Here is a 144,179-nt window from a genome sequence, read left to right as displayed (position 1 = left end):
CTTCAAGAGATTTCTCAGGGATGGCTACGGCACGGTCCTCGAAGACAAGAATCGAAAGTACTACAAACCCACCGAAGTAAAGGTATATCTGCATTTGATTGGCAAGGAGCAGTCTAGCATTTTGTTTTGGATGATGGTTCTTTCAAAAGGACCATTGGTTTCACAAAGGCTCAAATCCGATTAACCAGGGGGGCGGGGTGAGGACGGGTGTGTCACTAAGATGAGTGTGATTAAAAGTCATGCTCAGTGGCGACGTGCACAAGATATTAGATGAGCACTAGCACACTTCCTCCGAGCATTGTTTGACCAGTGATGTAATGCGAAATATATGGCACAGAACTTTGATTTAAGTTTGATGTTAAGTTACATTAAGATCTTTGTGAAACATCCCCACATGGGGACATTATGGTCCCGCTCCGTGTTTTGTGCAATATTTTTGCAACACAAAAGGCAATTGACACAGTACTTCATGTATCTATAATTTCAAATTTGCGATGCCCAGATTTTCGGTTCCTACGTTATCCAACATTTTGTAAGTTCATGTCAGATGCCAAATTGAAAAAAAATCTTTTGTCCGATCCTCCCACTTCTGCATGAATAAACTAGTGGAGGTATTCATGGAAAGCTGCTGTGAAAGTCCTGCTCTTGAAAAAATAATTGATACAAGATTTGTCAAGGTACATGTATCTTTTCATTGGTAATAATATCAATAATATTTAACATTTATATAGCCCTTAATACAATGTTTCTAAGCACTGCATCCTATTACCCCAGCTTTCCTATTCATATTTTTCTTTATTTCACACCAGTTGTATGAATCGATAGAGTCTGAGTGGCCATTGTTTTTCATCTTTATGATGTTGGATGGATTAGCGAAGAACAAGAGCAACCAGGTCGAGGAATATTACAATCTACTCAAACCTCTTCTCAAACAAACAAAGTATGGTAAGTAATAACAATAATATGTAGCATTTATGAGGTGCGAATTATCCGTGGCATGCTTTGGCTTTAGCTTCAGCTGCAAAGGTGTTTGGTGCATTAACAGAATTAATCCTGCCAGGTACCCATTTACCTCACCTAAGTAGGGTGTAGCACGATATGGATCAATTTCTTGCTTATGCCATGGCTGGGATTCAAACCCACGACCCTCTGTTTCAAAGTCGGGATACTAATCCACTTGGCCACAACACTCCAGTGTCGATGAAACACTGCCAATTTCTGCAGACTTATATAAGCCTGCTGCCAAAAAAAACTCATTAAAATCCGTGATTATTTTAAAATTGTTATTAAAACCAATTTATCGGAATTCTGGTTTCTGACTGTAGTAGGATGCCATCAAAATCTGGAAAGAAAGAAAACCAAATATGAAATTGACAGATTGTGCAAAACATAGGTTTAATACCTCTTTTAAGTCAAATTTCTCCATAATCAGAAAAGATTTGACTTGAAGCAAAGTCTGTAATACATTCTATTAAGCCTGAGTCATATCGATTATTTTGAAAACCGTGTTCGACAGCTCTAATTCGATCGAACATCGATGCATCGAATATTGAAGGCGGGGAAAATTTAGTCTTGTTTTTTTGCGTCGATGCGCTTTGCATGTGCACTATACGCACTGACGGTATGCGCTGGCGTTGGCCGGGTGAGCGTTGCACAAGCAGATGACAGAGCAAAGTTCGTTTGTATTTTCCATGATCACAAAACACACAAAAAAGGCTGGGGACCAAAGCAGAATTCTTCCCAAAATATCTTCAACAATGATATTTGCAGATGACAACATATAAGTTTAAAATGAAACAATAATAAAGACATGAATCACGCAGAGTCGATCCGAATGATTTTCGGTCAACTAGCATTCGCAGTCCATTCACCAGCCCCGTCCGCAGCTCCGTACACTCACTCTCAGCTCCCGAAACGACAGGCGTGCATGACGTCAGCGCCAGCAAACAAGTGCAATCAACGGAGAGCGCTGTAACTTGCCTGAGATTGTGTAGTTGGATCCAAAATGAGCTCCAAATAAATTTATGGGAATAAATACGTAATTTTCTCTGGATGGTCATTTGAATTGCTATTCAATGCTGATATAACGATTATGAGGAAAGATTGTGGAATATGAGTTATGACGATGTTCGAGAATTAATCCTGATAATGACAATCCAGTTTTTTAGACGCAATTGAGCATGCGATCAAAATAAATACGAATGGTTCGAATCGAGCCCTAAATTCATCTAAATTATTACGATTTAACAAGATTTTATGGTCATACTAAGAATATTGACGATGTCAGCAAAGTATGTTATGTTCATATGGAAGAATTAATACTGGGATTATTTCTATGATTCCATTTCTGGATGTCTCCTCCAAGCTCCGAGAAAATAAGTACAATGCGCATGCATGTTCGATGACGTATGACATATTTTCCCATTCATGAAATCAGAGCCCAAAGTTGGGCACAAACTAGCTTCAAATTGATGGGAAAAAAATCAAACACAATTTTCTCTGTTTTGTCATGTAAAATGTTATTATATGGTGATATTACGAACTTGAACAGAGTTTTTGCATGTAGACAATGTTCGAGAATCAATCCTGACGTGATGATTATTTTTTTTAGACAAGTGCACTAGCTCGACTCAAGAAGTCAAGTCGATCGTCATGAGATGTCCGCCATTGAAAATTGAAACGAAATACAAACGTTTCACATCAAGCTCTAAATTTATATTAATGATTATCATATGCAAATTATTGTTAAATATTACGATTAAATAATGTTCTATGGTCATGATATTAATATTGTTCATGAAAGCAAGATTTATTTTACGTTGATCGCGTAAATTTCCGGCCATTTTCTGGTTTGATTAAAGAACAGTACTGCGCATGCACGATCGATGGCCATGACTAATTCCATTCATGAATTCATCGTGCATAAATTATCTCGGCACGAGCAGACGAGTAAGACTCGAACTATGATCGAAATAAACTTCAAATTAATGGTGAATAGCATCATAATTACTCAATCGGTTTCATTTTGGGGGCAATAGAAATCAAGTAAGTAGTAGTAAAGTTGGACATTGCTGATATTTTGATGATTGATTGTGTAAACCAAACGAATCGGCCGGCCGACATATTTTTTTTTTTTTCGATGCACCGATTTTGCAAAATCTGCACCGGTGTTCGATGACATCGATCGAACACCGATTTCAAAATCGATTTGACTCAGGCTTACATTTTATGAATTCAAACACACAGTGATCATTTTGTTTATCCCTGTTTGAATGCTTTTTTGTGATTATTTCAACAAGTGCAACTTTCTTTTCATAAAAATGCATTTGATTGGGTTTGCTTCTTGTCGTCAGGAATGATCGTGCCAAAGTACTACTACATACCTAGGGGGTGTATAGAAGGAGAGAGAGTGCAGCCGGGTAGCCAGCAGAGGATCGCCAGCACAGAGGGCGAAGGAAACAATGTATTCCTATGGGGGCAATCTATGTACATCTTATCATGTCTTCTAAGTAAGTGTAAAAAGTGAATGAAGAGGGGAAGAAATAATTATACTCTATGGGGACGTTCTATGAATAACAAATGATGCCTCTCAATTGAGTGGGAAAAGGTTCAGAGAAGAGGAGAGGGTAAGAAAAAAGTACAGAGGGAGAACAAACAAAACCATTTCCAAAAAAAAGTGGGTGTAAAAAGGTTCAGATTGGGGAAAGAGCTGGGAAAAAGCACAGAGAGAGGCCATCATAATTTCTCTCCGTTTTGTGCCACTTCAGAGGGAGAAGACTTTGCAAAAGTCTGTTTATTATGTCATGTTTACTCAGTAATGTAAGGTAAATGGTGGTGATTTTTTTACCTGATTGCCAAGAAAGCATGAATGCTTGTTACCAAAGCAACCAGGGTACCGACAGCTTAATGTCGTCTCTGAGGGAACTGGTATGAAGATTAATACCTTACCAAAGGGCACGAGTGCACCAAGTGATAATCGAACCTGGGTCACCGGGATCTTAAACCCCCGCTCTACCGCGCCTCCTCAGTAGAAAGAGCTGGCAGAGGTGAACTTGTGTACACATACATAACAAGTGTGTTTATCAAAATGAACTAAAATTTTGTTACGTTTCCCAATTAAAGGTATTGTTTAACTTTGTGAGCAGCCGATTTAAAAAGTTCTCAAACCAAGATGAAACATGTGTACTAGTGTATGCATTAGAACTAATAAATCCTGAAAACAACCATTATTGAGAATGAAAAGCGAAAACTACAAGGCAAACCCTGATTTTGTAAATAGGCGTCTTATAGACACCTAAATAGTACACATAAGTGTATGGGATGAAATTAAGATGGTGTTTTCGGTCACTTTATATTTCAATTTTTGAAGCACTAAATAATTATTTTCGAACGCAATTTTTTCTGGGCTTCATTTTTGTAACATATCACAGACACAGGTGACAAGTGTGACCTTCTAGCTCAGATTTTTAAAAAGTCAAACCAATGTTAACCAATCACTTCAATGTGCAGGGATGAAAGAATTTTCATTTATGCCCTTTTGTGGGGGGGGGGGGGCTCTGTGATTAATTTAATATTTGTTTATAAAAAAAATTTGGCACTTCTACCATTCAGTACTGCATAACTATACATTATCATTTATATGTAAAGGTTCTTGTATCTTGTTGATTTTTGTTTTCTTCAGAGGAAGGGTTGGTGGAGATGAATGAGCTAGACCCCGAGGGACGATATCTTGGGTCATCACTCTGCAAACGATACAGACACAACACAAGGCACTCAGCATTTGAGGTACGTTCAAATGAAACTGCACTACCAAGGAATGATTTCTTTTTTTTTAAATCAATTTTGCCACCATGTGGAAGTGAGATTTCTTAACACCATTATATTATGTTATTTTATTTGAATTTCAGCATGATGCTAGGATTACTACCATTAGAATTCTGCTTTGCTGCTAGCCTTTCGCTCTGAGTAAAGTTCAAGTCAGCTCAACAAACAATTAATGATGACGTCATTACGATTTGGAATTAAATTTCCTTTTATACCTACAGGGAGGCTCAAAATAGACTGTAATTTAGATTTTAGTTTTCATACCACTATTTGGACATTTGATTCTTAAGTTGGAATGTTCATCGGTTCACAATGGACCATGTAGTGTGTGCCCGGCTTTTAGTTATATTAAGAGATATAGCAGGATTTGCTGAGAAATGGTATTCCTAAGTTCATCAAAATCTTCATCTTCACTGATGAACATTATGATTTATTTATCTCTAGATGACTACAAAAGACATGACTGTTCAGATGGTGTTCATAGCAGAGAGTACTCGTCTTCAAACTACACTGGCTACGTACGGCATCCAGTCACAAACTCCAACTCAGATCGAGCCTATCGAGATCTGGTCACCGTCTGAACTCATTAAGGTACAATTGCAAAGAGTATGGTGGACTTCAAAAATAATAGCTAATGGTGATCCAATCTCAAGTTGATCTAAAAGAAGAAAAAAAAAAGTTAGAGAAGCAGATTAGTAGAATTTTAAAACTAAATGAATTTAGGAAAATGTGAATTTTTTTAAAGGCAATATTAGGAATTTCAAGAGACATTTCAGGAACATGATTGAATGTTTTATAAAATTAGCACAAAGGATGTGTTCATTTGTGTATGTCTACACAACAATATGCTCTTTATTTTCAGAGTCAATGTGCACAATCATTGACACAAACAGGGCAAATCGTAATACTTACAATTTATTATGCCATGTGCACCCCCCCCAAAAAAAAAAATACCCTAAAGCATTTTTCTTTGGATATAAACTCTTGACTAGCAAATTAGTAGTTTGAGGTCTCCATAAGGAATCCTCTCTTTCTTTGCAGGCTCTCGCTTTTCTTGGTCAGAACAAGAAGCTAGGATTGACGGGGCGGCCAAATAGACCAATAGGAATCATCGGCACATCCAAGATTTACCGTCTCCTTGGCAGAACTGTTATCTGCTACCCTCTACAGTTTGATCTTATGGATTTCTATATGTATCAGGACATCAACTTTCTTGTGGATGATATAAAGGTATTGGCACATTAATAGAAAAAAGTAATTTTCATTGTTAATTCACCAATTTTAAAATGCAAGGAATTTAGTAGTAGTAGTAGTAGTAGTAGTAGTAGTAGTAGTAGTGGTAGTAGTAGTAGTACTAGTAGTATTAGTAGTAGTAGTAGCAGTAGCAGGAGAAGTAGTAGTAGTAGCAGCAGCAGGTGTAGTAGTCATCATTGTCGTAGTAGTAATTGTTTTCAGAGTAGACATAGTAGTAGTCATAATGATAAAGATAGAAATATTTGTAGTTAGGCCAAGTAAAATAAGAAAGTAGTTGATCGTCCTCGCGCGCATCACTTTTGGCCGCCGCATGAAAATTTTTGCTATTTACTATTTAAAAAAAAAAAAAAAAAAAAAAAAAAAAAAAAAAAAAATTGTGTTGTTTCTCGTCCTCGCCATTTTCCCTTTTTAATTACAGCATCAATTTTCTTTCTATTAACTATTTTTATGGCTGCTGAATAACGAAAAAATTCACAAGATTACTCTGGGATCTCTCTCGCATCTCGCAACTTCAAAAACAATTGCAAAGTCCGATATCGCCGTAATTGCAAGAAAGAAAAAAATTCTGATTTGTTTTTTTATTGGATTTTGAAGATACCATTATAAATTAGCGAGGAAATAAAGTTTGCAAACTCGGAAAAGATCGCGGATTTCTTCATTTTTAGTGCATTTTCGGGGACCCCGCTTACTGAATCTGAACTAATCCGTCGCATGCTCTTGAAATATGGCGCAGATAAATCAATTCTAATGACGTAATTTGTATTTCAGCGGGGTTTTTTGGTGAGTGATAGCGCCTGTACTTAGACGTGTGTTACGGTGATTGTGTGCTTGTGACTCTGTTGGGAGAACTGCATGTGTGCTAGGATGATGTGATTGACTGTGCTGGCGTGACATGTGAATTTGTGAAATGCATTGAATTTTCTGGCGAGGTTTCTAATGTCAGGAGGCAATGCATCGAATATTCAATGAGGGATTTAATATTCAATATCAATTTTAAAAATGAATAAAAAATTGAGCAGTAGTATTAAACATTATGTAAACGAACAAGCACCCGAAAACTGCGATGCAAAACCATACCCAGAGCTAAAAATGAGATTGGCTCTGGAAAATTGAACAAGACTCCATGACAATAAAAAAGACCCCCCCCATGCATTTTTTTTACCCTTACATAAATTAAAATGTTTAAATTATTCACTTGACATGAACATTCTGTTTGACAACAATACAGTACCAGTATACATCAGTAACAATACATCAATAGATTTTTTTTTCCATAGATTTCCAATCAATCGTAGATATTTATACATATATAATAGTATGTATATATAAATTTCTAATCATTTATTATTACTATTGAGCATACATCGATCACATAATTCGAGCTTGACATGGCCTGACAATCATTTGAATAAAAAATATCAAAAAAAATAGTAAATAGTAAGGACCTCCCTCATCACTGATGTCAAAAATCGGACCGAGAAAATGCCTCCGTGTTCTTAAAAAAAATAGTAAGATAGCAAATAGCAAGGACCTCCCTCATCACCGCTCGCAAAAAACCCGGACGATCAACTACTATCTTTTTTTACTTGGCCTTATATTCAGACAAAAAAAAATATATATTCAGATTCTTCAGTTTCAAATCAACCACTTTTATTAAACCCATGACCACCTCAATTCTTCATTACCAGAGCCTGGTTGCATTTGTGAGGAAAAGCTGGAACTACGTTGGAAGACCAACACTCTGTCTGGTGATAAGGGAAGAGCACTTCATGTAAGTGGAAAATATGTCTTGAATCAAAACTATATACTATCAGACAAAGTAAAAACAAATGATCACAGTAGGGGATGGTGATGGGTAAACTATATTACCTTCCAGGCGAGCAAGATGTAGTTATCTTTCCAAAGTGTAGCTGTATATACACCGAGCTGTATATCCAGAGCTGCCAAGTAGTACTGATTTTCAGTATTTAGTACTGAAAAATTAGAAGAATACTGATAGTTGTATGTAAAATACTTATTTCTAAAGTTTCAGCTTTGCATGTGGTCCTATGGTATTCTTTGAAAATACTTATTTCCTCACCGAAATACTGATTTTCAGTTTTAAAAATACTGAAATGTTCTTTTCCTGGTTGGCAGCTCTGTATATCCAATAGATCCCTTCTTGCAAATAGAAACTGAATAGTGAAATCAAGTCTATGAACGTCAGGGCACTGTCTGACAGAGAGTTGTGACTGGTCTGATCAACGTTAACTACCGGTGTGGGAATCCATCATTGCCATAATTTTACATCTGGGAAATTTTCTCAACGTCCCTTTGTAAAGAGGAGCTTGATGGATTGTCAAGACAGTGATGCACTCATGAATATAGATCATATATTTTTAACAGACATATGCATTTTAGATGAAGGGGGATGTTGGCTTTCCATAGTTGTGGTTGATAGGATCAATTGTAATGCTTGTCAGACGAGGCCCTGATGGCACTTTTCCACAAAAATATTGGGGCTTTCCCTGTGATTCATCAAGATTCAGATCCACATGATATTCCATGCATTTCCAAATGATGACATACCTTTTTTTTTCTTTTTTTTCTCCTCGCAATCCCTCCATCCCTCTGTGCCTCGGAATAGTTTACTATAGATAGATGGCGCATAATAAATGCTGTGTATTATTATTATTATACCTTTGATAATGTTTTTTTTTGTGAAATAATGTATATTGAATTTTGTGTGACTTTGATGTAAATCTGCAAGTGGGTGATATAAACCAAATGTGTGCAAATGACTATGCACTGTCAATTGAACGATATTGTCTGTTGCAATCAAGTGGTTCAGCAGCCAAAAGCAGGCGCAGATCCAGTCGGATTAGCGGAAGTAGTCAAAGTTCAAACTTTATTATCAAAAATATATATATACAAAGACAATATTATTGGTGTACAAACAAAGGAATTATGTCTTTGTTAAAGGCGACCGCAAACATTTTGGTGAGTCAACCTTTGTGTGCAACGTCTGCCACCTGTGCATTGGTATTGTAATCTAACCCAGCTGGTTCTGGCAATAGAAAGCACTGAAAATATCCTATTCTTGCCTTACAGGGGTTCTGAGGGTAATGCCATGCTGGAGATGCTTGCATCCTTCAAGAGAGGGTCCTGCAACGGAATCCGAGTCAAGGTGGACAGACTACAAACCCTGATAGCTTCCTCATCGGTGGAACACCTAGACTTTCAGATGCCGGAGGGAAGGTAAAAATTGGTCATTCTTGGGATATGTCATTGATGAGTGGTCCTGACTCTAGTCCTTCAATCAGTTGAATTTATTTGGCAATATTAAAAATCAATATCAATAATTAATTCACAAGGTATGAAGGTAGTTATGTAATGAGCTGGTCCTGTAGAGAGTAGTCCTGTGTTCAAAATCAGGGATGTAGTCAAAGCCGGTCTTCAGGCCACATTTTGCATACCTTGGCCTCGGCCTGAGTCACATGTAGAAGGCTTTCTTCAGCGCCTTGTGACTCGGAATTTCCAGCTTCGACTGCATCTCTGTTCCAAACCAACTCATGCACTGGCATCAATCCACACTTTGTAATTCTCCACCGAGGTGTAGAATGGGTACCTGGTTGGATGCAAGAGTCTTTGTATTAACCGAGTATTGCTAGGGCCCTGTTACTTGAAGCATAGTGATTGATCATTGGACTGAATTCTATGATTGATTATTGCATATTATGATCATATCTAAACCTTTATGATATAGGACATAGATCTTGTTAAGAGCAATTACAGTATGATTTTTATCATACAAAACATATTTTAGTGTAACCCCTTATTGTCATAAATAAAATGGATTAATTTCATTTTTGCATAGAATTATCAACATTTCAGTCTGTGATTCATCTTCCATCTCCTTTTTTTTCCTTTCCCATTTTTTTTTACTTTTTCTCTTTGCTTCCTTTCTGGTTTTTCTTCAATCTCTTCTTTCCACCATTTCTTCTTCACCTACGTTTCTTCTCCATCTGCATGCATATTCTTTTGTTAAGCTATTTTTTTTATATATGATTCAAAAATTTGAATTTATGTTTCCTTTTGTATTATAATGTTTGTATAAATTTAACCATGCCTCCGTAAACTCAGCACAATTGGGCTGTGCCGCATCAATGGTTTTTTTTATCACTCAACCAGTTTTCTGTCTTCCCCTGCAGTGCTGCTAACCTGCTTTTCAAACCTTTAGAGGAACTTAATGTGGATCATCTTCCTTTCAAGGCTCTCAAGAAAGCATGCTCATACAGTTCGGTCCTTCAACAAGAAGAGCGCCCTCTGAACATCAAGGTGAGATTCTCTACAATTTCAATCAATTCAAATGCCTTATTCTGAAGTCCAGGGGAGCGTTTCATCAACATGTTTGTGTGGCAAGTTGGCAGTTCTGACAACTTTCCTTGACGATCCCTGGCTAAGACGCAGTACTACTGTGGTAACTGTCTGATAAAGTGGCACTTCGGATTGAACGTCCAACAAGTCCTTTCATGAAACGCTCCCAAGTTTATATCCCTGCTAAATTCATGGCAAGCTGAAAATGTAAAAAAAATCACATTGTATTTTGTAATGGTTATTGTGCTCTTTCTTTGTGCTTTATATAAACAATATAAGGAAATTACTTGAATTGATATTCCCAGACAGTCATGGATTTTAATTTCAAATGAGCTGATAACTCGAACCTTCATTGTTAGAGATTTATGTCACATTTGGCTATTCATAGGTTAACCAATCCAGAACTATTGCCCAGAGTTTTATAATGATTATATGATATTCTGTATTATGGTGCAGTATGTTTTGTAAAACCAAATGTATCGTGAAATATACAATAAATATTGATTGTATGTCTATGGTAAAGCGTAAACTGGGGCCTGTCAAAATATCAAGCGCAAGTCCTGAATACGGTGCTTCGTTCGCTGAAAATCAAGTTGCGCAGGATTTGTTGAGTTGCGTTTGATCGCAACTCATTCCGCAACTGGCCCCTGAAGACATAAACCTATATTCTGAAGTCTGGTTTAATTTAGACCGTAGTCCAATTCTGCTAAAATTAAGGGAAGCCCAGGATGTTAAAATTTGTTAACATTTTATATAACTTATGTCAACTCTGCTGTTTCATCATGCTACAGTGGCAAAAAAAAGTGTTTCAGTCATTCCCACACAGCTCTGAAATAGCTCTGTAAGAGATGGGTTTGTAAATATAACATGTTCTGTTTAGACCAGATCTGAATTTAACCAGAGTTTCGAATACAGAACTTAGAATTCACTATTGTGGTTTAGTGTACAATCTATTTTGTTTACTTGGATCTTTGAGGATAATTCTTTTTTTCTCTCTCTCTCTCTTCTTTGCAAAGGAATTGGAGGTGAAATCCACATGGGAGGTTATACAAGAGCTAGAGAGCAGGTCATTGTTGCGAAATCAGGCGGAGATTCTTAGCTTGCTGCTAGACAGAGAAGGACCAAACTTTGTCTTTGATGGAGGTGAGTTGATAATCCTGTAGGGGTAGATCCAGGTTAGCATTCCATGAAATAAATAGCAATTTTACTGACTGTTGTAATAAGCTACTGAAATCGTTGCATCTGATTGGTTCAGAGCAAATTTGTTAATGATCATCACTAAGATACTTTTTGCAACACTTACCAGGATTCTACAATGGGGGGGGGGGGGGGTTGCACAATGGGTTGGTCAATTTCTATTGGAGTTGTTGGCATCATCATCTTCATCATCATTTTCATAATCATTATCATTTCCATTATCATGATGATCATATCAATCATAGGTGTCATTGCCATCATCTTCTTCTTCATCCAAATTATTTTTACCATGATCACTATTCATATTTCATTTTCACAGCAAGTGTTGATGAACGGATGTCTATTGTCTATCAGAAGGCTCGAATCATGAAAGATTGGTCTACTGTGAGGTATTGCGCCAGTATCATGAGAAAGGTAGTAGACAGTCTCGCTCCGTCAGTCACCTCCATGCTTGCTAATGGCAAATTTGTAAGTATAGGGAAAATATATTGTTTTTGCTATTATTGGGTTTTTTGTAATTATTATCATTATTATCATCATCATCATCATGATTATTAATATTGTGTTGCTGTTTTTTGCAGCTAAAAATATAGATCATTTGCTATAGTTTACATGTAATTGTATATCAATAGCAAATATGAAATTTGATAGATCAAGTTCTTGCAACTCAGTAGTCTTATACCACATACATGCTGCAATTGTATTTATTTTTGTGTGTGTATATTTTTAAAACACATGCACACATTAATACCAATAATGCATTTAGCATTTCCATTTATTTCAATGTAGAATAAAAGAGTCATGTTGATTACTGTGGTCTGGGATTGAACCCAGGACTTTCATGTGTCTAGTCTGATGCTGTAAATTACTTGACCACTAATTGATCGATTTGCAATTCATTGCAAATATTTTCTTTCAACACCACCTTAGATCACAGTCGGTGTGTTTGGGCATGAGGAAGAGCTTATTAGCCGTCCCATCAACCCCAGCGAGATCAAGAGCATCATCTTTGACCGTTGCCAGCGGTACAACGTCCGAGAGGCCGTCATGCAGCAAGAGATGATCATTGCTTTGGGCAAGCTCATCTTCACAAGAAGAGAACTTTTCCAGAGTGTACTCAAGATACGAGTAGGGTAAGGGCATGTTCTGTTTTTACTAGATCCTTTTATTAGATCTTTGCTCTTATGATAATAATAATAATGAGAAGCATAATCAATATTTATTTGATGCATTCTTTCAGAAAAGGTTGAAGGAATATTCTTTACTTCATAATTTCTTTATGTTTCCTACTCCTCTTTATTCATTTTATTCTGTACTGTAAATGTCATTAAAAATTTATTTAGTTTTGAAGTGATTTTAGCATTTTATTCAGTTGGTTTGCATTTAATTTGTATTTTTAGTCTGCATTATGAGAGTGGGTTTAGGGAATTTTGCTACATTCATCAATTTTTTTTTAATGTTATCTGTTTAATTCCATTGATTTTTGTTCAGCTATAATTCATTGTTTTATAGAGGTATTAAAGGGAGAGGGAACTGACCAACAGTGTGTGTTAAATATATAGCTAGTCATAGAATATACCTATTTAGATAACTGAATATTACAGAGAATAAATTCGCCTATAGTTTTATTTATATATACAAACAAATGTTTTCAGAGGTAAAGTTCTTGTTTTTATTATTGGGAACATAATTACTGTGGTCTGAATGTATTGGGAACTGAATTCATTTGTTATCAGTTAATTTTGCCTATATTAAAATATAACACTGCTCATAATAGTAAATGAGGTCTTGAAGTGGTGCTATTAAAGCTGTTGGTTTGCGTTTGCTTCACGGTTATAAGCTAGAAATAAGAGATCTGTCTTGTCATTAATTTGTTGTTTTTCAGCTGGTTATTGCATGCCATGAAGTCTGAGCTGGAGATCACATGGAAAGAAACAGTGGTAAGTCTGAAAATGGCCTTTACCAAACAGGATTCTATTACCATGACTAGCATAATCAAATTCTTATGCACACAAGTGAATATCTAATATTATGATTCTTTGAATTGAATAGTATTTGAGCAAATCACCCGCTACAACACTTGTATTTCTTTTTGTTTTTAATTCTCATAAAATTTTCATCAACTTGACTCAATAGAATTGGGTCATCATATTACTTCTCTGTATAAACTTTTGTTTGAACATTAAAATATGCTTTTAAAATGCCTAGTTCAGAAAATTTATCATTTCTTTCTTGACTCTCAAAATCTTTACAGCCTATTCACAGTCTCTGTCCCTCGCGACTCAAGGATCTCCTCTGCCATGTCTTAGAGGTCAAGATGACCACCCTTAGTAACAGAACCTGGCTCCAGAGACGGCAGTTTAGCGGTGCTCTTAACAGAACCCCTGTCCGCTTCTATGACAAGGGTAAGCTCCGCTGCAAGTCCTTGTATTTACTCAGTGATGCTGGAACATTCTGATGAGACAAATGATTGGAGGGGCAAGCATTGTGTGTGTTAACAATGGTTTGCCACTTAAAGTGTAGTAACTGTTGTATATTTATTAATTCATTCTTTGTAAAAACTTTGAATATTTATCTGATTCAGTTCCCTTTATTAGTGATGTTATTATTTTTCATAATAGAAGGTCCTTCAGCATTTATCTTGTAGTTCTAATTAAATCATTATAGATCAAAAAGATCTGAATACCAGAGAAGTGGATTTATGCCAAGAAAAAAATGTCGTAAAATGTTTGTACCCAAATGATTTTGTTTTGAAAATTTAACAAAGCAGAACTGTTTGAATCGTACACAATGTTTCTTTTCTGTAATTGTGATTATAGTATGGAATATCTTGGGGAGGACTCCATCGGGTCTGAGCATTGCCAACTACTACCTCCCACAGCAACCCACACTGTCTGACATGACCCAGACAGATCTGAACTTTGCTCTTCGCATCGAGGAGATGTTTGGACGTATATCCCATCCGGAGTATCGCCAGCTCATGGTAGAGGTAGGTGTTGAGATAAATTGATGTTGTAGTGAATACTGATTTCATGAGATAGTATTTTAAACCAAGGTTAATTGTCAGGGTGTCGTCACAAATCTAGCTCTGGTACAGTTAGATAAAATGAACTGTTTGAAATCATAATAATCTAACCCGAGAAATGGCCACACTTAAATTAGCCAAGAAAGATAATCACTTGTGGGGCAGTGCTTGGAAAAGACCAGGGCCCTATCTTACAAAGAGTTATGATTGATCCAATCAACCACAACTATGGAAAGCCAGCAATGTACACATCTAAAATACATGCTTGTTCAAAATATTTTCTAGATATGTATATTCATACATTCACTGTTTTCTTGACAACTCAGTATACTTCTCCTTGTTTTCAAAGGACATTGAGCAAATTTCCTAAAGAAAAATGATGACATTGATGGATTTCCATATACTTGAGGTTGATCAGATCAATCGTAACTCTGTGTATGACGGGGTCCAGACATCTGAATGTAATGCCATGCTTATTGCTAATATATCAGCAATTGCACAATTTCTTTCAGAGTCCTTTAACACATATTTAAAACAAGATTTGAAATTGAGGAAGTCTTCCTGACTTCATGAAAATATCAGCTAGACACATTGGTATCCTAAGTAATACATGTCTTGAGAGCAAGGTCATCAATACATTCAATGTGTCTATCAATTGAATAAATTGGCAAATAATCAATCCTCTCTGTTTTATCTCTATAGCTCCTATCTGTTGTTGCGACGATCCTTGAGAGAAATAGAGAACTGCAGTTCCAACACACTGTCAACATGGATGCTGTAAGTCATCTTGATAAATTACTTTGACTCAAAAGGGTTGAAAATGTGTTTTTCAACACTTTTGAGTTGCCCCCCCCCCCCCCCTTCACAAAATGAAGCTGGTGATGCTCCAAACATATTTGATTGATAGATTTTTAAAATAATTTGCTGGGGTATTCTTTCACTTGATCAAGTTTATACATAATCTCACCCTTGTAAAACAATTATCTACTAGTATTAGTTGTGATATTGCATTTGATGTCTTGATTTTTAGCTTGTTCAGGAAATGCTACTTTTTCATCATTCATATTTCCTATTGTTACAATGGAGAAATTTTTATTTGGGCTGAAATGAAGGTGACGATTTTTGTTTTCATTTTTTATTTATGATAAATCAATTTCCAGATTTGAATTGTTTTAATGCAAATATTCTCATTTATTGCCTCAGAGTTTTAGTGTAAATTTTTTTAAAGCTGAGAAAAGCAGTGTCAGCTTTAGGCAATTTGATTCTATTTCATATGACACTATATTTGATTCAGTTGAAGAAATTAGACTATGGAATATAAAAAATATAAAAGCCAATCACAATGGGGGCCATTTCTGATGCCATCTGGACTTTGAGAATTCCAAAACAGAATTTTAGGGAAGACCTGTTAAAACTTATGTCTGGTCATTTTAGGTGAACATTAAGAATGGTTCAAAAACGTTTTATCATGGTTTTAGCCCTCCAGCCGGTGTTTCTGCTACCTGGTCCTAACCTTTGGTAATGTGATTTTTACCCTTTCATCTTTGCAGTACATCCATGAAGCATTTGGTCTGTACAGAGCAGACCATATGAAAGGATCAAACCACAATCCAGATGACCTGACTCCGTTCTACAACCTGCCTCTCTCTGGAAAGAAGAGCACCTCCAACTACCTGGCAAGGGTAGTTACAAGTCATCTTCTGGATTCTTCATCAGCCATCGGAGGAGCGGGTGAAGATTCTTGTACCGTATCGTAAAATCAAGCTACAATCCAAATGACCTGACATTGTTCTACAACCTGCCAATCTCTTGAAAGAAGAGCACCTCCATGTAACTGGTGAGAGTTGTTACAAGTAAACTTCTGGACTCTTCATTGGCTGTTGAAGGAGTGGGTGAAGAATCTTGTTCTGTATCCTAAAATCAAACCAGCAATCCTGGTGACCTCACCCCGTTCTACAACCTGCTTCTCTCTCAGCTGGAAAGAAGAGCACCGAAGTCATCTTCTGGATTCTTCATCAGCCATAGGAGGTGTGGATGAAGAATCTTGCTGTTTTCCCTCTCTTCATCAAGTAGTGAATGAATTTCACCATGTAATCTTGCTCTGCATCAAAGTATCTATCCACACTCCAGATAACCAGACACTGTTCTACAACACTATTCTACAACCTCTCTAGGGAAATAGAGCAACTCCAACTTCCTAGAGGAGTCGGTGGAGAATCTTGCTCTGTATCCCCAAACCAATCCACACTTCAGAAGACTCAACACCGTTCTACAACCTGCCTCTCTCTAGAAAGAAGAGCTCCTCTAACCACCTGACAATGGTAGTTACAAGTCATCTCTGGATTCTTCATCAGCCATCAGAAGAATTTGTGAAGAATCATGCTGTGTATCCTAAAATCAATCCACAATCCGGATGACCCGACACTGTTTTGCAACCTGTCCCTCTCTGGGAAGTTAAACACTTTTAACTATCTGGCGAGGATAGTTACAAATAGTCTTATGGATTCTTCACCAGCCATTGGAGGAGTTGGTGAACAGTATTGCTCTGTGTCCTAGAATCAATCCACACTTCAGAAGACTCAACACCGTTCTACAACCTGCCTCTCTCTCTCTGGAAAGAGCACCTCCAACTATCTGGTGAGAGTTGTTGCAAGTCATCTTTTTGGGGCCAGTCATTGAAGAGTCTTTGCTCTGTATCATAGAATGCAATCACTGTTTGATTTTATTCTAGAAATGATAATTTTTACAAGTGTGGATCATTTTTTTTCGTGGAATGTTTAAGATTTTTAGACTCGTAACCTGCCGCTGGAACATTACGTTTGTTACTGCCATTTATCATGGTGAATAATTCATCCAAGACTGTGTTTGGAGGTGAAGACTAGATGTATTTCCTAGATTTTCCACCAGCTAGTTTACTGTTTTGCTCAACATAAGGTCTGTCAGAGATTTGATGTTTAAAGAGACTAGCTGTCCAAAATTAGGTCTGGGGTTGGTTTTACCTATAATAAAATCTCTTGTATAACATTTAAAACATGGTCAATGCATAACCAAATAATCAGTTTTATGAGGAACAACATAGTTAATAGCATTGTATTTGCCAAAGATTATTTACTAATGCCTCCTAATGATGCAGAAAATTGTGAAACTAGTGTGAACTACAGATATAGTGTCTTTAGTTGGACACCATGTAGTTACCAATTAGCAAAAAAAGCAGAACTCATGTACAATATTATATTTATTTATCAAAGCTGTTATATTTACACTGTGTACATATATTTTAATGTGAAGTGTAACAAAGAGATGCAATATTTATTTTTTGGTGTTCATAACTATTACACAAGACTGTTGTTTCAGTTTATACAAGGGAATGTTTCATAAAATCATATATGAGTTATGCATGACTGAAACATGTTTTTGGGGATTCTTGATCAGTTCGACAATAACCAAAAGTTCTTGGATGTAGCTCATGTCATTTGTGTGACCAAGAAACTTCTGGAAGCTTGAAGGTAAAAATAGTAGGTCTAAGTAATTGGCAAGAGAGACAACAAAAGTAGTTTGATGAGGGATTTGAATTCAGTTCCACTTTTTGAAACACCAGAAAAAAATTTGAGATAACTTATTGAGCATAAACAGCCTGTTCCAGTCAAGTCATGCACTGCAATATTTCTATAAAAGAACTCCAGGATTGTTTTGAAGAAATGACATACAGTTTTGACATCATGTCAGTTGGTAATCCTTGATAGGCTGATAAATATTTATTAGAAATGAAACTTTTTGTGCATTTATGTTCTGAAAGGTCAGGGCTTTAATCCTACAATGTTATAACATCATATAGTATTCATGTCAAAAAAATATTTATATAAATTGAAATAACTTGTTTATAATGCCTAAACTGTTCCTGCCTTTGTAGTCTTTTCTCTCTAAAAATCAAAATTTCTTTTATTTTTGTGGATTTTCATCCCATTTATTGTTGCTCCTCTTTCATACCACCTCTTTATTCCCTTTCGAACATCACCTCCCTCTCTCCTTATACTTCCATTTTCCCTTGTAACAATTATTTCAATATACTACTAAAATAAAAACACTTGGGCTTTATCTTTTCTCTCCCACTCACTGATGCTAACAATGCACTTTTGAAACTTCATGTACCTTTTTTCCAATATTCTTTTTATTTCAACAGTTTTTCATATTTTTTTAAATATTCACATTATGTACATATTATATACTCATTATCATACAAAATGTTTGGCTGATAAAAACTACCAACAAAAACAAACAACCACTACACACAGAAATGCCTGCATAGCAAATTATCATACTTCTGTTAAAAACTGGATGATTTATAAAAAAAGGGGATACATACTTCAAATAACCATAACTTTACAAATTATATCAGATAACTACTAGAGATTGTTTCATGAAAGTTTTCAGTACCACAACGTCTTTCTCTGACTGTTTTTATGGTAGCAGTCAAGAGGTCGGTGCTTTGTAGCCAATCAAAATGAAAGATTTCACCAACATTGCCAGTAGTGAAAAGTTAGTCACTGATGACAAATCTCATAAAGTGCCCCCTGGGAAGTGCTTTATCAACATTTTGTCTGATTAGATGTCAAATCTTAAAACTTTCCTTGATTTTGATTGGCTAAGAAAGAAGCACTGTTACTCTGATAACTGTTGGATAAAATGGGTTTTGTTGGATAAAACGTCTGACAAGTCCTTTCATTAAATGCTCTCCCGAAGTTCATCACAACGTAATTTGCTATAAAATATGCTTATACTATTATAGGAATAAACGGCACTCTGTATTTTTAGGTTTAGCATCATAAAACTGCTTTATAGGCATATATAATAAACCCGCAGATAAAATACATACAAACAATATAAAGGCTTGCTATAAAGTATTGATCTTCATGTTTCAAATATTTTTTAAGGTACATTTTCATGTATCTTGAACTTTAAACAATCTTGTTGCAACAGATTAAAAACAAGTAAGCATTCCATGCTTTTACTTCATTGTAACATTTGACATATGATAACAATAATCATATAATATTGACAAGCCTTGAGGGGAATATCAAATGTATCACTCGCAATAGAATCATATTGGCCCGAGTCTTTAGACGAGGGCAATATGGTTCTTTTAAGGGCAATACATTTGATGTTCCCCCAAATAAGAGCCAGTCAATATTTTCATTATTACCCAAATCAGACATCTAGAGCAAAAATCATGAAATTTGAGATATTTTAGCCTTTTTAATAAATGGGAATCTGTTTGTCATGTTGAGCAGACTAGGCCTTTGAACTTTACCATTGTGACATATTTGAAATATTGCGTCCCTGACCTGGGGATGCAGTATCCAGTGTTGTCTCATCTTGATTAATAACATTTCTTTGTACACGTCCACAGATACGCTGATGTGAGACCAGGGAAAACAAAAAGGTATATTTTGCATTGCATCTGTATGCGAAAAACCAAGGAAAATACAAATAATATACCTATCCCTTCCAGATATTCATGAAATCTAGGGCAATACAGTTTTGTAAATAACCAACTCAGATATCTGACACAAGTAATAATGATATTTCTTGAAGAGCACGTACCACTTAACATCTTTATATGCTTCTAAATGACTTGGATATTATTTTTACCCTGGCTTTTGCCTGGCAAGCTTTATACAGTTCACAAGCTTTTCGAAGGAAAATTTTCTGCCAGGCACCCATTTCTTGCTGAAGGAAAGTACGCCATGACTAGGATTCAGACCAACAACCCTCTGTTTCAAAGTTCGGAAACTAATCCACTGGGCCACAATGCTCCAAATACTGTTTTTTAATATGCCTACTCCCCATGTCATTGAGCAAAAATACCCCATTACCAATTTAAGACAAACATGATCGAAATTGATGAGGAAGGAGAAAATCTTCATAAACAGCGGAAAAATACAAGCCGTAGATTATAAGATTAAAGAGGACTTGAATGTATTTCACATTATTATTTCAAAGTAAACAGTTATTAAAATGGATTGCACTGATCTTCCCACAAGAATCAGACTATTGTAGCATTCAACTAGGAATGGTTCTTAACACACAGTCAGTCTATGAAGCACATATCACAGTAAATGAATGACATAGATTTTGATATATTTACAAAGAGTGGCAATAAATTGGCATCAGAATTCCCATCTCACAAAGATATTACACTTATAAAAACAGAATATGAAGCTTTTTTTTACATGTTATCATTTTTTGTTACACATATTTGTAGGACACAAAAAACACCCAACACAGAAAAGGCTACATGAATGAATGAATAACAACCTTATACAAATGTGATCATAATGAAAAATATATGATTTTTATATTTCATTGTCGTTGCAAAATCGCCCAAGTTTAGGAAAACATTTTCGGGCACTGCATCGGTGCAGAAACGCCATATAAGCAATGCACTTACACGTGCAAGATCGTTTTTACGCGCATGCAACACGCAAATGTGTGGTGTTAATGGCGTTCTTGCACTGACATGACAATTTGCAGCTTCTATAAATGAACATCATATTGAACTGATGGAGAAGAATTGATTTCCAAGCAGTGATGGCACAGATTAGTGATTTGCTGAGATTGAATTATTTGTTTTTGTGAAAGAAAGCATAAATGCTTGTAGGAGCCATTTCATGGTGCTGTCCGATGTTAAGCACATTACCTACGTCTGCTGACCATTTTTTGCAATAGATCAATATCTCAGATATTTATATTCCCTTCAGCATTACGTGAAATCCCAATCTCGTAATATTTTTTAATGCAAAATTTGTTAAGATTTGATGAGAATTCTCGAAAGTTCAATCCCATAGCATGCATATAAGGATGTTCCACAGTTAAGTTTGTGCGCATGTTCCCCCCCCCCCCCCCCTTCATGCTATGCACTTTGATGTCCCAATGGATGAATAGGTGATTAATTAGCTTTAATAGGTATTAGCTAATTTTCCCTTTGATCTACATTATATCGGCATATCCGAAGTGTTATCTTATAAAGCTAATCAGCTGAAAAGGTAATTTTTAAATATTTCTAAAATTTCATAATACTTTACTCTGCATTGCTGCAAAGTATGACGAATGTGATCTCAAATTTGAATAAAATGGTAGAGTAGTTTAGAATTTTTCCTCACATAGGTACAAAGTATATGCCACAGTTTAGGTGATTTGAAAAGCACATTTGCTCCAACAAAAGTTCCAATAGTTTAAAAACAAGCACATGAACCCCTGTTTTTTTAATGTGTGCACTTCTTAAGTATACTTTCCTCGACAAATTTCCAAAGTTTGGTGAAAATGATATTGGGTTTTGAAAAAAGTGGAGCATTTATTGTACTTCACAGATTTCTTACAGAAATTTCAAATATTAGAGATATGTTTTCAAAAAAATCTTTTGGCACCATTTTAAAGAATTGAAGGTACTGCTAGCCTTAAAAGGGCAAACGTATAAAGTACAATAGAGAAAAATTTTCATAGAATTTTCCCCCAAAATGAGGCCAGATAATGAGAGCTCTACTGTGGTGTACTAAGTATGAATGAAATGTCAAAGTTGACATCCGTGTGTTGCTATTTTTGTCAGTATCAATTCAACATAATTATAGCTGTTTTTGCAACAAACCCTTTCGTGAAGCACTAGAAATGCAGGGGTACGAGTCCGAAATTTTCTTTCTCCTTGTTTAAACTCTTGACACAAATCTCTGTAGTGCCTGTGTTACACAAAAATATACTGCTACAAATCATTTCATGAAATCTTTCCTCACTCCAGGTAACATTGGCACCTGTCGTCACATATCGAGATTCAAATCACCTATGAAAAGAGGTAGTGATGTAAAGAGACACCTTGATGATCAAAACAGAAGACAATATACATTCATACATGTATCATGGCAGAAGTGATTATATGAATACAAACTCACTAGGTGATATATATATATTGTTCAAATAGACACATGACTACATGTAGATTACGCGTCGACAAAATGCAAACACAGGTTTACCATGGGGGGTTTGGCATCTCACCAAAATGCCTCTTGCTGTGCACCTCTTAGCATGATCCCAATATGCAAGACCTGCAATCTGAAGTTCGGTTTAACTTAGACACCATTCTCACTAAGTTCCTAAAACTAGTTTACTGGAAACTAGTTTAACGCGTAGTGAAAACAGTCAAAGCAGTCTTGGAAACGATCTTCCAAACCAGTTCGCGATGTAGTTTTCAAGATTGCTTCACCTCAGTAAACTGGTTTTAGTGCAAGTGAGGACACAACTGTTCTTCTGGAAGCGATCTTCGCACATTTTGGGCACGTTACTCCATACGACAGGTGTAGAATGCCTACGCTGTGGTTTTCGAATTTCGCGTGAAATGTGTCACCCCACTGAGAGTGTTTCCAATGCAACAAGATCGCTTCACGTGAAATGATTTTTGAAAACTACTTTCACGTGATCAAGCAAAAGCGATCTTCCAAACTGGTTTCCTGAACTAGTTTCCCGTAAACTAGTTTTAGAAAGCGTAATGAGAACAGTGTCTTAGACCATGGCCCAACTCTATGGCCCGTATTCTGAACTCTGGTTTAAATTAAACCCTAGTTTAAAGTTGTGGTTTAACTATGGAGAGCCAATTGGGGCACAAATCCCTAACATCCAATCAATTAAATCATATGGCACCCAAATTGTTCATACATTAATTGTCTGGGAATGATAACTAAAGTATTTTGAAGGATTTTTCCTCATTATGAAAGCAAAAGGAAACAAAATAGTAAACATACAAAATATACAACGTAACAATTTTTTAATGTTTGGCTCCCCATAATTCTAGAAGAGAGTTAGACACTTAAACTTGACTTGATCAGAATACGGGCCTATGTCAAAATTATGGGAAGCAAAAGATTTCAAAATTGCATTAACATTATATCTTTCCCATCTTTCCTTGGCTCTTTCCTCATGTTTCAATGAAGAAGATAACTATTTCAGTCACTATTTTAAAAGATCCTAGTGTCAAATGAGCTGACAAATTGAAGTTGTACAGTTTTAGAGATACTCGTTACAGCTGGCTATCCATAGTCAACCACAAATTTAGACCAGAGGTGCATTTTATCAACATTTTCCGTCCGAAAAGTTTTCAGATCTGACAATTACCTTGAATTTGATTGGCTGAGAAGCACTGTTACCATGGTAACTGAGAAAACAGGACTTGCCAGATAAAACGTCGGACAAGTCCTTTTATAAAGCGCTCATGGCTGCCTCCAAGAGGTCAAATTATACTGGAGTTCAGAGAACAGGCCTAAGTGTCTTTGAGAGTAGCTTGGGTGATTTCAAGTTCAGTATTGACCTTTTGGTGTTGGTGTTAGGTCAATTTTTACACAAGTATAACACCAAAGATAAAATGAAGATGGTCCTGAAAAGTCACTCACTAGTTGTGACCTGGATCAGTTTTACAAACTCAGAATAGGTTTTAGAGCTAGGGGAAGCAATCCAAATTGTGCTTCCAACACCAAAACTAACGCCAACATCGGACTTGAAATCACCCATTGTATTGACTCTGACGAAATGTGAGGATTGGTGATGAAAAGAGGATTGCGGGATTCCTGTGGGAAAGATGCTGCTCTAACTTTTAGGCAAAGAGCCTTATGCAAATCTGATATAAACATATCATGCAAGACTATTGGAAAGAAGCATATATCCTGCATAAACTGAAGATTAAGCTATTTTTTCTCTTTAGAAAGATGTGAAAAAGATTGTCTGATGTATATCATAAAATTAAAAATGATTCAAACCTGCCTCTATTGCTATGATTCCAATGAAATAATTGGCATAAAATGAAGCTGTATTTCAACCTTATCAGAAAACAGATTCCACTGCTATCATTGAAAAAAAATTCTCAAGACGAGTTTGACATGGACTGGAAAAATACCTTGTCTTGGGCTTACGATGGGGGTAGGAGAAATGGGTGAGGGGAAGGGGAGGTTACTTGGTGGGGGGAGGTTACTACCTGGGTTTGTAAATGATATAAGCATGAAGAAATGATACATGCATGTGCTACATAAAAAAAATAATACAATATCCAATGTAAAAAAAGGTCATGTCTACAAAAATTCTTATCACATATAACCCTGTTCAATTTGCTTGCATATTTAAGTAGTAACAACATAACAATGTGACAAGCATTTTCACATTGATGTTAGATACTATAATGTAAAAATGCAGTTATCATGATGACCATATTCTATATCATGTTATAACTTGATATTTAAAATAATGATGGATGAAAATAAAAGTGATGTAACCATGGACTATGAAATCTATAAAATTCATTTTATCAAAACCTATATTTTTCACACCCAAAATTGCTTTGGTCTTTAAGTTTGTTTAAAGCCAAACCATTCCTATTTCAAAAATTGAAGAAAAAAAAGGTTTCTTGCAGATGAGGAATACCAGCAGGGAACGACCAATGTAATTAATTCATTCTCCAGAGAAAATAATTTTCTTTGTCTTTATGCCTTGATGGATTTTTTGTCAAATTTTCACAAAAAGTCTATTATATTCTTATTTCATTAAAACCAGCTATATCATGTGGTTAAAGTTCTCCTTCATCACACTTTGTACAATACAAATTGCTATGTCAGGAAAAGCATACAATTTTAAGAGCATTTGTTGTTTGTATGCATTATATTGAGTTTTTCTCATATAGTGAAAGATTGTCAAGGTAAAAGTCACAACTAGTACCAAAGACATAGTCTGAAATAGGAAGGATAGAATAAAAGAGGAATAACAATACTGTATCACAAATTTTTCCAATGTAAAAATGCATTAACATTTACAGTATGCAGGAGGTCGACTACAAAAACACAAATTCACCAATATTCATTCTCAAATAATCAATGGACACAAAATTTCTATAAAAGCTAATACAAAAATGCAAGGATAAATTCCAATGGCAAAAAGTTGGAATAGGTTTACTCATAGAACAATATTGCAGTGAGTATATAAAACTGGATGGCGCTCTTCCCACAACCAAAGGAAGTGTTTCGTCTCAATAACGTTCATTTTGTCCAGTGGCGCCGGGCACCGAATCTGCTGAGCCACTGGCAACCCCGTTGTCATGACACTATGCAGCTCTTTCGCGCTGAATACGGCGGGTCCTGAGCGTTAAGTATCGTCCTGCGCTTCTTGGAGCGGATGTCTGGCGGGGGCAGCATGTATCTGTGCATGTGATTGGCATCCGCGAAGGACTTGAGCCGTGATCGAAGGGTCATAGGGATGGGTAGTTTGTCTATGGAGTAGGTGGAAGTACAGTTAACAATCGTCCGGCAGCAGAAGTCCTGCAGACTCAACACTGTAAAGAAGAGCAAAACAAAGTGGATATACATGTAAGGGTTACAGATATTTTGCAGAGTATCACCTGTATTTCATCACAACATACTTTATAATCAAAATTAATGTATACATGTATCTTCAACATACTGGTTTCAAACTAAATAATTCAAGCATAATAGTCTCCACATCAGCATGAATAATTCTTGAATTCCTGTATATAGTCTATCACAAATTATGATATATTTTTTTAAATATAACCAATTCATTTTTAAAAGTGATTTTTTATTTTCTATCTTTAATTGCATTGCCAAGTTAGAGGGTGTAATACTTACAATTCAATTGCACTAGAAACGTTAACATATTTCTTCTTACATCATATACCATGTGTGACTACTAACATTTAGAATAAAGAGAAACTGCAAAAGGGTCTGCCAATGGTGACACTCTACCTGAATGGGTATTAAAAAGAGCAAAAAGTAATATGCTACATTCATTTGAAATTACCAGTGGATCATTGAAGTCTCAAAATGACACCTTTCTGACATCCTTTCAAGACTACATAGTCAAGTAAGGAGTAAACCTAATACATGACTACATAATATTAAGCAATGAATAAACTTCTCTTACCTTTATTTGTCCTCCATAACCTCTCCATGCCGTTACGCTTGAGCACCAGACGCGAGAGTTCCGTCAGCGACTCTGTCACGTTGAAATCGCATAGTGGGCTGACCTCAAAGTATGCCATGTCATTCCTGATTGCGTACTCCTGGGCCTCCTCACCGCTAACCTGACGCTTGAAGGCAAGATGAAGACGATTGCCAACCAGGATCTTGGGAACCCCTGGTGCATGCTGGGGAAAAAGTTAGAAAAGAGACGGGGTATTGATCGCTGTTTATCTCGTAAAACTTTTACAGATAATATAGCAGTCAGAGAGTATACATCACTCAAGACGTCATAACAGGACACATTTAAAAAGAATAGGTACCTTTGCCAAAGTTGAATCTTTTGGGACCTCAGAAATCTGCTGGACTACAGAAAAATTCAACTCAAAATAGGCATTTCATCACTGCAAGTTTTGCAAAATCAAGTCTAAATTAATAATTGCTGCAACTTGGGCGAAGATTTCAATTACGAAAGGCCGACTTTAATATGCAAGTTTACAATATAAAGATCAAGTTGGATTTTTACACAATTCCTTCATATACTTTTACTACTCGCTTGAACATTTCAATAGGCCTACAACATGCACAATAGAATGTACATGTAAAAAGGAATAAAAGTTTGTGAATACAGGGTCGTGACTCGTGAGTGATCACAAATAAAAAGAGCTGCACATTTTTTTTTTCAAACAGCAATTTCCATGAGAATATGAAACATGATCATCATGTGTACATTTCAAAGAGGAATTTGCAAAACCTTGAACTTAATGTATTACTGTCAGTCTGTCACAAGATGGAGGCTTACATGTATGCATTGTATTGTACATTTCAACATGGATTTACATGTACTACAATAACATCAGAACTTCAAGGCCATATCATAACAGGTTCCAGGCATTCTAACATTGTGTTTACATGACATTCATGATCGGATGAATGAGAAAGGGAGAGCAGAGGAAAATGAAAGGAAATGTTCTGGTTTACTTGTCTCCCTGCTATAATCACAATTATTCAATGAACTCTTTCTGCCCTTGCGCCAATTAAGCTTCCTGTCACGATGATTCCATTGTCTCTATAAATAAGACCCGTTCACTGCTCTTCAAATATGGAATGCTATGTGTTCAGTACACTTCAGATATATTGGTTCTCCTTGATAATACATTTATGCCCATGATACCAAATAAGGGTATTTGATCGTAAGAATATCAAAAGAAGAAGAGGACACACCACAGTTCATCAACGTAATATCAATGGTACTTGAATAGCAGGCCGCCAATCAATGAATTTGACATAAATAATCAGGGGGTTAAAAGGGAAAACTTTCAAAGAGAAATTCCAGTAGTTGCAGTAAACACTGATTTCATGAGAAAGTCTGTAAAACAAGGCTTTCTTGTCAGTATATCATAGAGGATCTAGATCTGGTACAGTTACATAAACTGAACTTTGTGAAATCTTGAAATCTACGGTGAAAAATGTTCACACCGAAAATCCCCAACACAGTTAAGCGCACGTGGGACAATGTATAATTATTGCTTAGAGCGTCTGGCTCTACCCGAATCCTGTGCTTATTTGCTGATTTCTCAGCAATTGCACAATTTCTTCCAGAATCCTTTGGCACATGCGTTTTATTTATACAAACAGACACTTCGGTGGTCATTTTATTGGATTCTGTACGAACTCATTTTGATATCGTTACCAAAACTAGCATTTACCTTTAAGAATGATCTTATATTTGAGCAGTCCAAGTTCGAATATTAAAACAAAAAATGCTTTGAAACATTTAACCATGAAGATCTTATCTGCTTCATTTGAGTATTAATAAGCAATGAAGAACGATAGAGAGGCAGAAGTAAATTTCCAACCTGTGATCTTCAAATACAACAATGCTATTCTGTTACCAATCTATTGTGTTTAGAACATTGTGATTGGCCAAGAAGCTATAGACTACAGGTAGTTTCAGTAAACTACATCATGAGTACATTAGAAAGTTTTTCCAATGAAGTGCATCACTGAACCTACAACATATACGGTATAGTCAGGTTATGCTACAATGGTGTCAAATGGTAGGTAAACAGATCTGAATTTAGTGTTTATTTTTTAACCACTATTAAAGAGAAATGCCAGTAGTTGCAGTAAACACTGATTTCATGAGAAAGTCTGTAAAACCAGGCTTGATTGTCAGAATATCATTGAGGATCTAGATCTGATACAGTTACATAAACTGAACTTTGTGAAATCTTGAAATCTACGCTGAAAAATGTTCACACTGAAGATCACCAACACAGATAAGCGCACGCCTAGTGCGTATGTGCCGCGGAGGGGACCCCCATTTTCACACTCAAATTTCCGTTCCAAGGCATAGCATTTTTGTCTTATTGAGGAGAACAAAGAAAGCCGCTCCAAGGCATAGCATTTTCTTCTTATCGAGAAAAAAGACGAAAGAAATCCGCTCCAAAGCTTCGCATATTATTCGTTATGCCGTCGATCTGCTGCAATTTTGGTGAAAAGCGGCCGCAGAGGGCTGTCCTACCCTATGGTCCTACCATCGCCTCAGCTCTCTGCGAGCGCACCCGGCGGAGGTCGAGAAGCTGCATCATACACGCATACCCGTTCCATTGGGATGCCTACGCACTCACACGCAGGCGATCCGCTCCAAGGACCCCCGTTTTCACAAAAAATTTGTAGTTCCGAAGCCCGTTACAAGGACCCTCCTTTTACCATAAGCCCTCTCCAAGGCCCCCGTTTTTGCCTCGCCCGCGGCACACCCCCACCATTTTTTGGTTGAGTGCCCCCCCCCCCGGAGCGCACGTGGGACAGTGTATTATTATTGCTTTGAATGTCGTGCCCGACGCTTGACCTGAATCCTGTGCTTATTTGCTAATTTCTCAGCAATTACACAATTTCTTCCAGAATCCTTTGGCACATATTTCTTATACAATCAGACACTTTGGTGGTCATTTCACTGGATTCAGTACGAACTCATTTTGATATCGTTACCAGAACTGGCATTTACCTTACCTTGCACTATTACCGGTATATTGTTTATGTTTCAAACAGGGGATGAACATTAAAAGTAAAGGTATTGTTTAATGTGTATATTGTTCATAGTGTTGAAGCTTTTTGAGAAACATTAGTGTACTGTACATCAAGAAGATACCTGCCTTGATATCATCAGTACGACCATGAAGTGAATATCAAATAAGATTCCATTAATCATGAAATATACTGATGAGAATACATATTTATGAGTGCATTTACAGGTCGACACAGACATCAAAATCACAGTTGTCATGACAGGCATGGTATGTGGGAAGTACATGTAAGCACTCAAAGATTTTCATGAACTCCATGTGCATTATTACATGCATAGAGTACACACACTTCTAATGACCACATCCATCATCCAACTCCAAATTGCAGGCTTGGAAGTTTATTCACACGAGGCAAATTTAGGTACCATATCATATCCTATGCAAGAATCCCAATTACATGGCTTTGTAGTTTATTCACACTAGACAAATTTTTTGTCTTTATTAATGTCATTCAAATGGAAAAGGGGGGGGGGGTACTCTGCATAAATGTATGCTACGAATGTGCTGCGATTGAGACCCCCATTTTCAGCCCAAATTTCCGTTCCAGAGCATCACCAGTTCAGAAAGCCATTGAAAAAAATTGAATTTTTACCCATTCGGGAGGCCTTCAAATTTTTGATTTCTTGCTCCAGAGAGCGCCCATCATGATCTACATGTATTCAGCCGGTCAGAGCGGCGAACTCTATCGGCATGGAGCCATTATCCCCCCCCCCCCAGCATCTTGCCTCCCCCTCGCCTCCCCAGCAAAATACCCTTGTGCCACCCCTGGTCATAAATGAAGACAGGTACGAATTTCAAACAAAATCATGTTCAGGTAAAAAAAAAACCCTGTGAAATACATTCATACTATATAATATATTCTGTTTTTTATATGCAGGTTTCATACTGCCATGTGATCAATTTGAAGTAGTGTGAATGAACTACACTGCCAATACCCATGCATGAAAACACTTCTCAAGATTGAAGATATGAGTTTATTATGAGGATGCTTGTTGGTTCAGTTATTGACTCACATTCCATCAAGGGGGCCCCTCCACTACATGCTTCTCGTCAGGTGATAGATTGATGGGTCAGGTGACAGATTGGTGTGATTGCAAGGCAAAAATCAATAAAGTTGAAGGTCAAGAGTGGAGTGGCTTTTTGATGAGGAAAGAGAGTGTCTACACAAATTGTACCTGTAGAAGTGCAATTCAAAGTACGAATTGCAAGCTGTAATACCATTGACCCCCCCCCCAAAAAAAAAGGAGAGAGAAGTTTGGGGCATACTTTTTAACTGAAAAAGTCAGATGTTTTGGAAAGGAGCAGGACCTAATGCCCCCAGCATGTGCCATTAAAAACTGACATTGTTAGCACCCTTTTTGTGGAAACCATAATTCAAGACTAGAGCGAGGCCAGAGAAAGGCAAGGCCCACTTTACACTACATTGAATCATGCACTTACTTTAACCTCTTACAATGGTTCTAATATTAATAGTCACATGCCCGGGGGGGGGGGGGGGGGGGGGCACTCAGTATATAATGCATAGTGGGTATGTGCCGCAGAGGGGACCCCCATTTTTACACTCAAATTTCCGTTCCAAGGCATAGCATTTTTGTCTTATTGAGAAAAAGAACAGAGAAAGCCGCTCCAAGGCATAGCATTTTCTTCTTATCGTGAAAAGCGAAGAAAGAAATCCGCTCCATAGCTTCACATATTTTCTGTTACGCCGTTCCGGTCGCATTGATCTGCTACAATGAGCCGCAATTTTGGTGAAAAGCGGCCGCTGAGCGATGTCCGACCATTGCCTATGTGCTAGCGCACCCGGCGCCCGTGCCGCCGGGCTAGCTGTATGCACGTATGCCCGTTCCATGGGGATGCATATGCGCACTCACATGCAGGCGACTCGTTCCAAGGACCCCCGTTTTCACAAACATTTGTAGTTCCGAAGCCCGTTCCGAGGACCCTCCTTTTTACAATTAGCCCGCTCCGAGGCCCCCGTTTTTTGTCTCGCCCGCGGCACACCCCCACCACTTTTTTGGTCGAGTGCCCCCCCCCCCCCGGGGTCACACGGGTGCAAAATGCAAAGGCAATTAAAGATGTAGGTCCTAATCTATTTCCCTGGGTATAAACAAAAAGATTTTTGTTCTTGTATAAAGCAAATTGCTTCAATATGACATGTACATCAAGCATAAAACAAGATTAAAAAAAGGAATATACTACATTTATTTTTTTTTTTTCATTTGGCCTGCCATTCTCTGATGGCTACATGAAAACATATCTAGTAGGCGCACCATGAAAAGACATTCTTGCACGGCCGCCTAGACGAGAGAAATAAATGGAACGGATTTGCTTCTTTCACCTCCGGCTCATTTATTTAGCAGACACAACACTTCTTGGCATGTGATTTCATAAACATACCTCCTATGCACGGATCGATCAATCGTACTGGGACATTTACACTACAAGAAAAATTTAGGCAAAGCATGTTTCAAAACATTGTGGGATTAAATCAGGAGTTACTGTGCACCAATAAATACAAAATATGCCCTGGATCAAAGTCCATCTGAAGGTAGAGTATAATATACTGTGAAAAAAACAACAACCATTTTTCGAAACGTGTTCAGGGTGCTACATAAGCACTTGCCCGATTGCCCAGGGCAAGTAAAAGTTAGAGTTAGGCAAGTGTTTTGAAGTAAAAACCAAAACTACTCGCCCGGATTGGACAAGCAAATTCTCACAGTAAAATAACCAAAATTAAGGTCGATGATATGATATTGTCTTAACCCTAATTTTGGTCATGGCAGGCAAGATAAAATAACTTTGGAAAAAGAAATGCAATAACAAGGCAGATGTTCATGTCAAAAGAGAGAAAAGGTTAATGGTTTATAAAACCACTTTTTTTTGCATGAGGTAAAACTTTTTTTTTTCAAGGATTTTTTTCGGGCAAATTAAATAGATTTTGGGGTAAGTACATGAATATTCCAACCATTTGAAAATGTACTAGCCCAAACCGGACAAGTGCTTCTAAAAAGTTATGTAGCACCCTGATGTGTTTGCAATTACATTCACAGCAGAAGTTGCGTTTGCCTTTTACTTCTCACAAGTATGTACATTTACCCTAAAAATTCAGAAATTATAGGGAACAAAAGTTCATACAATCTTCAAGCTTGTAAATAATATTACACGTATTTCAATTTTTTCCTCTGCAGTGTAAAAGACCTGGACAAGTGCAAACTTGATCCCCACTGTTGGAGTTGTCATGTCACTCACATCCTCAGGCATAAAAAATTGATTTTTAACCAAAATAAATGGCATACATAGTGACTGCTTGTACATGAACACATCACAGTGAGTAACTTGACGATTTGTATCTGTTTTCTAGCACTATCCTCTTCCTTTTTACAGCCATTTTGTGTCCCCCTTTTTAAAGAAATGGCAAATAGGTGAATATTGTCCATTTTGAACAGCTTTGCTCACTCTGTATGGGTCATGAAACTGTCTTTTTTAATTGAATGCAATTTTTAATTCAAAGGTGGTTAAGGGTCACTGATGAAAAGTTAAGAGTTTGTATTGTAAAGGAAGTACCCTTTTAACACCACAGAAGAGATAAAACAAGTGTACATGTACAAGCTCTGTCAAAGAACAAGGAATAATAGCCCAAGAGCTTCATTTATCTAAAATTATTTTCTGCTTTGAATAATAGCGTAATCTTATAAAACTTACTTTCAGTTTCAAAACTTGCCCTGAATCATTCACAGTTGACTTCACCTTGATTAAATATCTATGGTGTTTTCTAGAATGGGGGGGGGGGCACTTACATGTACATTGACGAGTGGATACCATGCGCGACCAAAAAAGCACGTAAAAAGGATGTCCTTTTCAAGATAGGGGACAAAACACTAAAATAATGAAAAAAGGGTATCTATATTTCGCTAGGAAAGCTGCGTGTTTAGGGTCAAATTTGCAAGGGTATAACAAAAAGTCTAAAATGTTTTATAAAGGATGTACTTTTTGCCCAAACAGACAATACTACATGTTTAGAGTACGATTTGCGCGAGGTGTGGGGGTGGGACCGAACTAAACCCAATGATGTCAGTAAAGGTAAAACCGACGACCGACGTCCGTGACAAAGCAATTCAAATATTGTACTTGTTTAGGGGTTCAATTCAGGGAATACTTGCCAATAGTATCGTTTTGTTTCCAATACTTGTTAAGGGTAGGGTTTCACACGCCAATACTTATTAAGGGGTGCATTTTCAAAATAAGTGGCCCCCTATATTCCAGTCAGCATTACTGACAGGTAACCTTACAAACACTAATTCGTAGCATAATCTGCAAGTATTCCTCATGTTCCTGTTGCCTATTCTCTGTGCTGGAAGCAGCAGCTCGAGCTAAAGTTGGGATGTTTAAGTACATGTACTTCCAATACTCACTCTGGAAAAGATGCTACATATACATGTACATAGTTACTATAATTTTTTACCATTATTACCATTTTCATACAATCAGAATTAAGAAGCTACAAAATTGAGCCTGTGTGCATATTCATACATGTACGCATACAAGTGTGTAACATAATATATCCACACTGGCCAATGATTTCTTGAGGTTGGAGAATGGTTTTGAAAAGATGACCAAATACAGACTGTGTTCATATTCAAACACTATGTTCACATAGACAAAGTGTAAACATAGCTAAACCAAGTCAAAATCCTCCTGTGGCCTGAATATGGATGAGGAGAACTTGAGGGAGAAACTAGAGTGGCACTCTGATTCGATAACAACTTTTTAATACCCCTTTCACATTGAGCTCTTTCCCCGTTCCCTTGTAGTTTCCTGCTTTACTTTTCCAAGTAGGCCTATGCATTTCCTTACTTTGCCAGAGAGGAATAAAGTGTACTGTTCCTCTAAAATAAACAGGGAGGTTTCATCTGCACTTTTCAGTTCTGTTTGTTCACCTTTTTCCCAATTAAGTTTCACAGGTAGTGGTCCATGAGTGTGAAAGGGGTATCAGCCAATATGACACACATCGTTATCCTGTTGTGTCCTCCGAAAAATCACTTGGATGTTACAGCCGAAATCGAAATACAGGTGGAAAGTTTACTACTTGATCAAAAAACTGGCTGATATCTTTATGATTCTACGAAATCTGTGTCTCGTGAGTTTCTCAAACAGAAGAAAGGAATTTGCTTTAATTTTCCCAGAAATAGGATCCCCTGGGATATGCCACACTTTCTCAAGCACAATCTTGTGATGAAAAACGATTTTATCATAAACTGATGAGCAATGCAGTTAAAATACCTCGTAAGTGCACAATTTCTTCTAGATGCATGGGAAAATATTAAGGCATTTATTGTTGTATAAAATCAAAGGGGAGATTTTTTTTATATGTGACATCAATCATACACCTTGATTGCATTGCCAATGGGAGGATCTCCATAGCATTTTAAAAAGTATTCTTGACTTTCAAGTGATCATAGATGCAAGGCTCGACATTAGCGGTGGCCCGGTGGCCCGGGGCCACCAAAAATTCATCTCAGGCAACCATTATTGAAAAAATATTAAGTTTTGGTGGCCCGAATCGGGCAACCAATAATTTTCAAAGTAGCGCAATTTTTCTCCCGATTTTGCATGCATTTATCAACCTTCTACAGTTAAAATTGCAAGCCAATTCGTCATGCGCCTTTTTTGTTAATCTACACACAAATACACACACACAAAGAGTGCATAGTCATGACAGTATGTAGGCCTACCGCTAGCATACAGTAACTATTATTCAGCCGGCTGCGCCGGCTGTCTGGCTGAGCTTTGCATGCATGAAACCAATGCAGCTAGCTGTGCACGAGCAGACTATTCAGACCCAGGGAGCTGCGATACGAAATGTTACTGCTAAGAAATCTTCCCCAGAACTTTGGAAATCTACGTCAAAGTCACATTTTACACCAATGAAATGCCCTTCTACAGTCCATATTACTGAAACCTGATTAATTGCAAGCATTAAAAGGAGGAATTATGACCTCTCTTTTGACTCAAAAAGACCGATTTCCAAATGCATTAATACACATAGGTGAGTACATCACAGTCCCATATGTGCATTTGTATGTATGTTGATATTTGGTTTATTTCGAAGCTGTGTCTCTTTGAGCCAAAAATAAATAGGCCGCTCTTTCTTGTTTACAAATGACTTCTTAAACCATTCTTAAGGAAGTAAATACTTTGGGAAGGCATTTCATTGATATGACATGTGATTTTTTTTTCCATCATTTTGTCAAATATAGGGAAGGAATTGTCTCACTGTTTTTTCCAGATAACTTTTGCCATTTTATTTTTTTCTTTCATTTTTTTTCAGTGATTAAACCATTTATACCCCTTCCCATTGAAAATACCTGATTAAAGAACATGTTTCTACTAAATAATAATAATTTTCCCCATTTTTTGATAATTTTGTTTTATTTATTTTTCTTAAATTTTCTTTTGTTTTTCTCAAAAATTTTTTTATGACCTGTTCTTTGTTTTTTTCTTTCTTCATTTTTTCTTTTGTTTTATGCAAAGTAAAATAACAGCAAGCATGATTTATATACAAGATGTACAAAGAATAGTGGTACGTGTTAGTGATTGCAGAATATTTCAGTTTGTTTTATTCATTTTTAATTAATGTTTTTCTTTATATTTTTCGGGCCACCAAACTTTATTAGTGGGCGACCAAAAAAAATTATTTGAAGGTTTTGGTGGCCCGAACGGGCCACCACCAAAAAAAGTTAATGTGGAGCCTTGATACATGTACATATTATCTTTTGTTTGCCAAAATTGATCATATTCTTTATTAGTTTTGCACACAAACTAACTACATGGACTAGTACATGTAGTTCCAAGGGTTTCATTCTCCTTTGAGGTATTAAATATTGGGATCCACTCTGAACATTTCGATTTTCCCCATACACCGAATACAGATGAAATAGAGTGAAAACAATGAAATCAATGAAATCTGATCCGAAAGAGAGGAGGGTGATGGCGACATAAATTGGATTACACGGTCTGCACCTGGTGCAGGTGTGAAACCTAACCCCACGGTCTCCTCCACTAAATGTAGGACAAATATCTATTTTTGTTTCAGAATATTTTCACAATCAGGATCACAATGAAATTCTATTCCATCAATTGTCTTATTATGCGTTAGTCTCATACCAAAAGTGAATAATGCATGAACACTGACCCCCCCCCCCCCACAAAAGAGTAGAAATAAATGCACTCATGTATCATTTTTGTGCATCCAGACTGAAAGTCTGAGTCAAGTAGGTCAGTAAACCAGTGACCAACCAATGCTACCACGAACCAGTGCAATGTCAAGCATATAGAAATTCAGATTTAATGACTTTGAAAATTAACCAATTTTAGAACTTACATGTAACTTCCTTCAAAACTGTCCCATGACATTTATCAATCAAGCAAGTAGAATGGAATTATATGGAAATGCAACTACCAAGAGGAATTTCTTAATTTTTGTGCTTCAATTCATTGTCCCATAACATTTAATTATTGGTGTATTGTGTATTAAAGGACTCTGTGGTGCCATATTTGTTTGTACAACTACTACATTTTTTTAATCCAAAATTACAACAAAGAAGACAAATTTCATACATGTATGTAAATATGACAACGTATTCTGATGTGTAAGTGTATTCAAACATGTAGGGTTCACAGAATTGCAAGATGGACCATTACATGTGGCATGTAGTATTCAAACAGGCAATTAATACTTCAAAATATTTCATTTAAATGCCAGTATTTTCATTTGCATGTACGGCAGACCAAGGAGACTAGGTGGCTACAACAAAGCAAGGAGCTTCAAACAGAAGCTCTTGATCAAAGTATCAAAAGTTATCTGTGAAAACACAAGATGGTGCTGTACAAATACTCCTCGGGCAATCCAATCAGCAAAGATGCACCGACTGAAAAGGAATAATATCATAGCTATGGAAATGGTTGCTAGAATCAGTGTTTTCACAGCATAGTGGGTGGAAGATAAAGGTTGAGTCAGTGAACAAAAATCAACAAACATCTGATCTAGGGTAATCACATGGTTTCAGTTCTCATTTTGAAAAAAACAGTAACAATGGCAGAGTATATTTCATACACTAATAACAAAATCATAATATAGCAGGTACAAAATACAGTTTTGTATCACTTGTCAGATTTTCTGAGAGGAAAATGTCAACCAACTTTTGGGTTGATAAGTTCTTTATGCCAACAAAAACCAAATTTTACTAAGTGAATCTCCTCCCCCCCCAAAAAATATATAAAATAATATGGCCCATTTTCTGAGCAATTTGATATTGGTGGTTAAACGAGACAAATTTCTTAATCTAGATACTATCATATCAGCATATTTTACTTTCTAAACTATTCAACTGTACAAAGGCGTGATAAATACAAATTATTAAGAAAAAGATGTGAATACATGCAATCATAAATCATAAATAGAGATTTTTTTTGGGGGGGTTGAAACTTGAAACACATACACATGTACATGAAATGGCTCATTCGGTACAGCAAGGGTTTACAAGCATTCATGCTTTAATAGCAATCAGGCAAAAAAATACCACCACCACATCACATAAACTTAAAAAATCAAATTAATACAGGCCTATACGATGACACAATTTAACAAACTGAACAATTTTTTTTCAAAGGTCAAGGAGGTGCCATTTTTCTAAGACTGATTCAATTTATAACACATCACTATTCTACTAATTAAGCCAATGCACAAGGAGATAAACCCAAATGGACCTACCCCCCCCCCCCCCTTTCATAGAACTTGTTATAATAACAAATTTGCAATAACAGAAAACAACTGCTGAAATCAACTGATTGATTCGCTGAAAGTAAACTAATTATAGTAATTGTGCAATTGATATATTTATAAGAAGTTTTTATAAACCTGGACTAAATATTTCCGTGACCAAATTTCCCCCGGAGGTACTTCCCATTCATCACATTTCCAGCCAAACTCTAGGTGGTGCTGCACCAGATCGAGTTTGCTCAATCTCGAAATTTTAGCCGGATCAGCCCTCTTCGCGATTAATCTCGAGATTCAAGAAACCCCATCTCCACCATCGTAAGAAAAAGTGATTCCTGCTCTAGGGAGGTATCAATGCATTATGGTCTGACACAGTGAATAAAATTATCTCCAGCGCGTCTGCACCTGCGATCTGGCGGGATAATTCCTAAAACAGCATGCTATATTGCAAATAATCCCAAGTCGACTTGGAAGTGCAATCTCGAGATTAATCCTGCGGACTAGCGCAATAATTGCGTCTCTATTACAAATAATCTTGAGATTGTTCAGATCAGGATAATTTGCCTGATCAGAAATAGCGCGCTAATTTGAAAACTCAGGCTGGTGCAGACGGCCCTTCTGAGCTAGACATACCTCATCGATTTCTCTGATCCACCTTGCTATGCCATCAAAGGACCACCTGTTTGTGATGTCATAGACCAGTAGAATGCCCTGAGCGCCACGTGAGTAGGATCTGAGGATGGTACAGAATCTACCTTGGCCTGATGTATCCCTGTATGGTAAGAGAAGGTGCAGTGGTTTGTTTACTGGACTCTCAATAATTAATTAAGGGTTCAAATCTAGAAATACACATGTCGGTAAGAAAAGGTGAAGGTGCAGTGGTTTGTTTACTTGACTTCTAATAAGTAAGTTTTAATGAAAAGGTAACCTGTACAGCATAGTGAGCATACAGTGTTTTGTTGACAGAATATGGTTCAAATCTAACCCTGTAGGTAAGAGAAAGTGAAGGTGAAGCTTTTTTACTTGACTCTCAGATATGAAGTTAATACTTCAAATCTACCCCTATAAAAGTAAGAAAAAGTGTAGTGGTTTACTTGACTCTCAATCACTGAGTTAGGGGTTCAAATTCATCCCTGTATACTAGAGAAGGTGAAGGTGGTTTGTTTACGGTACGTAACTTTTAATCATTTTTTGTGAAAGATTCAGATATTGTAGGTATGAGAGGGTGAATGAGAAAGTGCAGTGGTTTATGCTTGACTATCAATTATTAAGTTAAGGGTTCAAATCTACACCTGTGGGTAAGAAAAGGGGAAGGTGTAGTGGTTTGATGGTTATAATCATTAAATTAAGGGTTCAAATCTATCCCTGTATGTAAAAAGAAGTAAAAGTTACAGTGGTTTGACTCTGTTTACTTGCATTACACAAATAAATAAAAAGGTTGATAGAATTACATCAAACATCAAGTATCAAATTTTGATCACAAAATTATTATGGCCATTTCATTAGTCTTAATCACATAACAGGTAATTGGAAGCATAACCCAAACATTTCATTTCTTGACAACTGGTATGTTGTAAAGTGAAGTGGAACATCATTTATACATGCAGTAGATAGGCCTATATATTATAGGACTATGTGATCCCAATGATTGCATCCAGGGAAAAGAACCAGGTACTGTATGGGTAGTCTACGACTACGAGTATTTCTTAAAGGTCAAGTCCACCCCAGGAAATAGCTGACTTGAATAAATCTAGAGAAAAATAAAAAACTAACATACATGTAGTGCTGAAATTTCATCGAAATCGGATGTAATAAAAGAAAGTTAAGACATATAAAGTTTTGCTTATTTTTCATAAAAAGTGATATGCACATTACTACATGTAGGTGAGTCATTCGATGATATTTCTTTTGTGTTTTATTGTTTGAATTATACAATATTTTATTTTTTTAGATTTGACAATAAGGACCAACTTGACTGAACCATATAGTATTACACATGTAAACAATGTTAATTCCACATGTTCAGGCAGGAATTAATCGTTGTATCACTTGACAATGAGGAGAAAATTAGAATATTTCATATTTCATATACCGAAATAAAATACAAAAGAAATAGTGAGTGCATGACGTCATAGTTTCCTCATCTGCATACCAGCCAGGATGTGCACTGTTTTATGAAGTTAAGCAAACTTTAAAATGTCAGAACTTTCTTATTTTACATCCGATTTTGATGAAATTTTCAGTGTTATGCTCGTTGGATTTTTCTCTTATTATTCAAATAAACTTTTTGTTGGGGTGGACTTGTCCTTTAAGCCTGGCATGTCTGCAGGCACAGACACTGATTGAAGCTTTGATTAACAAGTGTCTCCACGCAAAGACTAGCACATACAAAACTTGCTGTTTCAATTTGGGCCTTCAGTACATAAGTACACATGAGTAGGCTGCAATTCAGACCATTTACTTGAGTGAAGGGTTTGCCCAGTGGACTAAGCCTCACTGTTCAGAGTGGCTAAAGAATATTGCTTTAAAACAAAAACCTCATTTTAGGGATGACTTCCCCTTCTGCTGAGAAGTTAACCAATTTAGCAGCCACCAAGTATGTGTACATGTCACAGCAAGAGCCATAAGGTTGTTTCAAACCTCCTCGATCACAAGAATCCCCGTTAAATTACGAGAACTTTTTTTGGCTAAAAAATACCCATTAATTATTCCTGCATTCACACCGCCCCGAAACGTACCCTTCAGGATAAGTTCCCGAAGTTACAAGCATGCACAGTATGGTCTGATAAGCAGGCAAGGCGCGAGATTCAAATTCACTAGCCCAGCAGCCACCCACGCCGCCGCGCCCAACGACACGCTGACCTAAAAGTTCCCGTAATTTGCTTTCACATCGCCAAAATACCTGCGACCTTAGAAAAATCCCCGCGAAAGTTCTCGTAATTTCGTCAAGTACCTACTATTTAGCGGGTATTTTCTTTCGGGAAATTACGCGTAGTTTGCTTTCACATTACCAAAATACCTGGTATTTTCTGATCGGGGTGAATTTCCCGATCAGAGAATACCTCGAACTGGCGAACTTCGAGGCGGTCTGAAACCACCTAATGAGGCCGTTCTCATTACGCTTTCTAAAACTAGTTTCCTGGAAGCCAATTCAGGAAACCAGTTTGGAAGATCGCTTTGCTAGCATTCCCACTTGATAACACAAAAGTGGTTTTCAATATCACTTCACGTAAAACGCTCTTAGTAGAATGACACATTCGCGCGAAATCCGAAATTGCAGCATAGGCATTCTACACCTGTCATGTGGAGTAGCGCACTCAAAATGTGCGAAGATCGCTTCCAGAAGAACAGTTGTGTCCTCACTTACGTTAAAACCAGTTTAACAAGGCAAAGCGATCTTGAAAACTACATCGCGAGGTGGTTTTCCAAACTGGTTTGGAAGATCGCTTCCAAGACCACTTCCACCGTTCTCACTACGTGTGAAACTAGTTTCCAGTAAACTAGTTTTAGGAACGTAGTGAGAACAGCCTCATAGACACACTGCGTGAAGTGAAGATTGAATCCAAAATGAAGTCACCACTTCAATGGACATTGTGAACTGAAGTAGAAAATGGAGGTACCTATTCAATCAGGGGATACATTTATTCCAAATCCATCTCAACAGAGATAGCATCTGCCCAACAGACAAAAAAGGTAATTCTAATGGACACCCCCTACTTTTTATTAAAGGCCAAGTCCCACCCAGTAACAAGTCAATTTGAATAAATCTAGAAAAACTCAAACAAAAATATAACTGAAATGTTATCAAAATCATATGCAGAATAAGTCAAGACATTTTTTAGTTCAATCGAAATATTATAATATGCCCATTAAAGTTAATATGCAAATGAGTGGGTAAATGTCACACATAATTTTATTTCAATATCAAATACAGGATCACTATAATTCAATGATTGTAGCTTTGAATAAAGCTCTTGATTCATAAGGCTACATGTAGGGGAAGGCGGGGTAAGTTGTGACAGTTTTTGCTTTTTGCATGTTAGAATTGATATGATTAATAATCTTGTCGAAATAAGTACCTTGCCTTGAAATTTCATTCTTCTGAAATATTTTCCACCTATATATAACTTTCTACCCCAACACTGAAAGTCATCGTGACCTTTGAAAAAAACCGATGTCAAATGGCTCAACTTGCCCCATATATGGGGTAAGTTTGAGCCACCTTCTGGGGTAAGTTGAGCCACAAAAACTATGTACAAAATGTATGGGGGGAGAACCAGCATGTCAATTTTTTGTTTAAATTCTTTTCACTTGCTAATTCTCTATAAATACTAACATCCTGTAAAAGGAAAAGAGCAGTCATGTAAATTTGCTCCTTTCAGCCTGCATTTCAATCTATTTTTATGGTTTGTTTGTTTTTTAAGATACATTACCATAGGAATTACCATGGCTCAACTTGCCCCATGCTATTTGGCTCAACTTACCCCAGTCCGAACTTAGTGCGATAATTTTGTATCCACACATTTATTATGCATTCATCATATAAAAGACTATGACAAGAATGAAGATCCATACCTGGACTAATAATATTGTTATCATGTCTTTATTATATTCAAAGACGTGTGTGTTTATAAAGCACTTATCTATTTCACACTCTTTTTTACTTTTTTGGCTGAAATTCATATTTTTCCCTCTAAAAAACTACTTTTTGTTTCAAAGTTGGAAACAATGTGGTGGGGTTAGGGGTTATGCTATGGGTCATCAATACATGACACCACCACAATGTCTGACTCATTCATTATTGGCCTGGGGCTGGTGGCTCAACTTGCCCCTATGCTCAACTTACCCCGCCTTCCCCTACATGTAAAGGGTGATTTTAATTTCACACATTGAGCAGTCTAATCATCTTTTACAAAAAAACATGAAATGTTTCAGATTTCACAAAATACAAAAAAGGGGCATGTGATGTCAATGTATTTGCATATCTCATCTGTTATCTGTTTTGTGAGATTTAGCAGAAGTTAAAATTATCATACCTTAATATTTCTAATCAAATTTTCATGATATTTTCATTGCATTTTAAAAAAATATATTTATCAACTTGTTCCTGGGGTAGAATTTGCCTTTAAACATTACTTACCAGAAAATTTTGAGAATTGTAAAGCAATTAGGGGGGGGGGGTATAATTAAATCAACAACCAATTCTAGACAATAGTTTCTTGAAAATTAATTAGGAACAGGGCTCACAGGAGGGGTGTTGTCTGAAACTTAAAAGAATATGTTTTCCCACTTCAACTTGAACTGAAAATGCCTTCAAGCTATAAAATACTGTGGTCTTAAAATAACAACTCAATTTCCCAAGCTTTCATTCTCGAGACACTACTGGACTGTATTGATGACCTGTGAATAATTCTCAACCTCTCTGTGCCAAAAAGGAACATGTTCAGGGCCTACCCTGACACTGAGCTAACACCTTTCTCGCCCCCTCCCATTAGTCATTTTTGCAGGATTACGGGAAATGGATGTTTCTTTAGTATGTTATGGAGAGACAGAAGTAGAAGTGGGGAGGGGGGAGGGGAGGTGGAGTGAGGGGTGGGTGGGAGGGAGGAAGGAAGGGTGAAGCATTTATCTGAGAACCAGGAGATTTCAACATGTTCTAAATGTATTTACCAATACCACTTTTACCACCTATTCACTCTCAGCAGCCAATATCTGAACATAGTCCTTCTTGAGAAAGTGCATAGATGTGAGAATCATAAAGACTTTCTAACACAAGCATACCACAATCCCAACATAATGCCCTTCTGGCACTCAACTTTCAATATCCCCTTAGCTTGTTAGTACGGTCAGGCAATCCAATTACATGTACACCCCAATCCAATCTCAGCGACTAATGGGTTAAACGCACTCCCATCTCCCCATCACCGAGGGCAACGACCCAACACAAGATGGACATGGCTGTCCAGGTGACCGCATACATTCATCAATTGGCATTTCAACTTATTGACTTTTAACCGCCAACTGCATAAGATGCACGCTTGAATTCGCCAGGCTCTTGTAAGAGATGGGAGTTTGGTTGGAGATGAAAATTGCGGGTTTGTACTCCTAGAAAAAGTTAGGGCAAGGTTGGATGCAGGGATTGGAATAATGTAATTTAAATGGTAAATGTCTCAGAGCGCAAATCAGAGCAGAAAATTAACCCAGTTTAAAAACAGGTGTTATGCACTGTCTCTACCATTTGACCCAAAATTGTAAGCACAGATCTTTCACGAAATTTCCTGGTAACACTTTTTAGATACACTATCAATCATCTGTCATTATTTTCAACATCTGAATAATATGCTCTCTGAATTACAAGGCACAATTATTGATACTAACAGGAAAGTTTACATTCACAGTTCAATGGTTCTCTCCCCTCTGTTTTTTTTTTCTTTTAGAATCAGTATTTTTTCCTCCATGACTAGAGATTCTGAAGGGAGAGTAAAATAGAAGATGTCAGGCTATGTCAGTGACAAACGAATAACTTACCATAGTTGTAATTTCACCCTCTTGCCATCCAATAATATGGTTGTCGTCTTGTGATCAATGCCTGGGGAAAGGACGAAAGATAAGAAAAAAATATTTAGTCAGAATAATACTTGAAATCAGCTAAAGATCTTGATGATGTATGACTTTCATGGCCTGCATATTTAACATGTTGACTTTCATGCGGAGTAGGTATTTCATGGAATGCAATGTCATAATCTTGACAATCAATCCCGCGAAACCATCACTCCCTCTATCTTCCACATAATCTGATATTAGAAGCCATTAGCCCCTTCAAATCTCATGCATCAACTCACAGGGTGGATTTGTTAGGCCAATTTTCCATCAAGGCACACTTCATCAGCTACGTCAACCCTTCTTACACCGCTGCCCCATGGGACTTGATTATTTCGGGCAGGAAATAATTTTCCAAGTATTGCAAATGCAAGGGTGATAATAGGTGGTTTCAGACCGCCTCGAAGTTCGCCAGTTCCAGGTATTCTCTGATCGGGAAATTTACCCCGATCAGAAAATACCAGGTATTTTGGTAATGTGAAAGCAAACTACGCGTAATCTCCCCGAAAGAAAATACCCGCTAAATAGTAGGTACTTGGCGAAATTACGAGAACTTTCGTGGGGATTTTTCCAAGGTCGCAGGTATTTTGGCGATGTGAAAGCAAATTACGGGAACTTTTATCCCAGCGTGTCGTTGAGCGCGGCGGCGTGGGTGGCTGCTGGGCTAGAGATTTTGAATCTCCCGCCTTGCCTGCTTATCAGATCACACTGCGCATGCTCGTAACTTCGGGAACTTATCCCGAAGGATGTGTTTCGGGGCGGTGTGAATGCAGGAATAATTAACGGGTATTTTTTAGCCTGAAAAAGTTCTCGTAATTTAACGGGGATTCTTGTGATCGAGGCGGTTTGAAACCGCCTATTGTAGGTTTCAACATGGAAGCTCCTTGGTTTCAAGCATGACAGTGATAAAATGGTGGTTTTGTTACTTGCTTGTAGCAAATCATTGTAAACCAGTGTTTTCATAATGTTTATCATTCACTTTATTGACTGTGAATATAAATAGAGATATGTGATATAAGACATTTTATGGTTAAATGCTCAAATTTGCATAGGTACAAAATTATGAATAAAGAAATAAGTTTGAGATCAGGGGGGCGTTTCATCAATATTTTCGTCCGACAAGTTGTCAGATCTGACAACTTTCCTGGATTCTGATTGGTTGAGAAGCAATGTTACTATAGCAACTGTCGGATAAAACAGGACTTGTCGGAAAAAACGTCTGACAAGTCCTTTCATGAAACGCTCCCCAGCACTCATCCCACTATACATTAGCAATGATGTCATTAGAATTTCGGTAAATTGTTACAAAAAGCAGAAAAAGTGATGAGAAAATTGTGTTGTGATCACCATAGCACCTTCTCTGGGGAAAAGAAGTGAAGTGTACATGTACAGGCCTCTAGATGGCCTACATGTATCTAATTCCAATGATTATGTTTACAAAATATTTATTACACAACATATGCATTTTTTGTCCTTTTCAAGTTTTGAAGCAAGAAAAGTGGAAATTCAGTTTATATTACATTTAAAAAAGTGATTCTGAAATTAAAAATAAGAGGAAATATCAATATACAGGTTAACAAAAATGAACACTAGTATGATATAGGGCCAACAGTACATAACACACCTCAGTTTACTCAGAAACCCCCCAAAAAAGTCAAAAGACCATCTTGAGACAAATGGACAAAGACTAAAGTTGTAAGTGACCGCTGTATTAACAACACTGACAAACATGAGTCACAGCACCTATTAATACATGATGTATGTAGGATTCCAGCTGACTGGTCACCTACTCACCTTCCTCAATTCTGTGTTCCTACTTGAAGTAGGATCCATAAAAGTGGTTGCAAATTTGCAACTTTACATGTATATATTTATGTGTACTTACATTTTTTTTATTCCTTCTTTTTATGCTTCTAAAATACATTTTCAATTATTTATTGGAGGAAGTTACATGTATAAATGGCTAGTCTTAAAATACAGGCCCTACATTTTGACTTAATACAGAGGAAAGATTAGCCTGCAATAATCATTGTGTAGAGAAACTAAAATGTGTTTTAGTGGAAATGTAGGCCTACCTGCCTGCTATTGCTAATTACTGTGATATTAATGTATCAAATAGTGAATTAGTGTATTACAATTCAAGTGGTCCTGTATTACGAGACTACACTGCTGAGAATGGTGCATTATGGGTGATGAACCTGGCCAGATATAGAGTGGTTGAGGAGTTAAGGTGGGACTGTTGGGGCTGCTTGTTCATATGCCCTAATAGTAATAAAGGACTTTCAATATCATAGTAATCAGATAATAAAGCATTTTAAAATGAACTGTAAAATAAAACGTACATGTAGATGCAGGAATGTGAACATGCCCTAAAACAAGAGATTAATCAGTACAGTCTGGCTACACTAATCTGTTACTCTTTCCCGGCTTTTCTTTAAATTATTCAGATTGACCACACGACTAGGAGATGAAATATTCAAGCAGCATGAAACGGTACACCATCCACCTACAATCAGGGGAATGGGTTCACCAAGCATCTTATCACTGATTTTCAATGACTTATCTGTGCTGAGCCAATCAGATGCAAGGATTTCAGTAGCTTATAACAGTTCTGATCCAGTGAAAATCACTATTTGCTTCATGAAATGCTCCCCATGTGTATTTAGAAGCTCCTTGGTATTCTCACTCATTGATGTTCGGTTAATAATTAGAACATTAGTTTTAGCAATAGTAAACTCAGAACATTTCACTCTTATTTTTTTAACAGTGAAGTCAATGAGAGCTACATGTACTTAAATATTAATCTATTGCTATTTTCATGGTCTGAGAAGCATAATACATGTAGTAACCACAATCTATTGAGGTCACTAAATTTTGAGGCATACAATAAAAAAAGAAACTTCTTTAATACTGTATTACAATTTACAAGGAAGTTTGACACATCCTAATTAATACAGCAAAACAAGAAATAAACCTCACTTGTTTTTCATCTCTGATACATTATAAAAACAAACAAGAATTAGAAATCTTCTTGGTTGATAATACAGCCATGCAGGTTAAAATTCTGAAATATTTTCATAACTAGGCCTTCATGTCACACATGTACATGCATAAACAAGATCAGTTTCACAATGAGCAATATCAAAGTTCAAGATGTAGGGTTATGTAATTGGGGGAAAATACATATATACACAAAACAAGATACATAGGACTACATGTAGGCGTAATGTCCACACATTGTACACATGGTACAGAACGGAATGCTGAAAATATTACCTACAGTACATTGTACATGTGCATGACGACATGAAAATATATACATGTAAATCTCCAAATATAACAAAAAATGTCAGAACTATGTTTTTTACTTTTTATCATATCAAGTTTGATGAAAAACAAAATGCTTTGCTTGAATAATTTCACCCAGTTGATCAATTGAAATAACACTAGTACCCCCTTCAAATGTGTACATGTACAGTGTATGCAGACAAACATCAATTATGATTCTGAACAAAAGTGAAAGAAAATACTCAGACAGCTGATAAATGTGCCATGTCTGGAACAATCCCAGGAAGCAGCCTTCTGGCCAATGCTCCAAGCACAAGTCCTTAAAATTAAACAAAAGTACAAAACATATACAATTACATGTGTATGCATCATGATTTACTATGAATTTAACCATTATATTTAAAGGAAATTTGAACAAATTTTGTTTTACAAATTCTAAAGTGTTAACTTTTATGCATTAAGGTTAGAAAATGCATTCATTGCTGTTTAAATTTGAAAAACTTTTACTTGAAAGATCAGTTCAGATCAGTTTATACAATTTTTTTTTAAAAGATTTACTGTGTACATGTACACTTGAATTTTAATTTAACACAAATTTTACTGGTCTTAAGACTGGTTTTGAGGGGGGGGGGATGTTGATGGACATAGCAGCCTAGGTCTGCATAAAACATTCCAGCAATGTGTGGTACATCCTTGGCCTACAACATATTCAAGTCCACAAATTCACAAAAACTCGTTTTCTGACATGTTACACTGTATGTGTAAAAAAGTGAGTTTGACAGTACTGTGGGAATCAGTAGGAGTTGTATAAACAGGAGCTGAGCCAGAGATTTCTAGCTGTCCAAAAAGATCAGCTTACCGTTACCATGGGATACCAAACAGTCACTGGTCTGCCAGCCAGACTTTAAAGAACAGTTCTGAAATGCAAACTTGTATGAAATTATCTGAACTTCATACAGGTCTGTATTCATTTTTTAAAGTAATGTTTTTAGTGAGAAGTTTAAAGCATTGGATACATACATGTACCGTATTTTACTTTGCTAGCAATAGCATTTAAACATAGTCTTTCAGTACCACATCGTAAAAAATCAATGAGATTTCTCTTCCTGTGATTATATGTTTGTGATAATATGATTCATGTACACATACATGTAGGCCTATTAATAATAGGAATCCCCCCCCCCCCCCCATCAGATAATATTGGGAGTTGTGTAGATTAGAGTGTCACCCTTGATATTATGTGAATTACTTTATTCCAAAGTCACCACTCTGAATATATGAGTAAAATGTCTCACAATTATAACGTAGCACCGATTACTTGTCATAAAGTAACCTAACATGAATTGTTAGTGAGTACGGAGGAAAGATTGAATTCATACAATGTTCAATAAACTTTAACATATTACATGAAAAAAATCACTTTGATACAAAAATTTCATCACTTCTCTGAATTTGCCTAAAATATGACTTTTCTCCTGCTGGAATAGTATGTAATCCAGATTCAAATGTTCAGTCAGAACCTGCAATATTAAAGAGAAATTCCAGTAGTTGCAGTACTGTAAACACTGATTTCATGAGAAAGTCTGTAAAACAAGGCTTAATTGTCAGTATATCATCGAGGATCTAGATCTGGTACAGTTACATTAACTGAACTTTGTGAATCTTGAAATCTACGCTGAAAAATGTTAACACCGAAGATCCCCAACACAGATAAGTGCACGTGGGACAATGTATAATTATTGCTTTAGAGCGTCGGGCCCGACGCTCTACCCGAATCCTGTGCTTATTTGCTGATTTCTCAGCAATTACACCATTTCTTCCGGAATACTTTGACACATGCGTTTTATTTAAACAAACAGACACTTTGGTGGTCATTTCATTGGATTCTGTACGAACTCATTTTGATATCGTTACCAAAACTAGCATTTACCTTTAAAACTAGAGTTTTGCAGTGTGGTAATATAACTCATATCAAAAGTAAAAAAAAAAATTAACAAACAAAAATAAGGAGTACTGTATATACATGTACATATAGAAAGGCCAGGCTTGCCATCATGTGAACTTGAGTAATTCTACAGCATCAGCAATTTTGTATTATGACTGGGCAATCCAAGTTTGTTGTGGCTGATGACTGCAAAAGTTGTCAGACAGCTGGTGACTTTCTTTGGGGGAAAAACACTTTTTTATTACTTATAAACAAAATTGGAATTGATCCAAATATCCTTTAAAAGAATGATTGCATGTGGAAGTATAACAAGACACATAACTACATGTACATGAAGGTACATGTATATAAAAAGGTGAGGGTATGGCATCATCAACAGCATACATACATGTACATACATGTACATATGCACAGTGCATACATGTACTATCACAATTAAAATAATATTTGATTTATGAACGAATAATAACCCTAAATGAAGCATACAGTATAAAAGTTTCTCACTATAATCTCAAATTAACCACGGAATTGTTAATTGGAGTATACTGTAGTGTACATTTACATGTATATTTTTTATCATCTAGATATCTTTCATATGTAAATACTGTTAATTAATTTTGTTAAATTGTTATGTAGTCATTGCTAGCGTGTATTAGTATACTCAGGATTTTCATTCTTAAAAACATGTTTCTATCTATCTAGACTAGAAGGGGCCAGACTTGACTAGCATCCATGCTATTTTCTGGTTCCTATTATCCTTGCTTTTCTATGTATTCATAAATTATTGTCTGTAAACTTGTAAAATTGGTATTATCATTGCATTGGATAATAAAATTCATTCATTCATCATTCATTCATGTACTTTACAAACAGAAGGCAATAATGCCATTGATATTCACACACTGCAAGAATTCAATCAATATTCATTTTGTCAAAATTTTCTAATTCCAGTGACACAATGGGAGCTCTCTAATTAAAGGCTGGTGACAGATTCCTCTATAGGCCTCCCCACTTTGGATGCTCAATACAAATAAATCATTATCCTCACACAAAATACGGCACACAAATATCAGGGATACTTCTATATCCATCTCATTTTACACAAATTAGTGGCTTACTTTCTTTCAATTAATGCAGATGGCAGAATGATCAACTGTGATCAATGCTACAGCAAGCCTTTGCAATTGTTTTTACACGAGAGAACATTTAGATACACCAATCTAGAAATTCATTGGATTCAAAAAAGGGAAAGGGGGAACAGAAGTGGCAAGAACACTTTTAATTTAAAGATAAATTCCAGTTTTGGTAACGACCTCAAAATGACTTTACAGAATCTAATATAATGACCACCCAAGTGTTTGTATGAATAAAAAATATGAGCCAAAGGATTCTGGAAGAAATTATGTAATTGCTGAGAAATAAGCAAAATAAGCGCGGATTCTGTCACTTTCGTCGGGTCTTTATTCCAGCAATAATAATACACTGTCCCACGTATGCCTATCTGTGTAAGCGATCTTCAGTGTGATCGTATTTCAGCTTAGATTTTATGATTTCACAAAGTTCAGTTTATGTAACTGTACCATATCTAGATCCACGATGATATAGTCATACTTAACCTTGGTTTTACAGACTTTCTCACGAAATTTGTGTTACTGCAAATACTATCATTTAGCTTTTAACATAAAATCCAAATTATTTCATATTTCATATTCCAAATAAAAAATAGTTCCAATGTATCAATTATATTTTTATTTCCCCCTAAACTTTCTCTGTTTCCATGTACACTGTAAACCGTGGGTAAATATCTCCATGTAGAACAACTTTGTGTCTTTTCATTTTCCTCAATTAGGCAAATCTGTTCTACTGTGTCCATCATCAGGCCAAAACGTTTTTCTTTTCTCTCCTCCCATGGACCTGCATGTATGCTCGTCCCCACTTCTCTTCTCCTCATGCTGTTTTAGTAATAATAATAATTCATTAACAGTTGTATTATTTTTTGTCATCAACCATAAACTCAGGGATGATTTATCTGCAATTATTTTTTTTCTTATTTTTCATAGCATTCTCTGCCAAATAACATCAGTACATTTAAAGGAAACCAAAACCCAAGAAGAAAAGTAATCTTGTTGGAAAGAGTAAAATAAGAGGAACAATTTAAAAAAAGTTTCATCAAAATCGGTTATGAAATAAGCAAGTTATTGGAGTTTGAAAACTCTTGTTGTACTGTCTATGGGCATCCTCAAATTGGCAAACGTGCTTCAAAATGGCTAATTTTGTGGACAACTCTCCATTTGTTTTGTACACAAATTTTCAGATTTTCCTCATTATCTTTCAAATTGCATCTTGCCTCCTTCTGAGCACAACATATGTCATGGGAAAATATAATCCACGCCATATATGTCAAGGTCAGGAGGAGATAATATGAAATATGTAAAATAAAGGGTAAAATCTTAAAATATGTGTACAAAACAAATGGAGAGTTGTCCACAAAATCAGCCATTTTGAAGCACGTTTGCCAATTTGAGGATCCACATAGTAAGTACAACAAGACTTTTTAATCGTCCATAACTTGCTTATTTCATAACCGATTTTGATGAAACTTTTTTTAAATTGTTCCTCTCATTTTACTCTTTCCAATTAGATCACTTCTCTTCTTGGGTTTTGGTTTCCTTTAAGTCTGATTCAATGAAAACCACTGTATGTGAACAGGTACCCATTACATTCCAGTAGGTGTTGGTTTACATTAAATAATAAATAACAGCTTCATCGTCATAAATACAAACATCCTATAAATCCTCCATGCCTTTATGCAGTGCTCGCTGCAGCAAATCTCAATATATATCAGATATAAACACAGCACATCTCCTGAAACCCTTTACTTATCTCTGCCAGTTATTCTAGGCATCTCAATTATCCGATTTGGGTGGTAGTGATATGTCATCATGCCTTCCGGTCGATATCCTACATTCATCATCACATCAATAAACCATGTGAACATTGAATCCAAGACTTAAACAATAATAAGCTTTACCAGAATTTATGTTTGAGGGGCTACATGTAAATGTAGATGGTGACAAATCCAATCATGAAGAGTTGGGTGTCTTAAAGAAAACAAATTTCTCTATTTAAACTTTGTTGTTAAAAATAGGCCTAAATGCAATACCGGTATACTGAGTTTTTTGTGTATGAACCGTTTCATGAAAGTTGTCAGCACTGACAAGTTGTCTTTCTCCGACAGTTACCATAGTAACAGTCAGAGGCCTTTCAGCCAATCAAAACCAAGGATTTCACTGAAATTGCCAGCACTGACAATCTAGTCAGTGCTGGCAACTTCCAATTACCTGTAAATATTGTGATTATATGTGATTTTGAATACCAATAAAACACTTAATTAAAAAAAAAAAAAAAAAAACTTTCATGAAACACCCACAAGGTCTATGACAACAGTGTAGTAAAAGAACATGGCATACATGTACTTGTAAATGTCAGGAAGAAGCGAGGCAGTTCCCCCACCCCTCAATCCCCAGAAAAATCTAAGAGCGTCAATGATTTTAGCACATTCATGTACATGTATAGGTACATTATAAAGGCCTACGTGTACATGGATGGGGAAGGTCATTCCTTTGGAGGTCAAAAAATGGGACAATTTCAAATTCAACTGCTTAAGTCAAAATACTCGTTTCTGTAGTAGGTCCATGCTATTAGCATGGATCCTAGGATCCATGCTATTAGCAAGAAACTTCAAACCTAGGGGTTGATAGGTTTTGGGATGAGTATGCAAGAGGGGAAAAAAGGTTTAGAGAGGTACATGTAGGGGAATGGACCCTATAGCAACAATGTACCCCTTGTGTATTTTCATTTCTTCTTTTTTTTTTCTTTTTTTTTGGGGGGGAGGGAGACCTGAATGGATCTATGGTAATTATTACTGCAAACAAAGAAGAAATAGAGAATGACAAGCGATGAGTATGTAAAATAGGACAAATTCTTTAAATCAAACTACGATTTGGCAATCTATATCACAAAAACCAAGTCATCTACATTCCAATTTCTATGGTATCTCTGAAAGCTATCTATGATGCCTCAAAAATCATAACAAAAATTTCTTGTCAGCCATCCACAGTCAAGAGTGACCAATATGCAGAAACAACAACATGTAATCTGTACATGCCAAAAATAGAAGGCGCAGGACTGGAGGCAGAGTGGAGATGGTTGAAAGAGAAGACGAAGAATATTAAGTGAAATGCAATCCGACAGAATTCATGACATGCCCGGTATTCAAATCATATCAGTCTAAATTGAATGAAGATGGCATCTTATTACAGATAGTTTTCCTTAAAGGAAAAGTTTACCCTGATAATACATCATGGTTTTTATAATAACAGGAGAAAAAAAGAAAAAATACTGGTGGTGGATTGATGAATATCATCAACCAAAGAAAATTTATTTTTAGTTTTCAATATGAGGTGTCATACGCAAGCAGGCAGAGCAGCTCCCCAATATATCGTGTACTATTCCATAAATTCCCATTTTTTAAATGGAATATGACAAAAAAAAAATTTGAAGGATACAAATGTGTCTCATGAAATATCCCGCAAAAATATTTTTTTCCCTGTATTGAATTTTATTGCCCTGCATTTTCTCATTAAAGGGAAGTGTCCTGGGCATATATTGTATTACTTGAATGTGCAGATTTGCAAATAAAGTGATATATAACACTTTCTGAGAAAATTACTATCACACATGGCGGAGTTGCTCATCTACATGTATGGAAGAAAAAAATACAAAATTTAAAAAATCATAACTCCATTATTCTTTGACTGATTATCATCAAACCTTTAACAATATTTTGTCTTTACTTTCTCTGCTTTTATTCAAACTAAATTATTGTCCTGATGAACTTACCCTTTTAAGGAACTCTCAAGGGAACTCTCTGGTATGGGACTCATTTAACATTAAAGGTCAAGTCCACCTCAGAAAAATGTTGATTTGAATCAATAGAGAAAAATCAGACAAGCACAATGCTGAAGATTTCATCAAAATCGGATGTAAAATAAGAAAGTTATGACATTTCAAAGTTTCGCTTATTTTTAACAAAATAGTTATATGAACGAGCCAGTTACATCCAAATGAGAGAGTTGATGATGTCACTCACTCACTATTTCTTTTGTTTTTTATTGTTTGAATTATTTCAATTTTTACGAATTTGATGATTAGGACCTCCTTGCCTGAAGCACAACATGTTAAAATAATGGAATTCCACGTGTTCAGGGAGGAATGAAACTTCATTTCACATGACAATGACGATAAAATCAAAATATTTCATATTTCAAACAATAAAAAACAAAAGAAATAGTGAGTGAATGACATCATCGACTCTCTCATTTGGATGTAGCTGGCTCGTTCATATAACTGTTTTTGTGAAATGAAGCGAAATTTTGAAATGTCATAACTTTCTTATTTTACATCCGATTTTGATGAAATTTTCAGTGTTATGCTTGTTGAATTTTTCTCTTTTTATTCAAATCAACTTTTTGTTGGAGTGGACTTGTTTCTTTTCATAATATTTAGAAAAAATATGGTACATGTACATGTATAATCTAACAATCCATAAAGGGTTGCTACCGTTGCTTCTCAGATACACTTACATTCAAGCAATTACCCCCCCACCAAAAAAAAGATAAATAATAAATAAATAAATAAATAAATACATTAATTAATTTATTTATGTTTTTATTACTTTATTTATTTATTTATGTATTTATTTATTCATTTATTTATTTATTTATTCATTCATTTATTTATTTATTTATTTATTTATTTATTTTGGGCCACACATTATTTTGTGAGTACAAAAAGGGAGAAAGGGAGAAGAAGAATGAGAACAGCAGAGTGAGAAAATGGAGGAATAGATAATAATGATAAAGACAATAATGAATTGAAAGAATGAGGATCTGAAGAAGCAAAAGAAGAGGAAACACTACACAAAGAAGAAGCATTGAAACCTGACCACCCATAGAGGAAGTTGAGTCCGAACCTTCACTCTTCATTTGTAATGTTTTGAAGTCATTAGGAGTCTTGCTCTACAGCCTTGATAGGTCATTAATGAGTAATTAACTCCACTTGTCATTTAAATGATTTGGGTACGAGGCACAGGTAGAGGAATGGAAATGATTACAGGATAAGAAAGGATTAAGCATTCCATCAGGAACCATTAGACACGGTAAAGTTGATCGGAGTTCAGACCATGCTCCATCACCAAAATACAGATAATTTGTTCAGACCGCAAAATACCTGATAAATATTTTTGGAAGACATACCGCAAAAAATAAACCCTTTTGTCTACGTTCTTAAATTGATGGGCATGTCAAAGTATGATCTGGGTAGTAGACACCAGGTGCGTAATTAAAAATCACAAACTACATAAATTATAGATTTAGAGCAGGCTATTGACACAACTCTATATGGCTCCCACGACTTACCTACTCTTCACAAATTTTCTTTGCTTTCACTATGCAAGTATAAAACCTACTACCTTAGCAAAATCTGTGTAAAATTTCTAGAAATTAAAAAAATCATGGACCTTCTCAATAGCAGGTATTATCTAATCAGGGTAGATAGGATAGATTTCACAATCAGAAAATATCAGGTATTTTTTAGTTTCACGTGGGTCTGAAAGCACCTAGTCTAAAAGCTGATCAGTGATGGTATTAGAAGGACGAGAGATGCATCATGGATACAGAATGTTGATTTGATGAGTAGCAGGTATAAATGAATGAGTCAACAATCAAAAGAGAAGACAAAGGAAGGGATTTACATTGGTTGTAAACTCTGTATATGTCATGTTTCGATGTATGTACATTTGAAAAGCATGCCATTTTGCTTGAACAGGATAACCCTATCTTTTTAAAGAAAACATGAATAAATAAATAATATTCAATTAAATATGCAAAAAAGAAAGAAAGAAAGAAAGACAGACAGACAGACAGACAGACAGAAAGAAAGAAAGAAACGAAGAAAGAAAGAAAGAAAGAAAGAAAGAAAGATAGAGAAAGAAAGAAAGAAAGATAGAGAAAGAAAGAAAGAGAATGATTTAAAAAAAGAGAAAGGTGGTATAAACAAGGGAAATTAGGTTGAGAAATCTGCATGTCCGTTTTTCCCTGGAAATTGATGCTTTACATGTATAATAATAATGGGTATTTAGAGGCGCTAAAAACAAAAAGTACCATAGCGCGTACAAAAGTAGGAAACAATTTAATATTTGCAATGATTACTACAATATTTAAGATAAAAAGGGAAATATTAATTATTGAGGAAAAAAGTATGTCTTAAGGGATGATGTATGCAATGAAATTTGTATTTATCAGTTTGTCCTGTTGAATTTGGGGCAACCCCACCCCCCCCCCTTCCAGATTGGATTTATTTCGCATTGGGCATAGTTAAGTTTGTAGAAGAACTACTGGTAACTCATACACTTGTGTGTCATGGTGTCTATTTCACAAACAATCATGCAAAAATATATTAATAGGTACATGTAGGCCCTAAGCTTTTTAATATCATGTCGTACATGTAGCTGAGGATTATTGGAGACTAGCACCACATATGTGTACAAGCAGGCTGTCAGGCAAAATGCACATGTTAAATGCATAATCAGCCAGTCTTCTATTGGGTTAAAAAAATCATGAAGCAGATACATTTTGTCTTTCTGTTGCTGTTTGAGAGAACAAATTCGAGAATGCCAATTTAAAAGCATAGATCTACAAAGTTTCCAAACCATACAAGAACAGAGGGCTAAATGTGCATCCCATCCTCATCAAAAGGCTCATTTCACCTGCCCTACCCCTCCCACCACTGCCCCCTCCCCCAATCCACCCTCGTGACAAGGACTGGCAATTACCTCCATAAAAGCCCCCATATTTGTATGGTTGAAATGATGGTTGATTTATTGAAACTGACAAGGTCTGGTAGGCTTGAATCCAACCGACTATAAATTACACCGTGCATGAAAGCAGGAAAATATTTACATGACCTTGTCAGCTATAATGATTCCTAAAATACATTCAACAAATTCTTCAGGAGTATAGGATGATACAGCAGGGATTAGTGGAATTAAAATTTCATAAATAGACTAGGCCCTTTACCTACTCTACATTATTATGTTGTACATGTATTCATGCAGGGACGGTGAGTCTGTGTCCCCTCCCCCCATGACTACATGTATTTAAGTGGTGAAAAGACAAAAAGGAAAGGAAAACAGAAAGGGGAAGAAATGAAAATAATAAGTTGTACATGTGAAATCTAACAGCACATGTAGGTCTGTACATTTACATGTATTTCATGACAATGCAGTCAATTTGTTAAACTTCTTGTTGATAAATGTAAAGCCATAATTTAGCAATCTGCTACATGTAGGCATGGCATGAAGAAGTATCGTTAAATCAGAAGTTTTCACGACATGGAAAGACAACCTTTTCAAGTCCATGTGCCACCGGAGGATAATGTGCTAGGGTTCCACATTCAAACACGATCAACAGTCAACAGTGCTGAATGGTTATCTTTTTTTTTCAGAAGCATAAACGTTTTTAATTTGTATCGTTAATCAAAACATTTAATTTTTTACTACATGTACATGGTGCGTTGCATGTAAAAACTGAATGAATGAGTGCATACATAGATACAGTAGAGTTTGGAAGGGTGTCACTGAAGACTTAAAAGATGACATGAAACATGCCAGGGAAACATGAAACACAAGATTTACCTGTACGTGTATATACTCTGCAGCCTACACGTACACGTACTTGTACAAGCCAGTGAGCGACATGTAGGGCCTACAAACTACATGTACCGTAGCACATACATGTAATATCAAAGTCCATTGGAAGCGCATAGGGACGTTATGACATAATGTGATATGCACTATACAAGAACTGTGTAATTATTATTATTATAATATATCTACATGTACATGTAGATCTGAAAAAAGTATGGACATAGAGTAGTACATGTACACATGTACCTATCAAACTGATCAGTCAATTCAGACATGTACATGTAGTAGTAGGGGTATGCGATCCATGCCTGTCAGCTACATACATGTACATGTAGGCCTACAATGTATCTTCTTGTGACTGCATTTTACCTGTACTGGCTTGAGGGTACAGTGACAGAAGAGCCATCTTTACAGAATTCTATCTATCTGAATTTGTTAACCTGCTTTTAAAGGTTAATTAAGTCAGTTCCCTCTCAATGTTCGACTTTTATAATATCACAACCAACTTGACTTCAGGATGGACATCCCCTTACATAGCGACTGCCACAATGAAATGTTCAGTCATCATGGGTGAAAAATTAAATTTGACCAAATGCAACAGTGTGCATGTATAATGTACCTGTACATTGGAACCATACCCTGACAAGAAGTTGGTTATAACACATCACATGATTAAAAGCAAGAAAATCTAAAGTAGAAAAACATTCATTAATCAGGATTTATTTTAACTCAAACATATAGTGTACATAAAAGTAAAGGAATTTTAAAGCTGATATTTTTTTATAAAGTACATGTACATGTACATGTATGGACATACATCATAACTGAGCAGCTTCTTACTATGTCATATGGTAAGACACACATAAAATACAACTTCTCAGAATTTTCTTTGTATACATAAACTACACTGTACATTGTTACTATGTAATATCAGACTGGCACATAATTGATTTCATACCATACACACTTCAATGGGTATAAAAAATATCTACAGCCATTGAGAACGTTCTCAGGGAGTTTTCAGATTTTTATAATTCAGTAAGAAATTATTCTCTGAAATAAAATGCCCCCAAATTAATATTGAAAAGACAATAATCCCTAATAACCTGTATTGTTGAAAATACATGTCGAGTTCATGGTTGAATCCTTGAATTAGATTATCTGTTCTATATTTAGAGTAAAAAAAATAAGAGCAGTCTCAAAATAGCCTCTTTCTCTTGGTTGATCAAAAAATAAACTAAAAAAAAAATAAATAAAGACCTGCTCAACCCTGTCCTCAAGATATTTTGGTAGCTCTGGGGAGAACAACAGGATGTGAACAATCAGTCCAGAATCACAGACGCACAATTCTGATTAGAGCTCAATTCTTGTAATATGTAAACTGTACACAAGAAGCTCCTTTGTAGTATATAGTCCACTGTGCTAACCCTTCACTCGAGTCAAGGGTCTGAATGTGCAGCCTATCAATGCCTTGTGTACTAAAGTCCCTCTCGCTCAGATAAACAGCAAATTTTGTATCTGCTTGTCTTTGCTTGGAGACCCACTTTTTTATCAAAGTTTCAATTAGGGTCTGTGCCTGCAGACTAACATACATGTACATGGGAAAGAGGTGAGGAGGTGGTCACATAAATTTAGGATAAACATACATGTACATTAAATGTTTACATGCAATAAAAGAAGAAGGGTATTCAAGCAAAACTGCAAAATGCCATCTTACAGTAAAATATCAATTTAAAATAACATGGTTCAGGAGCTCCGATAACCAGCTACACATTCTTCAAACAGGCAAAGTAGGCCTTGCCGCCTTTCTCTCCCAAATACAATTGAAAAGATTTGTTTTTATTACATGCAGATTTGCTTGTAACATACATGTACTAGGTTGTGCATGGTTTCGATGTATTAATCAAGCAACACACGTCACACTATCAAATTTAAAATTTTTTTTTTATTTTGTTGACCTTTGTTTTTACGGAATACTCTGAAACTGTTACAAACATATTTTTATTTCCCTTCCCTAACAATAATTACTTGTAATATGTACAATGCACCAACTATGAAGCCGTACAGTACTTTTATTAGAAACCTATACAATCCAATTACAGTATGTACACATGTAGCAGCAGTGTAAATTTTGGGATATTGAAACAACTACACTGTAATGTATTTTCTAATACCCCATACATGTACATGTAAACTTTTAAAGTGAAACATACAATTTCATACGTTTCCTTTTAAGCTTAAAAAATGAATAGAAATCCTTTTTACATTGTTTTTTCTTTAATCCCAGTTTAATTCCTGAAATGAATGTAACTTTCGACCTTGATCTAGTGACTTGAATTTTTAAAAACAAATTACTGATACTTGATATATTTTACCTACCCCTTACATATATACTTATGTACATGTAAAGTTAAATACATTTTTAGTTTAAGGGTAATAATATTCTCAGTTGTTTTAAAAACATACGGTACAATGTAGGTTTGTTGACCTCCAATGTTTGACATGCTGTTCATTGTCCAAACCGGGGGGCTTTGGACGAATGGGCGCGTTCCAGTGAACGCGACGCGACGTGGCGCTCCCAACGCACCCTTTCGGCCAAACCGGGGGGGCTTTGGACGAATCTTTGCGTTCGCGTTGACGCACCCTAACGCGACAGCACCCACCCTTTCGACATAAGCCGATTATAACAAAGTAATGCCAAAATGTGACGATTGTGTTAGGAATACAAAAAAGTAATAAAATAAATAAGTAAAAAAGAGTCCGCCACTCTATGATTATTATTTATTACTCATTACTCAGCCAGAGCGTATTAACAAAGTACATGAATATAAAAGTTTACAAAGGGAAATTATAAGAATTGATAAGCATCGCTTTCAATTTACGTTTGAATATATTAAGTTAGTAGTATACACAAAATACAGTGCGTATCAAAAAAAAGTTTACACTTAGAAAAAATCCTGTAAAATTATATATTTGTAATATCCTGACGATTTTTCCACATTTTAGCATTGGTACAGATCCATTTAAGCAAATGACGATATAACTGTCGAAAAATATTTCCGCTTGAGTGAGCACCACTTACTTTTGAAAAGTTGGTGAAAAATGATTTGCGCAGAACTTTGAAATAGTTATGCGAATAAGAGTAAACCTTAATCATGAAGAACACGTGAAAATTAGCAAGTAAAATTGATATGAAGATATCTTTTCCCTTTTTAAACTTGTTTCCTTGCCCAAAACACTTCGAAGAGTGCATTGCGCCCCATCCCACTCCCCCACACAACGAGTCCATCGTGACGATATTTGCTTTACACTGAGCTGTGATTTACATGAAAAGGCTTAGGCTTGATTTTCATTTTGTTAATCATTGCCAAGCTTGGGAAAAAGTGTGGAGAAACAAGTATTAAATGAAAATGAAATGTAAACCAACTTTAAATGATAAAAACTTAGTGAAAAATGCTGGAGATGTCTGATATAAACTTTTGTTCAGATTTAGTTATGTCCTCAGATCCAGCTGGCATAAAAAGGGTAAAGGTTGTGCTTACTAAGTGTTGAAATTTCAAATTTGGGCGGCAAAATTGTTACAAAATGCTTGAATGTATCCGTTTTATTTCAATTGGCTAAAAGTGCTAGGGAAATTTATAAGAAATGCTTCGCAGGGTAAGTTTGATTTCACCCTTTCCCCTGGATACAACGTGAAAACAAGCATTTCTGCGCAAACAGATTTTTGCGAGCTTTACCAAAATGGACAGTGCTCACTCAAGTGTAACATTCTGTCAAAACTTTTACTTTCATTGAATAGATGAGACCCAAACCCATATTTATGTGTGAAAAAATTACCCACATGTTGTATATTTTTTAATTCCCAGGGCTTTTTCAAAGTGTAAACTTTTTTTTGATACGCACTGTATATAAATATTAACATTTACATGCATATATAAATCAATAACAAGGGGAAAAGAATGAAATCTCATTTAATCATGGATAAAAAAAATACCTGTAGATTGACTTTTAAAGATGGAAATAAAATATGAGCATGATGAGAAATGGTGCTATTAATGTCTATACAGTAGGAGTAATATTTTGTACAAATCAAGTACAAAAAGCAGATTCTATACTACTTAAACAAATAATAAGGAGGAATGCAGAGCTGTCAACCTGAACAAGAACATTTCAGTAATCTAAAGCTGAAAATCAGTTTTTTGGTGAGGAAATCAGTATTTCCAAGTAAATAGCATGGGACAACACATAAAACTTAAACTTTAGAAATAAGTATTTTGCATGAAACCATCCGGGGCCGATTGCACAAAAGAGTCTTTGCAAGAACCGTCTTTCGTGTCGCCCATAAGCGCCGTGTGAAACAAATTTTAAATAAACTACCTGCAAACATATTTTCTTCATCCGTTGAAGCAAACAAAATATTTGTTTATAAAATGTGATATATCATGAAATCGTATACAAATCGATTTAAATGCTAGCTATTGAATTTTATTTGTTTACCATACATTTCGGAAATCGCATACATTCGTAATTCCGAAGGTTCGGTTATTCCGAAGGTTCGTATTTCCGAAGGTTCGTAATTCTGAAGGTTCGTAATTCCGAAGGTTCGTCAATCCGAAAACGAAATAAGGTTCGTAATTCCGAAGGTTCGTCAATCCGAAAACGAAATAAGGTTCGTAATTCCGAAGGTTCGTTAATCCGAAAACAAAATGAGGTTCGTAATTCCGAAGGTTCGTCAATCCGAAAACGAAATAAGGTTCGTTAATCCGAAAACGAAATAAGGTTCGTTAATCCGAAAACGAAATAAGGTTCGTAATTCCGAAGGTTCGTTAATCCGAAAACGAAATAAGGTTCGTAATTCCGAAGGTTCGTTAATCCGAAAACGAAATAAGGTTCGTTAATCCGAAAATTAAATAAGGTTCGTATTTCCGAAAATGAAAATTATTCAGTTTGGTAACAAAAACGGTGTTGTCATTACAAGATTACACGATATTCTGCAATGATAGTAATAACGATCGATGATACATGCGTGTGTTGTGGCCAAAAGCATGTATTTCATTATAGTAGGCGCCCTGATCAAGCATCTAGGCTAATTTCGATTTTATCTGAGCAATTGCTGCCTAAGCAAATGGTTTAAAGATGCAGGGATCAAGTGTGTTGGTCGCGTGCGAGTAACCATAGATAATAGAATTTGTATTGGAGGGGATGTCATTTTTGATAACAGCTTCTGCTGGTAATAAAAATAAAAATAATGATCCTTGTGAGATGTTGAAAGCGCGAATCGCAAGCTCAAACTAGTAGACATTTCATGTAACAAGACGTGAACTTAAACATTCTGAGCATTTTTTGTAATCCTGAGAAAAATGTGTATCTTTCTAAAAAATCAACTCGAGGGCGAGCTGTAATTTGTTTATATACTGACCTGGGGCCCGTTGCATAAAACTTTTTACCTGAGAAAACTCAGGTTGTTTTTACCGGAGTTTTTGCTCTGTGCTAAAGGCATAATGGCGGAAATCAGACTAACCTTAGTTTTCAGTTTTTACCAGAGTTTTCTCAGGTAAAATGTTTTATGCAACAGGCTTCTAAGTAATCTTTTAAGGACTGCATTTAGTGACTCATGAATAGAGTATATATCTCACGAACTAAATAATGAGAGCGCGAACCGCAAGCTTAAAATTTGTGATATTCCACCTGAAAACTGGACATTTTTATACTTTTTTGTAACCAGGAATAGAATGAGTTCCTCAATAAACAATATTTGATACGAGCGAGAAACGTGAGCCAAAATTTTCCGATTTTCCAACCTGAAAACTGGACATTCTAAGCATTCTTGTAAAAAAATAATAATAGCTGGGAGAACAGTTTTCAGAACTGAAGTGGCTTCCCAGGGTAAATATTATCTATATCATAATTATCATTATTATCATTCTAGGCCTACATGAAATTTCAAAAAGTTTGAGCACGTGATTCGCTCACAACATCTCACAAGGATGCCCTTTCAACAGTAATTGACCAAAAAGGCGAATTATACATCTTCAGATTTGATTTCGAACCTTATTTCGTTTTCGGATTAACGAACCTTCGGATTAACGAACCTTATTTTATTTTCGGATTAACAAACCTTATTTCGTTTTCGGATTAACGAACCTTATTTCGTTTTCGGATTAACGAACCTTCGGAAAAACGAACCTTATTTCGTTTTCGGATTAACGAACCTTCGGAACAACGAACCTTATTTCGTTTTCGGATTAACGAACCTTCGGAACAACGAACCTTATTACGTTTTCGGATTATCGAACCTTCGGAATAACGAACCGTCGGAATTACGCCACAAATGTTCGGATTAACGAACCCTTTTTCGTTTTCGGATTAACGAACATCGAGGTATAGGCAATTTACGTGTTTCGGAATTACGAACCGAAGTGTCACCTCGGAAATATCCCACATACAGCTTATCATAAAAGATGGGTGACACGAAAGATGGGTGACACGAAAGACGGTCCTTGCAAAGACCCTTTCGTGCAATTGGCCCCAGTATTCTTCTCATTTTTCAGTACTAAATACTGAAAATCAGTACTTGGCAGCTCTTGGAATAGCACATGCACATAATACTGCATTTTTAATTAAATGAGTTCGACCAAGGTCCAAGCTAAAGGCAAAGCCAAAGCCCAAAGGAATAAACAAGTAATTGATTGATAACAGCAGACCTACGCAAGTTAATGATATCGACTATCATTGTCAACTAATATTATTGATACAATTTTTTTTAATTCATACTTTTAATATCCAGAAAATATTTCGGCTATTTGATACATCATGACCTAACAATATGTATTCAAGAATAAGAAGTTATCATACCTGTGGCAATATTGCCATAATATGGTGATCCAGGTTCACTGTCGCTGTCATCAAGCCTTCCCATGATTTCACCTTTCCCAACATCGCTGTCGCCAACAAGGAGAAACTTCAGCAAATAATCATAAGATCGGGCAGATGGAGAGCTGGGAGGACTCTCCATAATTTCTACCAAGTTATGACCTACTTGGAAGAAACCAAAAATTTTCGAAAATGTTGTAAGATTTATTAAAAGATGGTAATCAAATCATGATTGTTTGTTTATTGCGAGGAGACGAAAAAGCCGCAGAACCACGGCTAACCACTCCCCTCTAGCTTCTTCGCACGGCAGCGTTCGGAGCAATTACGGGCTATTGATGCTACAGCCTTCCGCTGGAAGAGCCGTGTGCCTCCTGTAGAAAATGATCCTCCCGTACACGATCAAAAATATATCGATCAGTTTCTACCTTTTCCAGACAAAAATATCCAATGGTCGTGATAAAACGAACAGCTAGAGTCCTCGGTGATTGCAAATGTCATTAAAACAACATGGCAAAGGATCCGTTGATCCATGGAAAACGCTACAAACAATCATGTTTTCAAGGTTTTCTTCTCTGAAGTTAGCTCGAATGAAATATTGCATTGTCAATATTCATCCAGCAACCTCGTTTCCAAAAATCTGTAATGGATTCCGAGTTGTTTACATCAAATCTAGCCAAGAAAATGGGGGCGACATTTCACAACAAAACTTTATCCAAGTGCTACCCATTACAGTATAATTATTTCTTAAATTGGATTGATCTCCAGAGGATAACTAAACTAAAACTTTAAAAATAAAGTAATAAAGTTGCGTTTAGCAGAGAGGAATATTCACCCTGTACTGTGTCCAGAGGGTTTATAAAACATTTCAATTTTGTTTTATCATCCCCGCAAATTTGACCCTAAACACGAAATTTTTCTAGCGAAATAAATACCCCTTTTTTCATTATTTTTGTGTTTTTGACACCCTTATCACGTTACGTACGTAACGTGCCCTATCGTGAAAAAGACACACTTTTTACGTGTTTTTTGGTCGCGCATGGTATCCACTCGTCAATGTAAGTGGCCCCCGGGAATCCCTCACACCTCTTCATCCATCCAGCCTGTCCCCCTCTCCCTTTCTTGATCTCTCCTGCTTCCCCCTTGATTTATCCAACATCTTTCCCTTCCACCCTCTCTCCAGCCTTTGCCCTTTTGATGCCTTCAGGCCTCCCCCTCTCTCCATGCAGCCTATCCCCACTTTCTTGATCTCTCCAGCCAATAACCATCCCCTCTTGATCTCTACAGCCTCTTGACCCCCCCCCCCCCCCCCTTCTCTCTCCAGACTATTCCACCTTGATCTCTCTAGCGTTTTACCCTCCCCCTCTTGATCTCTCCAGCCTCTCTTGATGTCTCCCTTCTCTCTCCAGGATATCCCCCTTGATCTCTCCAGCCTCTCTTGATCTCCTCTCTCCAGGCTATCCCCCTTAATCTCTCCAGCCTCTCTTAATCGCCCCCTAGCTCTCTCCCCAGGCTATTCCCTCTTTATTTCTCCAGCCTCTCTTTATCTCCCCCTTCTCTCTCTCCAGTCTATTCCCCCTTTATCTCTCCAGCCTTTTACCCTCCCCCTCTTGATCTCTCCAGCCTCTCTTGATCTCCCCCTTCTTTCCCCAAGGCTTCCCCCTTGATCTCTCCAGCCTCTCTCTCTCTCCCCCTTCTCTCTCCATTCTATTCCCCTTGATCTCTCAATCCTTGTACCCTCACTCTCTTGACCCCCCCTTCACTTTTCAGGCCACCCCCTTAATCTCTTCAGCCTCTCTTGATCTCCCCTTTCTCTCTCAAGGCTATTCCCCTTGATCTTGCCAGCCTCTCTTGATCCCCCCTTCTTTCCCCAGGCTTCCCCCTTGATTTCTCCAGCCTCTCTTGATCTCCCCCTTCTCTCTGCAGGCTGTTACCCTCCTTCTTGATCTATCAAGCCTCTCTTGATCTCCCACTTCTCTACCCAGTCTGTTCCCCCTTCAACTCCCCAACCTTATACCCCCCCCCCCTCTTGATCTACCAAGCCCCTCTCCAGACTATTCCCCTTGATCTCTCCAGCCTTTTACCCTCACCCTCTTGATCTCTCCAGTCTCTCTTGATCCCCCTTCTCTCTCCAGGCTATTCTCCCATCAATCTCTCCAGCCTTTTACACACCCCCTTGAACTCTCCTGTCTCTCTTGCTCTCCCCTTTCTCTATCCAGTCTCTTCCACTCCGACCCTATCCATTTCTTCAGCCTCTTTTCCCTTTCTCTCCCTCTCTACCCCCTGCTCTCTCTACCCTCTCCCCTTCCCTTCTTTCAATCTCCAACCTCTCCACCCACCTCTGTCTCTCTCTTTCGATTCAAAATATCAGCATGCACTTAACACATGCCAACAAAAGTTGTTATAGGTTTATTGTTCTGTTCTCATTCACATACCAATCAACTGAAGCGAACAGAAGTACAAAAAAAAACTAGATGGATTTTCAAATGCCTTTAGTTGATATTGTCAAAAATTGAATTCTCTGCCATTGCCAGATCTTAAATATATTCATCGCTCAACTTTTGAAATTTTCAAAAACTGTCAAAATTTAAAGCAGGTTGTTACTCTCATTTGCATACATAAATTTTCTAACAAGACAAATTCAGCTTCATCTATTGGGTCTATTATTACAGCAACTCATGACCTCTATGACCTTTTACCTTTGACCCTAAAATTTACCATATATATATATATATATATATATATATATATATATATATATATATATATATATGCACAAGCAAGGACCAAATTATTCAAAGTTAATCAGTCAAACAATTCTTTAATTATTGCAAGAATTGATAATTTTCATGTACACATTGACTGATCTGTTACTTTTGACCTTCGACCTCAATTCAGAATCTGATCGATTCACTAACACTCCCATAGGTAAACATGAACCAGGTTTAAAGTTAATCAGTGAAATGTATCTTTAGTGCAAGAATAAGTCATTTTCGTGTATATGATGACCTTAGAATCTTGACCTTGGCATCCCATAATCTATTCAACTCCCATATGCATACATGGAACAAGTTCGAGGTTGATCGTTCTTATGGTATTAAAATTATCTCTAGTATAATAAATTTTCATGTACATGTATACTATCACTTCTGTGACCTTCAAACGGTTACTTTTATATGCATATATCAGCAAAGTTTGAATTTGATCCGTCAAATAGTTTCATTAAGTGGGATGAAGGATGACGAGAAAATGCCTGCGTAACCACCTTAGGTGGGGGCAGACATAAAATACTTCCTACATTTCTAAATAATACATTCTATACTTTCAATATTTCTTTAGTGATGCAATTTTGGCTTCATAAAAACAATAATCCATACAAGTAATCCTGGGGTGAAATTCAATACAAAATTGAAAATTTTCTAAAATAGTTGTAACATCAAACTTAATTGATCAGTGTCTTGCCGGCATACTGACACATCAACCATACGTCGAGCTCGGTTCCAATTACCACACCTATAACTATTACTGTTACTTATAAAGTGAAAAACACATTTGTTTAACATATTCGAACAGGTGTCTGGAAGAGTAATAACTTATTGAGCTCATAAGATTGATGGACAGATGGATAACCCTGAAACATAATGCCACTGGCACCTCCTACGATGGGCAGAGTCATACTAAGTTTTGTAAGATGTAAGGATAAAAATCTATGCCTCAAAATGTGAACATCAGTGATGTATAATAAGATTTCTGAGGAGGATTTATGTTCATGACAACTAACTCCATTTGGTGGCCATGTCCAGCATAACTGGGATCAGCATCGTTGAATGTTGTGTCCTTTTGGAGTCTCTCGGCTCCATCAAAGATCCATCACCTCAAATCTTCACCCGGCAATGGCAATGATATCCTTGTGGTGTTCTTCTGCTTCCTGTACGCTTCTATGATGGAACTCCTCGTCTGGTCAAAGCGTTCCTTCTCCAGAGCCGACATGTCTTTTCTCCTCTTCCCCTTCTTCTGGACGCTACTGGTATCTGGCCCGCCCCGTCCAGCCTTCTTCTGGTGTTGCTGCGTTGATTTACTGCCAGATTGAGTCGTTGACACAAGTCCTTTCAGAAGCAGTTCACGTTGACCAGGCTGTCATTGCAAGATTAACAGGAAAATGGTGAGAATGACTGTATAATCAAACATGTTTCCCATGACAAGGGTTATTTACTGCATAACATCAGTGGATAGTTAAAACCTTGCATCCCAAGAGATTTGAGGACAGCTCTGAAAAAGCTCTTCTCTTGCCTAGAAAGAGTTCTCTAAAGAAATTAGCAGTGGCGGGTCCACTTTGATCCGCCCCTGGGAATTAGAGAACTGTTTTCAGACAATATTAGGTTGCCACCAAGACCATTGCCTTCATTCTTAAAGGACAAGTCCACCCCAACAAAAACTTGATTTGAATAAAAAGAGAAAAATTCAACACGCATAACACTGAAAATTTCATCAAAATCGGATGTAATATAAGAAAGTTATGGCATTTTAAAGTTTCGCTTATTTTCAACAAAATAGTTATATGAACGAGCCAGTTACATCCAAATGAGAGAGTTGATGACATCACTCATTCACTATTTCTTTTGTATTTTATTATATGAAATATTTTTATTTTCTCGTCATTGTCATGTGAAATGAAGTTTCATTCCTCCCTGAACACATGGAATTCCATTATTTTAACATTTTGTGCTTCAGGCAAGGAGGTCCTAATCGTTAAATTCGTAAAAATTGAAATATTGTATAATTCAAACAATAAAAAACAAAAGAAATAGTGAGTGAGTGACATCGACTCTCTCATTTGGATGTAACTGGCTCGTTCATATAACTATTTTGTTGAAAGTAAGCGAAACTTTGAAATGTCATAACTTTCTTATTTTACATCCGATTTTGATGAAATTTTCAAAATTGTACTTGTCTGAATTGTCTCTATTGATTCAAATCAACATTTTCTGAGGTGGACTTGACCTTTAAAGTACATTTTTTATGACCTGCCCTCACAGCTTTCATTATTTTAGATACAAGATTTTAAAAGCTCACCTATGACGTAAATTGATACCCAGAAGGGATTTGTTCCTTAAAATGCTGAAGGGCCTTATTGGTTGCTATTCTAATAAGTTAGAATAATTATTATGGTGCAAGAGGAGTGTATTATAAGAACCCACTATGTTACTAAATGGGGTAGCTATAATTGATACATTTTTGTAAAATAAGAAAATGCAATATTGACATCACATTTCAGTCTAAAATACTGTATTCCTAAAGTTGACAGAAATTATCAAAACAAATAGAGTAATCTTAATTTCAAATTTGAAGTCAACATAGAAAAATATGAATACAACAAAAGATCACTGCAATCTTGTTACAGCTATGTAAAGTACAGGGATGGTTAGAGACTTAAAGTGATTGGTTAACATTGGTTTGACTTTTAAAAAATCTGAGCTAGAAGGTCACACTTGTCACCTGTGTCTAGGATATGTTACAAAAATGAAGCCCAGAAAAAATTGCGTTTGAAAATAATTATTTAGTGCTTCAAAAATTGAAATATAAAGTGACCGGAAACACCATCTTAATTTCATCCCATACACTTATGTGTACTATTTAGTCGTCTATAAGACACCTATTTACAAAATCAGGTTTTGCCTTGTAGTTTTAGCTTTTCATTCTCAATAATGGTTGTTTTCAGGGTTTATTAGTTCTGATACATGCACTGGTACACATGTTTCATCCTGGTTTGAGAATTTTTTAAATCGGCTGCTCACAAAGTTAAACAATACCTTTAATGCTGGTTTGTCTGCTCAATTTCACCTGATTATACTGCTAAATACATGTATGTATGAATGCTAAGTAGGTTATCAAAGACTGATGGTATTTCATCCTTCTCAATGGACATGGTAGTGCAACAGCAGAAGAACATTTGCTTCTTTCAAAGCAAGGTCATTGGATGACAAGATGACTGTTCTATGTACTGGCTATCATGCCTCCTTCAAAAAACTTATATTAAGTTCCTAAAATATCAAAACCTTTGAATCCCTACTAACTTGGCAAGATACTGAATTAAAATTACCTTTGCTGCATCTTGGCTTTTCCTGGGTGCTTTTGTGAGGATTGGTGGAGCCATGGCAACTTCTCCAAACTCAACTTTATCTATTGAAGAAAACAAAAAGGTAAAAAATAGTTACAATCCATAAACTTCACGTCACTCCATTTAAGAACGGTGAAATCCGTGAAACATGGACTATACGTACAATTTTCAAAACAGAGGAATGTTCATGATTTATGACTTGATGTACGACATATCCATACTAACATATATCGGTATTAAAGACAGAGATTTCAAATTGTGAATATTCATCGCCTTCGAATGAAATTCAAACAATCACATTTTCAGTTACAAGAACGTATTTTAAAAAAGTATCCATCCCAACCTATTTTAAGAAAGGCCTCTAAAGGCACTAAACCCATCTCCTAAGTAGAATATAGTTATAAGATTATATAATTCTATTTAGTTGATTCAATATTAAGCACTTTGAGCCTATTGGGAAAAGAGCAGTATAAATACAAATAATAAAATTAATAATAAAGGTTATTTGATTAATGTTGTAACAGAGTAACATGACATACATAAGGAGGATGAACTTGAATTATCTTAAATGTATAAATACATATTAATAAGTAAAATGGACGAGTTATAAATGAGAGAGAAAGAGTAGTGAGGTGTACGTGGGGAATTTGTATGACAGCTTGTATAACACAAAGAGAGGAGAGAAGGACAATTGAAAATGGAGAAAGTGAGAAAAAGACGAGACACACACAACAAAAATGTTTGCTTTAACCAAATTGAAGTTGTAAAATACCTGCTAACTTTTGTCTTTTTTAATAAGAATTTGCCTCCCCCCTCAAAACATAAGAGTGCCATGCACCCCTAATTTCCATCAACTTTCCTCATCTACAACAAAAGAAAATTAATAAAAGTTTATGATAGGTGACATAGGTAGAAAATGATGCGGACAAACATCATCTACATGTATATCATGAACCAAGGACACTAAAGCCTGATTGACCCTTGACCTCCATTCAAACATAGATCTAGAAGCTTTCCTGCTCTCATATCATAACCAAAGAAAGGAAGAAATCAGACCGACTGCCCTATTAATCCTCTTCTGTTATGGATAACAAACATTTAGGGGGCCTGAAAATAGGAAGACAAAATATAAAGAAGAATGATAAAGGAAAGAGATGAGGAAGGGATAAATACTTAGTGACTGTATCCTGACCTTTCATCATTTCCTTCTCCAGAGAATCCAGCATCTCTTCATTTCTCGCAGCCTTGGCATATTCCTCCTGCTCTTCTTGTTTCCTGTAGAGATATAAAACATGTTAAGGTGTGATACTGTAGCTCAGTCATGAGAGCGGTGGTCTTGCAGTCTTGAAACCCAAGTTCAATTCCCACTTGGTGTGTTAGTAGTCTACAGACAAGGACCCTGTTTGAAACTGTGATTAACAAGTGGGTCTTCACTCTTCACACAAGACTAGCACAAATACAACTCGCTACAAGAGGGGCCTTCTGTACACAAGTCATTAAAGGCTGAATCCATATCATCTCAGCAAGTAGCTACTCATAGTAGGTAAAGTTTTATAACAATAATTGACATTAGATGATACGGAAAGTGAAGTGTGAGTATCATCGTTTAAACCAGACTTACTGCATAAACAAAACCAATGTAATTAAGGGAAAATATTTCTTAGCATATACAGCCAAATTTGTGTATTAAAACTGACTGAGACCACAGAAATCTGCTTGACTTACGAGATATTCAATTCAAAAGGTAGAAACATCTGGTATAAAATATTGCTTTATATTTTGGGAAATATTGATTTAATACACAAGTTTAACTTTTGCAAGCTAATAGATAATGATATTTAAAATATAAACCCCCAAATCACTTAAAACTATGGAAAGGCAGAACAGTTCACGACTTCAAGTGGCTACCCTGTGACAAATGTGATGTTTTAATCATCCTTATCATTATTATAAGTTGTGGGATAATATAATAGAAGAAATAAATGACACTCTGAGAGAAAGAAACTTACTTCCGTTTGGCTTCTGCAGCTGTTTTCTTGATCCTTTTCAATTTCCTTTCCTTTTCTTTGGTTAGTTTCTTAGGAGCCATCTCCTTATCTCCTCCAGTCTTTATGATCTCCATCTTTTCTTTATTCACAATGCTCTGAGCAATCCTATCAACCCTAGTGATGAACTGCATATCTGATTCCCAAGGACGTCTTTCAAATCTCTTCTTTTTCTTCCTGTCATCATCTGTCAAAGCGATCACTTACAGTTTACTTTACAGAATAAAATCTATCAGGACCACAGAAATCTGTTTGACTTAAAGCATTTCAACTGAGGGTGTGTTCAATGTTGATTTTCAAATTTAAACAGCAACCTTAATGATTGAAAACTCAATTACAAAACACAGAACACAAACATGATCAGCAGGGCACTATTCAGTGTCGAAAATATAAACACTGATTATTTATCAATCGTCTCTAAATTTTTCCGCTTTCACTAGCACAGCTTTAGTGTGCAGTTTGACCCATCACAAGAAAGGTCAATGCCTTCCACCGCAAAGGCAGCTTTAAAGACGTTTCAAAATGCAATCGTGTTCAATGTCATATTCATGATTCACAAGGTCGTAAAATCTGAGCTGATCATGGTGTTTACAATCGCATCTTTTTCGACCATTAAATTTTCCTCCGAATCGTTATTTGAAAGACGTTTTACTTTTACGATCGGGATTGGAGGACATTGAACGCACCCTTTGTTTCTTATTTATATCTGCGTTTTGTAATCATGATTCATGTTGGTGTTTAAATTTGGAAATAGACATTGAACACACCCTTAAAAGTATATATGTTTCGTATAATCAAGGTCCACTAACACAAAGGTTAGAGACTGATCGTACTCTTGATTTTCACGACTGATTCTACATTGTGGTCATTGCAATTAATTGTTCGACAATGTTCTACGATGATTGCTAAGCTTTGTGTCACTGGCCCCTGGTCTAAAATATTGCTTTGACTTCTTGTATAAGGTTAACTAGAGCAATTTTACCTTTAATATATGAAAGGTAACGGTAAATACTCTAGAAGTGATTATTAAAAACTCACAATAAGACAGAAATACACATCTTTAATGCAAGTAGGCTAATGTACACATGAAAAACATAAACAGATATTTCGATTTACCTGAAAAACAATGAGCAAAATGTTAACCAAACGTATTTTATCATACTGCACAATGTACAAATAGTGCAAAAAATGGTCATTCCAAAGCAGATTATCAATAACTTACTAATTTCAAAAAATTTTATACCATGGTGACTAAAAAATTCTGATCAATTATAACACAGTACATGTATCAAATTGATTTTTTTTTTAAAAGAAACATTCTTATAATAAATGCTGATATTCAAAAGTGACCCTCATTACATATCCAAACTTTTAACAATTGAATTGTTACAATTACAGTAGCTACACATTAATATTTCAATAAACACTGGAGGGGAAAAAATATACTATATTGATTGTAAAATCAAATCTAAAGATATTTGTGAAGTACATTGGATTGAGTTCAACATCATTTATGGAAAGTCCCCTTTCCTCACTAAACATCTATAGGTAAAATATTTGTTCTTTTTGAAGCATAAACTTTGTCTGGATTAACTTACCTCCCTCTTTCTCTTCAATGCTTTCTTCGGCCTTTCTCTTTTTCTTCTTGATAGGTTTTTCCTTCTGATTATTACCCTGCTTCATGGAATTCATCAATTCCAGGAATCCCTTGGGTGGCTTCTGCTCAAAATCCTCTTTCTTTGGTGCTTTGTTGAAGACATTTTCAAGACTGCAAATTAAAAGGAAAATGAAAGAGATTATGATAATAGACAAATATATGCCTTGAATAAGACAGAATCTTGTCTGTACACAAGAGAAATCTATGATGCCGTTCGCATTCGCTTTTTAAAACTAGTTTAATATACTGGAAACCAATTCAGGAAACCAGTTTGGAAAATCACTTTGCTAGCGTTCCCTCTTGATCACATGAAAGTGGTTTTCTAAATCATTTCACGTAAAGTGCTCTTATGCTATGGAAACACTCTCTGTGGGGTGACACGTTTCGCGAGAAACTCGAAACCGGGCATTGTAGAATGCCGGTTATCCTCAAAATTGGTGATTTTGGGCCAGTATCTTTTTCCTCACACGTATTATTCACGGCCGATTTCAAAACATCACATGCAATCGGTTGCAGGTCAAACCAATCGCCTGCGATGTTTTGAAATTGGCCGTGAATAATACGTGTGAGAAATAAGATACTGGCCCAAAATCACCAATTTTGAGGATAACCGGAGGATGAACACAGAGTCAAATAAGGGTGAAGAGTAAAATATAAAGCTATTTTACTTTCTCGTTATATTTTTTCTATAATTTTTACAATAAATAACATTTCCATCCCACCTTTGTCACTTGGAATATCCGATCGAGTTCACCATCCCGAAGTTCGGGTAGGTGGGGCATAGTGTAGTGGTAGTGAAGTGGAGTCTGCACGGACTTCGCCCGAGGTAGGCTCTGTGGAGAGTAAGCCTATATTAGTAGAATGATTTTTACTCTCCAGGAGCCTGCTGGCGCTGGCTATGGCAGGGACGGGCATATTATTGTACAGGAATAACCGTCGTTTCTGGGGATTTATTCAACAATTTCTGACATTTTACTATCATCCCCATTCACCGACAGTAGTGTGTTAGTGCGAGCCTGCATGTGTAATCATTTCTCCCAAATCGCGTGACCGGGTTTACAGATTTTTATTTTTTTATGACATATCATCTTGACCGAATGCCCACTATTTTTGTTAGACTCTAACAGGCCTTTCGATTTACTTTAATTTTTGGAAGTCAGCCGGGCACCCTGGACTGAACTTTAGGTGGTCAAATGGCAGTTTAGGTGGTCATCACATGCATATTGAAAATATTGTATCATGATTGTAAAGTTTATCAACTCTGTATGTGTAATTTTGCTGCAAAACACTACATTTTAATTTTGCATTGTGTGATTACGTAATTATTTATTATGTTTATGTAATGTTATTTGATTTGTAAGATTCCACAATTCAGCCTCTGGCTGCGAAAGAATTAGGGCAACTTTTTATGAAATGGGCCACAGAAGTATACATTACATTGCAGGGAACAAAACCACAAGTGGCTTGGATGAGGCAAAAACATAAACGAAAGAAAGTGCAGGTTTATATAACATTGCTGTTTTCCTCTCTTTTAAACATGAACTGGCCTATGTACCTTGTAATCGCCTGCCATGACTGACATTAGTGTCAATATGCCATGCGATAAATTTCCTCTATCATATATTTTTATGTACTTTTGTATATCAATGGCACAAAATAACAAAGAGAATCACTGAAAATAATACTAAATACAAATAAAGAAAAAACGAAGGAAGGAAATAAAGAATGAAGGAGAGAAAAAATGTAAGAAAAGAGTGCAGAGAAGAAATATTGAAAAATGAAGTAAAGAAAATGATGGGAAAAAAAGAAAAGAGACAGAGGATAAATCAAGATGAAAGAAAGAATAAAGGAAAGAAAAATGCTTCCTTCATTCTTTGTAATAAAGAAAGAAAAGGAAAGAAAAAATGGAAGATGAATTAATGTGTGAAAGAAAGAATAAAGGTGAGAAAGAAAAAGAAAGTAAGAAAAAAATGAGGAAGGAGAGGTTTCCTCCATTTTTTGAAAGATAAAAATAATTATGAAAAACAGGAAGGAAATAAAATTGAAGGAAAGAATGAAAGGATGAAAGAGAGGTAGGAAAGAACATGAAGAATGAAGGAGAGAGAGAATGAAAAAAAAAGAAAGTAATGGAAGAAGAGAACAAAAAGAAAGCGAGGAAGGGAGAAGGAAACAAAAAGAAAATTTCGAGGAAAGAAAGAATGAAGGAATAAAAAAGAATGAAAAACAAGGAGGGAAATAAGCATGATAAGAAAGAATGAATTAAAGAAAATAAATGAACACAGAATTAAACTTAAAGGAAAGCTAGGAAATAAAGAAAGATGGAATGAAAAGAAATAATTAAGGAAGGATAGAAGGATGAAGAAAGAAGAAATGGAAAAAAAGAAAGAAAACTAGCACATGATGTACAGAGACTAAAGCTTTTTTGCCCAATTTTGGTCTAATAATTGTAAAGCCTTGCTCTAAGCTAACAAAAAATTGAATGAGTGGGACCAGTTTACCACGGGGAATTCAAAAACGTGCAACTTGCAAGTTGCAGGCGAAAACAAACTTCGGTTTCAGACAGGAAAAAAAACCCACATGGAATTTTCATGTAGAATTGGTACACTTACCGTGTTAGGTTGTCTTTTCTCTGGCCAACACAAAATGGGTCCACTGCTTTATACTTCTTATATCTGCTTTTCCTACCCATTTTTAATACAGTCCCAGTCGAATCGCCAAAAAGTCAGCGCATGATTACGCAATTGAGCGGGACGAGGGGGGGGGGGCGGTAGGATTCGAGCCCGTGGGTGGGGTACATATTTCACCATGACAATCACTCACGCTCTCATAGGGATTAATATTCATTCGCTTGTATGTCAAACAGAATTTTAGTAACATGATAATGATTGATTATTTTCATTTTTGCTTAGAAGAGAGGACAAGATTTAATAAATCCCTCAGAGATCGAGAATATATACTAAAAATATAGGAAAAACTTTCTCTACTTTTTGTTGACGCGGAGAAATTCGGCGTGTGGACAGTTGTAATTCGTCAGAAGAACTGGCAGGAACTGTTTCGTTTACAATCAGACAAATACAACCAAATATGTCGTATATATCGCGGAAAAAGGAAAAAAATCTATGGGATGAAATATGTAAAGGTGAATGCAAGTTCTCGTCTCATATTTTTTATTTCTCATTCAAAACTTGTCTTGTATTTTGTACTATTTTATGGAAAAAGGGTTGTTAACTAAGAACTACACTACAGTCCCATTCGTTCGATTGCATGTCTGTTATCTTTCTGTTGAATTTTGTTTTTTACACTTTGTACTTCATACTTTTTTTAACAGGGGCTGCGGAACGGTTTTCATAGTGGGGGGGGGGGGCTGACCATGCAAAAAATCACAAGCATATGGTTATTTTTACGTTTTTGTACACGGTTTTGGAAAAAAGGGGGGGAGGGGCTGATAAATTATTTTCTCCATTTCCATTGGCCTAGATCTACGGTATTCAATTTATGATTTTTATAGTACCGCAAATACGGTACTGCGGTACCGTATTTATATGGAAGTAAAAACAAACACTGATCGCCTCATTGTTTCTATTCTGGCAATGTAACGTTAGAGCAGTGGGGACAGATAAATTTTGGAAGTCTCCCTTTTTTTTGCTTGTCAAATATTTCTGATAAATTTGCATCCGTTATTCATGTCTGATTCTGCATCTGTTATCTTTCAGCCTATCTCACCTGTCAAAAATAATTTTCAAGTGATTGGCCAGGCCCAACTGAAGACGTTGACTTTCTTTGCATTGCCATTGGCTGGAGGCTCATTGTGCTGTGTGGACTCTCATGGCTGTTGTGATCTCTCACTAGACATTAACTTTTAAAAAGCTGATAGACTTTATTTATTCCAGCACAGCCACAGCCGTAACATTTGCCATTGCCTCTGCTCTGGCTGCTCTTGTTTCTAGTATCTCTGCTTTTTTCTTTTTTCTTCTCTCTGGCATCTGATCTTTTAACAGGGAATTTTTGTAAATTTGAGGATTATTTGGCATGAGACCCTATTGCCAAGTTTGGCATGATTTTTTTCTAGTAAAGGATAATCTGCATCCTCTGACCAGAGACTTGGACTTCAATGTTGCATTTTGAAACAGTGAAACAGCAATTTAAACAAGAATTCTGGATATTTTGATCACAGAGCTACAACAATCTAAACCTAATCATAGTTTTAACTTCAGTGACACAATTGTCCTATTCTTTCTGAATTTCACAGAATTTGCTCTCATGCGTCCACCATTCCAGGTGGATGATGATGGAGGATCAGTCGTCACAGAGATCATCGACTACAACCCCGCAGCTCATTCACCTGTCATGTTTGGTCACATGTATGAGAAGGTAGAACATGCCGACACAGACCTTACCAGTGAATTCAATCCTGCCGTCTCTCACCCAGCAGTTGTAGGCTACACCATGATAGAGAAGCCCTCCCGGGAACCGACCCCTCGCCCAGCACCAAAACCCCCCAAAGACACTTGTGAGTAGTGTGTGATCAGTGTTAGATGTGTTTACCTAAATATGACCTCCATGGTAGATCTACAAGTTGCAACATACATGTAGGAGGTTGAAGATTACATAGCAGGATGAATTAAACAAAAAAAAATTGAATGAACAGATGAAAACGAACAAATTGACAAGAAATATAAAATAAATGAGGAGGAGAACTTTGTAAGCAATTATTGATGGTGATTTCTTTCTTCTTTTAATTTTTTTTTTTGAATTCTCGAATTTTTATGATTATTCTAATTTTCACCCTATTCATCTCTTGTAGGTACACCAAGAGAGTACCAGGAACACTATATCTTCCCCATTCTGCTGCCAGCATTGCTAGCAATGCTAAAGCAAGCCAAAAAGGAAAGGTGTTTTGAGGTAAGACTATCATAGGGAGACAATATTAAAGGGATGGTCCAAGCGGGAAATATTTACAACATGTATATGTCAATAAATAGAGTAAAATTCACAAAGCAAAATGGTGAAAATTCAATTAAAATCGGATGACAAATAACAAAGTTATTGAATTTTAAAGATTTGCATTATTCTGGTGAAACAGTTCTAGGCATGTCTTTATGAATATTCATTAGGTGGGCTGATGATGTCATATCCCCAATTGTTCTTTTGTATTTCATTACCGTATAGGAAATTAGGTTTATTCAAAAATTTTCTACCAAGAACTAAAACAATTGGATTGACAACTGATTAAGTGCACTAATTATTTTTGCCGCAACTTATTTCATCATAGTGGAGACACATCATTTACACATGTTTGAAAAAATGAAACATTCATGATTTCATATAATAACATAAGAAAAAGGAAAGTGGGGATGTGACATCATCAGCTCACTATTCATGACAATTTGCATATAACTGGGTGATTTCCCAAGTTCAGTGTTTACCTTTTGGTGTTGGTTAGGTCAATTTTTACATGAGTATAATACCAAACATAGAATGAAGATGCTCCTGAAAAGTCACCCACTGGGTGTTGAGATTTCAATAATGTGATCTGGACCAGTTTTACAAACTCAGAGTAAGTTTGGAGCTAGGGGAAGCAATCCAAATTCCAACATTAACACCAACACCGGACCTGAAATCACCCACCGTTTTCACAAAATATTGATGAACTTTAAAATTCAATAACTTTATTTGTTATCCAATTTTGATCAAATTGTCAGCATTTTCCTCTGTAAAGTTTACTCTATCTATTTAGATATAAATATTTTCAGCCTGGAGTATCCCATTAAGAGCTGCTAACACTTTTCAGATACAGCGTAAAAGATATCAGAAAAAAGAAAATAACATCATGTTTTTTCCAATGTATCCACTTCAGTTTTGAAAACTGTTCTCTCAGTGAGCCCAGCCCTGCTTAATATGATATTGTTATTATCTGCTTTTGGCTGCTCAAACATTCCAGGAAGTTTTTATCTCTGGGTTTCCTTTGCTGCACCTGTGCTGTGGTGGGATTTTAATCCCAGACCTTGTGGGTCATATTCCAAAGACTTATCTACTTGTCCACAGCGCCTCCACAATATGGAGGAATAATTCTCTGGAAATCGTTTAAGTATATATTATAATCAATTATGTCTGCATTTTTTTTTTGCAATTAACTTCAATCACTTTGTTGAACAATCTCATTTTTTTTTATCCAGAGGAGGCGCTTTCGCTTCAATGGTTTAGATTTTTTGACTGAGTACCTTTGGAGGTGAGTGTAATAGAAAATATCATTGTGTTGTATTGTTGAGAAGTATAGATGGAATAATTTATCGAAGGTTCTGGCATTTACCCTTACTGCCAGTCTATCTGTGGATGAGTAATTCTTTCTGTAATTTTCAAAAGAAATTTGTAGTATATTGTATTATATCAATTCTTAAAGTTAGAACTACAGATTTAGTTGTTTCTGTCATCACCGTAGCCATGATAGAAAAGTTTATAGATTCCAAAACTGACTATATCACAGTATCTTCTCCCATTCAATATTTTGGGTGAAAATTGTATTTTCCATTGTAGAAGCACAAAATACAATAGATATTCAAGGGTTGTATTTTTGTTAACTACTTTAATAGCAATGTATTCAAATGAATAAAGTAAAATCCTTGCGATGCATTTCGTAAAATGTTATGCCTAAAATTGCCTTACATATTTATGACAGATACCCCCCTGGAAAAAAAAATGAAAATAGATGAAAAATTAGATAAATGAATGGAAAAGCATTAAGATTCATGACAAAAAGAGGGAGATTACACTGCTGCTATGCTAGGCAACTGGTGACATAGCTGGAGGGGGTATTTGATTTTGATAAACGGCTTGTACAATGGATCATATCATTTGTGATTTTATTTCCAATGTATCATTTTCTTCCTTTATTTTGGGGTTTGGTGGTGCCCCCATCTGTACCTGTAACAAACTAGTATTTCTATTGATGATTGAAACATCTTGTGAATACTTTTCAGGCATAATCCAGGCATGACTGGCAGGGAACATGACAACCTTGATGAGATCCCATTTGTTAAATCCATCCTTGCTGAAAAGTAAGTAACCAGTTCACTCCATAATGTATGGTTGTGTCTTTTAGAATATAAATGCCTCAATTCCTCTTATGTACCAGTTATAAGGAGGCGTTATGTTGACACTGTGAATTAGATTATGTAGTACACTACATGCCAAAGGAAAAAAATAGTACGGGGTTAAGGATAGTACGGGGTTAGCGATAGTCCGGGCTAAGAAAATCCTGTGTAAAAAGGGTATAAGTGATCAAACTTATAATCTAATGATGAATTACATTTTTGTTTTCCCATTTTGTCCACAGCCCGAGACCTCCTCTTCCACTTTCTTTGATTTGGAGTGAGGTTGAAGCAGCCACTATCATTCAATCTTTCTTCAGAGGATATAAGGTAGGTTAACTTCCTCAAAGACTGAAGATGTTGCATGATGTATTTAATAATTCATCACATTTTTAGTTAAAATGTAAATGTCATAGAAAATGAACCCCCCAAAAAAAAAATGTTCTTTCCATTATTTGTTTTACTTTCTCATTGTGAATACTCCCAAATATTTCCCTTCCTATGTCCTGTAAAAAAGTATGACAATGAAAATCTGGCTCTGAAAACGGGAGTATCATTTTACATTTTCTGTATTTGTGCCAGAATTTTACTTCATGTTTTGTCCCGTAAATTTAAGAACAGACATGTTTTTTATGAAATGGATTAAAAATAGTTTTTGTTAAAAATTACATTTTCAGTATCAGTATGTACATCCTAAGTGCATCTTGTTATAACAGAAATTGACACTTTCAATTGATATGAAATTCATATATTTTGTTAGTACTGACTGTGAAGATTTAAATTTGTACTTGAAAATAATGAACATTTATTGCAGGTCAGGAAGATGGAGCACATCCAGGAGCTGCGGCAATGGCAGAAAGAGTGGCGGGAGGAGAACGCAAACATCAAGGACAAAGTGGAGCACTTCTGGATGGAGCATGAACCCGGTCCAGCCCAGGAGGAGCTCCGTCGGAGTGCCAAGCACAACAGGAGCCAGGGATACCCAGCTTGCTTCAGGCTCCGAACATGGAGCCCCAGCCCGGAGCCAGTCCCATCTCCGCCAGAGCTGGAGGTGGATGCTTCGGAGGTGGATGGCACGACGACAGCTGGGGATCAGTTATCGCGTACAGCTGCGACAGAGAGGACAGGCTCTGTAGCTTCGACTGTCCCGTCAACAACAGTTTCGTCAAATAAGAGGACAATTGTGTCGTAGTGGAATTGACAAGAAAATTAATGGTCTTTCAAGAACTGTGTATGTGCACTGGTTAAACCTATGGAGAGTGTAGCAAAATGAATTAAAAGATGGATGATATTTCATTAAGCTGTAAGTTTTAAGTTGTTCAAAGCTTTAATAGAGCTTTATGAAATGCCCCCCCCCCTCCCTCCCGACGATTTATAAAGATGGTTATGTCAAGCCTGATCCATGCAAACAACATGCATAGACTGGTCTCTTCAAACAAACTTTGTCAGTGTATGCATGCTTGTCATTGTCATCTATTTCCATGCAAGGGCTCACTTAAGTAGTAATTGTTAGCAAAAATACATAAAGCATCACCAATAAAACTTTACCACTTTTGCAACAAAGCTCAAAAAGAATTTTTCTTAGTGTTCAGATACAATGTGATAAATCCCTGATGGTATCACATGCTTCATATGGTATCATATCTATCAAGACTATCCAAAGTTGTGCAGACAGTCTTATAATGCAGTGAAGATTTCATTTTGATATAGAAAGCAATTTTAACCCTAAGACTGCGGGGGGGGGCTGATTCAGCCCCCCGACCTTCGACATTTTTCGCGATAAATCTGCCGCTTGAAATTGTTTGTCTGCGTCGCTCGCTGACTTTTTACTTTCAAGTCTCGCGCAACTTTTGAGACCAAAACTGTGACCCCCGGGTACGTGGTTCCGAAATTACGCAACATTTCATAAGTGCATGCAGACCCAAATTACTCAAAAACGTGAATTTGTATACAAATCCAATTGATGCAAATAGTGTTTTTTGCCAAAATTCATGAATGCATCATTATTTTTTCCTTTTACTGCTTAAAATCGATTAATTTTATATTTTTTATGGTCAAAATGAAGTCCCCGACAATTTCCATTGAAAAATAATAAAAAACAAAAAGTCAAAAAACAAAGATATACATAAGAAATTTAGAAAACAATAGAATACATAAGAAAATAAATGTGATGTTGAAGGTTTTGAAAAATAAATTTGATCAGATGCCTATTTGGAGTATGTGAAACAAAAATTAGGGGCATTATTTTGTTAATTTGAGCATACTTATGATTTTACGCATAAATTAGCATAATTAATGAGCAATGTGATTTTTTGCAGAATTTGATATAGTTATGTAGATCATGCCATGGGTAACAGGCGTGCCAATTTTCGACGTGATCGACGGCCGAGATCATAAGGGGGGCTGAATCAGCCCCCCCCCCCCCCCCCCCCCCCCCCGTCTTCTTAGGCGTCGAAATAGCCCAGTCTATTTAGGGTTAATGGTGTCATGAGCCTTTCTATGCAACTTGGAAAATTTGTTCAAATATAGTTGAATGGATATGTTCACCCTAACCCTATACACAATCATGTGTTTTAAGCCATGGTTACTGATGACTTGGAACAAAAAGCTGTCTCATGCAATTGCATCATTCATGTGGATGCCTAATATTTCATTTTGCTAAAAGTTGTCTGAGCTTTTGCCTCATTATATCTCAATAAACCTCTTTCCTGCACTGGTAGTAAACTAAATAGAAGGACATGAAAATCAGTTTTTGAACGATAAAAATATATCTTTTATTATATGAATGTAAAGTATCAGTAGAATATATCAAAAGTGCATTTCAGAATATCATATTAAAATCTTATTTTATTCACATAATTAAATCACAATCAAATGTAATTCAGTATAAAAAATTAGAAATGACAAATGAAATTTGTATGAAAATATTCATAATTGCATTGATGCAATGCTGTAATGAATAGAATGTTGTAAATGTGTTAACTTAATATATTCAGATACTCCAAACTCTACTAATCTTTGTAGGTCTTTCACTTCAACTTCAACCAGGCCAATTTAGTTAGATCTCATGTTTGTGTTTGCATTCCTCCATACTGCACAAATCAAACTCAAATTTTATCCAGTGCCATCTTGAACTTGGTCTGATTTTATGACGTTTTATTGAGTCGCAGTTAATCAAAACAATTCTCAATCATTTTGAATCCCCTAAAGCTAAAGAAGATATACAATCAATGTTGAATTAGATAACCACTCTTATTGTCACCAAGTATATAAATGATAATCTACAATTATAGGTCCCACATGGAAAAACCTACACAATTCATCCGGTTATTAAAGGTCTCTGAATATTAAGACAGGGTTTGACTCCTGGGGCCTGTTTCATAAAACTTGTTGTAATAACAAATTTGCAATAACAGTTAATATTTAAGCTACTGAAATCCTTCAATTTGGTTGGTTGATAGGACATTTATTATAGATAATGTGTACGGTACTTTTTATCATAACAATATTATAATTATTCACATTATTAGTCTTTATCAAACAGTACCCTGATGCCTGTTTCATAAACCTGTTTGGAAGTTACACATGACTTTCTGAATGATTAGTCTATGTTCTAGTGATAAAAGATATTCAAAATTTCCTTGCTGTTTACCAAAGTGGAACTGAATCTCCAAGGCTCGAATCCAATTGGACAAACTATTACATTATCACTTCAAATTATTTGAGTGCATTTACTTTCTAAAACATACTCAAGTACAAGTATTTGTTGGCTCTAAACTAACCGCATAAGCTATCTACCTCTGAAGGAAATATATAATCAGTAAAATCATACTGCATCCATGATTTGTGATTCAAATTTATGATTGCATTATCATTATCATATATCCCTGATTTTCATAAATATTTGTGAATTTATATTGATCACAATATGTAGATTTAAATATACTAGAAAAAAAATACAGAAAATATATGAAAATGTACAATTAACATTGATTTGAGGATGCCCAAACCAAATATAGACATATATACTACCGTAGATATGTAATACTACATTTACATCTTAAATCTAAAGCAATTACGTAAAAAGTCATGCTAAACTAGTTGTTGAATGTAACAGAAATGCACCCTGAATAAGAATATGATATTGCTTCATTAGGCGTACTAATGCAAGTTGATTTCTGTATAAACCACATAGTTCATCATTCAAACATGATTCGCAGGGTTTAGTTTTAAATGATTTTTCAAACTTGATTACCCCCCCCCCCCTTTTCGTATGTCAAAGAATTGAAATTCTCCCTATCATACTGCCACTGACACAATAAGGTATTAAAAATAAAGGAATATATATTTTTACAGAGAGTGAACATCCTGCTACCAGCTTGTGTAACAGAAAGAATTGGAGTAAAACATAACCTTGAATAATACTCTCCATACTGATGCTAAGGTGTGATAGCATTTACTATCTTGACATTGTATGTTTGTCAATAAACCAGTTGTCAGCTCTGAAAAACAAAGAAGCTTAGAACTCTACAGTGTACAGTATGTAACAAAATATATTTGCTTATTATTGATGTCGTGTAAATATGTATATTTTTGTAACATAGCAATGAAGTTGTACATAAAGATGGAAACAATGAAATCTATACATAAAATACTATAAATGCCCTTGAAAAGAATGTACAAAAAGTATGTGACTTTCATTAAAGTGACCCTTAAACCAGCAAAGGCCAATACTTGCTTTTGATTGTGTCTTGATTGAAGGAAGAGAATTGAATACATGTAATTTCTTCTGTTTTTTTGTTTTTTTTTGGAGGGGGGGTCAAGAGAGTGGACCCACTGAGATACTGACCCACCCTGTAATTCTGTCGCTTTTATGATTATCAGAATCCTTCAGTCATTAGAGTGTCACAGAGCTAGTCAAAAATCTCATAAGCCTGCACAACAATCCAACTTCCTTTTTTTTTTCATCTAATACTGTAAAACATATCACCATTCACAACCATACGGTAATCTAAACTTTATCAAAACATAGTGACTGAATTTCAAATGTGAAGTTAAGCTCTAAACCGTAATACAGATTTCTGGAAAGGATTAATACATGGTGTCCAGTACACTGGTCAAGCTCGTGAGGATTAATACATGGTGTCCAGTACACTGGTTAAGGTTGTGAGGATTAATACATGGTGTCCAGTACACTGTGGTCAAGCTCATGAGCAGAATGCATGAGGGACGTAACAATATGGGCCCAACATGCATGCTCGTATTATGAACAAATTGTAGGACTGATTTCTGTGATTGACTACACTGATTATTGTGTATGATCAATTGTAAAAATTAGCTCTATGATCAATATGTATGTTACAAGGCCCAGGGGAGCTTTTAATCAATATTTTTTGTCTGACGTGTCAAATCCAACAACATTTCTTGATGCAGATTTGTTGAGAAACACTGTTACTATGGTAACTGTTGGAAAAAAACAGGACTTAAACTGTCAGAAAAATATTTTGAAAAGTCCTTTCATGAAATGCTCCCCAGGGGCCCGTAACACAGGTTAGCAATGATTGTAGAACATTTTCCTACGATTGATTCCATTGACTACAATGTACAATCAATCATGAAAATCAAGTGTACGATCAATCGCTAACCTTTGTGTTACAGGGCCCAGATCTGCGGTAGAATCTGAAGAATGATGAATCATGTCTTCTCACCACATACAAACAGCAGACAGTTAAAAAATTGATTTTTCTTCACTCTTAGTCATTTCTTCCAAACATGACTTAAAAGTGTGAAGCCAATTTTTTGCTACGATGTCAGAATTGTGGTTTGGCAATTAATCTACACCAAACTGGCAAGCTTTAATATGGTAAGGGTATATTCAAGATAGAAACATTCCCTAAAAAAGATAAATGAAAGAAAAATGTAATGAAATATAGTATTCATTTTGCATTGTGAGCTAACAGAGCTAATATCTATAAAAAAAAAAATAATAGAAAAAAACACTATGATTGCATTGAAGAAAAACATGAGTCGCAAAACACAAGCTTTATATTCAGTACTACATCTATCTACATTATAACAACCAGTGAACAAACTCTATTCCTCAAAAATTCCTTGCAAGATTAGGATTAATGCACAGACATACAGTAGTCTGGTTTTTCCCTTTAACTTATATTACAACATAATAATAGCATTAAACAAGAAAATATTTTATAATTTGTACACTCGTGTGTACATCAGATTGCAGCCAGCTTGATACAGTGTGTAATGTCCATCAAGTGTATCAATATGAAGCGGAATTGCATACTACCCTGATGAAAACTAACTAATAAAATATAACTAACATAGTTATACCAAATGAATAAACAATTGACCATTATGTGAAAAAAAAAACACATTTAAATATCTACAAAAAAATTTCTTAAATGTAGCCAACTTTGGTTCATATATATATATAAGGCATTATCACATAATTATCCAACAACATATTAAGTTTTAAATGTAAACAAAGCAAAGTATTCCTAATTTTGTTCGCAACCAGAAGCAGTCACAACATTCATGATATTCAAACAAAATCATTATTCATTGATTTTAATTAAGGATAAAGTATCATTGTCTTCATCGCAAACAATACAAGATATGAAACAGCCTTTGAAGGAAAATCTTGAATTGTTTACCGGTTATTGGCAGTACAAGAAAATAATTGTGGCCTGCTCAGTGAGAACATTTTTAAAGGTCAAGTCCACCTCAGAAAAGTGTTGATTTGAATCAATAGAGAAAAATCAGACAAGCACAAAGCTGAAAATTTCATCAAAATTGGATGTAAAATAAGAAAGTTATGACATTTCAAAGTTTTGCTTATTTTTCACAAAATAGTTATATGAACGAGTCAGTTACATCCAAATGAGAGTCGATGATGTCACTCACTCACTATTTTTGTTTTTTATTGTTTGAATTATACAATATTTCAATCTTTATAAATTTGACAATTAGGACCTCTTTGCCTGAACCACAAAATGTTAAAATAATGGAATTTCACATGTTCATGGAGGAATTAAACTTTATTTCAGGACAATAATGAGAAAATCAAAATATTTCATATTTCATATAATAAAATACAAAAGAAATAGTGAGTGATATCATCAGTTCCCTCATTTGCATACTGACAGAGATGTGCATATTACTGTTTTGTGAAATGAAGTGAAAACTTTCTTATTTTACATCCAATTTTGATGAAATTTCAGTGTTATGCTTATTAAAAACAAGAAAATAAATATTGCATGGCACGAAGGTTTAATACAAGATTTAAACTCTTGACAAAAATGAAGATGTGTGAAACAAATAAAATGCAAGTGACAAAATTTAGATGAAAGTTCATGAAACTTATTAAAATCTTCCAATTCTGTTCCATGCACATGTATCATAAAGAGACAAAACCAATATTACAACTGAATGATAATTTTTAGTACATGATTTTTTTTATATCCCTATAATTGATAAAAATATGTTCAAATTGCTTGTCTTTGTGCTACAGAGCACAGGCCACATAATTTCAATCACTTTAATTCACTTGATTGAAAACAAGAAGATACACTTTTCATGAGTACTGTAAAGCACAATTAAAAGTCAGTAAAAAGTAAGAATTCTCCTTAATGTGATACCTAGGGGCTGCAAAATACTAATGAATTCCTTCTAAAACATGATCGACGGTAACAAAGACCAGGCAGAAAATAGCCCATATGATGATGAGAATAAGCCAGATCTTGTGCCTGAAGAGTGACATGTGCTGGTGGAGAACCCATCGTTTGCCCATTGTTCTCTCAGTCTTTTTCCTCGCATAATATACCAGGAAGACAGGTATAAGATATTGGATAGCAGCCCCTGCGTAGGACCCTGTGATTCCTACAAGCAACGTGACATTCGTGGTGGCAAAGGCAACCGCTATGGGCGGCACCAGCACCAAGGTCGGAAACAAAAGCCGCTTGATCGTCCAGTGGTATAGCCTGTTCTCGTGCAGGAAGAGCGCCATCAGGTTGTTGCGCAGCGTGATGCCGATGATCGGGAAGTTGGTGCTGAGCGTGAAGACCGGGAAGAGCGCGACAAAGTAGGAGAGCGGGATGACCGGCAGTACCTTACTCTTGAAGAAGTTGAGGGTGTAGATGTCTTTGATGTCGCTGCTGTCGAAGGTGAAGATGGCCGTGATGGACAGGAAGAGGTAGAAGAGGAGGATGAGGACGTAGTCGCCGAACAAGAACGCCGTGATGCGTTTCTTGGGTTTGACAGGGGTTATGAGTGAAGGTAATGAATGATGGCACATGAAGGCATACACGCAAACACCAAAGAAGTTTGGGATGCTCTCAAAGGTTCCTGTAGCAGCCGGTTTGGCTGAACTCTTTCCTCGGCTGATGTAGATCACCGATGAAAAGATCATCGTCAGGAATGCTGAAGTAAAAGATCGTAAATTAAAAAATAATTACAATATCATCAAAGTATGGTGAGATCAAAGTGATGTCTCAAGATAAATTTTGATGAAAATTTGTAGTGGTGGGTCATTACCATTTGGTTTTTTTCTTATAAAGTTGGGTCCATACAACACTGCTCCGATAAGGACTCGGTGCAGCAATAATTAATAAAGATTCTAAAATGAGTCATATCTAATAATATTTTATACTATCTATATTGTCTAATCTAGTATACTATCTATAGCCTACTGTCTAAACTATTCATAATATTAAACTTGCACATGATACTGTATTTCATTTCTCAACTGAACAAATCCAAACTATGGAAAGAAGATTTGAGCACAATTATTTTCTTGCTCGAATTCATCGGCCTCTAATTGTCCGGATTGGTGCAGGCCGCCATATCTATTTACAGCTTATCCCTATCTCTATCTCTTTCCCCAAGATAATGCTAAGAAATAGCACCATATGCAGACTTTTACAGAGGCTTTCAGAATCCCTCAATGTTTAGGAAAAGATGCTGAGTGCATCGCACACTAATAGCTTCCACTAAACCAACCAGCCCATTAAAGTACCTTATATTTATTGAGTAAATCTATGCGCCATGCAATTCTTTTGTTCTGCTTTAATTGAATTCTATACTATAAAACAAATGTTATTGATACTAAATATATTCATATCGAGTAGCTCTCTTCTTTCTATTCTCCATGTAACTTGCTCCAATTTATGCTTTTTTTCTGTTGTCAATGAATTCTACAATTAATAAATGTTAATAAAATTCAACATATTTACCTAGCCATCTCATGATAGTGGTGAAGATCTGAAGATATTTTGTTTTCTGTACATTGAAATACACAAACACTCCCAAGGATACTGAAAATATTGCCTGAAAAGACCAAAGACAACAAAACTACTAAGTTTTCTTTATTACTTAAAAAGTAAAATGTTTGTTGCCAGGGCAACTACAAAAATTCTAGGACAATACATGTATGAATGTAATGTTTTACCAGTTCAGATCTTCTTAACAATAAGTTCTGTTTTGCTATAGCTCACTCCTAACTGTTTTCTAATTTGGTGTATTAGATGACATCTAATAGCAGTGGTGTTATTTTCTACATTTCTGTGTGACCATTACAACATAACAGTACAATTAAAATGATAAATATGAACTTTTCACAATATATTTAATTAGAAAATTAAAAATGAAAGTATGACAAAATAACTAAATCACACTAGCATTCTATGTAAAATATTATTTGCTTCATTATTTACATGTATGTCAACTTGCTATACCAAAGTAGCTTTACACATCAACCTGTTGATGGCAAATTCAGGATAGAGATAATATAGTTAATTTTACCAGACCTATTTTGTAAGCATTCATAAATACATGCAGTTTTACCAGGTATATTCTGTAAGCATTCATCCTTGTTATAGTGACCCCAGTCCAGCATGGATCATTGTCGCTAAGATTTTGGGAATCGGCATCATAGGTGCTGAAAATAAATAAAGTTAGAAAGACATGTGATCAAAAAGCTTTGTAGAATATGGAACACTGCAACATGCACCAAAGTGATGCGTTAAAGGGATGGTACAGGCTGAAAGTATTTATAGCTTAATAAATAGAGTAGAATTCACTGAGCAACATGCCAAAAAATTTCATCAAAATTGAATAACAAATAGCAAAGTTATTAAATTTTAAAGTTTAGCAATATTTTGTGAAAAACAGTTGTCATGAATATTCATTAGGTGGGCTGATGATGTCACATCCCCACTTTTGTATTATATTATATGAAATTAGGTTTATTCGTATTTTTCCTCCAAGAACTAGAAAAATTGGATTGACAACTGATTTAGTGCATTAGATATTTATTGCTGCAACTTATTCCATTATAAGGGAGACATATTATTCACACAAGTATGAAATAATGAAAAAATTATGATTTAATGTAATAACATAAGGAAATGGAAAATAAGTGATATTCTTCCAGCATACACATATATATTCATATGATTTCATTGCAGTAATGGCAAATGTGTCAAATTGGACTTCTAATTTGTGAAAAATGCCTTATACATTACCATGTGATATCTCTGAGGGACTTGGGAACAGCTACAGCGTAGATAGCCAAATCTCCGTATAGGTATACTATGAGACATATGTAGAATAAGACTAGACCCACTGGAAATCAAAGCAACATGAGAAAAAAATTGGTATAAATCTATGAGTTATGGGATAAAAGAAATTGAAGGGTGAATGCAAAGGATCTTGATGAAGTTCAAAATGTGAAGGTAAAAAGTACTAAGTTGAAAAATATTTAGCAGGAATGTTTTATAATCAAGACAGTCTAACATTTTCTGAATCAATCAGTACAATCCCTGGGAATTTTTTTTTTCAAGTTCCAGTAAAGAGGAAAACCTTCTAAGTAAAATCTATCTACTATATATTAGGGTTAGGTGAAACTAGAATGTTTATATAGCATTCAGGAATAGTTTATCATTAAATGTGACTAATGGGTTACATTTCAAATTTGATTGGCAGTTTTTGTCCATGAGAAAAGATCAAAGTATACTGTCCACTAACATGTAGAATGTACAAACCGATTTCACTAATAAAAAGTAACAAGTGGATCACCTCTGGCAGTCTCACCTGCATCACGCGATTCAATATAGCAGCAGTGCTGACTTTGAAAACTACTATAAAACAGTTTTTCACAAAAAGCACTTTTCATATGATACAATACTACATGTGCCTTCCTTGACAATGAATGAAATTTGACCTTGATCATGTGACTCAAGACTTGATACTTGACTACCCCTATATCAACATTTAATAAACTATATCTATAAACTTTGAAAGGTACAGTAGGACAGCAATCTAATAATTGCCAAAGTTCAATGACCTTTGACTTTGGTCATGTGACCTGAAACTCGCACAGGATGTTCAGTGATACCTGAGTACTCTTATGTCCAAGTTTTATGAACTAGACCAATACACTTACAGAATTATGATGGTAATTCAACAATTACCCCCAACATGGCCAAAGTTCACTGACCTTAAGTGAACTTTGACTGTGGTCATGTGACCTGAAACTTGCACAGGATATTCAGTGATACTTGATTACTCTTATGTCCAAGTTTTATGAACAAGATCCATAAACTTTCAAAGTTATGTTGGTAATTCAACAGAAGCCCCCAACATGGCCAAAGTTAATTGAATTTTGACCTTGGTCATGTGACCTGAAATTTGCACAGTATCTTCAGTGATACTTCATTACTCTTATGTCCAAGTTTCATGAACTAGGTCCATATATTTTGTAAGTTATGGCGACATTTCAAAAACTTAACCTTCGGTTAAGATTTGGTGTTGATGCTGCCGCCGCCACTGCCGCCCCCGTCAGAAAAGCGGCGCCTATAGTCTCACTCTGCTATGCAGATGAGACAAAAAATGGGCAAACTCAGTCATCCAGGTTTTAAATCCGGTTTAGTCCCTGACTAAGGGGGTGGCTGGATTCACCCTGCACTCACAGAAATCACCATCTCCCTCTACTCTATTCACTGCATCGTCCTCCTTCAACACAATCCTCCAGTAACTAGCTTCTTCCTTGTCTTCTTCAGTCCCCCCCCCTTCTCCTGTGCCAGCCACCTCAAACTCAAGCCCCCTTCTCAAAATATGATCAACACCCCTCCTCAACGCACGTCTAAATCAATCTACTCTTTTATCACTTTCATAAACCTATCCTCCAATTAGCCGCTTAAGATTAATGCGGATAATTCAATAAAAATTGCGTTCATAAACTCCGAAAAAAATCTGCACTATTTTTACGAGTGCCCGTCCTGAAAAAGGAGGATAATCGTCATGGCAACCGCACACACCCCCTCCGATGCAGTTGCGTTGGAAAAGGGTGACCTTGTGACCGCTCCATGGCAATTATCCGCATTACTTTCGAAATGCGTTCATAAAGTCAAAATCTGGTCCCGATGCTGCTATTATGCGGATAATTGCAGCATTAAAATAATGCGGATAACTCTGATCCTCCTCTGATTTTACGACCAAATTATGCTGCTATTAGCCGCATAATTGGGTTTATGAAAGGGGTATTGTTTTTGCCACCTGATCGGATTTCTTCCAAACCAAACATCTGTGTCAAAACCTCAGTCTTCTTCCTGTCCATCAGTTTCACATCACTCTGCTCTCCCAGTCCTTCTAAAAATCCCCTTCTTGTTTCGCTCCCATACTAGTTATATCGCCGATCTCACGCAACTCTTATAAACCAATCCTTTCAACTTGATAGGAAATTTGTCCGATATAACAATTCTCTGCATTCCCTCAACTTCATCCATCCAAATCTTGCCCCCGCTGTCACAGCTGCCCTGCACCCTCCTCTCTCACTCACCCTGACCCACATGTATGAAAAATCTGTCAAAGTTTCCAATTCGTCACAAAACTTTTCGTCCTTCTTCAAACTTTCCACGCACAAATCTCTTGCCAGCTTCAGGGTCACTCTCTTCATCTCTGTTGCATCTCCCATGAATCCATTTCCCACACAGCGAATTCCTCTCGAGCCACACTTATGAAAATATTCACCAAGCCAGAATACTTGCTGGACAAGTTTTCTTCTCAAGCGCAATTTTTTTTCCAATCAAAGTCGGTTTTAATAATTCTGAAAGCTAGAGCAACGGAAACAGTAGCCCTAATTCATCTGCGATAAAATGAACACTGACTGGTATTACTGAATTTCAATTTAGAGTCACAAGCACAAATATTTCCCCTCTTTTATGTATCACATATGTGCCCTCTCCATATAACCTTTACATTGTCAATGGATCTTTTCTTTTTTTCAATTGAATTGCTGTACAGCCGAGGCCAAGAATTTCATTTACAAATTAATGTTGGATGCAGAGGAGCTGAAACATGGTATTCAATAACAGTTTACAAATAAAAAGTGTTTTATCCATAAAGACATTGTACGCCCACACATTTATATCATCATCAAACATGACAGAATTGACTTTCTTTTCTTCCATACATAGCTAGTAATATTGAAGATGCAATCATTGTTTCTATTAACAATTCACATGAAGGAAGATAAACAGGTCAAAGTACAGAAAAACACTCTTCAATCAATTACATAAACTGCAACATTCATTCTATCAAATCAAGTTTCTTTTGTTAAAGGGCTACCTAACTGAGCGGCGAATGCTAACGAATGTAGTCATTTTTAATTTTGCCACTTTGTAAAAGCTTACAAGAAGTTCTTAAACAGCTTTTCTTCCTGCAGAAATATTTCAAACATGTTCAAAATTTCTTTGCAAGCTTTTTTTGGCAAGCAATAATTAAAGTCTTTGCCAGCATTTTTGAGACTTTTTTGTGTTTGTTCACCAATGCTACTACATCAAGCAACTTTTGCTTACACTTTTTTTATTTAACTCAAATTTGACCCCCCCAAAATATTTAATGTACCCAGATAGTCACTGACAATCACATCTTTCTGTATTTTGTAATCAAAATTTAAAACTGGCAAATGGAAGAAGATACTGGACTGTGACCGACCCTTGACATCTATTTGATACGTATTGTGCACATACAAGGATTGATCTGAGGAGTCCCTGCCTCATGCGCGAGAAAAAAAAAAAGATCTGAAAATAAATAACTGACCAACCACATAACATTTTTAAAAAGTAGAAAATATGACACTATGAGACACTGATTCTGCATAATATGTGTACATAGAAACTTCCATATTTAAAGTGAAGGTCATGAAGGGAACACTTTTTATTTCAATGGCATCCAATTTTGGAATTCTCTTCCTAATCCAGGTAAAAATTTTCCTCACTTTAAGAGTGCATTAAAGAAGCACCTAAAACCAGAATCTACTCGAGAACATCATTACCAGTAAAAAGCATGTTGGTTTCTAGTATCGTAAATATAGGGTATGATGAAATATAATCTTCTTTCATATAAAGTAGATAATTATTTGCTTCAGATTTTTGCATATTATTTGATTAATGGATATGCCTTTTTCATTTTCTAGTACTTGTCGTAGTTCACACATTTTGTTATTACAATATCAATGTTTTTACATTATCAATAGGACCCCATTGAAAATAAGCCTTTCGGCTTTCATAGGTTATCCTGTCAAGGTATTCTTCCCATTTATTGTATCTAACATAACTTGTGATATTACAAAATTATGAAAATATGAAATAATAAGAATGTGCATCAGAATGCCTATTATTTCAATATGATATTCTTGATAAATATAATAAACAAATCATAATATCATAGAAACATTTTCCATTTCCTGAGGAAAATTGATTGCTGATAGATATACCAACCTTTGTTGAAGAACATCGAAGCCATCTGTCCCATATCGACCAGTTCTGTAATCTCAAAATAATCAGCATGCTTTTTTGCGGCTCTCACTAGAACACAGAAAGTCATCAAAATAAGGAGCAAGAGATATGCAAACACCAAATTAAATTTGGACTATTATCTTTATATCATTCTCAATGAAATAATTATTTTTTGTAATTTATTCAATTGAAAAAGTTTGCTTCTAATTCAATTCCCAATGAAGTTCATCTATTTCTGTCGGAATCCGCCAATTTCTTTTTCAATTACAGTTTAAATGTTGGTAAACTGCCAGGAACTCTGCTAAAACCATTTTAAGCATTTATATCAACATCATGGCAGACTCAATGTGCAGTCTTAAGTAAAGTTTTCTACACAAAGAAATCGTTAATGGAAAACCATCTGTACCCTCTATACATTTGTTCTATGAAATTTTGATGAGGATTAAATAAGAGTCGGCAGAGTTGTCACAAATTAGTTCTGTTGTTCATGTTCACAACAAAATGTAGAAGAAAAAATAACAAAGAGCATGTCAGAAATTGATTAATGCTCTGACGAAGAAAAACACCCTCATTAGTTGCATAAAACGTGAGTCCATCTTTTCTTCTTTGACCTTTCAGGAGCAGCTATCCCTGACATTAAAACTTTGACAATTAAAATCTGAACAGAAGTTTGAGCATTTCACAATATGTGCCTCATTATTTATGAAAGGCCTACACTTGTGGGTAACAAATTCTTTTATCACAGTATGCACAAAAAGAATATAGAAATTAAAGTCATATTTTTACTAAAGGAGGAACCTATATGGAAGCATAAGCAGTTATATCAGAGCAATTACAATTACAATGTAAAGTGCTTAGAAACGTAAGTATATGGAAGTATATTAATATTAGTGCATACATCATGTACAGGCTTTTAAGGATCTGATGACAGGAGTAAGAGTAACAATTTAAAGGTCAAATCCATCCCAGGGAAATGCTGACTTTAATATAGAGAAAAATCAAACTAGCGTAGTGCTTAAAATTTCATCGAAGTCGGATGTCAAATAAGAAAGTGTCGCTTATTTTTCACAAAACAGTGATATGCACAACTAGGTGAGTCAGTCGATGATGTCAATCACTCATCATTTCTTTTGTTTTTTATTTTTTGAATTATACAATATTTCATTTTTTTATACATTTGACAATAAAGACCAACTTAATTGAACCATATAGTATTAAAAAATGCTAATTCCACATGTTCAGGAGGAATTAATCGTTGTATCAATTGACAATGAGGAGAATATTAGAATATTTCATATTTCAAATAATAAAATACAAAAGAAATAGTGAGTGGATGACATCATAGACTCCTCATTTGCATACCAGCCAGGATGTGCATATAACTGTTTTGTGAAATTAAGCGAAACTTTGAAATGTCATAACTTTCTTATTTTACATTCAATTTTGATGAAATTTTCAGTGTTATGCTTGTTGGATTTTTCTCTTTTTATTTGAATTAACTTTTAGTTGGGGTGGACTTGTCCTTTAAGGCCTATCACCCTATGAACTGATAAAACATTTGTTCTATGAAATTTTAATGAGGATGAAATAAGAGTTGGCAGAGTTGTCACAAAGTAGTTCTGTTGTTCATGTTCACAACAAAATGTATAAGAAAAATAACAAAGAGCATGTCAGAAATTGATTTATGCTCTGACGAAGAAAAACACCCTCATTAGTTACATAAAACGTGAGTCCATCTTTTCTTCTTTGACCTTTCAGGAGCATCTATCACTGACATTATAAACTTTGACAATTAAAATCTGAACAGAAGTTTGAGCATTTCACAATATGTGCCTCATTATTTATGAAGGGCCTACACTTGCGAGTAACAAATTGTTTTATCACAGCATGCACAAAAAGAATATAGAAATTAAAGTCATATTTTTACTAAAGGAGGAACCTTTAAGGTCAAGTCCATCCCAGTAAAATGTTAAATTTGAATAAATAGAGAAAAATCTAATGAGCATAATGCTTAAAATTTGATCAAATTCAGATGTAAAATAAGAAAGTTGTGACATTTTAAAGTTTCCCTTGTTTTTTCGCAGAACAGTTATATGCACAACCCATCATCACCATCATCATCATCATCACCACCATCATCATCATTATCATTATCATCATCCTCATCATCATCATACCACCATCATCATTATCATCACCATTATTATCATCATTACATCATCATCATCATCGTTTTCTTTATATATTATCAGTACGATCCCTGGAAAATTGTAATGTTTAGTGGTTCGTAATCACTAAAAATAGGAGAGAAATACTGTGAATGGTGCAGGGTGTTGAGGACACTGTTGTTAACCAATCTCTTCAGATTAACGAAGTTCGGCAGTTTCAGGTATTTTGGTAATGTGAAAGCAAACTACGAATAATTTCCCCAAAAGAAAATACCCGCTAAATGGTAGGTACTTGGCGAAATTACGAGAACTTTCACGGGGATTTGGTCGCAGGTATTTTGGCAATGTGAGAACAATTTATGGGAACTTTTGGCCAAGCATGTTGAGTGACTGCTGAGCTAGTGATTTTGAATCTCGCACCTCGCTTGCATATCTGGGGCCTGTTTCACTAAACAGTACTTAGTGTAACGGGACTTAGTGTCGCTGCGACGCGTCATACACTAAGACGGGTCTTACTGACGTCCTGTTGGTGCGTCAGTTCCACTAAACAGTTCTTTACTAAGTCCTGTGTGCGACGCGTCTTCAACAATAAAACGTGTGGATTTTGAGTCTACGAAGCCTAATTTCGTGTCCTTCGACCTTGTGTGAAGATAAAAAGTAGTAATTTCCCGCAAGTTTTCGTCTGCATCGTCTGCGACTAAAAAGTGAAAGGAGGAATTTTGTCACTTTAACATAATTTTGACTACTGTAGGAGGATAATGGGGAAGGTATGGTATTAACCTTTTTCTTAAGACAACATATAGAAGTAAAATATTGAAAGTGAAATGTATGCAGTGGAAGTTGTATTTGATAATATAATAATACACAACATTTATAAAGCGCTTTATACATAATGTTTCAAAGCGCTAAGAAAAGAAAGAAATGATAAGAGTACGAATAGTATAAGACAATTAATTAGGATTATATAGTATACAACAAATATAATGAAAGTAAGAATATCATTACTACAATTAATTAGAAATACAATATAGAAATAATCTAAACAGATACAACTTAAATACAAAAGATCGACATCTGAATCAATTAAAATCATAAACTACTGAAATATTAAATACAATATGACTTGTGATACAATTTAACTGAGGGGTATAATTACATGCAAATCAGTAAGGCAGGGAAGGATAGGATAACCAAAATTAAAAGAGGTGAGTTTTCAAGAGGGACTTAAACAATTCTAATGATGGCGCTTCACGTACATTAATGGGGAGACTGTTCCAAAGCTTGGGGGCAATTACTGAAAAGGATCTGTCACCGTAGTTGGTTTTTGTTCGGGGTCCAGGCAGCAGTTGAAGATGGGCAGTAGTGTGTGAGCGGAGGCGTCGAGGTGCAGATAAAACTGATGAGTACCGGAGGGAGACGAGGTTCTGTAGATATGAAGGGGCTTGGTTGTGGATACACTTGTAAACTAGAAGGAGAATTTTGAAGACAATGCGCTTCTGTACTGGTAACCAATGGAGAGACCTGATGATTGGGGTGATGTGTTCATACTTTTTAGTCCGAGTAACTAGTCTGGCTGCGGTATTCTGGATGCGTTGAAGGGGAGCAATGTGGGATTGGGGAAGACCAGCTAGGAGGCTATTACAATAATCAACATGGGAGGACACAAATGCGTGGATGAGTTTCTCAGTAGCTGTGGTGTTGAGGTATTTTCGGATTCGGCCAATTCTGGCTATACCCCAAGAAGCCGTCCTGTACTTGTCGCGGATGTGTTGTACAAGAGAAAGGTGGTTGTCAAAAGTCACACCTAGATCACGAACACACTCCGATTTCTGGACACATGTTCCGGACAGATGTATGGGAGACAGATCATCAGACTGCTGCCTGAACCTGGATGATATATGCAGCATTTCAGTCTTCGCTTCGTTTAGCTTCAAGTTATTGATTAAGGACCAAGACTTGACATCACGTAAACACTCATTGAGTCTACTAATAGCACCCTTTCTGTCACCAACATCAGCTCTCATAACAAGATACAGCTGGGTATCATCTGCATACATAACGTGATGTATGCCATGATGTGAAGCAATAACATCGCAAAGATACCTCGACGAAAACAAAAGATTAACCAAAATTTTACCTTTATGTTTTTTCTCAAGGGAGGAGGGGGGTGTTGAGTACAAAAATAGTGCTCATCACCCCCCCCCCCCTCTCTACTATAAACATATTTGGTAGTGTACAGACAGGCAATAACATTATGTTTGGCGATTCATAAAAATAAATTAATATTGAGGCAAATATGCATTTGCCTCAAAAAATTTAGGAAACGCCTAGAAAAAGAAGCAAGGACTTCCAAAGGGTCGAAGTCGAAGCGCTCCTGCAGTTTGTGGCCACTAGGAAACATGGCATTACACTAAGAACAGTTCCTACGTCTCGTCTCGACGAGACGTGGGCTACGCTCTGTATGCAACTTAGTTAAATGGGTACTAAGTACGGTACGCGTCTTAGTGGTCTTTGTGAAACTCCCGCTAAGATGCATCTTACACTAAGTCCTATAACCGGACTTATGGATGCTTAAGACGCATCTTAGCGCTTAGTGATACAGGCCACAGACCATACTGCGCATGCTCATAACTTCAGGAACTTATCCCGAAAGGTACGTTTAAGGGTGGTGTGAATGCAAGAGTAATTCATAGGTATTTTTTAGCCTAAAAAAGTTCTCGTAATTAAACAGGGATTCTTATGATCAAGGCGGTTTGAAACCACCTAAAGTTACAGGGCTTTAAAAGAAAAAAGTCCACCTCAACAAATAGTTGATTTGGATAAAGGAGAAAAATCCACCAAGCAAAACACTGAAAATTTCATCAAAATCGGATGTAAAATAAAAAGATATGACATTTCAAAGTTTCGCTTAATTTCACAAAACAGTTATATGCACATCCTGGTCGGTATGCAAATTGGCAGACTGATGACGTCACCCACTCACTATTTCTTTTGTATTTTATTATATGAAATATTCTAATTTTTTCCCCTTGTCAAGTGAAACAAAGTGGAATTACCTTTATTTTAACAGTTTATGGTTAAGTTAAGTTGATCCTCCTTGATAAATCTGTAAATATTTCATTATTCAAACAATAAAAAACAAAAGAAATAGCGAGTGATGGACATAATCGACTCTCTCATTTCCATATCACTGAGTTGTGCATATACCTGGTTTGTGAAAAATAAGCGAAACTTAAAAATATCATAACTTTCTTATTTTACATCCGATTTCGATGAAATTTGCAGCGTTATCTTTGTTTGATTTTTCTCTATCGATTCAAATCAACAATTTTCTGGGGTGGACTTGACCTTTAAAGATTATGAAATGTGAGAATTTTAACTGGTAGTTGTCCTGGCTGTATTTACCTGATGAGTAATTGATGGTGTTCCCAGTGAGTAATCTCTCCTTTTCATCATTCTCAGTATCAGGTATATATGGATCACTGCTGGAGGAGCTTGTTGAACTCGTTTCATCCAGCTTTAAAACAAAGAACACAGCAAACATATCTTAAATCATTCTCAGTATCAGGTGTATGTGGATCAGTGATAAAGGTGCTTGTTGAACTTGTCTCATCAAGCTTTATAACAAAGAACATAGCAAACATATACAAAATGAAGAGTACTCATGACCATTATATCACTGCTACTGGGGCTTGTTGAAATCATCTCATCAAGCTTTGAAACAAAGAATAAAGCTAATATATGCAGAATTATGAATATTCATATTACAAAATCACCTGATTTTGCAGTCCTTTAAGAAAGCCAAATGTTGTTCTAGTGTAGAAAATATCTTTCAAAGGGCAAATTCGCCCAGCAAGAATTTGATTTGAATGGAAAAAAGTAATATAAACAAACTTAAGGCTGAAATGTAATCAAAATCAGATGTCAAATAAGAAAGTTATGACACTTTAACTTCTGCTGAATTTCACAAAACACCAGACTATAGCAAATTCTGGTCAATAGTCAAATGAGGGAACCAATATCATTACTCACTATAGTTCTGAGAGATATCAATCATAAAATATCTGAATTTTTCATTTCAAAGGTTTAACTCCCCCATAAATATCAGGGATTGTCATTGATGCAATCTCTTTTGATTTTTGAAGATGTTTCCTTACTGTAAAATCTGCAAAACTTAAACTATTCTACATTTCATATTCAAAATACAAAAGAAAAAGCGACTCAGTGACAAAATCGGCCCTCTTATTTGTCAAAACATTGTGTTTTCCACATACCTGTCACCGTTTTGTGACATAAAATAAGTTTCAATCACTTTTGTCACAAAACTTTTCATTATTATTTTTGTTAAAAGTGAAACAAAATTCAACATTATGCTTGTTTAAGTTATCTCTTTTTATTCGAATCTAAATTTGTTTTCCATTGGACTTGATCTGTAAGCTACAGATATGCAGAATTTAGTAGTTAACATGTTACTTGGTTAATGACTGGAAGAGGTCATCTATGTTCAATAACTTGGAAAATTACAGAATTTAGTAGTCAACACGTTAGCAGTATACTTGTTAAGATAAATTAAGGGTCTAAATCCCACTATAACTTGGCTCTTTAAAAAGGGAGAATACAGCAAGCCACAGTGTAATTAAAGCCAGGGTCTTTTTCTCACTGTTCTGATACTTGTTGAGATATGGTTCCTTCCTAGCATTGACACATACATCTGATTATAAGTGTAACAATTTTATTGATTAATGTGATCAATTATTAATTGCCATTTATCATTGTACAACATTCACATTATTAGGCACAAAATCAGCTCTAATTGCAAATTTGATAGGCATGCACTAATAATGTAGTTGAGAATCAAATTAAAAAACCTAATATCTATGCCAGGTTTGCTATTCTTTTTGATAATTCAATTAATTGCTTCTCTTGATTTTTTTTCATTATTTGTTACTCTGTATGGAAGCTTAAAAGTGCCACCGAGATGTTGAGATAATTATCTCGGGAAGTCGACATCTTGATAGCAAAAGATAAGATGACGAGATCCCGAATCTCATCATGTCAACATCTTTTAGAAGAGATGATGAGATGACAAGATCCCGAATCTCATCATGTCAACATCTTTTAGAAGAGATGACAAGATCCCGGATCTCATCATGTCAACATCTTTAAGAAGAGATGATGAGATGACAAGATCCTGGATCTCATCATGTCAACATCTTTAAGAAGAGATGATGAGATGACAAGATCCCGGATCTCATCATGTTGACATCTTGTAGAAGAGATGATGAGATGACAAGATCCTGGATCTCATCATGTCAACATCTTTAAGAAGAGATGATGAGATGACAAGATCCCGGATCTCATCATGTTGACATCTTGTAGAAGAGATGATTAGATGACATGATCATGGATCGAAGATCTTGTCATCTGACCATTTCTTCTAAAAGATGTCGACATGACGAGATCCGGAATCCATAGGGAATACAATAACCCTGACCACGATTTCAATGTCAGTCAAAAGTCAATGCAGTATAGATGGCCGATACGACAGTTTGGCAGACCACGCACATTCAAATCGCGGTCAGTCAAAATGTCGCATCGCTCTGTTACAGTTCACATTTCCAATGGGATTTGCGCATTTTATCAAAAAAATGTATGGCATCGCCGTGAAAGTCCTCACATATCTCAAAAAATACAATAAATTGCTGCCTAGAAATTTAGTTATAAATAGAGTAGGACTTGTACTCCAATTTTCTGCAAATATTTCAAAATTGATTTTTTTTTTACAAACCAAAATTGACTGATATGATGGTTCGGATGACCGCCGACGATGTGAAGCCCTTTACATGTAGATATATGCTTCAAGCTGATTTGTATATTGTTTCTCTAATAAAATCTGTTTGGATTTTACAGCCATTTTAGTCAAAAATGTTCCGACTGTCCCAGATCTCCCCTACTTTTCATGGGTCAGTTTTTAATTGTACAATTGATCTTTTTTTCCTGTATCTATTTGAGTATTTGTCCTTATCTCAGGTCAGGGATTTAGAATGGTCAACTGATAATGGCCAGAAGCTGAAAAGGAAGTTGACTTCCAACAGATTAATATCCCTCTGCTAAATAAACAGTTCACTACTTCTAATGATATGATCATATAATAGCCACTTAAATGACTCTGGTGATAAAATATTCTTTGCATTATCATCATATAACATGTCTCATTGAATACTGAGTGAAATGTGCATGTAGGCTACTTAAAGCACATTATCATTGGGTCAATGCACTTTTCACCAGTGCTTTCAGCATCTTATCAATACCGATTCAAAAGGTCAAATGCACTTTCACTAGAAATGCAAGTAAATTTAAACTAAGTACCTTTGTGATAATTGGTAGCTTTGAACTAGATCCAGGAAGTGACTTTGAGTCTGATTTGGGGATTGTTGTAGACGATGATGATGATGATGTCGGTGGTCGTACTTCTAACGGCCCATCCTGTTTTTTAAGATAATCTTATTTCCATTCATTCTAGTTTAGTTTGTATTAGTTTAAGTACCATAACCATACTGTTATTTGAAATTAGTGTGTTAAAATGAAGAAATAAAATCTGCATGGATTGCAATTAGAGCATTACTGATAGAGAGGACTAACACAGCTGCCAACCTTAATTGTGAAACTTTCTTTTTATCCTATTGTCAGGCCTAAAATCCCAATTTCTTCAAAAATTTTGAAAAAAAGCATACCAAAATTGAAAAAACATCATTCTTACAAGTTTCAAAACTATTATTGCAAGGGAAAAATCCTATTAAGTGTCACTTTCCCCTCACAAATCTTAATCAATAGGATAAAATCCTACTTATTAGCAGCTCTTGATCAATTTATAACATATCAGATAGAATATATTTTATCTTGTTTTATCTTGTAAAAAAAATCATTTACTTTAAGAACCAGCATATTATCTATTTCTCTATTTGGCTGGTAGGGGAGGGGGGGGGTTGTCAGAGTATATCACAGAAAACACCTGGGGGGTGTTTCACAAAGATTTAAGTATGACTTAGAGTCGCACTTAAATACCGAGTTGCGTACGGTATGAAAGGCTTGACCGCATTGGTCAGATCGTGTCATGAGGACGCGCACTAATGCGTATCTATCAATAAGATCGCGCGTTGCATATCATGTACGCGTCGGCATTTAAGTGCGACTTAAGTCATGCTTAAATCTTTGTGAAACACCCCCCAGGATACTTATTTTTAATTTCTGAGGTATATCCTGATGCTCTCTTCATACAGGTGTACACTCTAAATTCAAAGGATTTAAAATAAATCCAGGGGCCCCCGTAACACAAAGGTTAGTGATAAATCATATGTTTTGATTTTCACGATTAATTGTACATTGTAGTCAAAGCAATCAATCTCAATAGAAATGTTCCACAATTATTGCTATTAAAGCTTTGTGTTATGGGCCCCAGATCAGCTGTGAATGGTGACCAGCCGGTCCAGCCAGAAATTGGATTAAGATTTAAACCTTTGGGATCTGAATTTAATGCTTAAAGGTATGAATTGATATCTTTTGAGATTCAGAAATTCATCCTTCGCATTACAAATAAATCCAATATTTGGCTAGTCACTATTCACAGCCAATCAGTATTCATTTTAATCCTTGATATTTAGAGTGTTGTAAACCTAAAAACAAGCCCATTTTCAAGAAAATCCTGACCGATATGCAAGTAATCACAAGTAAAAGAAACATATATTTCCTGGGTTTTTTTCTCTCTCTCTCTTCTTAATACAGCCTTTTTCTCATTCTTTGTGATTTTCAACCACCTAAACACATCACACAAGTAAAAAGTGTAAGTATAATTTGTAGCTGTTTCTCTTTTTTTGCATGTATGTGTACTTATACAGATATGAATCCCCCCCCCCTTTTTCATTTATTTTTTGGACAAGAAAAAAAATGAACCTAATAATAATATTTCAGCTACATGCATAATGTGTTTTTCATAGCCTAAATGTAGGTCTTTACAAGTCATAACTTTCACTGGATTGCATTTTGGTTGCACAGAACTTGCTAGTTGCTGAACTACATGTACAATACTAAGAAAAACTAATGAACTGCATGCTGGCATATTATTATCATTAATTACTTTGTAGTGTTTCTTTTCTGCATTTGAATTATTTTGTTAGTACTACTAAACTGTTTATTGAAACCACTCCTCTTCAAACTAGGAGACAATATTAGAGGCAGATGAAATATGGATGTTGCATAATAGAGGATACTGTGGAATGTTTAATGAAAGTTGTCAGCACTCATATTAAATTTGTTCTGAGTTGCCATAGCAACAGTCAGATACATGTTCTTCTTAACCAATCAAAAAGAAGAAAAGTTGTCAGATAAAGGGCAAAGAAGACATGTTAAGTAAGTGGCTACAATGTGTTAAAACTTTAAAATACAAAAATATACATAATCTGTGAAAAAAAATAAATGTACTGCACATCAATAGGTGAACAAAGTTCTAATAGTATGTCATTTTGTGTATAATATTTTTGATTAGTAATTCAGTCAGACATTAACATTACCCCAGAACTATACTCATTAGAACTTGCAATTTCAGAATGCATTCAGTAATTACTTTAACTGCTTTGAACAATAAAAGAAAATAAAAAAAATACACTAATTAACCTTTACTGCACATATGACTTGAGAGCTCAAAAACAGTAATTTCTCTTTAACAATGATCAAGTCTTCTACTACGTTTTGTACGGAAGTAATAGGAGTATTAAATGCTGTTTGTGAACAAAAATCCCCAAATTTAGGTCTGAAAACCTAAATTAGCATTGCTAAAATTGCTAAAATTCAATTTCACTTTTTTGTGATTTTAAAAAGGAAAGCCAAATAGAGTAGACATTAATAAAGAACAGAATAGTTTCCTCAAAGCTGTGACATCTGTAGGTTTATGGGTTTAATGTTGATAAAGAAAAATGTTATCTATTACCAAAACTATGATAGCAGTTAAATGTTTATGTATGAGTGTGTAGTGATGCAGTCAGCACATGCACCTGCATGTGCATGTACAAGGACAAATGAAAATGAGAAATAAAAAAAATAGAAGAAAATAGGCCCAATAATAAAGATATTTTGATGGATCACCGAAGAAGACCTGAAAAAAATCATAATTCCATATGATGGAACATTTAATGATCATAAATAATTGAGGAAAATATTAATGTATTTATAAATGTTTCACATTAAATGTTTTATGCAACTTCTTAATCAATGGGGACCTATCCATATCTATTAGAGGAAAAAAATGATATCCTTATACTTCAAACTCTTATATTTTCAAGTATTTTTTAAAGAATGTGAATTAGCTTAGTAAATAAACAGTATGAATGAACCAAGTACCCCCAGTTTTAAATTAAAAATATATACATGTACAATCAAGCAAAGAAAAAAAGGAACATAATTTTCCACCACCATCAATGGCACCTTCCACTGATACCCGATGCACAGAGAATTGTGGGAAACGTTATTATATATATATCCAAAATACCCTCTACATGTACCTTAGCTGCAATAGCAACAATGAGCCAAAAGTTTTGAGGGAGTAAGACAAGGCATATGGTGCAAAAGTCCCATAAATCTGAGAAAGTGCGAAGCAAGTGATGTGACATCATCAGGCCACCTAATGAATATTAATGACAAATGTTTTCACAAAATATTGCTAAACTTTAGAATTCAGTAACTTTGTCATTTGTTATCTGATTTTGATGAAATTTTCGGCATTTTGCTCAGTCAATTCTACTCTAGCTATAAATACTTTCAGCCCAGACCATCCCTTTAAATCAAACCTGCATAGTCTTTGGTTAGCCATGTTATTTTTGTTTCATGTAATTATGAAAACGCAAGCATCATTTAAGAAACAGAAATTGGTTACTCTGTTTATTTTTTCTTCTTTGATTGAGGAATCTAAGTATATCTAAATTTTGTGATATGTGCTTTTTCTTTTGCTTAATCAGCAAAATATTTGTTCTATTCTTTCTTTGAATTGTTTTTCTCACTCATGCGTAAATGAGGAGTCATACAAGTTGTGTCAGATGAAAGATGAGACTCTAAAACTAAAGTTTACAAACAATACAAGTATCTATTACCGGTATATATTGATAGAACACAGATCATTATCGTTTTCTTTAATTAAACATAGATTTGAAATTAATAAAGCCAATTTTAGTTTCCCTGAAAAGTATGGAGCCCTAAGTAAAGCATGCACCTTGGAATTTATATTGAGGACTTACCTTATATGGCTGAGGTTTATAATCCTTTTTATGCCCAAAACAAGTTAAGATATTTAAGTACAAGATTAATTATTTCAAAAATATGGAATTTCATAGCAATTATCATCATTGTCATAAAAGAAAAAAAAACAATACTACTACTAGACTACTTCTACTACTACTACTACTACTACTAAGTACTACTACTACTACTACTACTACTACTACTACTACTACTACTACTACTACTACTACTACTACTACTTCTACTACCACTACAACTACTATTTCTACTACTACTACCAGAGTACTACTACTACTACTAGTACTAATGCTGCTGCTGCTACTGATCTACATGTACTAATATCACTACGACTAGGCATACTGCTTCTGCTATTATTACCACACCTCCTACTTCTCACTCCTCAATATATGGATATTCCTCAAAACCTTATTTTCTGAACAAGATATTGGCTTACCTCTCTTTTCTTGTCCTTCCTGCGGTACTTGATGATCCCATTGGCTGCAGCCATAGCCTCAATCACAAACGTGGCAGTCACATAGCTGTAAAAAAAATGAAATAATGCTTTGTGATAAATGGAGGATATTAACATTTCAAAAAATATATCTATATCGGTTATATTATATACTGAGACAAAAGTCATCAATATTCTGAAGGATGGGTTTAGCACAATGCATGTACATCACAAGGCACGTTAAGAGAAAAAAAGAGAAAATACAAAAAATATCTGTTAGATACAATGTAATTGCCAACTCATATAGTTCACTTATTTACTTGTACTAGCCCATGGTAAAACCTCATATTTTTTTGTTTGATTTGGTTATATATTACAAGAAACATTGTTTATGTTTTCTTTTCACAGGAGTCTCTCTTGGCAAGCAGTTTAGCTTTTAGTGACTCCCCATTTCGTGCAACATTATATTGTTATAACGTGCATTAAATTTGTTTTTTAAGTGGAAATAAATAAATATCTAAATAAGAATGTTTTGAAGTTTGAAAATACCAGGTCCATGTATTCTGTGATTAAAAAAATTACCCTGTTCTACCCCAAACACAATACCAGTTTTACCAAGTTGAAAGCAGAATACTTGTAATATTCCCAAAAGGAAGTACCTGCTAAATAATTGGTAAATGTCAAATAATTTTATTCTAAGAAATTTCACAAGGAATTTTCTCCATTTTGTAGTAATTTGGCAGTATGATTTAAAAAAAAATTACAAGAACTTGCATTCCATACCTCACTGCGATAAGAATTACTGAGTGGGCGCAAGGGCCTCGGGGCTGCTGAGCAAGCGATTTGGAATCATGAGCCTCGTTTGAAACTCACTTAACTTTGAGAACTTATCCCTGAAAGTCTCTGGTTTGGAAATTTTATTCATAATGATGCAAACTAACTTATCTATAAAAAAAAAACACAGCAAACTGCAAAAAACAACACCATAAATTTATCAGATACATGTACTGTAGTTAATAAGACACTGGCAAAAAAAATCACTGACTCAAATTGTCACAACTGTATCTCCAGATTCACAAATTAGGTTCTCTGCAGCTTAGTAAACTGAAAAACATAAACAAGTACTAGAGTCTAGAAGTCATGGTCAGACAACGTTACATAACATGTAAACAGTCCGTTTGGTCACCCTATCAATATTTACCGATAACACAGTAGGCCTATAGCGTTATCACTTGGATTTGGGTCCACAAGTCAAACAGAAGCTACTGTATACCTTAGAAACTCTGTATTGTCTTGTGTGTATGGTTCATTATCTATAAATCATTAAAAACCACATATTCATTGCCCTGAGGGTAATGCCTTCCACAAACACAATTATAACAAGCAGAATTTTTAGAGTTTGGTATTGTGTTACGATATTTATTCTTCAATAATATACTTCTGTCCTTATCCAAGTTCACTAGCTTTATTGCTTTTAGTGCTTCTTACAGTAAGCCCTATCATACTATTTCAAGATTGACTTTATTTCCACTCAAATGAAAACAGTCCTAAATCTTTTTGTGTGGGGTAGCTAGTAAAGGCGGTTTTCCACTAGGGCGCGGATAAGACCAGGAAGGGTTGCGGAAGCTACTTTTGTCATTTCGGCATGCTGTCCGCAACCAAATTCCGTAAAAGATTATGCAAATGATCTTGTCCTAGGACACAACCAGGACTGTCTGCGTATTGTCGTAGGTCACTCCTGGGACTGTCCTAGGACAAGATTATCTAAATAAATTTGTCGGCGTTCGGTGCGGACAGCATGCAGATCGTATTAGGACAGAACCGGAGACATTTAGGACAACGTCACGAGTGGTAAATTCAAGGACTAGGACAATCGGACAACTTGCGAATACTCCATGAAAATTATCATCCATGAATTTTTTTTATGAATTTAGGGGTGTTATTTTGGTTTTCTTCGACTACAAAGACTATATAGGATTTTCTTTTATTTCAAATCAAATTGCATACATTGGTGGACATCCCAGGGGGACAGGGGCGACGCGTCCCCTCACTTTTTGGAAGGGGGGCATTCGATATCATATCAAATGCCCCTCCCCAATATTTGGAACGATAAAAAAATAAAAAATGGAAAGAGAGGGAAAAGAACCAGAAGGGAAAAGAGAAGAGAAAACGAAGAGGAAAAACAAGAGGAGAAAGACGAGTGAATTATATAAGATGGGGGGGATTTCATGTCACTATGTTAAATTTTCGCTCACGCTTTGTGCCCGCATTGCCTAATCTATGAGATGTATAACTTGCTCAATAGACTTATAGAGCTTAAAAGATCAAGTTTTGAAGTAAATATACAAAACATTTCTCGGAAATTAAGTTTTCAATTTGTTTGATTTACAAATAGATTTTATAGTTTTCTATAAGATGACTATATTTTATGGTCTAAATATGAAAATTTTCCGCTCGCGCTGCGCGCTAGCATTATTTGATTTGTCAAAAAACAATTCTCTTCGTGTATTCCATATTTTTTTTTAAATATCCCTTTTTAGGATGGTCTGATTGTGAATAGTATCAGCTAAAGCTGCTCGCTTGCATTTTGATTGGGGAGTTATGTATACCTGTATCAATTGTAAAAAAATATGTTAAATTCCTCTTTTATGACAGTTTATTAAAATTTTCGGCTCACAGTTTGCGCTCGCATTATTTTTGTTAAAAATATATCAACCCATGTATCCTATTCATGATTACAAAATGTCCAGTTATCTGACCTTAATATCAATTTCGAGCCCTCATTTGATTAATAAGTCATGTAACAATATTTTCATGATTTCCTAATAATCATTGTCCGTTTTTTTTTTCAGAATGGAATATCGACAAGTTTCATATCTCGCTTAGGAAGATAGTCATCATAGTCATTTGAAGACAAAAAATGACCTTAAAATGTCCCGGTTGCTACTCAAAATATATGTAATGATAAAAATATAAACTTGAGCTTCGCACTCGCATCATTTATTAAGCGAGATCAATATCCAATTCGTAACTGCGCTTAAATACTTTTTTTTAGATCTGAAAATCAAATATATTTAGCTCCATCTTCGCGCTCTTATTATTGATATTATAATAAAGAATGTAATTGGAAGTTCCAGATTCTAGGTCCGGATCTAAACACACGCACGCATGTTTATTTAGATACGAATCTTGTGCCAGTTTCAGATTAGATTACCAAATATTATTAATGTAGGAATATTATCCATCTATCCAATTATCCATCCTTTTCTGATTTACAAAACGTGATATGTCGAATTTCGTTTCGGCTCGCGCTTCGCGCTCACATCAAGTGTATAGTCATACTCCTTTCCTGTTAATATTTTTAAAAGGTGCTTAGAATGCCCAGTATTTAGGTAGGAATGTAAAAAATGTTCAGCTCGCGCTTCGCGCTCGCATTATTTGATAGTTCAAATATGGAGGATAAAGGAAAGTGTGTTAGCGGTGTAATGTAGTATTCACTTTTTGAAAGCAGATTTTGTGCAATTTTATACATAACAATAAATTATCTCGGATCTTGATTTTTTTCAACTAAGGTAACTTTAAAAAGACTGCATATGTTCATAGCAAAGTCGGGGCTCTCTTTATAACATTACTTTCTTATAATTTTTCTACAATTTAATACATAATCATATATTACAACAGAGGAAGAATACAGGAAGTTAGGATGCAAATTGCATTCGACAGGCACATGCGGATCAAGGGGTGAGGTGGTCTTGCTCCCCCTTTAAAAAAATACAAACAGAAGAAAAATAAGTGAAATGGAAAGGGAAACTTAAAAAAAATGATATGGTGGAAAAGAAAAAGGGGTGCCGTGCTGATGCGGCCCTCCTCTCCCTGCTGCTGGCTTACCCCTCCCAGTATTAAATAGATATACAAACAGAATCCAGTGTCTAATCGCCTTTGCCTCCTCTTGTACCAATTTGAAATAGACTAAGTAAGAAAATGTAAATGGGCAATTCCAGGAGGCCGAATGCGAACGCTACGCCCTATTGACTGCGTAAAAATAGGAAAAATGGAGTAACCAAAGAAGAGGGGGGGAAAAGGAAGAAGAGTGAAGAAATTGACAGACCTGCAGAAGGGAGAATATCTGCATTTCAGCTAGTTCAATTTGTAGAAAATAATGGTCCATTTCACGCTTCATACTTTCAATAGTTTAATCATAAGAAGATTGTGCACGCTGTTCATTTTTTACGAAAAATACTTAGGTCTTTTCTTTTTCGTCCTTGATGTTTGAAAGAAGTGAGTTCGCGCTTCGCGCTCATATTTTATGTTTATGAGAAACATGCTCTGTGCACGACTTTTTTCAGGAAGGCCTATTTTTTTGTAAAGAGTCGTGGTGTAGTGGTTCTGACTCCCGCCTTGTAAACGGAGAGTCGTGTGTTCGATTCTCACCGCGGTCTAAACCGTCCTTCGGCAAGACGTATTGCATACCTTGCCACTCTCCACCCAGGTGCTAAATGGGTACCCGGTTGGAAGCGAAAATTATTGTATGCTTGAATTTGCCAGCGCAATATTTAGACCGGATAAATGCAAGGAATGCTTCCCAGGGTGTGGAAATTGTGCACTTTTCATGCGGGATTGAAATGAATCCTGGGGTAAATCGTTTTGCCCCTGCTGTAAATCGTTTTGAGCCGTTCTGATAAAAGCAATATTTATAAACTTGCTACCATTTATTATTATTTCTTATTAATGACACCTCATTCATGATCAAACAAAGTGCTTAAAATGTAATAGGAATATAAACTTGAATTTCAGTTTGGAATCTACACCTGTATTATTAATTTTGTTATCATATTTGTCCTATTTGTAAAGTCAAGCGCTGCCTATAAGGTCCTTTTTTCAGTCGAGTACATTAAAATAATCTAGTTCATAATCAAACGTTGCATGAAACATCTTTTTATGTTCAGTACAGAATAAAATAATCTGCTCACATCATCATGATCATTGCCAGTTTAACTATTGCAAGAAATATTTTAAAAGTCCACTTTTCAGATCAGTAGAAAATGCTTGAAATATTCCTTCTTCAAAGTGTAACCCCCCCCAAAAAAAAAATCAACTCGTGCTTTGCGCTCGCGTAATTATGTTTAAAACACTGCTTGAAATACTAGGTTCTCAGGTTTGTTTAGTAAATACTAATTAGGCCCTTGACCCCGTATTTCTTTACTTTTTTGTAATTTTCTTGTCTTGTATTATCCCGTTGCCCCATCTAGTGCTTTTGCAAATGGTTTTTGCTACTTGTGTACTCGTTCCATACATATTAGCATTGGATCCACACATTCCTGAATCACTCCGCTTGCCTTCCTATTCCAGTCCGAACGTTCCTGAAACAGTCCGCTTGCCTTCTTATTCCTGTCCGCACGTTCCTGAAACTGTCCGCTTGCCTTCCTATTCCAATCCGCATGTTCCTGATAAAATCCGCATGGCTTCTTCTTTCCTTCTTGAAGCAGACCTGATTGCGGATGGTTTCCGGAAGACGCGGAAGGGTTTAGGAAGGGCAGGACATCATCAGGACATCGTCAGGACAGGGTCCCGAAGGTGTCAGGAATTCATTATCCGCGTCCAAATTTTGGTCGAGACCAAAATTTGGATGCGGACAAATTTTGATTTCCCGAACACCAGGAAGGGTTTAGGACAGCGTGCGGACACTCCTAGGAATGTCCGGACAGGTTGCGGAAGGGTCGCGGATTGTAATTATTACATTCCGCGCCTTGTCCTGACGCTGTACTGGCCCTAGTGGAAAAGGGGTGTAAAGGACTATCAGTTTGATGTCATTCTTTCCATGTACAATTATTATCTATACAACTTGATGCCTCAATAATATTGCTAAACTACATGTAGATGTTCCAACATATAAATTAAAGAGAAATGCCAGTAGTTGCAGTAAACACTGATTTCATGAGAAAGTCTGTAAAACAAGCCTTTATTGTCAGTATATCATCGAGGATCTAGATCTGGTACAGTTACATAAACTGAACTTTATTAAATCTTGAAATCTACACTGAAAAATGTTCACACAGAAGATCACCAACACAGATAAGCGCATGTGGGACAGTGTATAATCATTGCTTTGAATGTCGGGCCCGACGCTTGATCCGAATCCTGTGCTTATTTGCTGATTTCTCAGCAATTACACAATTTCTTCCAGAATCCTTTGGCACATTGGTGGTCATTTCATTGGATTCTGTACGAACTCATTTTGATATCGTTAACCGAAGCTGGAATTTACCTTTAAGGCAGCCCTTCCGCTAATTCCAACTTCATTTCAATGAGTTTTTAATTCACAAATAACTGAAAGAAGATCAAGAAAATTGTTCCTTATAATGGAATTGCTTAGACTTTCATGTCTTTAAAGGTAGAAATATTGAAAAAAAATCAAAGTTAACACACAATCAAAACAAAATTTCTTATAAGGTCCATGGAAAATGAAGTTTACTTTGGCAGATTTTTATGGAGTTCTAACAAACATTATTATACGTAAAGAGATATGATTGAGTATTAATATACATTTTCATACCTGGGTCACATTACATTTAACATAAAGCCGTTCCCCCATGTAACTATACAGGTGTACATATATTTTTTTTATCAAAAGTTGTGGGACCAGGCTCGATTAGCACTTGTGCTATTTTCTTGTCCCATTTACCATGGTATTTATGTGTGTAACTGTTATGCAATTTGTTTCATAACCCGTAAACATGTGAATATTGTTGGTAAATAAATAAATCAAATCAAGTCTGGATTTTGGGGGGTGTTCAGATATTCTTTTTATAAATATATTGCAACAAAAACACCAAGGAGTTTACAAAAGATCTCTCCAATCCCTATGCAATATTTGAGCGAATCCCGAGAAATGCACAAAATATTGTTGAAGCAATATGAAAATTAAAGATGGTAGGAGGATTTCAAACTCAATTTAAATATTTATGACATTTTCATTTCCCTTCTTTAAAATGCAGCTTAACTTGGATTTAAAGATTGGCAATTACAAAAACGTATAACATATACATAACATGTAAAGTCCTCTAACTAGTGGTTTTGCAATCAGGTTAAATCTACATCCCGACCTTTCCCTACAATTGTATTATGCAGTCTGCAGGACTACCCTTCAATTTCATACTTAATCCTGGTTGCAGAGAATGTGATAGGACTAAAATCACAATTTAATGAACAAAAATCATATTCCCAAAACAAGTGAAATAAGAACTTATCTACCTTTGGTAAATCTAAGAATTCATTATTTTCACATAGCTTTGAGAGAAATTGATGAAATATTCTATCATAAAGGAACAGTCTGTTCAAGACATGCAGTTGTCACTGCTCCACAGAGTTTTGAAGCTGCTTAAAAGACAAGTCCACCCCAACAAAAAGTTGATTTAAATAAAAAAAAGAAAAATCCAACAAGCATAACACTGAAAATTTCATGAAAATCGGATGTAAAATAAAAAAGTTATGACATATTAAAATTTTGCTTATGGTAATTTCACAAAACAGTTATATGCACATCCTGGTGGGTATGCAAATGAGGAGACTGATGATGTCATCCACTCACTATTTCTTTTGTATTTTATTGTATTAAATAGGGAATATCGTATTTTTCTCCTCATTGTCAAGTGAAACAACGATTAATTCCTCCGTGAACATGTGGAATGAGCATTGTTTAATACAATATGAATATGATTCAGTCAAGTTGGTCCTTATAGTCAAATCTATAAAAAATGAAATATTGTAATGTATCTAATTCAAAAAAAAAAAAAGAAATAATGAGTGAGGGACATCATTGACTGTCCCATTTGAGTTGTGCATATCACTGTTTTGTGAAAAATAAGCAAAACTTTTAAATGTCACAACTTTCTTATTTTACATCCAAGTTTGATTAAATTTTCAGCATTATGCTTGTTTGATTTGTTTTTCTATTCATTCATGTCAACATTTTTCTGGGGTGGACTTGACCTTCAAGAGGCCATTCTCATGACGCTAAATTCTAAAACTATATGTGGTTTACTGTAAACCGATTCAGGAAACCAGTTTGAAAGATCGCTTTGCTAGTGTTCCCACTTGATCACACGAAAGTGGTTTTCAAAATCACTTCACGTAAAGCGATCTTGTTGCTATGGAAATGCTCTCACTGGGGTGACACATTTTGCACAAAAATTCGAAACCACAGCATAGGCATTTTTGGTCTGTCAGGTGGAGTAGCGCGGTCAAAATTTACATTCATTTCATAGGATAAACCAGGCTGATATTCGGAAATGGACACACAAAACGCAAGCACATACTGCCTTCAAGGATGCTTCTTACCCCCTCTAGTACACACAAAACTTGAGTTGAATTGGCAGAACAGGATCTTTTTACAGATCAAGAGTTTCCTATATGAAACACTTAATTGACATGGTTTTCTGAACCAGGAAAGCTGGGAAGTCCGCACTTGATGATTATAATGTATTAAAGGCCAAGTCCACCCCAGAAAAATGTTGATTTGAATAAATAGAGAAAAATCAAACTAGCAAAACGCCCGGGGGCCACTTCCATTGACGAGTGGATACCATGCGCGACCATGGGGTCTCGAAAAGCACCATAAACACGTATTTTCCATATTCTGAAAATGCACCCCTTAGGCCCCCATCTCACTAGGATGGCGATCATGGCGACCATGGCGATCCGTCTAAATCCCGCAAAGCGTAGCAGAATCGTCCTCGAATTCTATTTTTAGCCTGCGAGGCGATTGCACTACAACTTCACTGCGACGGACCTGCGCTGAAGGCGATGGTAATACGCTGGTAGTACGACGCTGCCACTCTCTTGCCACGATTTGAGGCAGATGTGATGCGCTGCTTCTGCGATCAAAGCGACCGTACAACGAGGCCCATACGCTAATTAGGACCTCGGTACGGTGGTGCTACGAATGGAACGATTGTGTTACGTTCATGATGGGCTCTTGAAACGATTTCAAGCAATCGGCATATTGATCGCGGCACATGAGACATTTTTCAGTCGATTGCCAACCTCCGACCAAGATGGATGTCCAGAATTTGGTTGGACTTATACATCTTAACATTATACAACTTCAATTAGAAGTTGAATACGAGGACCTGATACGAGGACAGTAGAAGGAGGAGGCCAAAAAGATACTGGGTCCGATCCTGGCTGTCACTTAAGTCATAATATTGAATATATATTAAAATTTCACTCAAAAGATATCGATGAGCCTAATAGTTAATATGAGGGATGCATCCAGAATTTCATAAAAGAGCATAAAAATGTTTTATATTTTGTTTATTTTTTCCACAAAAGTTTGTCACTCAAAATTGTTAGGTAAATTCCTTTCAAATTTGCTTTCAAGAAGTAGTCTACTGATGTGAGAGTACATAAGGGGGGGGCACAATGCCAGAATCCCCGTAAAGTGTGCTTTCCCAATCAATACATCAGTGATCGAATCATTAAAATTTTAATATTGTTTACTGTCACTGTAGTTAGAATTCATTCTATTTTTAAAACATATTCAATTTATATATTTTTGCGGAGGTAACCCATTTCGTCATCAAGACATGCGAGCGTCTTTTTTTCTCACTTTCAAGCTGGCACAGCAGTTAGATCTTCATCTTCCTACTATACCTCCTCCTCTTCCTCCTCCTCCTGTACCACCACCATAACCTCTTGTTCGCTTCCTCTTGGACCGCCGGCATAACAGATTGGGCAGCTTCCCTTTTTGGTCCTTTTTCTGGAAGTATATTTGAAAACGTCGTGGTGTCGCCTCGTAATCTGTTGAAAATGTGATAATCCGCTACCATCGGCACGTTGTTTCATAGCAGCGCAGACGGTCGCTGCTCAATCGCTGGCCAGTCATCAGCGGCGCAGCAAAAGCGCAACGCGAATGCCTGCAGCGGGCTGAGAACGTGTGCCACATGCCACCCAAAGGAAAAGCTTCGTGGTGGAAACGGTGTGAAAAGTGTCGAGCGCAAGGCAGTCGCCTCGTAAACGGAAGCAGCGTATCAGAATTGTCTTGGGAACGGGCCTGAAAAACACGGGCGATCGGTGCCGCTTTTAATGCGCTTCTACTACGCTTTGTGCGTTGGAGCTTCGTTACAGCTACGAATATGTCGTTTGTAATACGCTCTTGACTCGATTATGATGCGCTTTAGCACCTCCGCGATCTCGCTACGTAAGTTTTGAACATGTTCAAAATTTTGTGGCGACCATGAAGATGGTGGCGATCCTTGCCGCTTCAGAAAAGATCAAGGTACGACGGTGAAGATTGAAAAGATCAAGCCACGTTCAAGCTACGATATACCACGCTTTGTCGATTTTTGACGATCGCAGTGGAATCGCTATCTAGTGAGATGGGGGTATTAACAAGTATTGGCATGTAAAACCCTACCCTTAACAAGTATTGGAAACAAAACGATACACATGGCAAGTATACTCTGAAATGAACGCTTAAACAAGTACAGCAATATTTTATTGTTATGTCACAGGTCCGTCGGTCGTCGCTTTTACCTTTACACATCATTTGGTTTAGTACGGCCCCACCTTCCAATGCTCACACAAATCCCCAACTCTAAACACGTAGTGCTGGGGCAAAAAGGACATCCTTTATAAAACATTTTAATTTTGTTTTATCATCCCCAAAAATATGACCCTAAACACGTAGCTTTCCTAGCAAAATAGACACCCTTTTTTCATTATTTGTGTGTTTTTGATACCTTATCACGTTACGTACGTAACATGCCCTATCTTGAAAAAGACATCCTTTTTACATGTTTTTTGGTCGAGCATGGTATCCACTTGTCAATGTAAGTGGCCCCCGGGGCAAAACGGTTAAAATTTGATAAAAATCTCATGTAAAATAAGAAAGTTATGAATTGCCATTTTAAAGTTTCGCTTGTTTTTCAAAAAAAAGGTGATATATGCATAACTCAAATGAGACAGTCAATGATGCCCCTCACTCACTATTTTATTTGTTTCTTTTATTGTTTGGATTATACAATATTTCATTTTTCATAGATTTGAAAAGAAGGACCAATTTGACTGGATCATATAATATTGAACAATACTCATTCCCCATGTTTAGGGAGGAAATTAACAGTTAATTCACTTGACAATGAGGAGAAAAATAGAATATTCCCTATTTCATATAATAAATACAAAAAAAAAGAAATAGTGAGTGGATGACGTCAACAGTCTCATCATTTGCATACCCACCTGGATGTTCAACTGGTTTGTGAAATTAAGCAAAACTTTAAAATGTCATAACTTTCCTATTTTACATCTGATTTTGATAAAAATTTCAGTGTTATGCTTGTTGGATTTTCCTCTTTTTATTCAAATCAACTTTTTGATTGGGTGGACTTGTCTTTTAAGAAAATCATGAAAATACCACCAGAAGAAGTTATTACAAACACTACATGTTTTACACCCTAAAGAAGTTTGAAGGGTCTTTGCGAAAAAAAAAAAAAAAAAACATACTGTACCCCAATCTGATATTCAATATCATACCGGTACTGTGTACAATTGCCAAATTCTAATTTACATGAAGAATTTATCAGTGAAAATTTGAAATACTGTTGCAGTCATTATACTTTTTGAATATTTCAATGTCAGAATAATTGTCCAATGTTGAATTTACAGTATTGAATCTTTAAGAATTCCTTCAATAGGCATGAAATTCAACCTTGTAACACAGAATGATCATCACCCTATTCAGATTAACCTAAGCATAACCTCTCACAGTGTGAAAGCTGGTTTGACAAAAATTCAGACAGTCACATTTTTCTCCATAAATTTTAGAACAGTCTCATATTTTCCATCCAAATATACATGTACCTGCAACTTTAAGTACATCATCTATTTTCTTGATTACATTGAACTTAAGTGAAGTTTACTAGATGTTAAGAGCTTTAATTGAAACTTATATATCATGAAAGTATTGATGAAGGTTTGATTGAAATCCATCAAAGTATTAGAAAGCTATGAATTCACAAAATTTTAATTTGTGAGTTGTGATAACATATATTCCAGGCATATTGAAGGATTGCACTATAAAAAATGGACCCCTGTTGAAAAAATCTTTTGATTATACCATTGATATACAGATAATGTTATTTGTTACCCACTTTTCATGTACAACTGTGATGTATGTTTTTGCATCGTTTTTTTTGTGAGTGTATCCTATACCATTGTAAATGTGATTGATATTATGATTATTGTTGTACATACCGATTGTTTGATCAATAAAAAGTTTAAAAGAAAAAAAACCATATGTTCCATGCAAGCAGCTTCCCAAATCCCCAAAATTCCATTTTAATGATATATGATGTCTCAACAAATGAATAAATATTTTTTTACAGGGGTAATGTGTCTGATGATACATCAACAGTAGTGACTGCCAAAGTAAAATCACTACAATTAAAATTTTGGCGAAAATATCATTTATGGGGATTTATCACAAGATAAAGGATAGGTATACTTTTGACATATTTGATGTTTAATATCATAACGTACAATATGCAATGATTGTGCTTCCCAACACCTTGTTTGATGTACAACTAATAACTGCATGCATCAATACTACTGTGGTAAGCATACATGTAGCTTGCAAGCATCATCAATATAAAACCTTTGATTTGATCTGATTGTAGCACAAGTGGTCCTGCTATGAATGCTCAAAGTTCAAGGTCAAGTCAAACCCAAATAAAAGTTTATTTGGACAAATCTCAAACAAGCATAATGCTCAGAAATTCATCAAAATTGGATGTAAAATCCTTTATACGAAAACAACTTTCTTATTCTACCTCCCTTTTTGAAAATTGCAAACAACATGGCTTGTTTTACTTTTGCTCAAATTTATTTAAATTATCTTTATCGGTGGGAAAGACTAGCCTCTGAAGGAATTACATGTCAAAATAACACAGATGTCAATGTAACTTTTTAATTCCCTGAAAGCTAAATAAATTTGAAAACAACTTTCTTATTCTCCTTCCAACTGTTTTCTTTATTGTCAGCATTACCCTTGTTTGGTTTTTCTCCAATTTATTCAAAATAACTGGTGGCTGTCAATGACAAAATCCTTTGGGGTTTTTATACAGCAGCCCTTTTCCATTTTAATCATTTAATTTCATCATTTTGACAACCATATTCTATACCTGATTATGTAAGTTTTTTATTGTTGAGAAAGACTTGCCTCAAGAATAACATGTCAAAACAACATCTATGTCAATGTAATCTTTCGACTCCCTGCCTACCCCCCCACCCTTCATCTACCCTAATAAAAAAATCTGAAGAGAAAAGGAATGGTAAATATTTATGACAATCAAGATTATAAAGATAGTTCAGTGTTCACAAGATTTTTTTATATATAAATTCTTATCTTTTTTCCATACATGCCAAAGGAAAAAAATGGATGGCTTCGTTCTTTTAACCACATGTTGCAACCAATCATCAATTTGTCCATACTCCATATATGCTGACAGTGCAAATATGTGCTTTGATGATAGGGACAGGACAACAAAGTGACTGTGGATCCATTCTCCAACATTAGCACAAGCTCAGTCAGTATCAAACTAAATTGTATATTTAGATCTACATGTTTATTAAAGGGGAATTTTCACCCTGACAAAAAGTTTGTAAATATAGCACAAAAAATTATATTATTGCAAGTTTGAGGAAACTCCATCAAAGATTAAGAAATTATTAGAATTTAAATTTTTGTATGATTTTTATTTATGATGTCATATGAGCAGCTGTCCCTTATGACATGTACTTATGTAATATAAAGTGCAGATATTTGACATTTTTAATGGTTTGTGATGACTATTTTCTTTTCATTTCCTTCAGGAGCGAGTGTGAAATGATCTGTCTATTGATATACTGAAGGTACAAAAACTATTTTCAATTTTCTGAGAGAATTACATTTTATTGATTTTTTACCATATAGAAAGCTGCCCGTATATGATGCCAGAAATAAAAAAAAGTAGAATTCAAAAAACATATTCTTTGATAAATTTTCCTCAAACCTTCACCAATATTTTTTGATGACTTTTTATGCTATTTTGAAATAAACTTTTTTCCATGATGGACTTCCCCTTTACCTGAAATTCCCAAAATCAATCTTTCTGATTCAAGAAAGAATGGATTATTATTTTTTAAGCTGTTTCCAACCAAATCAAAATAATTTCAAGGTAGTATATACATGTAGGGACAAAAGATGGACATTTTATGGATGTGAAATTCAACAAAACTGTAATCTTTTAGCAGTTGGATGAATGATGAATGCCATTTATATGTCTCGACTCAGTCCTAATACATCGTGACAATTATTAGTTATCAGCAGGACTCAATTGTTTATTTGCCTTCCTTAAAATTAATGTCTTTAATTACAATGACTTTTAGACATCTCAAAATAATTCCTGTTGTAGCTACTTTAACTTAAGTTTTAGTGTTCAAGATTCACAAATTTTTCTTATAATAAAAAAGCTTGTTCCTCTTACCTGACAAGAGCTAATACAATGATGATGGCCACACTGAATATCCAACCAGCTTGACCAAAGGCCTTGGGCATGGTCAATGCTCCTGTGCCAACAATCAGGTTGAAAACAAATATCAAACCAACCTGTGTATAAAAGAATAACAAGTATTCACTTCATAATCTTGGATATATCTCATTAGAGTTACATGTATAACCAACAACATGAATAAAATTATTCTTAAATATAGTCCTCATTGAGAATCAATTAAGAGTTTGAAGGTGGTGCTGAATATGAAAAAAAAATAAAATCTTGAGGCAATATGGCGTATAAACTTAGCAGAACAATGGAGATCCATGGTGTGATCTGCTCATTATGTCCGTTGTGAAATGGCCCTGCTCATCAAATTGTTTAAGATAGATTTGTTCATTTTTTTTAATTGAGGGGAAAGATAGATGAGGAAAATATAGACTGGACTGAATCCGACTGATCGATGAAGGATGAGGAGGAGATGAGGGCATCAACTACTGGTGCCTTGAAGGCTTTGAGTTTGATACTGAGTGGGATATAACGTAATCACCGCAATACCAAGATTGACATGCACCTGCACCGGGCAGTATAAGAACAAATCTTTATATCAAAATAAGCCTGAGTCAAATTGATTTCAAAATCAGTGTTCGATTGATGTCATCGAGCGCCAGATTTTGCAAAATCGGTGCATTGAAAAAAAAATAGATCAAACGTCAGCCACCGGCCGTTTCATTCACACATTCATCAAAATAAACAGTAATGATTAACTCAACTACATACTTGATCAGGCCTTGAAATAGGATTTTGGGGGGGCAAGGCCATTTTTTAGAGGGGCACTTTTTCACTGAGACCAGGCAGCACCCCTGCAGAAATTTAAGCGTGCCGCTTGCTAGTAACTAGCATGCGACTAGCAGGGCGCTCGCTTAATAAGCGAGTGCATGCTAGCGAACAGTCCCTGCTCGCTAAAAGATCGCTTAACTATTACTCTGCACGCATATCACACGCTTATTAAGCTAGCCGCATGCTAGTTACTAGCATGCCGCAAGCTTGCGCAAGCTAGTCGCACGCTTCCCGCAAGCTTGGAAATTTCTGTAGGGGCAGAGGGCACCAAGGCCATACAGAGGGGCACCAAGGCCACTTTTTAAGGGGCATGTAATAAATTATTTGTAGGTGTTACAGTTTCGCGGCGTGGGGGGTGGGCTTTCCATAGTCGATGTTACATCGGATTCATTACCAAACCACATTATTTACTTAAGAAAAAATGAACTTTAATAGTCTGACAACACTCACTGTATAAGGTTTTAAAAGAAAGTTTCATTATTCTTCAGAATCACTTCAGGACAGGATAACACATCATTGCATTGCTTTGAGTCTTGAATTTGACATCCAACATGTAACATGTACATATTAACAAATCAAGTAAAAGTACCTCTGGTAGAAGTAAATTAATTTCATCTAATTCTTTATCCAAATTACCTCATGGCATGCCAAGTAGGCCTGGGACGAATACCCTTTTTGCCATTCGATTGTTCGCCAGAGGAAACAATCGATTAGTTCGATTAATCGAGATTCCTGGAATATCAGAAATCACGCACTCAAAAATTGACCTACTTCCATGACCTACCGGTAGCTGCGCTTACTGATATGATGGGAGTGGAACTTGGAATAAATGCATTGTATACAAGGAACATGTACTTGTACTGTGTTTGTCATTTATCCCGCCCTCTATACACACAATGAACGAATAGCAAAGGAGTTGTACTGTGTTTGTCATTTTATCCCGCCCTCTCTGCACACAATGAACGAATAGCAAAGGAGTTTGAGAACTGTGCGTGACCGCTATGGTGCATGGATGTTAGGCCTGGGACGATTGTCATTTTTACCATTCAATTATTTCCTGAAAAAATAATCGAATGATTCGATTGTTCGTCGGGAATCAGGTCTTTTAAGTCACAATAGTTGACCTACTTTATGGTGACCCCCCACCCCATGAAGAAATCTCCATCAAAGTCACATGTTTAGAATAAATGAAAGTAGGACCTTTTTCCCCTTCTCCATGATATTTATATCAAAAGAAACTACATGAAATGAGATTAAAACTTTCAGTTTATTGTTCCAATGAAAATCCTTCCTAAATCCATGCTGGTACTCTGGTATTATGCATGCATCCCTCCAAGTGCCACACCCCTGCATATGAATGAATCAGCCCAGATCAGCCAGTCCAAAGTCCAAAGCCCAAAGATGTAAACAACTCATTCATGAACTATTCTTTGAGACTGACCCCAGGTGGAGCATTTCTTGAACAATTACATCCCTTGCCCACACCATGTCCCCGCCCCCACTTGTGGCACTGCCCACGATTCTACACATGTATTTCAAAAAAATATTTTGCAAAATATTTAATTTGAAATACCTTTTAAAATTACGATTTTTTATCATTTGAACCTACATGTATAACTGGGTCTATTTTTGGAGACTAGTCGAGAAAGTACCGGTGAAGACGGGCGCATGTTGGAATGTAGTTTTCATTGTGTGAGGGGGATAGAAAAAAGGTTGCATTATTGTTTTGAAACATGAAAGGAATTCTCCGGCTCCCACCCTTATCTTTCTCTCTCCCTCACACACACAAAGATGGGGGAGGGGTCAATTTATTTCTGAAGTCATGACCTCTCCTGATAAGGGAACCACGTGCCTTCTTCTTTGTTTCCCCCAAAAGTTTCATTGGCTATCCGAAGGACCAATCAGCTCAAGCGAGCTTGGTTGTGTGTTTTCTTATTGTTTTGTGCACGCAGACAATGAACTCATTTTGTGTATCGAGGGCAAGGTTGGGTGGGATTAAAAAAATTTCGGAGCGCTTTCATGTTGGTGTGTAACTGTGAATGTGACACAATCATTGATAATTTTTGAAAAATTATCTCGGTAACATAATTTTTAAACCTGTATGAAGTGTCATCATTGTTTTCTTGTCATTTTGTTATTATTACTTGGGTATTCGAGTTCTCCCAATGTCATAATCGGGATCTGCCGAACATTCGATTAGTGTAAATTTTGCTAATCGATTGGTGATTGGCGGCATGCCAATCGAACCATTCGATCAATCGATGTTTACTCCCAGGCCTAATGCCAAGTAATTATGAAATTATGTGAAGTTTGCATGCATAGAATCCTAAGAGAGAATGCAAGACAGATGGAGGGCAGAAGGCAAAGTATTTAATTTTTTCCATCTCATTAAATCGTGCTCCTTTTTGGCATTGCAAAACTAGTTGGAAACTAGAATTTTAATTCGTCAGGAGGACGAATTAGGTGATCTGTCTCTGATTTTCATGATCATGAATACAATCACCATGTTTATTGAGATCAATACGATGCTCATATTGAAAACTAAACTTTTATTACGAAAAGAACATGTTGATTACTCTTGAAAAGAGGGAAATGAGAATATGTGAAATACATGTAGGTGATACACATTGTACATATTATAGGCCTATTCAAAACGATTTTAACCTCATTTATTGTGCGATATTTGAACTAATATACCTTGTAATGGTGATTAAGGAACATTTGCAAAAAGTTGAAAAGAAAAAAAAAGAAAAAAATTTATGTCCACTTTTGGGTTCGAACCCTCGACCTTAAGGATGCAAGTCTGGTGCCTTACCAATTGAGCTGCACTGTATCCCATAGACTTTCTACACAAGCAAATTAAGAGGATCTCAAATCCAATTTTGCAAGTGAAATACGGGCATGATCCCGGCATCTGATCAGAAAACGAAGACCACACTCACGATAGCTTACAATCTCAACTACAACATACTTCAAGCTCAGAGAAAACCAACAAATACAAATGGAGATATGGCTCGCGAAATAGAGAAATGTAGAATCCGGTTTTGAGAAAAATTCATTTCTCATAGAGATTGCACACAAAATGAGCGAAAATGACATGCCTATTTAACTTGTCATTTTTCAAGATGATCCATTCCTTTAAAAGTAAATAAAGGCATCACATTAGAAAGAGTATGTCCTCAGCTACAACATATTGAAAACTAAACGAAAATTGACCAATATTTACAGAGTTAAAGTCAAATTTGCATAATAATAATGACGTCATAAGTAGCAAAATGGGAATTTTGAGTTCCGACGCCATTTTGATGACGTCATGATATAATTTCGGATCAAATGCGACATGAAATCACATCTCCCATCCATACTCTATTCGAATATGAAAAAAAATGGGGGTCACCGTACTCCTTTAAAAGCTATAATGAATTTTGTTTAGGCATGTTTTTGCACATTTATTGTCTATGGTTAGTGCGCGCGCACGCGCGCGTGCTGTAAACTTTGATGGAGGCTAATTCCTTTATTACTTGTCGTGGAAAGTTGATCAAGGTATCAAATTGTGTAGAATTATATTATCTGTGCATTGATATAAAAAAGGGCGATCCTATGTTTTATAGTGCCGTTACGCGCGATAACGCGCGCGTAACCGTGCGCGCGCGCAAATTTTTGAAGTGCTTAAAATGACCTGATTCGTACTCTATTTGAGTCAACAAGTGATTTTGAGCATTTTTTTATTTTGGCGCGCGCGTACGCGCACGTCGTGACCTTTACATGACCTTTGAACTGACATGGACAGTTGACCCTTGACCTGAAGTTAATGTGATGTAAATATGGTTAATTTTCGATAATTGATAATGAAGATATGATTGATAATGTGATTTTACAAAATGGCGTCTACATGACGTCATGATGACCTTTTGACCTTGAACTTGCTTTATACACATCACATGATAGGTCCCCATATCTGATGATATTTTAAAGATAATTGATGATGTAGATTTCGAGATTTTGTGCTCACAAGAAGAGGTCGGAAAATAAAAATAGTAAATAAATAAAAAAGAAAATTCGTACGAACTTAATAGTTGATCTGTCGATTGACAGATCACCTAATTAACAGGAATTTATTGACATCGATTTGAGTTAGGGAGTTCGGTGAGTTGCCACTTTCAGAATTTGTATCTGTCAGTGCACCCATGTATAAAACAAGTATGAAGCCATTAAAGGAGGAAAAACCCTATAGAAACCTATACCATGAGAAACTGTAAATTTAATGGATAAAATGATGTATAATTCCAGGGCATGCCTTGCCGTGCATAGCAGCGCATTGCACTTTAAAAGAAGTATTACACAGTCCCATTCATTTCATTTTGTGTAATGGAAGTTATGAAAATCTACTTTTGCTGTAAAAAAATCTGCACATTCTCCCCTTTAAACATAAATATCTCTGTCGATATTTGACATCATGAGTTGATTTGTAAACCATTCTTTTTCTTGTTTCACAAGTTTTCCAATAGTACCAAATTTGATGGGATTCCTTCAAGATTTCAAAAAGCCACTGTTTCCCCCACTCAAACAAGCCTTTATTTTTTTTGGACAGAACAAAATCTGCATATTTTCCCCTGTAAATTGGAATATCTCCGTCAATATATGGGACAATGAGTTGATTGAAGCACCATCATTTTTCTTATTTCACAAGCTTTCCAATGATACCAAATTTGTCGGGATTCCTTCAAAGATTTAAAGAAAAGTCACAGAACTCCCTATTTCAGTTAACCAGTCTGAAATAATTTTAAAAATTAAATAAAATTAAATAGGGCCTATGAGCACTCATTCAATGAACAAGGTTATGATATAACCTTGTTCTCAGTTATATCTCCATGTGTGGCAAAATAAGGGTGGTAATGTTTGGCTAATTTTCTCTTTTTCTTTGGGGCAAATGCTTGATTTTTTTACACTGACAATTTTCATTACACCTATTATTCTTACAACTTAGCTCTTATTTAAATTTGATTCTTTAAATTATTTTTTTCTTAATTAAAAATAGAGATCAAAAAATGAAAATTTTCTTGCCATATTACTTTTCACCAGTAGAGGGCGTACACAAAAATATGCCCAAAATTCAAGTTTTTGAGTGCTCTGGTGAATACAAAATTATTCCCAAGTTACTAATGAAAAATAAATTGCAACTGTATGGAAATTAGTAGTTTTGGTCACAAAAGTGATATTTAAATGATTTTTTAAAGTGTGTGCTCTGTACAACATTGGCATGCCATAGTCCTACCTATAGATTCCCCACAGGCAGGGTGGTAGCAGCCGGGGGGGGGGGGGGGCACTCAGTATATAATGCATAGTGGGTATGTGCCGCGGAGGGGACCCCCATTTTCACACTCAAATTTCCGTTCCAAGGCATAGCATTTTTGCCTTGTTGAGAAAAAGAACAAAGAAAGCAGCTCCAAGGCATAGCATTTTCTTCTTATCGGGAAAAAAGAAGAGAGAAATCTGCTCCAAAGCTTCGCATATTTTTCGTTACGCCGCTCCGATCGCATTGAATGAGCTGCAATTTTGGTGAAAAGCGGCCGCAGAGCTCCCCCGGCGGAGGCCGCGCTAGCTGCATCATGCACGCATGACCGTTCCATAGGAATGCATACGGGTCATTTCATCTGGATTCACCCAGTGGTTGCACCCGACCGTCTCAGAATTCGTTGTAATTTGGTATACATAAAATTCAACATGGCCCAAGCACAAAACAAAAAAATTAGTCCAATCGGTCCGTCGGTTCTCGCGCTACGGCCCGCCCTTTTCTCCTTGTTTTGACAAAAATGGGCGTGACCTTCAACTTTCAATGGCCACTGCGTCGTTACGTGTTGACCAATTTTCATGAAACTTGTACCATTTGATAGGAAATTCAGAGAGGAATCCAAAACATGCATCGAATAATGTATTGGAGCAATTTATAAGGTCATGACCTTTGACCTTAACTTTGACCCCCGGACAAATAATTTTTTAACTTGATTTTCGTGTATGTTAATTATTGGTATGATATTGACAAAATATGTTAAAATCAATGATGATATTTTATTTCTTCACCTTTAAAAACTCTTCCAAAGATACCATGAAATTTCACTCTAGTCCCACACACTGATATTCATGTTAGTAAAGTGTTTACCAGTTACATGATTTCTTCCAATCTTAAGTTACAGTATGCAAGCACATGAAAAGAAATTAAGCTTAATCAGTTCACAAACAAAAGATTAAACCTTTATGCTCATGAATAGCTATCTGTTTAGGCATTTTGATGATAATCAATATATATTTATTTTGATGTTCGGCAATATATATCATATATATTCATGGTAGTAAAGTCTTCACTTTTATCATCAAAATATATACATGCATATATATGTATATGATATATATTGCTGAATCATAATATGCCTAAACAGCTACCTATTCATGAGCATAAAGGTTTAATCTTTTATTTATTTGCGCCTCTACTGTCCAAGGCCCCCGTTTTTTGTCTCGCCCGCGGCACACCCCCACCACTTTTTTGGTCGAGTGCCCCCCCCCCCCGGGTAGCAGTGAACAAGTGTTGCAGTGAACAACTAGATGAGTATGAATATGTTCAGCAACACAATTAACAAGTTAGACCGTTAGACCCACTCTAGGCGACACCGCAATACTTACCCGTGTTAAGAAACTGAGACTCCACTCACGCGCATTTGGGCAGCCCTAGCTTAGAACTAAGCTTTCTTTCCGTAAAAAATCTTTATTCTTATGATTCAATAAATGTTAATGAATATATAATTACTCTTAAATCGGTACTCACCGGTTCTTTTCTTGAATTTTCTGCCAAATTCCCACGCTTCTGGCTTCAATTCTGCGATGGATTCTGTTGCCATAGACAGCTACACATGCAACTCTATTTATAAATGGAGCGCCCCTTACGAGAGTTGTTAATGCCGCGGAAAAATTGTTAGGCATTTTGGCCTGTGGTCAAGGCGTTCTTTTGTTCTATTTTTTTTATAGGTATGAGATCGAAATCACAGCGACTATTCACACTGTTCCATAATGATTCCGAAAGGAGGTGCAGCACCCCCCACCCACATGGGCGCAAATCCCAGGGGGACACTTCCCCCTAACCCAAAATAGTAGGGGCACATTATCAAATGTCCCCCTACTATTTTTGTTCTTTTATATATGATGGAAAGAAATAGGCCTACATCATTTAAATCGAAGTAAAACATGTATTTTGGACGAGACGACCTTCTTTTGGGGGTGATAAACCTTCCTTTTTGTTAGTTTGTTTTTGTTTTTTTTTTTGCCTGTTTTCCAGCCCCTGGTCCCCTACCTTAGATTTCCACCCTTGCCTCCCACTACTCTTGATATTGTTTGCGAATCTGTTTTGTAAATTAAAGGGGAATTTCACCCTGATAAAAAGATGATGAAAATATGAGAAAAATCATTTCAAAATATCGATGAAGGTGTTATTTGACAAAAAATGGAGTTGATAGAATTTAGAATGCTTGATTTATTGTGACGTCTATAACGAGCAGTTGCTCTATCCTAAATATAAAATGCCCAAATTTCCCATTTTTAATGGTCCGTAACGACCCACTTTTTTCTTTTTGATAACAAGTATGAATTGATATAGGCCTACTAAAATGTACCATAAAAATCATTATCATGTATTTCTTGACATTTCATTTACTTTTTTACCATAATAATAGCTGCTTGCAAAGGCCTACGCCGTCACAAAAAAACCCGGGGGGCCGGGGGGGCACTTACATTGACGAGTGGATACCATGCGCGACCAAAAAAAACGTAAAAAGGATGTCCTTTTCACGATAGGGCACGTTACCTACGTAACGTGATAAGGGTGTCAAAAACACAAAAATAACGAAAAAAGGGTATCTATTAATTCGCTATAGGAAAACCGTCGTGTTTAGGGTCTAATTTGCGGGGATGATAAAACAAAATCAAAATGTTTTATAAAGGATGTCCTTTTTGCTCCAACACTTCGTGTTTAGAGTCCGATTTGCGCGAGGTGTAGAAGGTGGGGTCGTACTAAACCAAATAAGGTAAAGCCGACGACCGAAGGACCCGTAACAATAAAACATTCCTGTACTTGTTTAGGGTTCATTTCAGGGAATATTTGCCAAGAGTATCGTTTTGTTTCCAATACTTGTTAAGGGTAGGGTTTCACACGCCAATACTTGTTAAGGGGTGCATTTTCAGAATATGGAAATTACGTGTTTAGGGTGCTTTTCGAGACCCCATGGTCGCGCATGGTATCCACTCGTGAATGGAAGTGGCCCCCCCCCGGGCAAAAAAAAAATCTTACCTTTGAAAAAGATTGGTGGGGGATGGATTTTCCTCGAACGCATACCAATTTTTTTTCTGCTATTTTCATAATAAACTTTAAATGAATTCAACTTTGCACTACTTAATTTTTTCAAAGACAAAATAACAAAATTACATCTCGTCATCATCATCATCACCACTATCATTAGCATCACCATCATCATCACCACAACCGTCACCACAACCATCATCATCACCAAGATAATTTTCATCATCGTCATTGCCATCATCATCTTTTTTTTTCTTTATTTTTTCCCCATCCCTTCTTCTTTTTTTCTTCCAATATTCCTCCTTTTTTAGAGCGGCACACCGTCATGCTCCCTCACTGATTATCCGCCTCTATATGCTTGGTGTTGTATAAATTGGCGGATACCTGAATGAAATACTGAAGAGAAAATAAAAGGGAAAAAGTAAGAAGAAAAAGAAGATGAGGAGAAGAAAAAAAGAAAGCCAAACAAATGAAACAAAACAATGTCAAAATTTCGTAATAAAGTCTTCTACATGTACGTCAGTTTAATAATGATGTTTTCATTGAAATGAGAACAAAAAAAGAATTGAAACCATAGGCGGCGGAAGCGGGGACGTTCCCCCCTAAATTTGTTGTTGACCTTTTTTTTTTGCTTGTCAATTTATTTTCCTACGTCCCCCCTAAAATGTTTGGGTTGAGAGCCTTTTTTTGCTTGTCAAATTTTTTTAGGTTGTCCCCTCCTAAAATTTGGGGCTTCCGCCGCCAATGATTGAAACAGGACTACATTATAATATAGTGTAAAGAAATAGAGGGAAGCTCCGAGACAATAAAAAGGTTGAAAAAGAAAAAAATGTGAAAACACAAAGCTCTCACAACATGAGCATAATAACAAATAATAACAAATAAGCGAGGACAAGTAGCTGAGGGACCCCCCCCCAACTCTCTCTCTCTAGTTATCTATCTATCTATCCGACTCGATTATATAAGAGAAGAATTTACTAATCAAAATATTATGAGCAAAAAGCACGAGCTGATATTTTTTATGAATATTCAAAACTGATAGAGAGACGCAATCGAATTATTCGATTGCGACAAAATTGATGATCTGAGAATTTATTGTTTTTAGGAATTCATTAAAAGCATAAAGTTGATCAGCATTAAATATGGCAGGCGCAACGCATGAGCTAAAGCTTTATAGGCATACACCGATAAAAAATTTTAAGTATTTTTGGTAATCATGAAAAAAATTGATATTTCATGAAAGAAAGCTCAAATCCCGAGGAGGAATATTCTTATGAATTGACTTTAAAAAAAACTGTGGTAAGCCCCATTTAATATTTGATTATAAGTCGAATAAAACAGTAAAAGCTGACAAACGTTCGCGTGATATTTGGCAACCTCCCCCCCCCCCAAAAAAAAAAAATAAATAAATGAAAAATAAAAAAAAGTTTTTAACTATAATAATGATCGAAGGTAATTTTGTCTCGCGTAGAACTGGACAAATGAAAAAAAGATTGTCACTAAAAAAATGAAGGTAATTTTGACCCACGTAAAATTTGGCGAGCCCCGGCCCCCCCCCCCAAAAAAAAAGGAAAAAAGGTTTTAACAAGCAAAAAAAGGCTAAAAAGGAGAAAGAAGAGACAAGAATAATTATGAACGAAATATCCCCATTACAAATAATGCTGTGATCATCATAAGGGAGGGGTCGCATAACTAGTATGAACAACGTATTTAATTCCAAAATATTTACTACAAATCTCAATAGGGGGATCGGGCAGAAATGCTCACCCCCACCCCCCACCCCCGATCCGCCACTGATTCCAATCAATAATGACATTTATCTGCAATACTGATACTTTGGAATCAAGATACTGAAGATTGATACGCTTTACATAAATTATGAACGTCTGACAAAAAGATAATCTACCGATCACCTGACCGATCAGCTGACCAGTTCGCGTATCACTTCGGAGTTGATCACTCGTCGCAGCTGTGTGGAACGCTCACCGAAAATCAACAAAAAGGGCCTGAAATGTAAGTTTAATGATAATATATTTTAATTTGAACTACTTAATTAATACTTTTAATGTCTCCCCAAGAAATGAAAGTCATATCACGTAACTCCAATTTGTATTAAGGCGTACATTTACCAAAGTCTTGGGTTGGAAATCAGAACAGCATTGTCTAACCCATATTTTTGGGTAATGTCGCCTATGAGGTCCATACATGTTAATGTTTGGACCTCATTGGTACTAGGAGTGCGTTAGACCTAGATCTACTTATTGTTGACCTATGGTGGCAACGTCTTTCAAATATTTAAAACTATGATGTCCCAAACGATGGTCACGTCATTTTTATCCTCGGCTTCCCATAGTTAGATGGGTCTGAGTCTCTGAGAGACTGAGCTGAGTGAGATTGAGAATAATCTTACAAAGATACATGTATGATTTTCAGTTTACTAACGTCATCATATATACGTGGGACTGAAATTAGGTCGTTGGTTTTAGTAAACAACTGGCGACGCTATTCTACAAGATTTATGAGGCAACCTGAATAAAATTCACAATAGAACACTTACCCATGGTGAGAAGGACGTCCCTGCCTCCACTAACGGTCCTGCCATCGCGAAGAAATGAAAAATCTGGCCTAACTTTTATTTCTGTATCACGTCGTCTTCACGCGTCGTAAGCAAGCAAGTTTTGATACGTGTGCACAAAGCTCACAGTATCATTACACACGGAAATCGAAGTCAGCTGATTTGATTGTTCATGGGAATGAGAACAAAACACACAACAAAGAATTTATCACGTGTTAAAACCATAAAGTCTTGTTTTGGTTTAATCAGTAACTTCACATTTAAATTAAAACTAAGTTGGATTAGAGATTAATTCTTAGCAAATCTAACGTTAAAGAGGAAATAAAAAAGAACTGGGAGCGAATACCCGGCCCGCAGTGAATTGAGTCCCCGGAAAGCGTTGTCCCATCCACATCTACTGAGAATCTCTGTTCTGATTGGTTAAAAGTTAATCGGTTACCAGTACTTAATCACGTGATGAATCATAGTTTGGCCAATCACTAATCATTATTTTTTATTGGTTGTTCAGGGGGCCGATCTTCTGATCCACACTGCATGGTCGATCACTCTAACCGGGAAGGAAGGGGGGAGGGGCACATTGTCGGCTATACTTAATTTCTAATATAATGTTATAACAGGGGCAGATCTAGCTTTCGCTAATAGGAGGGGACCAAAATTGTTTTCATCCAAATTTTCCCTGATTGGCTGCTAAAAGCTGATTTTTGTTGGATATTGAGTGGGTACTCAAAACTCAAGACCGAAGTAAATTTGGCTCTATTCTTACAAAATAAGTTATCTCATAAGGCCTTTATAATGCGAGGGCGAAACGTGAGCTCAATATATATATTAAAAATTATTTGTACATATTTGATCATAAACTTTGACCTGAAAATTGAACATTTTAGTAGTTTTTGTAATCATAAACAAGATGCACATCTGACTAAAACAGGATAGATAGGCCCAACCTTACCGATCAAATAATGAGCTCGAAGCGCAAGGTGAAATTTTGTACATTCCGACCTGAAAACTTAAAATTCGAAGCACATTTTGTTATCATGAACGGGAAAGGTATCTAACCAAATGACAAGTACGAGCGCGAAGAGTGAGCTGAATTTGTACTGAACTGAAAAGGGATATGTTAAGGAATGTTAGCAGTGATCCATGAAGAGGATATCTCACCGCCCCCCCCCCCCCAAAAAAAAAATGCGAGCACGAAGCGTGAGTAGAAATTTCTATATAGGCGTAAATTTGCCCGAAAAACCTTTTAAACACTCTTTGACATGTAAGATAATCATGAATGGGTCACGTAAGACGGTGTATTCCTTTTATGAGCGAAAAGTTTGAGATGAAAGTTTTGGAGATGAGAGGCATGGAATTTTAAGCACTTTTGTCATCATGAAATTACTAAACAGTAAATGCGATTGCGATGCACGTGTTAAAATTTTTAACAAGACAATTGACATGCAAAGGGAATTATTAAGGCTCCAAATTCGAAACGGCGCCCTTCAATTTGCTTCAGTTTATTTTGAGATTTTGGAGATAAATAATATTTATTGAATTGCAATGAAAGTGATTATGAATGAAAATTTAATTCTTCTCAAGATGATTTGGATGATGTTTGGGAATTATACGATATAGGCTTATTACTAGCCATGAATTAATATTGTGATTATTCTTTATCTCTGAATTCCATGTCAATTAGAAGTGCGATATAGTAATAATACAAATCCAACATGAAGAGAATTACTTTTCTAAACAGTGCATAGAGCAGGGTTGGGAAATTCCAGAAGTCACTCAATTTTATTGACTGCTGTCCATAAAAGTGACGTGACTTTTTACGGTTGCTTTCCCTCCCCCCCCCCCCCCTCTTTCCCTTTTTGATGTGATCTAAACGATGGTTAGTGACTTGTCGAGTTGTTAATTTTGACTTTTTTTTATTATTCATTTTTTTGAATAATATTTTATTTTCTTCCTCTTTCAAATCAATAACAATTCATATAAATAAAGTTTCTTTGCATGTATACAACAAATAAACAAACAAATAAATATATCAATGTCAATGAGATTACAAATATTTTGAAAATGGTTACAAATGAAATTGAAGTGCCAAATTCTCTTCTATGACAGTGTGAAACTATAGGGAAAAAACCCATATCAATCGACAAAATAAAGAAAAAAAATACTTTGTAAAAGATGACTTTTTTCCCTGAATAGAAAATCAAATTACAAGAAATATAAAAGAAAAGGATAAAAGATTATTTTAACGGTCAATAAGAGGAAGGTTATTATCTTAAAACGTCCCTACACACTCACCTTACCCCCAGACACCCACACAAGCTTACTTCAAACTCTCCACCACCCACAGCTCACCCTCCTCCCCGTCACAAAACTCACACATCCATCTACACACGTACACCCACACACGATGCATCCTGCTCTGGTACAACTATCTGTATTTAAACGAATAAACAAAACAAAACAGAAACAAAATGAAGCAACCAATAGTATTAAGAAAGGTATGCATTGATTTGTTCCCATTTCCTTAAAGGGGAAGTTCACCCTGACAAAAAGTTTATTGTAAAAATAACAGGAAAAAAAATAATAAGAAATATTGCAGAAGGTTTGAGAAAAATTCATCAAATAATTAAGAAGTTATTAGAATTTCAATTATTTGATTTGTGACATCATATGCGAGCAGCATTCCTACATAGCGAATAGTAAGCAATCAATGAAATGTCATTTTGTCAGAAAAATGAAACAGGTTTTCACTGTACCTTTCGTATATCAATAGGCAAATCATTTCACATCCGATCATGAATAGAAAACAAAGTTAAGTCATCAGGAACCATACAACATTTGAAATTCATGCATTTTATATTACATAACACATGGGGCAGCTGCTCGTTTATGACGTCACAAATCCAAAACTTTGAACTCTAATAACTTTCTTACTCTTTAACGGATTTTCTTCAAACCTTCACCAATATTTTTTACTACTTTTTCTGCTATTCTTATACAACAAAGTTTTCTTTAGGGTGAACTTTCCCTTTAAATGCACCCCAACTTCTGCTTTTTAAACGCTATTTGATATTCCGTATCTCTATACTCTTTAACCAAATGTGTCACTTTTTGTACGGTTGGTAATATTCCCTGTTTTCTTGAACTAAAAATGATTTACTTAATTAAGTATATGATACAGTTTATTAAAGTTACTCTTGTAGTTTTTCCACACATCCCCATGAAAATTGTTTCCCAACTGTCACTGCCAAGTTCATTCAGTTGAAATAGCTTACTTAAGCGTTACCATTAATAGTGGGCCGCCCTCTCAATATTCTGTTCGAACAGCTTGGACAGAAAGTTTCCACCAACGTATTTCTAGTCACAGTGTTCCGACAATGCCGAAAATGGCCAGGGATGGAGGTGGCGTGGTGGGGGAGGGGTTCACTAGTAACGCCAATCCTTTCCGAGCGGTGGAGATATGCGAAATATTGATCTGAAAATTTGCAAATTTGGGGGCATCCCCAAATCAAGGCTTTTCAGGGGGGGGGGGGGCGTTTGAAACGTGTATAGTGCTAATATCTCTCACCTTGTCTGACGGTATTTAAAGGGTCCTCCACGAAAATGTTTTTTGTTGTGACTAACTAATGAACACATAAAGTATCACACTTTACAGTTAGATTTGATGACTTGATACAATCGCAGCTGGAAATATTATTGCACGGGAGATTCTTACAAAATATTGTTACTTTTTAAAGATTTTTTTTAGATTCATACTGGACCACTCTTATTGTATAATCTGCTTTCTGAATTAAAAAAATATACCTTTCACTAACTTCATCTAACTGAAATTATAAATCATATCTGTGGAAGAATGTTTCTTTATCAATAAACTTTCGTTCTATATTCATGTATTATGATCCTTTTAGATTTCAAAAGTTTATTTTTGTAAAATATTTGACTGTATGATTAGTAATAAATGTATCAGGGCTGGGGTGCTGAAGTAAATTTGACAAGCAAGCCAAAAAAAAAGGGTTTTCACTACAAAATGAAGGTCGTTTTGGTCCCAAGAAATTTGACACCCCCCCCAAAAAAAAAGGTTTCGACACGAAATTTTTGTCATTTTCCTTGCATTTCTCCAATTTTGCCACACCTACCAGAATTCTAGGTGGGGAATAATAGAAGCTGCGCCCCCTGGAAAAATCTTGGGGGTACTTCAGCCCCCACACGAGCACCCAAGCTTCCCAGGGACATAGAATGTATATCATACCCATGAGTAAAAGTCATTTGCTGCTCGCGCTCACATCAACTTCTTCAGCTTAAGGCATGGTCACACCGCCCGAGCGTTGTTGGAGCGGTAGGGAAAGAGGGCCGAATTTCGCTCACAAAATTTGGGAAATATCTAAAACATAAATCGAAAAAAAAAATCGAAATCGAAAATGGTGAACGGTAGCGAGCGGTGATGATTTTTTTTTCTCTCCGCTCCACGACCGCTCCAACAACGCTCGGGCGGTGTGACCATGCCTTTATGTATTTTGTCATTTGCATGCTAATTGGCATAAATGCTGTTATTATGTACTAAAACAAAATTTTGTGATCCTCGATATACTTACATTTGAATACAAAATGAAATTATGAATATCCACTCCAGTTAGGAATCTGCTCTACCAGCGGGCCCTGCATAACATAACATGTTATAATAATTATACTTGCTTATATAGCGCTTAATACTTACTTTGTTAGAAGTCTCTAAGCGCTCTACAGTATATGCAGCATACTTACCCTGGCTTTAGCAGTGCAGCTGTTACGCGCTGCGTTTCAAGGAATAAATTCCTGCCAGGTACCCATTTACCCATGTTATTATTACCCTTCTCCAATCTAACTGCTGTGCGCCTAGCAAGAAGACAGAAGGTCCCATTTTTATAAGTCTTCGGTATATGACTCGGCCAAGGATTGAACCCACGACCTCCCGTTCATGAGGCGAGCACTCTACCACTGAGCCACCATGCCCTATATATAATTTGTAATGGAAGCTAAAACAACAACAAAATGTCAATGGAGTAAGAGTGTGTTGCTATATTATGTCCATACATAAATAATATGTTGATCCTTTTGGTTAGCTTATTTTGACCCCCCCTCCCCATCCGTGTTATGAATTACCATAAAAATCATCACTCAACCCAGAAAGACCTGCAGAAATTCAAAGTTATGGGTATTTTCATTTTTAATATAACGCTGGATAGAATCCAATTTGCATGGATTGCTTTTTATGTTTTTATAAGCCTCGAGCAAGTTTTCAATTTTGCCAGGAACCATCTCCGAGTATATATTAAACGCATAAAATTTAGGATAAGTAAGCATTTGTTTATCCACAGGGCTGAGTTGACTTTGCAAAAAAAAAGAAACACAATCAGAAGGGAATTTTACGTTTATTTGAAACAGAAGGGTAAAGAATGCCCCAGCTGCCCCCGGTTCAACTCTTCCTTGTATTCTAGATGATATGAGGGAGTTTTTGCAACCATTGTGTATACGCAGATGCTTTCTTCTTGAAAAAGCAGTCTTTGTCGAAAATCGGTGACTCAAAACAGCAGTTTCGCATGACTGTGCATGGACAAACGACAATTGCAGCTTGTCGTCAGCTCCAAATCTTAAGACGATCTGCTGTCCCGCCGTTCGACAAAGACCTCTTAGCTGTTCATTGTGATTTGACGGGTATTTTCAATGCATTTACTATGTTCTAGAATCCGTCCCGTTGCAATTGCGAAAACTCGCTAATTATAGTACACGGGAGAAAGTAAATCCAATTGACTTTTGTTTGATTTGTTCATCTTGCAATGAAGAAGTGGGAATAAATTTGATCAAGGGTTTAATAGGATGGATATAAGACCGGCTTTGGATTCCACTATCCACTGGTTGAAACCAAGACATGTTGACAGGCAGAACAGACAATAGCGTAGGTTTACCCATGAATTAGTGATATTTGTTTTGGCGGGCATGAGGTAGTGCCCCCAAAGCACCCTTTGTCATCTTCGAGATGGAATAAAGAGAGGTATTCTTTACATTTAACGAGTGAGAAGGGGAGGGGAAATAGAGTTAGGGAGTAATGCATGTATAGAGATAGTACAAAGAGGAAGAAAGAAAAAAAGAGAAGAAGAGAGAATGCATGAGAGAGTTGAAGGGGGCAATACTTAACCCTTCATTATGTATATAAGTTGTAGAGTAAAATGAAAATAAAAATGCCTACCAATGACTTCGGAAAATGAAAGAGTAGTGATGTAGCTGTATGCTATAATTTCTCTGGCAGTGAACATTTTTTTATCAGTACCCAAATTTATACGCATATACCCATTATTAATTCTGAAAACCAACAAAATGACCTCGCTCATAAAGAAATCCTCATTTAAAAATGAAATAAATCTACCGAATAAGACTTTCATAATCATTGATTAAATGCTGTTTGACACCAGTTTGCAATATCAAAATAATTAGCCGTTGTACAGTCTTTTCAGCAAATGTCTAAGTTTTAGATTTTTTAATCAGTTTTAAACTATTTTTTTTTGGATTCGGGACAAATGACAACAAGTTTGATCATCTAATATATGACTTTCATTTGGGCTCTAATAGCCATTATGAGCATAATGAAATATCAAGAACTACCCTTTTAAAGATAAACAAGCCCCAATCCATCACCATAATAAGTGAAACAAAAGGAGGAAAGAAACGACAGAAAAGATATGAACACATGAAGACTGAGAGAAAGAGAGAGAGAGAATGAGAGGGGTTCGGGGAGGAGGGGGCTTGCTATATTTGCGAGACATCATTACGTAATAAATTAGATGGTGACTTCAGTGGTTGTTGGCAAAACATCGAGTATAAGTGAACACAGCCTACAGGCTACTCACACACTCTAGAATTGTGGTGAATTCGAGGCTGTTTTTTAAGAAAGTATTTGTTGACCAAGCGTGCAAAGTGGAAAGCACTTGTTATCAGGAGAGGACATCGCATCCCATGAATATGGACTATTAAAAAAATGGACAATGGGACAATATTAGGAACTGCTTTTGAAAATAAAACGGATGTTGTTTTCTAGATTGGAGAGTGAGAAGGCTCACACCTTGACGCAAAATAATTACCGAAACTACCATAATTACTGGCCAAGACTCATCTGGGTTTTTAAAATCAAAGCTCATCAAGAACGTAATCTGTTTGTGCCATGCAAGAGGCCATCACGGAAAGACATAGGTTTTCCAGTTTTTAACGATGTAAAAGATGATTAAGAGACCAGTTACTGTTTTCTAC

The 144,179-nt window shown here is 35.9% G+C and overlaps 5 protein-coding genes across 8 annotated transcripts in view; 2 read left to right on the top strand and 3 right to left on the bottom strand.

The window, feature by feature from the left end:
- The window catches only part of LOC121422764 (phosphorylase b kinase regulatory subunit beta-like), a 26,435-nt gene extending 7,891 nt beyond the window's left edge, over positions 1-18,544 (top strand). For all 3 annotated transcript variants that reach the window (XM_041617945.1, XM_041617944.1, XM_041617946.1), the window contains 17 exons: positions 1-82; positions 810-945; positions 3,354-3,509; positions 4,682-4,785; positions 5,269-5,415; positions 5,866-6,054; positions 7,767-7,849; positions 9,169-9,315; positions 10,269-10,395; positions 11,451-11,577; positions 11,951-12,099; positions 12,562-12,764; positions 13,517-13,571; positions 13,886-14,036; positions 14,451-14,620; positions 15,359-15,433; positions 16,207-18,544. The exon at positions 1-82 is cut by the window's left edge and continues 116 nt beyond it. In XM_041617945.1, coding sequence (XP_041473879.1) covers positions 1-82; positions 810-945; positions 3,354-3,509; positions 4,682-4,785; positions 5,269-5,415; positions 5,866-6,054; positions 7,767-7,849; positions 9,169-9,315; positions 10,269-10,395; positions 11,451-11,577; positions 11,951-12,099; positions 12,562-12,764; positions 13,517-13,571; positions 13,886-14,036; positions 14,451-14,620; positions 15,359-15,433; positions 16,207-16,413 — 2,308 coding nt within the window. In that variant the 3' untranslated portion in view covers positions 16,414-18,544. The remainder of the gene's footprint in view (positions 83-809; positions 946-3,353; positions 3,510-4,681; positions 4,786-5,268; positions 5,416-5,865; positions 6,055-7,766; positions 7,850-9,168; positions 9,316-10,268; positions 10,396-11,450; positions 11,578-11,950; positions 12,100-12,561; positions 12,765-13,516; positions 13,572-13,885; positions 14,037-14,450; positions 14,621-15,358; positions 15,434-16,206) is intronic.
- A 5,535-nt stretch (positions 18,545-24,079) lies between these two features.
- Positions 24,080-66,634, bottom strand: LOC121422763 (ras-related protein Rab-40C-like). The gene is made up of 5 exons (XM_041617943.1): positions 65,973-66,634; positions 45,046-45,106; positions 39,151-39,289; positions 26,618-26,840; positions 24,080-26,009 (listed from the first exon to the last, which is right to left on the bottom strand). The coding sequence occupies exons 1-5, from the start codon at positions 66,130-66,132 to the stop codon at positions 25,774-25,776; spliced, it is 819 nt and encodes a 272-aa protein (XP_041473877.1). The 5' UTR covers positions 66,133-66,634; the 3' UTR covers positions 24,080-25,773.
- A 3,190-nt stretch (positions 66,635-69,824) lies between these two features.
- Positions 69,825-78,592, bottom strand: LOC121422724 (coiled-coil domain-containing protein 137-like). The gene is made up of 6 exons (XM_041617898.1): positions 78,417-78,592; positions 75,749-75,918; positions 74,115-74,337; positions 73,298-73,380; positions 72,088-72,167; positions 69,825-70,121 (listed from the first exon to the last, which is right to left on the bottom strand). The coding sequence occupies exons 1-6, from the start codon at positions 78,494-78,496 to the stop codon at positions 69,858-69,860; spliced, it is 900 nt and encodes a 299-aa protein (XP_041473832.1). The 5' UTR covers positions 78,497-78,592; the 3' UTR covers positions 69,825-69,857.
- A 198-nt stretch (positions 78,593-78,790) lies between these two features.
- Positions 78,791-84,675, top strand: LOC121422723 (IQ domain-containing protein K-like). The gene is made up of 7 exons (XM_041617897.1): positions 78,791-78,946; positions 80,057-80,317; positions 80,612-80,709; positions 81,984-82,036; positions 82,785-82,862; positions 83,141-83,225; positions 83,710-84,675. Exons 1-7 carry the CDS (start codon positions 78,892-78,894, stop codon positions 84,085-84,087), a joined length of 1,008 nt encoding a protein of 335 aa, XP_041473831.1. The 5' UTR covers positions 78,791-78,891; the 3' UTR covers positions 84,088-84,675.
- Positions 84,676-90,154: 5,479 nt separating this feature from the next.
- LOC121422549 (transmembrane protein 104-like) lies at positions 90,155-137,151 on the bottom strand. Of its 2 annotated transcripts, XM_041617693.1 has the most exons (10): positions 136,887-137,151; positions 125,140-125,261; positions 110,621-110,705; positions 106,249-106,365; positions 103,285-103,396; positions 97,694-97,780; positions 93,437-93,536; positions 92,757-92,850; positions 92,147-92,240; positions 90,155-91,334 (listed from the first exon to the last, which is right to left on the bottom strand). In XM_041617693.1, exons 1-10 carry the CDS (start codon positions 136,929-136,931, stop codon positions 90,571-90,573), a joined length of 1,620 nt encoding a protein of 539 aa, XP_041473627.1. In that variant the 5' UTR covers positions 136,932-137,151; the 3' UTR covers positions 90,155-90,570. The 2 variants fall into 2 exon arrangements, with proteins under 2 accessions (XP_041473627.1, XP_041473628.1); XM_041617694.1 differs by lacking the exon at positions 106,249-106,365 and having other exon boundaries at positions 136,887-137,144.
- Positions 137,152-144,179: the final 7,028 nt, after the last annotated feature.

The sequence above is a fragment of the Lytechinus variegatus genome, chromosome 10 (genome assembly GCF_018143015.1).
Source record: "Lytechinus variegatus isolate NC3 chromosome 10, Lvar_3.0, whole genome shotgun sequence".
NCBI classification, from domain to species: domain Eukaryota; kingdom Metazoa; phylum Echinodermata; class Echinoidea; order Temnopleuroida; family Toxopneustidae; genus Lytechinus; species Lytechinus variegatus.
Note: the sequence above shows the minus strand (reverse complement) of the source record. Positions and strands in the feature narration are given on the sequence as shown.

Bases quoted from the DNA above. Each gene is read 5' to 3' on its own strand.
- LOC121422763 (XM_041617943.1), bottom strand. From the start codon at position 66,132: ATGGAGAGTCCTCCCAGCTCTCCATCTGCCCGATCTTATGATTATTTG. The intron at 26,841-39,150 runs GTATGTCTAGCT...CTTTTTCCCCAG, and splicing joins GGATCAGAGAAATCGATGAG to CATGCACCAGGGGTTCCCAA. The intron at 26,010-26,617 runs GTAAGAGAAGTT...TCTTCTTTACAG, and splicing joins GTTATGGAGGACAAATAAAG to TGTTGAGTCTGCAGGACTTC.
- LOC121422724 (XM_041617898.1), bottom strand. From the start codon at position 78,496: ATGGGTAGGAAAAGCAGATATAAGAAGTATAAAGCAGTGGACCCATTT. The intron at 74,338-75,748 runs GTAAGTTAATCC...TCGCTTTGACAG, and splicing joins CATTGAAGAGAAAGAGGGAG to ATGATGACAGGAAGAAAAAG. The intron at 73,381-74,114 runs GTAAGTTTCTTT...ATATCTCTACAG, and splicing joins GCTGCAGAAGCCAAACGGAA to GAAACAAGAAGAGCAGGAGG.
- LOC121422723 (XM_041617897.1), top strand. From the start codon at position 78,892: ATGTCGTATATATCGCGGAAAAAGGAAAAAAATCTATGGGATGAAATA. The intron at 82,037-82,784 runs GTGAGTGTAATA...AATACTTTTCAG, and splicing joins TTGACTGAGTACCTTTGGAG to GCATAATCCAGGCATGACTG. The intron at 83,226-83,709 runs GTAGGTTAACTT...CATTTATTGCAG, and splicing joins CTTTCTTCAGAGGATATAAG to GTCAGGAAGATGGAGCACAT.
- LOC121422549 (XM_041617693.1), bottom strand. From the start codon at position 136,931: ATGGCAGGACCGTTAGTGGAGGCAGGGACGTCCTTCTCACCATGG. The intron at 110,706-125,139 runs GTAAGAGGAACA...TTTTTTTTACAG, and splicing joins ATTGTATTAGCTCTTGTCAG to CTATGTGACTGCCACGTTTG. The intron at 91,335-92,146 runs GTAAATATGTTG...CTTTTACTTCAG, and splicing joins CACTATCATGAGATGGCTAG to CATTCCTGACGATGATCTTT.